Source organism: Hermetia illucens, chromosome 5 (assembly GCF_905115235.1).
Source record: "Hermetia illucens chromosome 5, iHerIll2.2.curated.20191125, whole genome shotgun sequence".
NCBI lineage: Eukaryota > Metazoa > Arthropoda > Insecta > Diptera > Stratiomyidae > Hermetia > Hermetia illucens.
Window position 1 is genome coordinate 47,141,750 of NC_051853.1, and position 122,364 is coordinate 47,264,113.

The 122,364-nt window shown below is 41.8% G+C and overlaps 3 protein-coding genes and 1 long non-coding RNA gene across 6 annotated transcripts; 3 read left to right on the plus strand and 1 right to left on the minus strand.

Moving 5' to 3' along the window:
- The first annotated feature begins 4,963 nt into the window (after positions 1–4,963).
- LOC119657968 lies at positions 4,964–18,359 on the plus strand. 2 transcript variants are annotated; one of them, XM_038065177.1, is made up of 8 exons: positions 4,964–5,267; positions 5,457–5,519; positions 12,254–12,382; positions 12,523–12,676; positions 16,629–16,764; positions 16,931–16,996; positions 17,101–17,997; positions 18,075–18,359. In XM_038065177.1, the coding sequence occupies exons 1-8, from the start codon at positions 5,226–5,228 to the stop codon at positions 18,169–18,171; spliced, it is 1,584 nt and encodes a 527-aa protein (XP_037921105.1). In that variant the 5' UTR covers positions 4,964–5,225; the 3' UTR covers positions 18,172–18,359. The 2 variants fall into 2 exon arrangements, with proteins under 2 accessions (XP_037921105.1, XP_037921106.1); XM_038065178.1 differs by lacking the exon at positions 16,931–16,996.
- A 5,361-nt stretch (positions 18,360–23,720) lies between these two features.
- On the minus strand, positions 23,721–29,885 carry LOC119656800 (AH receptor-interacting protein). The gene is made up of 4 exons (XM_038063410.1): positions 29,686–29,885; positions 29,450–29,629; positions 29,029–29,378; positions 23,721–24,160 (listed from the first exon to the last, which is right to left on the minus strand). Exons 1-4 carry the CDS (start codon positions 29,770–29,772, stop codon positions 23,818–23,820), a joined length of 960 nt encoding a protein of 319 aa, XP_037919338.1. The 5' UTR covers positions 29,773–29,885; the 3' UTR covers positions 23,721–23,817.
- A 72-nt stretch (positions 29,886–29,957) lies between these two features.
- Positions 29,958–37,840, plus strand: LOC119656801. 2 transcript variants are annotated; one of them, XR_005250099.1, is made up of 4 exons: positions 29,958–30,110; positions 30,192–30,376; positions 30,589–30,803; positions 37,426–37,840. It is a non-coding gene; the product is annotated as an uncharacterized LOC119656801 (long non-coding RNA). The 2 variants fall into 2 exon arrangements; XR_005250100.1 differs by having other exon boundaries at positions 29,972–30,110; positions 30,157–30,376.
- Positions 37,841–52,952: 15,112 nt separating this feature from the next.
- LOC119657098 lies at positions 52,953–118,416 on the plus strand. Its single transcript, XM_038063854.1, has 12 exons — positions 52,953–53,196; positions 68,104–68,206; positions 68,269–68,429; positions 69,895–70,029; positions 70,098–70,308; positions 79,390–79,718; positions 111,471–111,504; positions 116,945–117,055; positions 117,121–117,281; positions 117,435–117,569; positions 117,628–117,835; positions 117,896–118,416. The coding sequence occupies exons 1-12, from the start codon at positions 53,119–53,121 to the stop codon at positions 118,207–118,209; spliced, it is 1,980 nt and encodes a 659-aa protein (XP_037919782.1). The 5' UTR covers positions 52,953–53,118; the 3' UTR covers positions 118,210–118,416.
- Positions 118,417–122,364: the final 3,948 nt, after the last annotated feature.

A 122,364-nucleotide genomic window follows, 5' to 3' on the forward strand; every position in this document is an offset into this window, starting at 1 on the left:
CCCGGCTTTTGGCTGCAGCCTTGTAAAGCCTAGTTGCTTCTGTGATTTGTTCGATCCCTTCATAAAATTTCCTGAAGCTGTTCCGTTTTGCTTCCCTGATAGCGTTGCTATACGCAGTTAGTGCACTTTTGTACCTCGGACAAACCCCGGTTTTTTTGGCTGGTTGAAGAGTTTTCAAACCTCCATTCTAATTCTGGCTAGGTTCTTGTTCCACCATGGTACATCCCTTGATGACTTAACTGTCTTCAGCCGGACAGCTGGCCTCATATGCGTCAATGACGACTGTGTTGAAGTTTTCCCCCACTGTTTCTAGTTCCAGAGAGTATCCACTTTCGGGTGATATTGACATTCATGGTCTTGAATTTGCAAAGAATTAACAGTTTGACGTATTATAACTTTATTAGTAATAGTGCGATTTTCACCAAACTTGGTAAGATCGTGCTTTATATTATAGCTCTATATGCTGCTCTATATGATAGCCTACATCACTGCATGCACTGCAATTTCGTGGTGCTAGGATGAACTTAAGGGGGGTTTTGTAGCCAATTACTAAAAATTATAGTAATATATTATACTATTATTAACTTTATTTGAACAGATATCGGTATAGAAGCTATTTCGGAGCCCAGGCGCCATATAGTGGCAGCCTCTTTATTTTTTTCAGATTTTTCGGTTTTGTTAGTTTCTGAGAATGGCCACCTTAAAGAAATGATCACTTTCAACCCCCTCACTGGCTAAAACTGGTGTCCCTAGTTATTTGACTAAGCTCCTCGACAGTTACCTTTCGGAGAGGACACTTTGGTATGACACGGATGAGGGATCCAAGCAGTACACCGTCACCGCAGGAGTACCACAGGGCTCAGTGTTGGGCCCTTGCCCTTTCCATGCCAAAGGAGACCACGATAATTGGTTTCGCAGATGATCCAGCTGTGGTTGTCGTCGCGAAACAAACTGAAGACGTTGAAATGTATGCTAACGAAACTATTAGCGCCATAATAGCGTGGCTGGAGATAGTTCAGCTTGACCTTGCGGAACAAAAGAAGGAGGCGGTCTTGATTACCAATCGTAGGACAAGGAATACGGTAAATATTCGTGTTCATGGTCACGTCATCACTTCGGAACCGGTTATCAAATGCCTAGGGGTGATCATTGACGCTAAAGTCAATTTCAAAGGACATCTGAACTATGCCTGTGAAAAAGCGGGAAATACTAGCGTATCATTAGCGCGGATGATGCCTAACATTGGAGGCCCAAGATACAGTCGCAGATTACTTGTGGCCGGAGTGGTTCGCTCCACACTATTATACGCGGCACCAGTTTGAGAAGAAGCACTAGCGTGTGAGAGTAATCGGAGGTGGGTAAATATGACTTACTGCTTGGTGGCGCTAAGGGTGTGCAGCGTCTTTAGAACAATATCAGACGAGGCAGCGTGTGTTATTGCGGGAATGATCCCGATAGGCATTCTGCCTGTACGAGAAAAGGAAAATGGATCCTCCTGAAAAGGATGCAGAATACCGAAAGGCGGCAAGGCAAGAGTCGCTGGAGAAGTGGGAGCAGCGGTGGGACGATTCGCAGAGGGGTCGCTGGACCCACACTTTGATTTCCCGTACTGAGGAGTGGATCCAGCGACGACACAGCGAGATTAACTACTATCTGACGCAATTCCTGTCTGGACATGGTGGTTACAGGAAGTACCTGCACCAATTCAGGCTGGATGATTCTCCCTTTTGTTCTCTGAGGACCCGGAGCATGTCATGTTCCACTGCCCACGATTTTTCTCAGAAAGGAAGAATCTGGAAGACTCCCTGAAAACCAACCTAAGCCCGCAGAACGTCGTCGGGGAAATGTTAAAGTCGGAGGGAAACTGGTGTCCGGTGAACTACGCAATCAAAAGAATACAGGAGGAACTTGGAAGAGCGGAGCGCGCAAGGAGAACGCGAAGAACGGAAGGCTTGGTCGCTTAAAGCACAGTCCACCCCGCGAAGTAATGGTTTGCGGCGGTTCCGTGGAGAAGGAAGAAAGAGAAAGTGGTGGTGGTTTTAGTGGGTGAGAACCCCACACGCTGCTGCAACCTGGCGCGGCAGTGACTTTGTAAGATTTCCACCTCCGTCCATAAAAAAAAAGGCAGACGGATAGACAGACAGACAGTAAACCGATTTTAATAGGGTTTTGCTTTACACACAACTTTAAAAAGCAAGCATCCTTAAGAGCCATTTTTCCCAAGCTAAAGAAATGCCCAAAAGCGGATATCACTGACAATTACTGCAAAGCTCACTTGGGTGCTGGCCATTTTGCCATGGTCTTGAATTATCGTGACAGCTCAACTGTTCCCATATCAGTCTTTCCTAAGGGATGCGGCCAACAGAAGTCCATCTTCTTTGACAAAAAGAAGTTTCAGGATCCTTTCATCGGCGTCACTCGCTAATTTATAGTTCACAGTGAGGCGTTTCCCGTTTCCCAACTTTCAACGTTTGTCAGTTCATTTCAGGGATGTCTTGAACAACATCGAACAACAACCAAGCGGGAATGTGTTCATATTTAAATTATTTTACTTTGCCAAAGAAAAAACTAATTTGCAAACCAAATATGACTTTTTTCAATTCTATTCTTATACACGTTCGCGTTTATTTCCGTGCTGCTGAGCGACATTTGTGAAAACACAGCTCGGGAAGCCATTAACGAATCTACAGCGCAACAATTAGAACGTTAAATGCTTTTATTTGATTTTTCGCTGAATACATGGCGAAAGTGATGAATTCTGTGTCGAGCAACTGATTCACTTCATTACCTCATCGCCGCCAATTGAAACTTTGGAGCTCATGAATGAAGTGCTCGAAACACGGCACTCAGAGATAAGGACGTCTACGCACTGTGGCTACTTTTATTTGTGCGGCGCTTGGAAGGTATTAGCGGTTGATTGGTGCCTTGTACTCATTCACTGTCGCAATTTGTCATTCGAAAACTGAGCTCACTTCCTGCCTGCGGGAGCCAAAGCGTGGAAATTTCCTAATTTATTGACAGACTCGGCAGCAGAATTCGGTCCCAATTATGTCCGGCGATTGCATTTCAGTTGGGCGCCCAGCGAGTGGTGTGGGGCTGTAAGTGTCCTCCAGCAGAAGACATGCAGCAGCTTCGTGGCATCCCCAGCTGGTAATGAGACACCACCTCAAGGGCTCGCCTCTCCAAATAAACAAAAGGCTCTGGAGACGAGGCGGGGATGGGGTTGAGTCGATGAAAATGCAATTTGTAACAAATCCACGGTCTGACAGAACAGCCGCAGGAAACCGCCCGTCCTGTGCACTCCTGCGCATCCAACCGGGATAAATAAGGCGGAAAACGACTCGCGAGCACATCTGTAAACAGGAACAGCACTTGGAGGCCTTGGAATTCGCGAGCCTCCCGAAAGAAGGGAGCCCATCGCGGGTGCCCGCCTCACCTTCCGCCTTTCCATGACTATCTGCGAGTTTTCATTCAAGGAACTGCAAGATGATGGCTCCCGATGCTGGGACGGGACGGTTTTGGTAGCCAGCAGCAAGAATGGACAGCGTATCTGCGAAAACATTGATGCGTAAAAGGGGCACGGACACCGCCGACTTACCTTTATAATCCTTCGATGCGGAGGCGCTGAGTAGTTTGCATTTTCCTCGTTGAGGAGCACAGAACAGAACAGTTAGATTAGTTACTGGACACGAGACACGGAGGACGCAGACGGTCCACCCACGCGGGTCACCAAGGCACACACACCTTGCGGCACGTTGCACCCGCACTTCAGGCGACAAGGGCGCGACAAGTGCAGCTCACGAAGCACCTCAAGAGCCGCGTCACGTTCACGGAGGGCTGGTGCGCCCCAACGTCACAGAGTCGCAGCAGACAGGACACGAAACGTCACACACGCCACTCCTGCCCATGAACGGCTTCCGCACCCGCGGCCGGACCCCAGGCCCGCTGCACTCGGTACCTTTTCCACCTTCCCCACGCACTCACTTCGCTACTTGCCAATTACTCAAGCACTTCAATTGTACGCGCGTATCCAGATGATTCTGGGCGAAAATAAACAAAGCGCACGGCGGCAGGGACCGCAGAGCATCCACTTGAAAGGCGACAGCGCGACGCGACTCCACTGACAGTGGGCAGACAGGCAGCAGGTCAGGAATGCAAGGCGTCGATTTTTCACAGGCTCCGACCACTTCCTGCACCGAAATTCGCGTTCACAACAACTGCGTAGGCTCGCAAGCACCTCTTCCGCCACTTGGCAGGTCGCAAAACACTTTCTGCACCCGAAAATCCACTGCGGGACGACAACAAACGCAAGGGGGCGAACTGCACTGTGAATGAACTCCTATCGGCAGTCGCGGCCAGAACCAACGAACAACGAATTCCGTGTATGCGGGCTTCGAATTGCACCGAATCCAATAAGAAGAGATCGCCGACTGATTGGATTGGACGAGGATGAGATGAGAAGTACAGCGCAGACCTCGCTCGCGGGCGACTCGGCGAGCCAGCGGCGGGGCTGCCAGATGGTGTTTTATCGCGTCCGGAGAAAAGAGTGTGGTTGGACGGTTTCAGAGGCTCGAAATTCGCCGCTCAATCTATTTGAAAACGTATTTGAGGTAATTCACCGTTCAAAAGGGTAGAGCGACATTTTGGAAACTTCCAAAAAGCGTTCTCTGCTTGTCCAACAATAAAGGCAAAGGTTGGAACATGTAACGTCAACCCCAGCAGGAAATGAATGAACCAGAATAACGTTTTGCTGGTAAATAACTTATGTTTCATCGTTTTGTGACAATTTTCTATCTTCAATCTTTATTAAGTTCGCGAACAGCACCGCATTTGCCACCTACCTACTCACCTGCTCCCTAGCGGCGCATAGCTCGACGGGAACTTCTTAGAATTACATCACTCTCTCTCCCTGAAAATTTGGCACACTCTCCCTTCGGAACCTGTCAAACCTGAGTCTCTCTCGGATTTCTGTCAAAATGAAAAATGTTTTCGAGGGAGGAGGATACGTTTCGTGTGAAGTGATATAAAACTCGTCGCTTTTTCTCTACCTGCGCCCTCTGCTAAATTGTTAATTTATTCCTAATTTATATTTCCTAACGGTGTACGATGTACTGAGAGAATGTCGCGTTCAATGAGCGATCAATAAACGGTGAAATTCGGGTGAAAAGTTTTGCAGATTGGATCCGAGTCAAGGTCCTGTTCCTTCGTCCTGGCGCTCGGCCGGAATGTCGGTCGACAGCAACACTCCGTTGGACCCTCGAGTCCAGGTAGGCCCCTGCCCTGTTTCGCCTGCAGCTGGGCTGCTGGCACTGCTCCGGTTGTGCCCCGCGGACCCGTTTGCGACGCGCTCGCGATCTTGACCTTTTCCCTTGTTTTATTTTGACGAATTTCGAGAATTTATTTATACGCGATGACGCTCGTGCGTTTGTTTATTGAAGTCTTTGTTTTATTTTTAGGTGGAGCTGGAGAAACTGAACACGGCCACGGATAACATAAACAAATTCGAGGTGGAATTGGACGTGAGTAGTTTTGGGAATTTTTATTGATTTTCAATTTGGTTTTCGGCGGATCAGTGCCAGGAGGGACTGGACGGCTCGTGTGGCTGCTGCGTACTCGATTGGCAATTTGCGACAAAAGTTACATAAATCGGTGACCAGGGCTAAGAGCAAGTCATCGATTTTTGCTCATAAGTGCCATTTGGGGATACTGGGATTCCGCAAAACCACTGCATTCGCTATTCATGCTAACCATTTCCACTACAAACGACCTTAACAGAATTAGCTTTAAAAATTTCAAAAGAAAAATCCCTAAAAAGAGGAAAATTCGGTCCTTTTGATTTTCACGGTGAAACGGACTCTTGTTCCCTGAGGCCTTTGTAAGTATTTAAGGCGGAAAACCATTTGTGGTTCATTTCTTGTCTTGCTCATCTGTCCTCGATGGCCTTCAAAATTTTAACTTTTGGCTGGAAAACGGTGAAGCATTTTCCAATATTTTTTCTCTGTCAACCACGATAGAGAATCTGCATTTCTTCCTACCCTTGTTGAGCCATTTAAATGCAGAAACAAATTCAAATTGAGAAAGCGCGTTATAGTTTTCCTTTTACGAGAAAGCATCAAAGTTCTGTCCAGCCGGCATGTGGTAGGTATATAGACATGGACATCATCATTACTGAAATATCCAAACTAAAATCAAATTTAACGATTGCGTCCGAATACTTTTCCTTCTCCACAGACAGAAATGTTTTCAGAACGGAACTCAACAAGCTCATCAACTTCCTCAAGGGCAATCACAATGTTCTTGTTGCCGGGGACTTTAATGCTCCGCTGGTGATCATTACATTTCCGCCTGTTCAGCAATGGTAAACCAACTTTTTTTAAATCCTTGGTGCTACCAAACCCCAAAGGCTTTGTCCCTGATATCACAATATCAAACTCAGTCAAAACCAACTGATTGTGGGACTCTCTGGAGGAAGAGGTCTCAAAAGACCATCATCGACGGGATATCCCAAAGCTGCGCGTTTAAAATTGGGCATACACATCTCCATCTCAGACTCTCCAACATCACCCTTCCCCCTAAAATTAAAGTAATATCTGAAATTATCACAAATCAAGTCACGCTTTCCACATCCAAGTCTAATGGCAAAGGATCAGTGCAGAAAGACTGGTGGTCTGCAGACCTGCAACTCCAGGCAAAACAGCAAGCTTTCAGGAGCTAATCAGGAAAACTTCAACATTTTTATTGAGGAAAAAATAACTGGTTACAGGCTGTGGGGAAGGCAAAACGGAAATATTGGCATAAAACGAAGATGGACATCTCGGACTGCTAATTTTCCAAAGATTCCCTTGTAGTGGCCGCAACTTCGCGACGGGAGCGGGATTTCATTTGCTTTTTTGGGATTAATTCAAAATCAAAAAATCAAATAATGCTGTAGATTTGTTCAGTAGCTGGGTCCGCTCCAAACTCTTTTACTAATCAAACATTAAGATAATAATCCGAGTGGTAGTAAGAATCGTTATCTGTCGGGTGAGGAAAGGAAATAAATTACAATTATCCATCGGCTCTTCGTGATAGATTTCACCGTTTGACTCTATTAAATGCCTGATCTGTATGCAAACGCGAGGCTTTTAAATTCGCATCTAGCGTATGACGCCACCGTTGTTTCAGCGGCTTTTTGGTCGCTTATCATCGACTTCGATGATCAGACCAATCTTGGCAAGTGAATTCTCTTTGACGCGAATTACGTGACCATATCATCGAAGACGCCTTTCTCGCAGCTTTTCCACGAATGATCGCGGATATCCTCATTTCGGATGTGATCAAAACGTCTCAATACTCCAACGCAACGTCTTTGTCTCCATTACCGCATGACGCCGTTCATAGTCTCTTATAGTCGGCCAACACTCAGAACCATAGAAAGCGACAGGATGATAAATTGTAGATTTGAGACGTTCGTTGATACGTCGATCACAAAGAACAGCAGTTGTGGAACGCCACTTCATCCAGATTGCGTTAATGCGTGAAGCAATTTCATAACGCAGTTCTTCATTGGCTGATAGCATTGAGCCGAGATATTTAAATCGCTCAGTTCTAGGCAGGTCACTGCCGCTGACAGTGATTGTGCATGTTTCATGGGGATCGATCGTCAAAAATTTAGATTCAAATTGCGACTGTGTTGTATGAGGCAATCACTACATTTTTGGACAAGTTGCTCGAGATCTTTTTTGCTATTAGACGCTAGGAGAACATCATGTACATAAAGCAGTGTATACGGCGCTGGACGTTGGGATGTCCCGTGTAACATTGTCCATAACAAGCACAAAGAGGAATGGTGAGAGAGCGCTTCCTTGATGAACACCAACAGAGACACGAAGCGGTTTGGATACACCTGCCACACTTTGAACTTTACTTTTCTAATCGTAATAGAGCAATTGAAACCAGCGCACAAGTTCTTCTGGCACTAAGTGTTGTCGTAAAACATACTAGATAAGTTTGTGTGGCACACGGCCAAACGCTTTCTCTAGGTCCAGAAATGCAATGTAAAGAGGGCGATGCTTCTCACGGTGTTTCTCCATGAGTAACTGCGCAGTGTGTGTTGCGTCAGTAGTTCCGTAATTTTTGACAAATCCGGCTTGATTCACGGTTATTTCAACGATTTCGCGAATACAGTTGTCAAGAATGCATTCAAAAATATTTATGGTATTGGAAAGTAATCGGATCGGACAATATTTTGAACATTCTACTGGACTACCTTTCTTTTTCCATATTGGAACAGTGGTACTTTCTTGCCAGTCAGATGGTGTTCTTCCTTCCTGAATAACCCGATTAAAGAATTTACTGACCCACATTTTTGGGTCCCAGCTCTTCAGTTACCAGAGCTCAGACGCGATGTCATCAGGTCCTGTGGCTTTCCTCGATTTCATTCGTTTTATTGCCTCCTCGACTTCAGTTACGCTGACAGGTGGAACTGGTCCTAATGTCGGCAATTATTGTGGAAGTGGAGGATGAGCAAATTCTTCAATTGAAATTTTCTCGCCGTCTATCCGTCGCGGCTCGACGGTTGGTAAGCAAAGTACCGTTCTTGTCATTAACACAACAGAAGTGTTCAATATCGATATGCGTTCGTTTCGGCTTTTGACAAGTCGATACAGATCTCTCTAGCCATCCCGAGTGTGTTTATCGTAAAGATTTTTGTAATGGGCTGCTCGGGTGACTTCGATCGCATTCTTTGCTTCATGTAGTACCGGCCAGGTGTCAAAATCTCCAAATCGTCGGGATTATTTGAGAGGGGCACTAGTGACCTCGAATTTAAACATGCTACCACTTGGCACAACACCGTTGTAAATACTTCGAAGGTGGGTACCAATCGTGCTTCATCAAAAACGCATTTCAGCAGTCGTTTTGCCGACTTCACAGCCGCCTCCTACAATCCACCAAAATGTGGTGTAGCGACAGGGATAAATCGCCAGGTAACCCCCTCTTTTGCTGATATTGTCGCGACTTTTTCTGACGCGGATATTATCGTCTGCTGCATCTCCTTGTCCATTTGATTATTGACTCCGAACAAAATTGGTATCATGGTCGCTGTAGATCACAGCAGTGGACCGCTTCCGTCACCATGCAGATGAAAACGCAGACATACCCTCTCAACGTGGCTGTTGATCGACCCTTTGACATTCGTGTCCTGAAAGACTGCTGCTTCCGCACCTCCGACGCTTAGTAGGCCCTGCTGATCAACGATTGGGTTTAATTTCCTTAATTTTTTCCGCAGTAAGGCGTTCTTCTTAACTGCATTAATTTCTTCTTCCAAGACTGATTGTTGGAGAAGCTGTAGAACTATTCGCCAACTTTGCTCGTATTCGGCCCTTTTATTCGTAAGGAGAATCAAGTGATATATGCTACCACCCTTACGAGTTTTGGAAAACTTGAATATCGTTTCAACAGGTCGAATCTATCCGAAACTCCCGAAAAACAAGCAACTTCCGTTCGCTCCCCTTCATCCAAAAGCCCACATTCCACCATAAAGTATGTTTACGTAATTCACTCGGGCGGATGCCTCGCGAAGCATAGTCTGAGGGATTCCCTATTGATCTGATCTTAGCCACTCGATTTGCTACGCCAGCACGATGGTCGAGTCACTCCAACAGTATACGGGTGCCTCCTGTAGTTGCAAAGTGGATATTATTGTCTCCATGACTTCCGCCAACAACACTGCCTCATTGAGCTCCAGTCTCGGTAAAGTAATTTTTGTTTTCAAAAGCTTCACACGGATTTTATCACAGAGCAGCGACACCAGGCTTGGTAACCTTACTATAGATGACTGCGGCGTATGCGGATTCCGACGCGCCGCAGAACCCGTGTAGTTCATATCGCAACTTCTTGGAGTAATCAATCCAACGAGGTACGCGGCAATCCTCCCATTGCGGTAACTCGGCCTCGATAAGTTTCCAGGCAGTCAGAATTTCCTTTGGGAGATGTCATGTCACCGGTTGCCAAAAGTTCTCCAATGAAATCTTCGCAGCTACGGTGACTGATGCCAGCCATTGGAGCGGGTCAAAAATGCCAGCAATATTCGATAACCTCTGGCGTTTCGTTAACTTCTTGTTTGGATCGTACTTTATCATGGGGCTATCCGCTCAGCAAGATAGAGAAGAATATTTTATAGATGGTAGTCAACAACATGATAACTCTATAATTGCTGCACTTTGTGATATCCCCCTTTTTATGTGTGGGACAGATTAGTCGTCAGGCATTGATTCGCTGTCCCACCCTTTGAGCATCAGTTGATGAACCACATGATGTAATTGGTCGTCTCCATAATTAACCAATTCGGGTGTAATTCCATCGGTTCCTGGCGACATCATTTTTAAGTCGATGAATTGCACGGACTGTTTCTTCTATACTTGGTGGTGGCAGTATTTGTCCGTCATCTTTAGTTGGCGGAACCTCCAACTCGCCGATATTTGGTTGTTGAGCAGTTCATCAAAATACTCAACTCATCGCTCCAATATGCCCATTCTGTCGGAAATCAGATTTCCCTCTTTGTCTCGGCAGGATGAGCATCGAAGTGTATTAAGCTTTATCCTGCTGACTTGTTGGTAAAACTTGTGCGCCTGATGCGGTTGCTCCCTGTACTTTTCTAGTTCACAGACTTGTTGGTTCTCCCAGGCTTCCTTTTTCCGTCTGTGAAGACGCTTCTCCGCTAGACGGATTTCGTGATAAGTGTCTGCGCATGCCCGGGTTCTTTGAGAATGCAAAATTACTCGGTATGCAACTTTTTTCGATTCCATTGCTAGCTTACATTTATCGTCAAACCATCCGTTCTGAATTTTCTGGGGGCTGGGGCCAAGTATGTTTGTGGCCATATCAATACTAACGTTCTTCAGGTTATTGTGAAGATTAATTGTTGATGCTTCATCTCCAGAACTTCTGTTAGCTGCGGTTATTGCGCCATCCATTTCCCCTTTATAGGTGTTACGGAGGGCTGTGTTGTGATTGGCTTCAGTATTCACTCTCACCTGATTGTCAGAGGGGATTCTAGGTGGTATGGTTATTCGAGCTCGGAGCACCACGCCAACGAGATAGTGATCAAAGTCTATATTGGCCCCCCTATATATTCTGATATTCATCAAGGCTGAGAGGTTACCGAAAGTAATTGCAAATGTGTGCTTCATTTTTATTGATTCATTAACACAATATGCCTATGAATCGTAACCAGCGGTGACACCATTAGGACCCGATTTTAGCTGACCATTTTGCAATGTCGGCTGTCGTACGGAAGGTCGCGGTTCAAATCTTACTGGTGGCAGTGGAATTTGTATCGTGATTTGACGTCGGATACCAGCCGACTCAGCTGTGAATGAGTACCTGAGTCAAATCAGGGTAATAATCTCGGGCGAGCGCAATGCTGACCACATTGCCTCCTAGTGTACCGTTACGGTCTTGAATAAAGTGCTCTAACACACTTCAAGGCCCTGATCCAACATGGATTGTTGCGCCAACAATTATTATTTTGCAATTATTATTAAATCAATTATAGTTAACTGATTTTCATAGAAGTGGGCGTCTTGCCTCAAAGGTCTGATGCGTCTCCTAAAGTGGGGAGTCATTTTAGAAAAATGAAAGTTTTTCCTTTTGTGGCGACAATGTGACAATTTATTTGTACTTAAAAAAGGAAAAACTTTGTTTTCATAATTTTAAATACTGACTACCACTCCAAAACGCTAAATTTTATGTGGGGCTCAATTGTTCCCCAACTGATGCAATCCGCTATTAAAAGGATGGCGAATTAGAACCGACTAACTCATAGTAAATTATAAAAAAAAACATTTTTGGTAAATGCTGCATTCATACATAAAAAATACTGATCGAAAATTGGACTTGATTGAATTATTTTATTCATTAAGCCGTAAGACGCAATTTACTTCACTTGTGTAGCATTAAAGTTCACTTGGTTTGATCTGTGTCTTCGGGGTCTAAACTGGAATAAGTTCTTGGTTTACAAAGGAATAATAATACCCGCACTTCTGTGCTGCTATCAGCCTTGGTCCTTTGACAAATTCGGTTCGTCTGCGAATGCGGATTTGAGTTATATAAAAGATTCCCATCTCTTATTATTAACAAACTAATACGCATTCAGTGCTTTATTTACACCGCAATAGCGTATTGGAACATTTGCAATTAAAATTGGTTTTTTTACAACATTATGGAAACCTTTTAGACTCTCTACTAATATATACTTGTACTAATATTCCAGGAGGCAAAATGTGATTTCAAGAAGTTTTTAGCTGAAAGTGTTGACAAGATTAAGCAATCCGCCCATAAGCTGGGAAACTCTATAGAAGCTGCCAAACCATATTATGAAGCACGGCTTTATGCTGCACAGGTAAATGATTCCTATATTCGCAATGAAGTGTTCATTTTAAGCTTAGGTTGTAACGGCTAACATTTTTTAATAACCAACTTTTTTCCAGCCTAATACGCTCTTCCATAATTCTAATAAAATATTTCTCTTACCAATTGAAGCTTTCAAAGGAAGCACAACAAGCGCAACAAAATCATGATAAGGCTAAGTCAGTTCATGCAGCTGCCAAGGAGATGGTTTACTTAGCAGAACAAGGACTAGGAGAAAAGTCTACCTTAGATACGGCATGCCAGGAGATGTTAAGTCACGCTGCAAGTAAGTGTTTGCTGGAACATACAATTTAGAAAGTGTAGTTTACAATATGACCCTGAACATTTCACTCCAAGACGACATCCGTCGTGAGTGCGACAACTGGAGAGGTATTTACGTGCTTTCTGCCGTCGCAAAGAAAATGACTAAAGTCAGTAAGCATCAAAAACACAGTTCGAAATTAGATCGATAGAGAACAAGCGGTTTTTTTCGCGCTGGATCTTCCAAGATGGCTAGCCTGTGAGTTGGGGCTTAAGAATACGCTCAAAGCCTTCCCTGCTTGTCATAAGAGACAACTAAAAAGGATAGAAATTTGTGGGCTAGCAACCTGCAAATTTTGAAACTTTATCACTACCAAAACCTCAACAGCGCCTCGGATAGAGACTGACCTTACGGAAACTACCTTTGGCTATCGAAAACGGACTATGATTGGTTTCTGGAATGTGCGCATGCTCTTCGATAACGGTAACGAGGATCCTCAAAATGGTCGCTTTCTCTACTTGAGCGTAGAATTCATAAACTGGACATTCTGGGTTTAAGTGAAGTAAGATGGTTTGATTCTGGAGAGTACTTCTGCCCATCTTGCCACACTTAAGGCACTTAAGGCCTTTGTACTCTGGAAAGTCAAGTGGTAGCAGACGCGAAACCAGTGTCGAGTTGCTTTTGACGGCTACCGCAAGGTGCGCTCTCTTGACCTGGGAGCCGATTGCTAACAGACTTCTAACTGCAAGATTTCGGTTCAGGTTAAGGAGCATCACAATTGTACAATGCTACGCACCAACGGAAACTTCCGATCTAGTCAAGAAGAATGTTTTTTACGAGCAACTGAATCCCAAAGTGGGGTCTGACAACACCTTGCTTGGGCATATGATGGGGAAACACGGTCATGGCGACCATAACGGTAATGGGAGGTTCATTGACTTCTGCAACTTCCACCGCCTCTTCACATTGCTCGAGTACAGATGCTGCCATAAGGTAAGTTGGGTTTCAACTGACCGATGTCGGACGAGCAACCAGCGGTAGATTTAGGCGCTGTCTTCTGGATGTGCGCAACAACATTGACGTTCTCCCCGCAGTGTTATTTATCGCTGTACTTGCAGTTACTGCGGATTCTGCTTCCACTCGTATGGGAATCTGAAACTTTTCCCAGAGTGGAAGAAGGGGATGATCGTTAAGATTCCAAAAAAGATCATACGTTTTGAGTGTGACAGTTGGAGGGGTATCTGCGTGCTCCCCGTTGTCGCAAAGATAATAGCTAAAATAATCCAACGCATCAACGAACATCACGAAAGCTTGATCGGCATAGAGCAGGATGGTTTCCACTCCGGATACTCCTGCAGTGACCACATCAACATCCTACGGATCATTTTGGAACAATGCACGGAATATAGATCTTCGCTACATCTACTTTTCATCGATTTCGAAAAAGCTTTCGATAGCGTATACAGGGAGTGTATCTGGAATGATCTACCCAAGAGGGGCATTTCGGAGAAGATAATAGCTGTTATCTGAGCGGGATATGATGACGAAATACCAGTAAAATTTCAGAGTATTTTGAGGTCCAAAGCGAAGTCCACCAGGGTTGCATTGTTCCACCGATATTTCTTTTTGTTATCGGTAATCTTCTTCATGCTGCACTGAATTAGATGTTGCCCGACGCTTTTATAGCGCTAGATCCGCTTTCGCTGCTTTGTCTAAAATATGGAGCAGTTATCTCAACATTAAGATCAAGTTGAGACTCTTCTTTCCCTGTTGCTTTATGGGAGGAGCACATGGAAAGTGAACTGCAATGTTACTCAAAAGCTCCCAGCTTTCAACAATACCTGTCTGTGTCGTATTATCGTAGTACGCTGACGTGATACTATTACTAACGAACAACTTGATCGGCGCAGACTTAGCACTCGTACGCGTTGTGATAGGAAGACGGAAGTAGCAGTGCATAGGTCACACATTGAGGAGGGGTGACAATTCCATTGCGGGCTATGTCATGCAATGGAATCCACTCTCCCAAGATGACCGACGAGTGGGTCCCCCCCCCAGGACACTTGGTGTAAAGGGCGAGTGAGAACGATGGCGCCTAGGTGTGATTGATGCTCTATACTCCACCAAAGAGTAAAGGGCAAACATATATGTTTTAACAGTGCCACTAGGGAGTGTGCATCCAGTGCTCTATGTGTAGCTAGGATGGGGTTGCTATTTTTATTGTTTAATATCAAACATTGAATATCACTCCAAGCAGTGGTGGTGGCTATTGCAATTTACATTGTGATATGAGCGCGCGCCAATGGTACTATTTTTTATTATACGATCTTCCTCAAGTGGAGAAGTGACTTCACAAACGGAAGGATGAAGTCTAGTTAAACCAATAGATCTGTGAATTCGAGAAATACAGGGAGCAACCACCCTACATGCGGACATTTTAGCGACAACTCAGGAGAATATACACGTCGATGCTCATCCTGCTGAGACGGAGAGAAAAATCTGATTTTTATTTAAGGATTGAGGCGTCTCGAATTCGCTAAATATCGGATCGGACCATTTAGAGAGCAACTTAGTTCGACACCACTGTCCTGTGCGAAATCATCTTGGGTGTATAGCTCAAAAAGGCTCCGTGGACCAAAAATGTGGAAACAAATTGCTTTTCAATTGGTCCAGCTCAACCTGAAGTGAATGCAGACCCTTCCCTAGATCCCAAGACCCCTAAGTCCAAGTAACCTTGCCATTTCTTTAGGTTTTTGGGATAGTTCTGCTCTCTTAGTTGACTTCGGCCAACCGGGATGATCTTTGTTTATCGTACAACCCAGCTAGTTATTCTAAATGGCGCCCAACGTGGGACCAACACTCGGTCCCTTGCCTATTCCGACCCCACTTCGTTCTGGTATGGATAGGAATACATTAGTTTCTCAAATTTGTTCCCGGCTAGGCTCCACGTGAACTTGACTTGGTTTTTCAAAATTTGGGTTGCACGCCTTTTTCTCTGAAGCCTCATTCTAATCCTAATTTGTAGAATAGAGTTTCCTACACATTCCTTGGTAGCATAAGCAAGATTTTATTGGTTCTTGTGTTCATCTTGGGACTTATAGTCTCGTAGGTGAAGAAGTCTCTAGAGCTACTATCCTTTACTGCTACTTGCTGAAAGGTATTCCTGTCCGAGCTTCTGAGGAGTGTCCTTCCCTATCTGGAAAGAGTGCATCTTAGGAAATCCTCAGTCTACAGATCACACCTGAGTTAGGTTGCTACAGATCCGACATATGTCCGAAGACTGTTTGAAAGATCCTCGAGTCCTCTGTTACGGATGTTATTTGAAGCAGAGCACGCCTTTTTTTTTATATTATTAAAATAGCTCTGTCCTGTTAATTGACTTTGGTCGGCTCAGATAGTCTTTCGCCCATCGAGCTTGGGTGGTGTTGGCACATCGCTCAACCCACCTAGTCAATACACATTAGCTTATAGATTATCTACCTTATTTCGTCTGTCGGCAATATTATCATTTCCGATTAAACAGTTTATCCTAACAAAACGGAGCCAGTTATTTAGTATTCATGAAACAGAAGAGCTACCTTTTATCAACATAGTCCCCAGAACGAGACATTGTTAAGAAATACTTCGAAAAAATTCGAAATAGCCTTGCTTTATCAAACTTAGAAGCAGAGTGCAAGACTGCAAGGCTGGTTTCGCTTCGCATTTTGTGATAACCAGTCTTATTCATTGAACAACAGTTGATTGTAGAGAGATCGAAACTTGATAATACTCCCTAAAATGTTAACGGCGTTTCTCATGAATTCTGCATCGTATATAATTGCATTCATCGCTATGATATGAGCTACTTGGCTTTGCATAAAGCTAGCCAGCTTAACTCCGACTGGGCAAGAGAAACTCGGTCAAGATTGTTGCTACACTTGCATATGTGTCATCGTTATGTTTTGAAATTATAATCATTCCCTCCTTCTGCTTATAGGTCGCGTAAACCAATCGCAAATAGAATGCACTGAAACACGTAATTTACTAAAAATTACAGAGCTAAAATTAGAGGTTGCCAACAGCCGTGTCTCTAAGTTACAAGCGCAATTGAAGAGTGCTATCAAGGCTTCCAGGTGAGTTTAATTAGCTTTTTTCATAGAAAACAAAGGACTAGTTTCTTATATGATTAATGGAGTACGTGCAAGTCATCGACTTGAGAATTGCAATTTAATATGTACAAATTTCTTTATATTATTTGGCATTCTTAGCACCTACTTTAGTTTTTCTTTGTATTTTTAGTTACAATATTCGAAGAAAACTACTTTTCATGAATTTATTGGCCTACCAGCATGATTTATTAATTTTGTAAGTAGGAACATGATAGTTTCAATATTGTTTGTTCTACTTGTTTGTTAGCGGTGCGAATTAAGTTGTCATTCGTAATACTTACGCGTGTGTCTTTTATTCAGGCCATACTATGAAACCCGAGCCAACTACAACGGCCTGCTGAAAGCCCAGCGAGAAAAGATCACTAATTTGGAGAACAAAGTCAGTGACGCCAAGATGACGTACAATGAGGCACTAAAGAACCTAGAACAGATATCCGAAGAGATTCATAGAATGCGACAGGAGAAATGTGATAGCTACAATTTAAACATAAGTTTCGACGAAAGCAATAGCAGCCCATGCAATAATAAAATGACATTTCCAAATCAAATTGATTCCTGTGATGAGTACTTAGACTTCCCGCCGAAATTAAGCATGAAATCAAGTCCTGTTCGACAGAAGCGATTCGATCAGCATGACTGCCCTCATTTGTTACGTGACTTTGAGCACAGGAATGATTTCTTAATTTCATGCGTTAGTGATTTAGCGTCAAAAAATGATGATCGTAGTGCAAGTACTGCCGACTCGGTGTTCTCACCCTGTCAGGATCCGTCTTCAAGCTCAGCGGTGTCAAATTTGGCGGATGATATCGAACAGTGGACAGAAATACGTTTGTCGGATAGTAGCAGTTCGGGGTATTCACATCAGTCGGTCATTGATGACCGAACTCCGCCCGGTAGTGATACCTCTTCATCGGAGGATAATAGGAAGGTTACGTGCACGACTGTTTTTAACGTAGATGCTATTGACGATGCACAGAACAAGAAAAAATCGGGAGAAGGCATCGGAACGTGGATCACGCGATCCAGCAGCTTCAAGTCTTCGGGACGGCGCCAAAGTTTAGATATTCTTATAGATGCGAGCGATCGGGTTAAGGATGTATTTGCAAGCAGCTTCCAAAAAGTAGGACGAAGCTTGGAACGTAGAAATAGCGAATCGGAAGTGAATAATGACAACGGTGAATTCTTCCTATTTTCGAGGTATAATGCCCAACCATTTTTTTCAGATCATACATAAAATGCGTTTACTTCATTTCTATCTTTTCTCCGTATTCCAGGAACGAGAAAGACACGCTATCAGATGAACAAGTAGAAAACTTGCTTTTAAATGAGGATGACAACATGCTGAAGAACATCGGTGACATATCAAAGTAAGCAAATATTCAGAGGATCCAAAGCAATTTTGACTAATATTGAAGGCTTTAGAACAGTGGTTATCACTGTCATGTTATATGTGGAATTGTCTAGTCAACAAACAATTTTAAATTATCAACTATACAAACAGCTGATAGAAAATAAAGAAAAAAAGAAACTGATTAAAGTTTCGATTCAGATAGCAAAAAGGTGCCTTTTATTCATATTTAACTTGGGGCCAAGTCCTTTTATTTATCTATTTAGAGGAACAATAGACAGGAAGTTGAATTTCCAATCACATAATCTCCTCAGAGGGAAGAACAAGTAAATTGTGTGCTATACGCTTAAAACTAAGAAGAGGGACAGCGCCAAAGGAACAAAGCTCGGGGTCGCGGAGTAAAAATAGCTATCGAGCTCCGCGAAGGGAATTTCAAAATAATCTGCGCTGGCAAACAATGCGGAAAATAATATCCGATTAGGCAGAACTACCCACCAGGCAATTACGAAGCTTGAAAGGAGTACACATATCAAGGAAAATTCGTTTTTGCTGCAGGTAAGGGAGATTGAAAGTGCAGAACCGGGAAGAATAGGCCACACGGGGAAAGTTCTTTCTAAAGAAGAGGAATCGGTTGCTTATGTATTCTACAGATTCAGAAGCATTTGCGGAAGGTGGCAAATGCAGAGCAATATTTAAAGATGCTTCTAATGAGGATTGAAATATTAAGGGCTAAATTGAGGTAAAGGTAAAAGAAAAATTTAGGACAAATTCAAACATTTTGGGAACCCAATTGATCGTGTCGAAGTTGCATGCGTAAAGTAAGCACAGGCAGGTGAGGAACGAGGGAAGGTCTGATATGGAATCTTTGGGAACTATAGAAAACGTGTGACGAAATGGCGGAGGTGACTTTAATTTGAGAATGGCCTCTCGTAGTAGACGCAACAATCCGGTCTCTCTTGCCGAGGACCAGATCGCCGGAGAGTCGGTAAGTTTTCCCCGTACGCCAGCTTAGCAGGGCTGGTAGTAAATTCCTAGCGGAAGCAGAACAAAAGGCAAGACCTGCGAACAAGATGGCTCGTCGCGCGCTATAATGGCTGCTTTCAACGTCCGATGCCAACGTTCTATTGTAGCATCCCACTGGACTGCGGGTGGTATGCTGATGTAATGAAACACATTAAGTAATGTTAAGCTTACTTAACGCACAAGCTATTTTTATAATGTTAATTCAACTTTTTAATAATAATCGTTGGCGCAACAATCCATATAGGATCAGGGCCTTGAAGTGTGTTAGAGCACTTCATTTAAGATCGAAACGGTACACTACAATATTCTGTAGGAGGCAATGTGGTCAGCATTGCGCTCGCCCGGGATTATTACCCTGATGTGACTCAGGTACTCATTCACAGCTGAGTCGACTGGTATCCGACGTCAAATCACGATACAAATCCCACTTTTTCTCCTCTTAAAATTTATTAGACTAAAACTTCCACGATTGGTCTGCCGGCCTCGTGACTGCCACACCGCTACCAACAGGTAGGCGAGTTATTCAGATGAGGGAGTTTCACTTCGTGGTGAATTATATTATTCTGGTGCAAAGCTCGGACGAATTTTAATCTTAATCAGCACGCACCTCCACACAGTGGTCCACTGACGTTTGTATTCCAAGAGCTTTCCGAACTCCGAGATGAGAGTAGATTCAAATTGGATTCCTTGGTCTGTGATGATTACTGTAGGAACACTAAAGCGCAGAATCCACTCTCTACAGATGTCCTCAGCATATGACTATGATGTTATGTCCTTCTGAGGTATTGCCTCAGGCCACCACGTAAATCGATCAATGATCGTGAACAATACTTGTAGTCGTGCCAGTCTCAAAAAGGGCCTATCATGTCGAGAGGTATGGTTTTGATGCGGTTTGTCGACTTAGGGAATACATCTACTTCCTTCCTAGCATGCCTGATAAATATACTTTTGGCATGCAATGCGCTTTCTAGCCCAAGAATTCACGTCCGTGTTCTTGGACGCCCAAAAATATTTGCTGAAGACTATTGGCTTCGTTGTCCGAATACCAGGTTTCGCAAGATCATGCACTGAGCGAAACACTTCCTTATGAAAAGCGGCCGGAATATATGGACTAAGTCCCCTTTCAGATATCTCACAGTCAATAGAGAAATGTGAGCCGAAGATGAGGAACTCCTTGAACTTGTATTTGGAGTCTGACTGTGGGCTATGAAAAACTGCGTTATCAGAGAAATTGCCAAAAATTCGACTGAGGCTGGGATGTTGATCTCGGAGATCTGGGACAAAACGTCAACGACTAGGTTGTCTTTACCGGACACATGTTGAATGTCCGATGTGAACTGGCTGATGTAGGCTAAATGCCGAATTTGGCGAGGGGGACGCTTTGTCGGGCTTTTGCCCTAAGGCAAAAGTCAGACGCTTATGATCCGTGAACAAAGTGAAGTACTTGTTGTTTAGATACGCGACTAGTAATTTACGATCGTAGATGCTGTAGTTCCCTTGTTTTGGGGAGAAACCCAACGGTTGCCAGCTTTGATTCACCCTCTGGTGAAGAGCAGCGCCTACTGCGATGTCTGAGGCATCGATGAACGCCCTGTTGAGGAAATGCTAATAGTGTAACGTTTACCAACTGTTGCTTGGTGGTTTCAAACGCTTGGATGGTTCCTGAAGACTACACAACCTCTCGCGAATCTTTGCCTTAGGACCAGAGAGGAAGGTGTTAAGTAGTGCCTGGTGGGGAGTGGCTTTGGGCAGGGAACAACGGTAGAAGTTTACCATTCTCAAGAACCTTCTAAAGTCTTTGGCAGCGGAAAGCTCGCGATCGCTTGCACCTTGCCTGGGTCGTGTTAAATGCCGTCAGGGATGATGGAATGGCCCAGAAATTTCACCTGCTGCTGGGAAAATTTGCATTTGTCAACGTTGAGAGTTAGACCATTATCCAAGAGGCGTTGAAAAATACACTAGATATGTGCCAAATACTCGGACTCGGTGGAAGATACGAAAAGAATGTCATGCAAGTAGGCGACACAGAAGTCCAAGTTTCGTAGTACACAGTGGATGAATCTCTGGAAAGTTTGCACCGCATTGCACAAACCTTCAAGAGAGCTTGGAAAGGAGGATGTTGTGTTGACGGAATAAAAGCCTTTAAAGAAAGCTATATAAATGATATGTACCTCCATCGTGAATTGAAACTTTTAGCAACGAAGGTGGTGAAGTGGTACCAGCAAATCTATTGTTTCACAAAACCTTTCGCGATGAGGTGAAAAATGGGATTCTTCGAGACTTTTGTTGATAATTTTACATAAAGAGATGTAGATGAATTGTTAACTAAGAAAAGGTTAGGAAACCCACCGTGACCAGGTCCAATATTAGTGGTAAGCTCATTAATGAGGAACTCAACCAAGAAAGTAAGAAATAAGAAAAACGACGGGCGACTCAAAATAGTCTACACCTAGAAGAGGAGTATTGGAGGTTAACACGTAAGTAAGAAAAAAATTATAGAATTTTTGTGAGAAATTGGCTGTGGAACCAGCAAAATGGATAAGTTTAGGAGGCTAAGGGAGTAACGAGTGTGGTGTCAGAACGGCTTGAATTCACAGCTGACATTTATGGAAGACAGAAATTTCTTCCGTATTGTGTATTTCAAGCGAACGTTGTGAATGGGATTGAATCGATCTCCATAGTGAATCAAGTTTGTTAAGAGTACATTTATTTGGGAGAAAAAGAAGCGTAGCTGGCCAGGATATCGGAAAGGATGTTGTGAAGAATGCTAAGAGGTTGCACTTTAAGTTAGCTGATATACAATCCTAGTTGTTTAAACCAGCTAAGTTGACAGCATTGAAGTTGGCTTTGCAGAAATTGAACTTAGAAGATTTTCACGCAACGCTGAAGTTGGATCGACAGAACTCGACTTCAATCTTGAGGGATGGGTGGTGAGCGCCGATTTTGTCACATGGGAATGAATCCGATTTTGCGGTCTACAAATTCGATATCTCTAAAATTCGTCTGGTGTTTCCTACGTCAGCACTCCTTTTGAGACAGGGCCTGCCTCGTCTTTTTTTTTCTAGCATAGATATTGTCCTCATAGACTTTCCGGGCTAAATTATCTTCATCCCCACGGATGATACTTGCATTTACATCAGCATCACTGATCATTTTTTCCAGGGCCAGGGTAAAAAGGATGTATTATAGTGCATTGCCTTGTTTTAGATCAATGTTGGTGGTGAATTCTGATTCTAAGGCGTTTATCTGACTTTGTACGTTGCTTAGGACCAGCCTAATTAGTCTTATCAATTTAGTCAGATTACCGAATTCTTCCATGGCCGTGTACAGTTTTACCCTATCCTATGCTATCATAGACGGCCGACAACCTCTATAATTAACTTCTCAGTTCCGTGCAAAGTCGCGTCATAAATACCGACGAATGTTTAGATCCTTCGAATAACAGTATCAGTTATTTCCCATATGCTGCTCCCATATAGCAACACACGGCGTGACACAACCTCAATTTGATGTTGATACTGGGATAGCTGCATTTCCTGAGATTTGGAAAAAATAGGGAAAGGGAAGTTCCGTACCACCATGGTCAGATATACAAATTGAACGACTCCTTCAGTGCTGCAAGCAAACATTGTCAGCGTACTAGTGGTGTTTGAGTTCATCAAAGCGCTCTACGTTTGCGAGAAGACGTTTCGGACTTCAAATTCCTCCAAGATCTTGCCACAAAGCATCCCGTGGTATTTCTTGTCGCCGCATGTCGCCTTATAATAGCTACTAGTTTGTCTGGGATGCCTCTCCTACATTGAGCGTTCCAACATTCCCTGTTGACGTGGTCAAAAACTTTCTCGAGGTGTGCGATTCTTCAAAGTCTTAACGATTATCCCTTCTACTCTTTGGGATTCCAAGGACTTTTGTATAAGTTGAATCAGCAACTCTGTGTGTCTGCGAGGAACATTTCATCAAAAAGGACATTCAGCCCAATGGATTGGTTCCATTAAAGCACACTGATATGACAAAAGCACCGAAATGAGATATATGGAGAACTTACCAGCCATATCTTCATCAAGTTCTGCGCAAAATCTATTTGTGTATCATTACGGACATTTCATTATAACGAAAGTGATAGGAAGTTAGGTGGCTGTTCCGAGGTGCCCAATTACCACACTGGTGCACCGTTTTGATACCACAAACTACTAATACTGAGACAGCCATGGGAAGGGCGAATGGATCAGAAGCGGCCAGGTATACGTTCGCTCTCTTTGAGGTCCCTAAGGTATTGTTTATCTAGTGTCTACGTGCCCGCAGCCTGACTCTAACTAGAGCCCAAAAGGTCTCGTGATAGATCCTATGACACCATTCTACTAATTTCTTGTTTTTTTGGGATGGGATCTTTTGGGATGTTAGTTTTTGTTTCAGTTGAGTTTTAGGGCATTCGAATTATGAGTTCAAAAACATTTTGTCAAATAAGTATTTCATTATGTTTTTTATTAAAAATATAAATAGTTGCTCAATCACACTACAACACTAAGTGTTTCAGATGAAAATTACCTCATTTTCTATTGGATACACATTTATGGCGTCTAAAAGTTCATTGCACATTACAACATATAATAAATAATTACTTATGCTAAATCAATCATCGTGTTTAATCAAAACATTTTTTGGAATTTCATTTTATCTTCCAAATCTCTAATCTTTATCTCCTCATTCAATGCATTTAGTTCTTTCGTTATGGATTGCTTGAGAGATGCATCCAATTCCATGCACCTTTTATAATCGTTTTTCGCTTCCTCCGGATTCCATGCACCAGTGTGGGCTTTGGCACGACGGTATAGAGCCTTAACGTTGTCGGGGTCATACTTTAAAACTTCTGTACAATATTCTATGACTGGATAGTAGTCTTTGCTCAGTAATCGACACTGGGCGTAGTTAAGTAAGAAAGGAACTTTCATTTGTGCCAACTCAAGCCAGTCAACATCATTTGGTTTTTCTCTGGAAAAATAAAAATAATAATCAATTATTCTTGAAAATTAAAAAAAAACAATTCAAGAAAAATACGATACATGCTGCTTATTATTAATTAATAAAGAAATTCATGCTGAATGAAAAGAGCTGACCCTGCTTGTGAACGGGACAAAGGCTGAAGAGAAAAAGAAGATGCTGAATGAAAAGAATTTCTTAAAGAATAAAGTATTGCTATTCAGACAAGGTCTACTAATATAAAAGAAAGTTGAATATCAACCTGAACTCTAACCAAACTCCTCTTAGATATAGACCCTGGTATTTTGATCGTTCAATCTTGTCTGGGTCTGGTTGAATCCCGTCAGGGGTGATCATGTGGCCAAGAATATTCACCTGCTTTTGTAAGAATTTGCATTTTTTTTACGTTTAGAACGACCCCGGCCTCAAGGAGACGTTGAAAAATGCACTTGAGATGGTTCAAATGCTCAGATTCGGAAGGAGGAGGGACCAAAACCTCATCCATGTAGACAAGTCTGAAAGGTGAATAGCCGTTTTCGGTATGTCTCCAGGAGCTACTGGGATTTGATGATACGACAAGTCGTGAAAACACGGAAATTTGTCAATAAATAGGGTATCGGTCGGGAATTGTTTGTTTGTTTGTTCGCAGAAGCCCTCCGCGAGGCCTCCATTCGCCGTTTAGCGGAGGATACTGAAAAAAAGACCCGAGAAGAAAGTAGAGCAGAACTTTCCTCTTCCAAAAACCTCGCGTCGGCTCTTGCAGCGAGTGTACACATTTATTTATGATAATTTGTAAACTAAAACCAAATAAATTTCTGTGTTTTACAATCATTGTGGATTCAAAATATGTTTATTTGCTGACGTGGTTGTTGTTGCTGCGAGACCTGTTGTTGTTGTTGAGTGAAGATGATTTGTTGTTGTTGCTGATGTAAAACCACCTGATCCGAATCCTGGTTTACCATTTGTTGGGGCTACTGTTCGATTACTTGTTGTTGTAGTTGCAACTGTTTGATTCTCTGCTGTAGGTTTTGTTTTTGATATGCCATATGTTCTGTAGTTGCTGTTGCAAATGACGTTGAATGGCTTGCTGCTAGGGGTCAAAATTTTCTGTGTGGCCTGCTCTGAATTCTGCAGGTTGTCGTTACTGGCAGTGGATTCTGTGTTGGAACAACTCTAGGTTCGTTGCGGACGTTTTGCGCGGTTCTAATGTACTTCCAGGCGGATGTGTATCAAAGTTAGTGCGGTCGCAAGCACACCATGGACGTTGCTATGTTCTCGTAAGAGCCTGAAAGGTGAACTGGACATCTCTTGTTTGATGGAGCCGCAGTTGATTTTACTAAAAATGTGGAGAACTCGCGGTCGCCGAGAATCAGCAACGCATTTCACACTTGTGTAGCACACTTACAATTTCGATGGCACTTTGTTCTTTGATTTGACAATCGAACCTCGACGGTTTCCGTTTTCAAAACTTCGCTACTTTCGCAATCAGGATCAGGATTGGTCGAATTAGGAATTTGTGTAAGAAGAAACAGGGTCCGAGAGGAGGTTTTTTGAAGCAGTTGAGCTTTGGCCGTAAATATGATCCGACATGGGGGTTGGTTTTTAGTCTGTTGGTGAGAGAGATCCCCAGGCATTTAATGTTTGATTTTATCGTGAGAGCGTGACTGGCAATGCATAGTAGTAAGTTTTTACTTTCTGGCACTATGCGCCAGTAGGACTTCTTGCTGGGATTTCTGAAGCAAATAACCTCAGAGTTATGAGAATTAATGGTGAGGGCCCACTGGCTGGAATAAATAATGACCCTTAATGAAATTTACGGGAGGCAGATGGACATCGTGGAGGGAGATGTTAAAAAGTTTGAGGCCTGGAATGGAGCCCTGTGGGACTCCTGAGTCTACAGGGAGGTCGATGGAGCGAAGTCCGTCGAAGCGCACGCGAAAAGTTCTGCTGGAGAGGAAGTCTTCAAATATTCTAAATAAGGAGAGGGGAAATTAGTCTGGATTAGCTTGGATAACAGGCCCTCTTTCCAGACTGAATCAAATGCCTTTTCAAGGTCTAAAGTGCAGGCTACAGTCCATTGTCTGTTTTTCAGGTGATTGAGAACGTGGTCTTGCAGGTAAAGGATTACCTGTTCGATTGAGTTCGAAGTTGAATTGATTAAGTGGAATGATAGAGGATAGGATGTAGTAGGATGCGTTTGAAAAATTTTACAATATTGGATAGAAGAGAGATAGGCCTCATATTTTTGAGATCGCCAGAGCAACCCTTCTTAGGATTGCTGATTTCCAGGATATAGTGAAGTTCGCCTTATTCAGGCTGTTGAAGAGAATGGCGAGATATTCACTGATGGTGGGCACACACTTGCGTAGTATAAAGTTGGAGATACCGTTAGAAACCGATGATTTTTTATTATTAGATCGAAGAGGCGAACGGGCTTATTCTGTCTATGTCAGCCGGGCGGCTGGAGTAACACGGGCATAGGTAACGCCCTTCCAAACTCAACCTTTTATCGTTGACAGTAGTGGCGACTACCGAGCCCCAGATGGGGTCCGCGGGCGATCTGGCTCGGAATAATTGGCTGAAGTAGTCTATGCGGTTTCCTCAGGGAAGTGGAAGTAGAGATTTCCTATTTTTATCGGGGAGTAGTTGAAGTTGGGAGAAGATTTTTTCCTTCCAGTCAGTCGATTAATTGAGAAAACTTGGGGCCAGGTTTAAGGACTTGAGAGGCATTCAGTTTAGATCTAATAGCTCCATTAATTTTGCTAGACAGGTTTTTAATGATCTCGCTGCATATGTTACATAATCGGTCGAATAATCGTTTCCTTCGCTGCAGTAGTCTGTTCCTGTCGCGGACTAAGAGGAGAGTTGAGGTGGAAAGGCACCCGTATTTGTAGTAGCCAGGCTTTTGGCGGGAGCATGTTTGTGTATTGTGATTTCGAAGGCAGAGTTGAATTTCCTAATGTAAGTAAGCTCTTCATTGGTGTGAATTTGTGACTCGTCCAGGGAAGGACCCAGAGCACTAGATGGCATGATGGTAGGAGTGAATTACCAGTGAGGAGCAGTCAGTTAAGAAGGAGGAGCCTTACTGAAACCAATCGAAGATAACTTTGACGTTTTCGTTGTTAACTGAGTCGCCCCAATTTACTTGCCTGGCGTTGATGTTACTACCAAGGACGAAAGTGTCAAAACTGGCCGCGATTTCCCAGAGTTTGGACAGAATGGGAGTGAGGTGGCCGATTAGGACTCGAAAGATGCCGCCGACTCTAACAGGTAGTCTGACCACTGGTTAAAGCAAGTGAATCCAATGGGATGGAATTTGCTCTTAGTCCCGAATTGACGGATGACTGTGCCTCTGGCCGCGTCATTGCGGAACGTGATTTATCCGGGAACGTGTAGTTTAACATTGGGAGCTTCCCCTGGTCTAGTTTCGTTTAGGAGAGCAAGATTGGGGTCAGTTTACTCGAGCAACTTTTGAAGAGCGAAACCTTTATCGTTTGAAATGAGCAAATTAGTGTTGAGTGTTAGCACTTTCATTTTGATTGTCTAGCAATTTGAGGAGGATTTGTAAGTACGCTTCGGGTATATCTTCAAGGGGAAGACAAAGGTAATTATGACAGACGTTAGAGATTGTGGTCCAGAGGGAGGAGCATTACATGTTCAAAAGGGACCTGGCTTCTATGAACAAGCCCCTGTGAGTAGAAGAGTGCAGGGGTGATGAGGAGCTGTGGATTTCGGGTCTTACTCGACCTCCGGCGACTGCGGTGTAAGAAGAGGTTAGTGAGGGAAGGATGGTCCAGTTGGAGGGAGGCGGAGAGTCGCGAATAGCGGAGTGCCTATCTAGGGGGAGGGGGTGCAAGAACGGAGAAGGGCGGGAGTGCGGGTCACTTTTAGCTCACACTATCTAAGTTGGATTGATTCCAACGTACAGGGACATTTGGAGAAATTGGTTGGGTGACCCAGTTGACCACAGTTCAAGCATTTGAGGGACGCCGTCGGCTCCTTGTCGGCACTGTCTTGAATAGTCGGTCGAGGCGCCTGGGACCGCGCATTTGACACATCTGGGATTGTAGCCGCAATTTGTAGAAACATGACCAAATTGTTGCCCGTTAAAGCACTGAATGATATCCCCTTTCTTGTATTTCTCCCAGCTCATTCGCTGATATAGGAGGCATTCTAGTTTCTTTCTCCTTAATGGTGAAGGAATGGCTTTCTAATTTGGAGTCCTTAATTAATTGGAAGTCTCTTGTGTGTGTTAGGACAGTTAACTCGGACTTTAAGCCTGTCGGCAGGCAGATTAGTAATGACGTATTTTACGATTTTGTCTGTTCTTAATAAATAGGCCCAGTGCCCTGGTAGTCAAGGCGTGAGGAAAATAGGCGGGAGGAAACGAATTTTACTACTATCCTTAACTAACAGCAGGCTAGTCGAATCAGGTCATTTCGAAGTTCCGGGGCGTGCATGGGTCGCTTCGCGGCGGTGTTCATTGTCTGCGAGGAGATGGCAACGATTTTTGTTTACCGAGGCCTCGGTGTCCGAGACGCCAGAAGCCGTTTGTTTTCGCTTGTGTCTTAAAGTCCGTAAATATAATTGATCGAAGAATTTACTTTGCCGTTCAAAGCGACCAGCTGGTACCCAGAAAGGGAGCACTGGTCGTCGTCAATGATGATGGGTGGGCAGTCTCCGTTGATTATGTCTTCGGTCGTAGTGACCGGTGTTGAGTGGTGTTGTTTGGAAGTGACCTGTCCATGGACGGCGATGGTGTATACCGGTTCTGTGTCCTTTACACGCAGGGGCTTAGCGTCCCGCGAGTAAGTGTGGATTCCGCACTCACTCACTTCAAGCGTTAAATGTAATGTGCAAAAATTGCTAAGAAAACTCACTTCAACATAAGCTGCTCCAACATTCCTAACGCTAGTCTGTAACTTTCTTCAGCTTTGGGAATATTTTTCTCTTTGTAGGACGTATTTCCTTTATCCCGCAATTCGCGAATGGCCACCAATTTCTCATCGTCAGTCAGTTGCCATGATTCCTTCTGATATTCATCCGGCAATTCGATGGATATCAGTTCAAAGATAAACTGAAGATCGCACGGATTATTGAACAATTCGTCCAGATCCTTGTAGCCGATGCCTTCGTTTTGGATCGTCATCCCGCAGCAATGTTTCCGCTCCTCATGCTTCTTCCCAACATCACGGAGAGTTTTCGAAATGAAAGGATACTGAGAAACTAACTGCAAGGAAGGATGTATTCATGATTTTATTATCATTTTTCTACTCAAATAGGATTTCAGGTGACTATTACCGATTTGTCCACTGTAAACTTCGCCACTTCGTCCAGTGCCATTTTCTGAACCATCACCTCCCAAACTTCCAACTTGAATTTCTTGCCCAGCACCAGCTCCATAGGATGCTCCATTTTACGACTGTCGTCAAGGATTGTAGTGCTTCCATCGCATTTTATTGTTTGGAAGTGAAATTTCACCTTCAAAGGCAAAGTCATTCGTTCATATTTCCAACTAGTGTGGAATGCATACATACCCTGGTTCCCGGTGTTAATGGAATGTATTTCTTCCCAGGGTGGATTGTTTCCTTCTTAATCAAGGAATGGTCGATTTGCGGATCCATTTGCAGGCAGTTCACCCTCACAACGCACTCAAAATCTTAAGTCGCGTAGGCCTAGGGAACCCTCCACACACCCCTACGTTCATACATATTGACATTGCTTGACAATTTGCAGAGCGAACAGTGCGACTTATGACAAGCTTGGATGCTTGGCGCTGCGTACGCTTGCGAGCAAAACAAGGGCAGATGTGAAGTTTACTGAGGAGAATATACGACGGAGAAGTTCGGCAGCGATCGAAGGAAAAGTGTTTTTGTAGTTTCTTGAAATTCTGGCTTCAGCCAGAATAAAGATGCTGCAACTGATGTAAGGGACAGTAAAAGGACAGATCGAAAGGTTAAAGGTATTGTATTAATCTCATAAAATTATCAAAATCAAATTTTGCGTAGGACAAATGGCCAAAGGTGGAAAAATTTGTTTCCAGGCCCAGCGCCCATTAATTTCCTCTCAAAGTAGAAGAATCAATTCGCGGATTCAGCTGACAACGTGTTGGGTTTTATAGTTTTTTCTGACTTCGTCTTTCGCTTCTGAAAAGTTGTTGGATCCATTATCGCTTGGACTAGAAAATCTAGGGATGCGGTGCCGTACCAAAGTGGTGCCTGTTTACAGGTAAAGTCTTTGACAACTGTTCTGGGTTGTATTGTACTAAAAATAATCCGCTTTGTAGTACTAAATCATTTTCGCTTCTGACTTTATTGCTTTATTTATGATTATTTTATTTTCAAGTATTTAGCAAAGCAATTCCAAGTTTTTTCTGCTGTCTACCTCAAAGTTTTCAATAAAAGTTGCTGATTTTGAAATGTTTTCGTGTTTTATATCAGTGAAAAGTTTCGCCAGTACCGTTTTACTGTTTCAACGTTGTGGACTGAAGACGGATCTGCAAGGAATTAATACAGTGGAAGATGGAATTTTCGTTCTTTCCGGGTTTGCAAGATATGCGCAGAGATAAGACTTTGTGGAGCCTAATCAAGACAATATTACCTGAACGTCTTCAGTGTGAACATCCGCTCAAAGTGAAGAGGTCCAGCAGCACTAGGTAAAATCTGAAGATGCAAAAAAATAGTCAAAATAGCTATTTTCAGGGTTCCTCGGTTTTGTGTTGCTGCTTCTATCACCGTGTTGTCGAGTTTGGAAAGGAGAGACTGACGATGGCGATACTACAGCACAACCCATGTTACATCGACCTCAAAGGAATGAAGGTCCTGGGGGAATACCTGTCTTTTATGTATAATCCCAGGGTCCTTTTAAGACATGGATTGATTTAAAAAACCACAATCAGAGCCTTACCGTATTGGTTTAAGATCGCTTTATACAATGCTGGTCATCTGTACAAGTCACAAAGGCCGAGTACTCTCCTTGTGGAAATGGGTGTTCTGCATTCCAATAGAGTTCTGGGTGCGAGTATTCATGCTTGTGGAGTGAATAGAAATCAGTTTTATTTACTGGAACGGGTTGATTCCTCTAAACTACACTATTCGACTGTATGACGTAATGAAACCATTTGGGTTGATTGAATTATCCGAGTTATTAGTAGTTGACTGTGTAGTTAGTTAAAATGAGCAAGTGGGTTAAAAAATACAATTCGTAGAACTCTAATATGATGGAGAACATCACGATGCAGCGAGTAAAATCTTACTAGTAAGAATCTCAAACCCAAGCGGACTTTTTACTTAAAAAAAAGAAGACATGCAAGGCAAGGGAGAAGAAATGGTGTCTGCGAAAATCAATTGAACAAAAACAGATTCATGCTACAATGCCCGGACTTGCATCAAAGCATAAAGAGTTCCTACATAACAAAATAAAAGAGGTTCCTTTATGCGTTAGCGATCTCATGAACGTGGATGAAAGAGGAACAAAGTGATGAATTCAGACATTTTGGTGCCTACTAAAAAAATTCCTGGTTCAAAATGCTGTATCAGCGTAACGCGAAATACAAGCGCTATTAACACGATATTGACTAGAAAGTACGAAACAAAGTAACGTGTACCTAGAAAACTCTTTGTTGAGCAGCAGTGCGTATTCAGCAACATTTTTTCCACAATCTGTTACTTCCCATGACTGTAAAACGTCATATGATATAAAACCACAAAAAGCTTCACTAATGGTTGATTATAATGCCCCAATCAAACACCTTGTTCGAGCACAGAGCCTGTCATACCGACCGACCGACCGACAATGCAAGAGTAATTAAATAGACGCGATCAGCAATTGTTTCCGGGAAGTCCCGAAAGGACGTAATAAGATCTGGCTGATTGTGGGATCGATGCACGGAAGGGGCTGACGGCTCTATTGACCGCTGCGAGTGATGTGGGCGTGATCCGCTTGAACTCCTATACCGAGGGAAGTCGCGAAAAGTTCAGGGTAGTGTGCGTCGTAATAAAAGAAAATTTGCTACTGCGCTGGTCAGGGAAGCGGAAGATGCCGCAGACCGCAATGATTTAACAGGTGTATACCGCTTCATGAAAGAGCTTGTATGCGTTCGCGAATTTTTCGATAGCCCTGTGAAAGACGTTAACGGTCGACTCCTCATCCGCGATGACGGGCCACAATTTTTATCCGGTAAAGTTCCGCCTCTTGCGGATGAAATGGCCAATCACCGGACTGTCCTTCTGAGCCCATCTTCGGCCCTCAACGCAATCAAACGGACTAGACCCGCTGGGCTTGACGGCTTCCGCGTAGAGGTGTTTATCAGTGCACCTGCAGTTTCCACAGATCTGCTGTTTTCACTCGTATGGAAATCGGTAAATTCGAGACCTTTTCAGGAGAATAAAGGAAGAGGATGATCGTTAAGATTCCAAAGAAGGGCACTAGCTTTGAGTGTGACAATAGATTGCCCACCTTATTTTCATTAATGACGGAAATCTTTTCTATGGCACGATTTAATAAAACTCTCAAGGACCGTTTTTGGAATTTGTTGGTGTTTTTGAAATTATCGGCATTTGAAATTTCAATCAAATTTAAACACACTGAAAAGCACGCGCAATGTTTTTTGCCGTTACATTTGGAGTCAAGAAACTTTAGTAGCCCGCTAACTGGCAGTTATTCATAGCAATATAAAACTGTCAAAATAAATTTCCCGCGTGAAAGACCAAGGAGGAAATACTGAAATACTGTTTCGTGTTTCACTCCATAAAAATCCCGCAGAAAGCATTTTGGGCTGTTCCGAAAAGAGATTTTTGGAAGAAGTTGATCGCCATCGTCCGAACGAATCCAGTTTCTTTGGAGTTAGGTTTAAACTGTAGGGATCATTGCAGTGTGAGTTAACATTTTTTAAACTTTAACTCCAATTTTAATTGATAATATGCGATTGCGTTAGAATTTTGTGTCACTATTACTCAAATGCAAATCAAGTCACAAGAGAAGAGAACCGGCCTTTGAATTATGTTTTATCGCCGCCTAGGTAAATATGCGAGTGAAGTTTCTTATGCACCTGTGTTTGGGCGTTATTTCCGCCAGAGCGGTGTAAACATTATTCTTGAGCATTAGTTATACTTCTCCCACTGCATTGTCTCTATAACTTTTACGCTTGCACATGCAATTAAGTATGTAACAATATGGCGAAGATTTGCATTAATTTAATTTCTCACACTTGTAAAATGGAAAATATGTTTGAAGCAATCGATGGAGACAGATATTAATCAACATTACAACAATATTATTCCACTTAAGGGGGTCATCCCGTGTGAAGGCCGTTTTTTTTGCCTTTTTTTGAAAAATTATTTTGGAGGACTGGATAAAGATAGAAACGTGATTTTTTCACCATATGTTTATTGATATCTCTAGTATATGTGATAAATTTTTCAACTTGATATCGTAGCTAGTTTTCGGAATACGTGTCAATTTATGCACTCATCTCCAAAAAAAAGGTGTTTTTCTGCTGCCACGCTGGAGGGCGCTGTGTTCATCTGAGGAAAAAAAACTAAACGGCATTTTAATGTGGACAATATTCCACGGTCCGCAAACTGGGATAATTAGAAAATATTAAAAGGTAAATTTTTGGTGGGCTTTTAAACTTAATTTTTGGATTTTGGTGTTTCTTTACGGCTTTTTTTATGAATAATAAAAAAACGACCCGTCCGATTGCAATAATCCTAGTTTTCGGACCGTAGAAATATGTATTAAAGAAATCGTGAAAATTTCAAAGAATTTGGTTTGATAGATTTTGAGCTATGGTGGCAGCCGATTTTCAAGATGCAGTTTCGAGAAAAACGCATTTGAAAATTTAAATGTGGTTATCAATAGTAAAATTTTTACTCACCATTAATCTGCTATACCTAGTCTATAGAGAGCACCCTCCGTTTCTTCAAAAGAGTCTTGTAAGGCCGATTGTTGCTCTCTGGTTTCAATTCTGGGTCTTTTAGCGAGGTCAGTCGATCGCCAAATTCGCGCTTCTTTACGGCGGTCGACGTAAATCTGACATATGTGACCAACTTGACATCGCATTGTCACTAGGATTTTAAAAATGCCATTGAATCCTTCATTGAAAATAATTACAGCCAGAAAAGTGGCTATTTCTACGACCTTGGCCCCAGAATGAAGGTGTTTAGGAACGAAAGTCCAAATTAATGCATTTAACGACTCATTGTTATTCTGGGTCGCTGCTCCTAAACATCTGTTCAAGAGATCATCTCGTGACAAATCTTCGTAGATTGGTTTGATGACTGTTTGAACCTCTTCAGGCAAAGGTGCCTTCTCGTGGTGGAAACTATCCAGTTCTCCTTTAGCTTCCGCTTTGCGCCATTTGCACCAACTGTCCTCGTCTGCTGCATAATTTTGATGCTGAGGATTTTCATCTGTAGAACATTTATGGAAGAAAGTTGCTCAAATTTCTTGCTTCATTCCTTCTATCGAATTTGCGTGTCGACGAATAGCTAGCCCAAAAAATGCAATCAGGTCGTTAATAACCTTATCAGTAAGTTTTTCAGCCCCTTTTCCACCAATGCCTTTGTGATTCTTCTTTGCATTTATAAGCCGCGTTCCCATTCTTTTCTCGACATGTCCTACGCATTCCTTTGTTACTACTACGTATATTTGATCATTTCCAGAAATACCGGTGAAAACTCCAGCAAAATCCAATAGACAATATACAAAGCTTGAAGCAATTGGAACATCCATGTTCATGCTTGCTAAAAGTTTCTTTGCTGATGTTGATGCGAAGTCCTTTTTCTTCTCTGATAAGTATCGATTCCCATGAAATACTCGTTTTTTAGTGCGAGCATGACGTTGAACGTTAAAGCGATCTCCCTTCGTACGATCCATTAAAAAAAATCACTGAACACACAAACAGCACAATACTTACAACAAAATATAAGTGAGTATAGCTTGAAAGCCTTTCAGTGCTCACTCTAGACTGGATTATCCTTTTTATTCCAAACAGCAAATAAGTTTAGACAATTGATTGGTTTTCCATCTTTTTATATTTATACCTGTGTTCGAATTTATAAGGCTCAGGTAAAAAACTAACAGGTAAAAAAAGATTCGATGCTCTTTCTCATCGAGTACTCTAGCCGCGGCTGCAAACTCCTTACCTGTTTAACACTGTAATTTCTGAACGACTCGGAATATCGGAAAATTCCTTTGCCTACATATTCTCCACTATATATAGATACAATTCATGCAAAAAAAATCGATTTCTCCAACCCGACACACGGGATGATCCCCTTAATATAATTAACATGCGGTAAATAACATATTGTACTTTCCGCTTTGACACCTTTCTTTTCGAGGACGCTCTACTTGTCAGAATTTGCTATGCTATAGCTTGTTACCGTTACTACCGAAACGTAAAGTAAATGGAAGGATTGTCCATTCACGCATCAATTTCCCACTTTCCTGTTAAAAGTTGATTGATTGTTTGGTAAGTAACAAGTAAACTCTAAACTGGATGCTTTTACGTAGATAAGATTCAATTTACTCGCTCGATAACGTCACATGAACTGTAAGAAAATCACCGCGTTTTCTTTTCCACCTTATGCGAATTCGATTTTTAAATCACTATAATTAGAAAATAAGCGTTTCCAATTGGGTTTTTTTTTTTTAACGGATATGGTGGATTAGGGTCGCAAAAATAATCCTGGAACGCATTAAAGAACATCTCGAAAACTTGAGCGACAGAGAATAGGCTAGTTTCAGCTGCGGATCCTCCTGCATTGCCCGAATCAAAACCCTACGGATCATTTTGGAACAGTACGCGGAGTTTAGAACTCTTCATCGATTCCGAGAAAGCTAATGTGAACGGGAAGTGTATCTTGCGTGCTCTACGCAGAAGTGGCATTCCGGAGAAACTAATAGCTATTATCAGAGGGACATATGATGGCGCAAAATGTAACGTGCTGCATCGAGGTAAAATATGAGAAGATTTTGTGGTCCAAGGCGGAGTCCGCCAGGGTTGCATCTTGTCACCGATATTATTTCTTCTTGTTATCGGTGACGTTCTTCATGTTGCCTTGTCCCGAAATCTGCATGTACGAGTAGGATGAAAGTTTTTCTGAAGGAGGTGAAATGGGGAAAAATCAGAGTCAATGATCGGCATCCATGAACTTCCATCACAGAAGAAAACATCGGTGCAGTTAAGGAGCTTTTGTAGGAAGACTGGCATCGCACCGTCGATAAAATTGCTTTTTCAGTAGGTCTAAGGTCACAAGTGTGTACATTCCACCATCAGAGAGGAACTTGGATTGTCAAAAATCTCAGCAGATAGGTTCCCCACCTACTTCCTCCTTATTAAAAACACACGTTTGAAAATCTGGCAAAGGATATTGGCCCATTATGCTGAAGAAGGAGAAGGTTTTCTCAGCCGTACAGCCACCTGTCATGAGACATGGATTGACCACTACACGCCTGAATTAAAATCTGTTTGGTCCGTTGAAGGAAACTCTTGGAGGCCAAAAGTTCAATTTCGATGAATAGGTTAAAGTCTCGAGTATGAAGGAGAAGTGTTAATGAAGTAAACTCTATGCTGAAATTAAATAAAATTCTTTAGGCGGTTTTTCATAGTTCACAAATTTACATTTCATCACATGTCACTATTCTTTGCAGAAAAGGATTGTTTCATTTTTGTTCGCCGTGTTTTGCTCAGTAAGTTCATGCGGAACGCCCTTATCAGGCTCTTCACCTTTACAAGCTTCTGCAAGTACCTGGAAAATGCCAAATAGTGTACACTCTATTTGGCTGCAAGGCCCGTGGGCGTGATTTTACCACCAAGCGCAGTTTGTCGTTGTTGATTGATAGTCCTGGTTGTCGTTGCTCAATTTGAAGGGACATGTCGTCTGATCGAAATGTTTCACACCACCGCTGTGAAGTTCGTTCTTTAATCGTGTCTGTTCCGAATACCCTGCAAATTTTTTTGGTTGACTTCGCTGATTTGTGACCAAGTTAGATTTCATAAAGAAAAAGTAGATTTTTTGACTCGCTTCCATGCTTTTTCTTGTCTTCTCTTTACAACGGCAATGATGCTTAAAACTAGAATGATACTTTGCAATGTAAGACTATTTATTATCTATTATCAGATACCATCAGTAGACAGAGACAACAAAATCGCAACTAATTCAACTTTATTGTGAAATCCGGCATTACATCTGCTACACTCTAAAAGAGAACACTAAAAAGAATTAAAATAGGATCGTAGAGCTAATCGTAAAAAAATTATTATCTTCCAGGCTGCTGCAAAGATACGAACTTGTGCCAGATTCAACCTATAAAATGCATCCGCATCCGCATCTGCTCTACACTCAGATATAGTGATAATCATGTAGGAGACATCACATCAACATATGGGCCATTCCTGAAAATTGTGTACTGAGATTGTGAATTATACGATTATTGCTTGGTAACAAAAGACTCTTACTAGACGTTGCATTACTAGACAGGTCAGCCGGGAGATGTTACCGACTCCTTTTATATAATTGCAATGTAAATACATACTACCTAATACGAATATTGCATATATGAATGCATGTGAACTAACCCCGGCTAAGAAGTGCATTATGCTTTGATGAATGAACAGTTATCTCCTCTGAGGGGCTTTCTTAACTAGTTTTCCTGTCAAGAATAAAACAACTGGTGTTGAAGTAAGTCCTTTGTTTCTGTATTCATTTTGCTTTCAAATGAGATGATAAGGCTAAATCGAGGGATACAGGAGCTCTAGATGATAGAGATATGAATGGAAATAAATTGGATCCGGTTCCGTTATTAATTTTATTTTAAGCTACTTTAAGTAACTTATATTTAGACCCTTTCTCTGAAAAACCTACGGTATTTATATGCGTATATAACTTGATTTGCTTTAAGTTACTTTGAGCAACAAGTATCTGATGCTACCACAATGACGACAAGAGTGAAGTGCACAAATTCCAAGAACTTCTAGGAATAGTTAGCGAAGTGCAAGGGAAACGTATGTCAACGACCACTACTGTGGGGCTGCAATCAGTTGCTAGGATTGGATCGCAAGTAAATGAAAGTACCACATGGAAGAAGCGGTTACATTTTGCTTTTTGGATAGATTAACGGGGACTGTCGACGAGTAGTATAGTGCTGCAGTACAATACAACATTCTAATAGTGACTATATAGCCTTCTTATCGAGTTTATCGCAACCGAAAGAAGATACTCTTAATCGGAGAACTACTTTTTTTGATAGCCATGCGGGAGTGACACTGAAGTGCAAGCCAATAATTTATTTCAATTGAGTTTACTTTTTATTACTTTTAGAACAACCTTTTATTTTGCGTAATGACTTCTCAATATCGTCACTCGAGATTGTGAACTATTGTAAAATACTAAATTAAGGCGACCTGCTCGGTCGAACGCTGGCAACTATTCAATTATTTATACAATTTTTTAAAATGTCAAATCAGTTGGCAAGGCCTATTTCACACGACAACTATTACTCCGTGTGAAGAAGTCCTACTCTCGGCCTCGTGGCGAGTTCGAATACGTCACGGAGAGCACCGGTTATGGCATCTGTCCGTCGCATTAACAACATTCGAAATAAAGAATGAAATAGAGAATGAAGAGTATAAACGGAATATGCAACCATCTTCGCAAGATCGATAAGAAGAGTGTGAGGCAGGCCAAATAGCAAGGGGGAGGGGGATCAAAAGCTCAATGAAGCAAGTTACGATTAATTGGGGCAAAGGCCCTGCAAAAATTAATGTCGATAAGTGATTCTTTCTGACAAGGATTTAGACATTTGACTACGAAGTTGGTGTGGACAACCGGTGGATTATGGAGAGTGAGATTAATTTGATCAAGTGCAGAACAAGTATTCATAATAGTGAATACAAGTATAGGGGGTGAGGGAAATTATAAAAAAAGTATATATAATTGAGCATGTAAATATTTTAATCACAAAGAATGATGGGAAGGGAACATTAGGGTTAGGACTTTAGACAGTTCGTATTAGAATTTGTTGTAATACAAGGCAGAGAGGCTAAGGCAGGTGGAATATACGTAGGGCATTATAACAGGAACTTCGTTATGCAGAGCAACTAATGTGGTATATTCGTAGGAGGAAGTAAAGGAGGAAAAATTGGTTTCAGCTTCAGTCAATGCGGAAAATTTGTCTTTTGTTGCAGTGAAAAAATATTAACGCGAGGCAGACCCTGCCTAAGATGGAGCGATGGCGTAAGCCAGGACGTCAGACAGTTTTTATGGATATCGAATTGGTGGACCTCGGCACAAAACCGGGATGTCTAGAGTTCCTTATTAAGGCAGGCCTAGACCGGATACCGATTGTTGCGCCGTTGATGATGATGAAAAAATATTATCCTTTAAGGAGTCCAACATCCAATATTCTATAGATGATAAATTAGCCCTCAGTTGGAAAGATGAAGTGATTCTGGCAAACCAGGGTAGATTTTGAAGTTTGCCCTTAATTTATTGTTTTGATAAGGCTTAATGAATATTAATTGCGGTGGAGAAGCTGGATGAGGAAGGCTTTAAGATCGTCTTAATAAATCACGTCCCAAGAGGAAAAGAAGATAAGCTCTGCTTTTGATGTATTCAACAACTTTTAGTTGTGGAAGTTACTTTCAGAGGGCCATTGGTGTAAATAGGCTAAATGCCTAGATTGAAGATTTAGCTTGCCGGTGGGTTATTAGAGACATGGAGCGCTGAAAGGGTAATAAAATCGGCAAGATGATCGCCAGTGATGTTACAAAGTGATAATACAAAGTAATTTTTAAAAAATTACCTTTACTCTTTACCCTAATCGTATATGGCATATTATAACACCAACATCCCCTATTACATTCGGCAGCCGATTTCAAATATTACTGGATTGATATTCATATGGCTACCATTCACCCGTTGGTGAGGCATTGCATGAAAGCTACACCTACGGGCCATGGTACATTGTCCGCTGATATTTAGTTTAACTCATTCCAGGACTTCTCGAGAACCCTACCCCCTGGAAGATTGCCAAACTGTATAGAAAACTGCTTTCACATGCGTGAGTGAGTCCTATTTCACTTTCAGAAATGAGTTTTATAAAACAACTTCCGGGGCAGTAATGGGCAACCCCCCCTCTCATCGCTGCTATTCGAGGTATGAATGGGAAATCTGGAGAATGAGCTCGAGGGAGCTTGCACATTCCTGAGATTCTGGATCAGATATGTGGACGATGTACTAGCAATCATGAAAAGGGAAGAAATAGGGACGATCCTCGAGAAACTCAACCGGGCGCACCGAAACAGCGAATTCACTATGGAGATCGAAAAGGAAGAGGAGATACCTTTCCTGGATTTAAAAATAATCCGGGGACGAGGGCACTTTGAAATTGACATTTGCAGGGAACCTTAAGCCAATATTTCCACCATAAAATAGCGGCATACAACTTGATCATCTATAGGATGGTTACAACACCACTCAACGAGAAGAGAAGAAAGAAAGGAAAAGAATTACATCCTGGACACAGCCAAAAAAAAAACGGGACCAACAGGAACCTCCTTGTAAATCGGATCCAAAAGAAACTACATCAGGCCTCAAGGCAACAACTTTCGAAATTCCGCCAGGAGCCAAACATAGAACTAAGGCAATGGGTAACATTAACCTATTCGGATCTGATGCAGAATATCAAAAGACAACTACATAAGCCTGAATCCCGGGTTACCTCAATCAATAGACGATACTTACTGAGGACTCGGATACAATCAGTTAAGGACAAAAAAGAGTATACCGAAAAAAGCGACATATACAAGGTTTCCTATCCAGATTGCGACATGATTTATGTAGGGCAGACCAAACGGCTTCTACTACCCGGGTGTTAGAACACATAAATGAGGCCGAGTCCGTATGAAAGAGTGGCAACTCACACATAAAGTCCGCAATTGCCAAACATGAAATAGAACAAGGACCCCATTTTTCATTGAATAACGTCCATATATATACGTAAGCCTCCACATTTCGAAAATGCCCTTCGAAAAAAGACTAAACGCGAATATGGGCAACAACTTTTCTACTTTGGTAGAACCTTTACGAGAAAACTAGAAAAAAACAGAATTAGGATACGGTAATTACAGATATAGCTTTATAAATCCAAATCATAATGGAAAAATTCCGGAAGAGTAAACACTAGGGAAGGGGATTGTTGGTCCCAGAAATACGTATTTGTATCTATTTTACATAATTATTGTCCACTAAAGGAAACTATCTTTGAAATCAATTTTTTACCTCCTTCCAGGACTTGTCGAAAACCCTACACTCCTCCTCGACGCTTCTGCGGCAAGTGTTCCTAGGGTAACCTATACGTCGGCCATCCTGGGAGAGTGGGTTCTATTCCGTGGCGCAAACAAACAATCAAATAGTCGTTCGTCCTTAATGTTTGACCTATTCACTGCTAAAATTAGGTTGATCCCTATAAGCTAGTAACCTTTCCTTACTGCAAGTTCCACACGTTACTATGGTATAGTTCCCTGGACGTTAAATTCTTGGCCTCGGTGCTATAGATTCGAATATCATTTCATCATAGATGGGTGTGTGCCGAGATTGTTAAGTCAGTTGAACATGATATTGAAATTACTACTAAATATGATGGGAATTGAGCATTAAAGTTAGAGCTGCAAACACTCGGTGTAAAGATTGTTCGTACAAATGAGAAAGGGTAAGTTTGGAGAAATATGTAGAGGATATAATAAAAGGAACTACGCCGTGCGGAGCAGCACCTACGTTAATATAGCCGTAAGAGCAAGTACAGAAAGAGAAATGTGGGTTCATTTCGAAAGGAAATGCGATCAGTACACCTTTGCTATTCCGATCACACTGGTTTTTGTTGTAATGAAAAAATAATATTTTTCCAGAAGCTCAGAATGTTTGTTATACAGCTAGAATTCGGTACCATAAGATGTGATGTTGGAATATGAGAACAAATACATTAAAGTTCAATAACTTGAATGAAATATGCACGTAGCTCAGCCAGGTAAGCCAATGGATGGGCCAAACCTTCAAGATGGTGGGAAGAAATAATCTTGAATGAAGCCGACATACCGCCGTTAAGGAAAGGAAAAGGAAATGATCTCTACTTTCCATATCTTTAACACCTTTACTCGATGATGAAATAGAATTCAGAAACCAAAAAATCATTATATTTGAATTGGAGATGGTTGTGTTGTAGATGGCGTTTTAAGGGAAGAAATTAAAGAATATTCTTCTTATTGCGTATATACATGTTTGTCGAATCAAATTACTTTGTAGTTGAAGAAGGAAAAACACTTCAATAACGAATTATTCAACTAGGGGAGCCTCGATGAAGTGGCGATCCACAACTAGTGTTCTTCTCTCCTATTAGGAGACCCAGATAATTTTATCCCCGCAAACCCACTTGTTACACCCGTTCATATTCAACCTGAATGATACTTTTTGTTTGCTTACGCAATTGGACACCGCCCTCTGTGGTTCTGAGTTTTAGTTGACTATAAAAGACAATGAACCGCGTCTGGAGGTAATGGAGACGAAGATGTTACGTTGGACTAGTGACGTAACTCGCCATGATCACGTCCGAAATGAGGATATTCGCGATCGATATGGAGTTGCACCGATCGTAACTAAATTGCAAGAGAGTTGTCTTCGATGGTACGCCAAGATTGGTCTGAATATAGAACTCGATGGTAAGCGGCCCAAAGGCCGGCGACGCTAATGGTGACTTGATACGCTTGATGGTGAACTGAACGCCTCACAACCGCATCCAGATCAGGATTTTGACAGAATGAAATTGCGCAACCGATTAAGACGAGCCGACCCCGCTTTTGAACAGGACAAAGTGGGTGAAACCTAATACAGCAGAAAATAAATTTTTGACTTCATTGTTGAGAGGCACTTTCTTTAATTTGGATGCTGCCCTCGGACATCAGCATAAGTGCAAAAATATGGCATATTCTAGTAATTTGAGATGATATAAAGCTGTTTAATCTTTAACCATTTCATTTGAAGATCTTATATTTTACCCGTTATTATCTTCTATATGTTGTATATTAATTGGGCTAGAGCATGACTCCAGGCAAAGAAAAACACACTATTTTTGTCCTCATTGTCCTCATTGAGACTGCAAATATGTAGATTTGCTGTCAACCATCAACAAACCCCACGTTGAAACTTTAAATATTAGAGTAGCTGAGATTATAAATTACATTGTAGTCCATTCAGCACGGATATTAAAATATGAGTAATTTGGATATTCATGGGATTTCTCAATTTTATCACTTAAAAAGTACCAAAACCCTTTCCAGATAGACGACTTATGACGCACTAGGTTTCATTCATTCCGTGCAGAATGACGAATTCGTTTCCGCATTCGAATCATAGTAGAAAGGCGCACGTGATCTTATATAGATAATAATGAAACCTTAAAAATGCGATTTTTGAAAAACTAGTTCTGATAAGTCATTCATAAATCCCAGAACTTGACTAACGTTCACGTTCCATGGTTTTATTGCTCCTACTCAATACATCTTCGTATACACAAGCGTGAAACCTGATAACTACTGACATTATAATATACGAATCACTTGATAAGAACCTCGAGCTTGTTTGATAACGTTTGTAGGGGTGAGCGAAACATGATAGTAACAATCGATTTTGAAATATCGATGCTTATTTTCATCATTTTGTAGGGAGAAAATCAAATTAGCTTGATGTTAATATTAAATTAGTTGGAGTTCCTTTGCGCACAGATAACAAATTGACCCGGAATATTGGCTTACACTGAATTTGAAATTGTTCGAACACAACATTTTTCTGATAAAATTTCTTAATTTCATCCCCTCAGGAATATCTCCAATCATATGATTATATATTTGCCCTTCATTCCCTGGTGAGGATAACGCGGTCAGCCATACTTACACGCCATCGCAGTTACCTCAAGTGCGCTTCAGCTCCCCCCATGAATTCCCAAGACGCTCGCAATAGTCCTCTACTGTTTTGCGCCAAAAACCCTTTTGGCGACCCACTCTTCGACCATGTTGAGCGAGTGGATTCCACTGCATGGCATAGCTCGCAATGCAAATGCCGCCCCTCCTTAATTTGTGATCTATCTACAGCCACTTCCGTCTTCCGATCACATCACATACGAGAGCAAAACTTGTGCGCCGACCAAATTGCTCGTTTGAGATAGTGTCAGGCCGGTGTACTCCGATGATGTGACGCAGACAGATAATAACGAAAGTTTGGAGCTTTTGAGTGACAGTGGAGTTCACTTTTCAAGTGCTACTCCCATATAGCAACACAGAAAAAACATTGGCACAGAAGAGTCTCAACTTGATCTTGGTCTTGAGGTAACTGCATTTCCAGTTTTAGACAGGGCCTCGAAAGCGGATCTAGCTCTGTTAATGCGTCGAGCAAAATCTAGTTCGGTGCCGCCGTCCGCCGAAGTAAAGCTTCCTAGATATACAAATTGATCGACGCTTTCGATGCTCTGCCCATTAATGTTGATAGGGAGAACGCGATAGCCCGTTAGACTGAGAACCTTGGTTTTGTTGGTTGTTATCTTCAGTCCACCTCTATTTAATTCTCTTTCCAAATCCGTAACCATTTCACTAAGGCCCATGGCCCGGTGAGAGGGTGAACAAATGTCAGATGTCGTCCATTGAATTTCTTCACTTTCTCCGGACAAGGCAGCATGACGAACGTCACCGATAACAAGAAGAAATAATATCGGTGACAAGATGTAACCCTGGTGTTCTCCGCTTTGGACCTCAAAATCTGAGATTTTATCTCGGTGCAACAAGTGACATTTTGCGCCATCATATGTCGCTCTGTTAATAGCTTTTAGTTTCTCCTACGTAGAGCACTGCAGCTACACTCCTTGTTCACGCCATCGAAAGCTCGAAATCGATGAAGCGCAAATGCCGCGAAGATCTAAATTTCGCACACTGTTCCAAAATGATCGGTAGGGAGTTGTTGTGGTCAATGCAGGAGTGTCAGGGGCGGAAACCATGCTGCTGTCTGTCGATCAAGCTTTCGAGATGTTCTTTGATACATTCCAGTATTATTTGCGCTTCCCTGACCAGCGCAATAGCAAATTCTCTCTTATCACATTGTACACTACACTGAACTTCTCGAGGTTTCGCTCAGTAACGGAGTTCGAGCGCATCACGTCCGCTATCACTTATAGCGGTTACTAGAGTCTTCAACCCCTTCCGTTCATCGATACACTTTCACGACTTCGCAGTCAGGCGGGTCCTAAGGTTCGCGTAGGAAGCGGATGAAATGGACTGAAGAAATGAACCTCTTCATCATCCGCTCCTACTACGAAATAACGGCGGGGGCGGGTACAACATCTTACCGCCCCTTGTTGCACCAGAGATTCGTCGAGCGTTTCCCGCAATTCGCGCACGTGACTGTGCAGCGAATCGCAGACCAGTACCGCTTTATTACTCGCAGCGACACAATCCCGGCCACCATCAGGGAGCGTGTTCGACTTGAAGTCATCGGAGAAACTGGTGACCGAGAGTCGATGGGGGCAGAGGCGGCGGCATCAACAACACCATGCCGCACTGCAGGCAACAGGTTCAGTACTCGCCGAAGCACTCTTCTCCACCGTCCAGCTGAGGTTTCCGCTGAGGTTCGGGACGAATTCCAAAGAGCGTGTATGGATTCTCGGATATGGATCCTTTGCATAGACCAGGTATTCCCAGGCTCTATGCATCTCCAGCAACTCCGGGAATTCTATATCAAATCAATGATGACATTGCGTCTCGACTGTGTGCTGATATGTCGCTGCTGCAACTACAATCACTTGTGTATTGTGGTGCAGTTGCGGCTATTAGATTGCACGGTCAGAAGATTCGCTTTCGCGTTATTGGTTTGAGTGACAAAAGAGATCCACCATGGAAAATTCGTCTGGAACGTCGGCGGGACTCAATAAGGCTAGACTGATTCAGATCAGCACTGGCAGTGCCAGCCGACGGGTGAGAAATAAAGTGCAGAGGGTTTACCGGAACTATGCCATCCCCTGTGAGACACCCGTTGTTGAAATTCTGGACACACTAAAACAGAAACTTTCTGTCATATGCAGTCGGTTACGACGGTATGGCGAAAGTTATTCCAGACGTGTCCAGAATGCAACATACGCAAGGAACCAGCGGAGCTTTTTCAGATCTCTCAACGAATCCCAACAGAGCGCCCAGACAATACAGTTCTCGGTGACGGAAGCGAAAGAGTATTGGGGTGGACTTTGGGGGTTACCTGCCCAGCATGCTGAGCATGCTGAGTGGATCACCGCTGAAGGCACCCGCCATGTCAATACACCTGGCATGAATTTCGCGGATGTTACCGAAGAGGAAGTTCGACGAGCCATAAACAGCTCGAAGAACTGGAGGGGCCCAGGTCCGGATCGGGTGCAGAATTTCTGGTATAAGAAATTTACCAGCGTACACAGTCGGTTGGCACGCAGTATAAATGAGGTCATGAGTCGGCCGGAGGAATTTCCAGCTTTCCTCACTGCGGGGATTACCTACCTTATCCCTAAGAAGGACACGGTGCAGGACCCCGCAGACACAAGACCGATCACTTGCTTACCAACCCTCTACAAATTCATTACGTCCATTATTAGTGGAAGGATCAATGCGCACCTCGAGACCAACAACATTCTGTCCGAGGAGCAGAAGGGCTGCCGAGTTGGGTCAAGGGGTTGCAAAGAGCAACTCATTATGGACTCGGTAGTTGTAGGATAAGCAACTAGAGGCCAAAGAAACCTCTTCAGTTGCTATATCGATTATGCCAAGGCTTTCGACAGCGTTCCGCATACCTGGCTAATCGATATCCTACATCTGTATCGCATTGATCCGAAACTAATAAAGTTTTTGGCGACAGTCATGGAAGGGTGGCATACCAACTTATCAGTCCGTACATCTGAGGGTGCTAATACCTCAGAGCCCATCCGTATACGGCGGGGCATCTTCCAGGGGGATTCATTGAGTCCCCTTTGGTTTTGTATGGCACTGAACCCCCTTTCATGGCTACTGAATGATGCTAGAGGGCATGGTTTTGTAAAAAAGTATGACCTACGTGCTAAGTGCGAACTGACACACTTGATGTACTTAGATGACATCAAGCTGTATGCTGGTACTGACGACCATCTTAGAAGTCTGTTGCGAATAATAGACATGTTCAGCCGTGATATTCGGATGGAGTTTGGATTAGACAAATGTCGAATCCAGGCCATCCGCAAAGGTCATCACGAGCCACATGCCGGACATAGCATTGGTGACCTCCACATCGAAGCTATGACCGAGACAGACTTCTACAAGTACCTAGGAATTCTGCAAGGAACCCATGCTCGAGTTGGTGATCTGAAAGAAGTTCTGCTGTCCGAATTCCCGCGACGTGTAAAGCTGGTGCTGAAATCGCATCTCTCGGGGAAGAATAAAATAAGCGCGTTGAATGTATTCGCCATCCCTTCACTGGCTTATGCATTCGGAATATTGCCGTGGACGAAGACCGATCTGGAAAACGTCCAGCGGCGGATACGGACAACTATGTCCAAATTCCGAATACATCACCCAAAGTCTGCCGTGGAGCGGATGAACCTGCCTCGTAACATCGGAGGTAGGGGCGTGGTTGACGTGGCAGCACAACATCATCGCCAAGTCGACTCGCTGCGCGCTTATTTTTACAGCAAGGAGCAGGCGAGTCCCTTGCATGCGGCTATCTGTAAGGCAGACTGTGGACTGACTCCACTTAACTTGAAGGATCGATCTTTCAATCCTCTGAGTGGGGTGAAGTCGGACCAAGAGCGGATCGATGAATGGAAGTCGAAGGCAATGCACGGTGAACACGTGAATTGTCTTTGGCAGCCATTTGTCGATTTGCATCTGTCGAACAGATGGCTGTGTGCTGGGGAGCTCTTTGCTGAGACGGAGGGGTTCATGTGTGCCATTCAGGATGGCGTGGTCGCCACCCGAGCTTATAAAAAGCTCATCATGAAAGAACGGGTGGAGAACGACCAGTGCAGAATGTGTGGTTCGGCGTTAGAGACGTTGGACCATCTCATTTCTGGCTGTACTGTTATGGCACCGGTGCAATACATCACCAGGCATAATGCTGTATGTAAGGTTATCCATCAAAACCTTGCATATAAGCATGGGCTGATCACGGGGACATATCCGGTTTACCGATATGAGCCGCAAGCAGTACTTGATAGTTCTGCTTACAGCATGTATTGGGACCGGCAAGTTCTGACTGATCGCCATACCGCACACAACAAGCCTGACGTACTGCTAGTTGACAAGACGGGTCGCTCCGCGTATATTATTGATGTTGCTATTCCCCATAATAGCAACATTGAACGGAAATACGTGGAGAAGAAGGTGAACTATGAGCCATTGGCTCGGGAAATCAAAGAAATTTGGCGTCTCGAGCGGGTGGTTGTAGTTCCCATAATATTGTCAGCTACAGGTATTGTACCTAAATCCCTCACGGCTTCCCTTGATGTCCTGGGACTTTCGCACAGTCTGGTTCAAACCATGCAGAAGTACACCATTCTGCATACGTGCTCGATGTTGCGGGGAGTACTCGACGGATTCTCCCACTGACCTACCACCGGCCACCACCACCAGTGCCCCTTTAGTTTTTAAGTAGGTAGGATCGTCCGAGCCTAAATGCTTGGCACTTAGTGCTAGTAGTAGGTAAAATCCGGCATCTGCCGAGATTGTGATAACTCGGAAAATAATAATAATCGTTGGATCAGGGCCTTCAAGTGTGTTAGGCCACTTCATTCAAGACCGTAACAGTACACTACGGGATTATAGTACCGTATAAGAGGCAATGTGGTCAGCTGGGCTGAAATCTAGGAGTTAGAAGTCAGTCAGAAACCGGTTTCCGGGTCAAGAGAGCGCTTCTTGGGGTAACTGTCAGAAACAACCCAACACCGCATTCCCGTCCTCTACCACTTAGCTCTCCAGAGTGCAAAAGCACATTACCATAAGTGTCGCAAGAGGAAGCGGAGTACTCTCCAGCGTCCCACAATTAGTCTTCGCTTAGGCATAGAATGTCCAGTTTATATCGCTGGAATCCCCGCTCAAATTGAAGAAAGCGAGTATTTTGAGGATCTCCGCTATAGTCCGTTTTTGATAGCCAAAGGTTATTGTCATGAGGTCAGTCCAGATCCGTGGCATCGTTGACGTTTCAGTAGCAATAAAATTTGCCGGTTGCTAGCCTATAAATTTCTATCTCTTTTAGTGGACTCTTACGACAAGTAGAAAAGGCTTTGAGTGTATTCTTCAGTCCCAACCCACACGCTTTTTCCAAAGCTAATGCTAATAGTTTCATTTTTGTTTTGTTTTGTGATTGAACGTATTAAGGAGTATTGCCCAGGGGCATTGATGCTTAGGTAGATGTTCTTCCCTAATAGTAGTTACCATAGTTGAAGCAGCATTGGCCTTGGAATTAGGACAAGGTTAGAAACTAGAGGTTTTTCTTATGTGAGGAACTTTGTTGACGACTGTTTTCCTTGCACATAGCTAAAAATTCGTTTCACCATCTCTAACTTTATTAAAAAACATAGAACTTCTTTACTAAAAAAAATAAAGCACTAAAAAAACGAAACGAAATGAAAATAAAGCCTTCATCTGACCGATTCTCAGACTAATGCCACCGCTTAAAACGGTGATTAAACGATCATCCCGTCATCCACCCATCCATCCAGCCAATCCCTCAATAATCAAATTGTTTTAGTTGTTATTAACCGAAAAGGAAACAAGTCGGAAAACCGGAAGCTGGACGCTTCAGGTATGAAAGGTTTTGTGTAATTCTTTTATAAAGACATTTGAGTGTGAATTTGTCCCATTAGTACGTAACACTAATATACGTATATATTATGTGAGAATATCCACTTTCGGGCGATATTGACATTCAAAATCTTGAATTTTCAAAGAAGTGACAAATTTGACCTATCATAACTTTATTAGTAATAGTGCGATTTCCACCAAACTTGTATGAATCAAGCTCTATATTATAGCCTATATTGCTTTCGTGGTGCTAGGATGAATTTAAAGGGGTTCTGTAGCCAATTACTGAAAATTATGGTAATATACTATTATTAACTTTATTTGAAGGGATATCGGTATGGAAAGTATTTCTGAGCCGAGCCACCATATAGTGGCAGCCTCTTGACGTTTTTCGGCAGTTTATGAGAATGGCCTCGTTAAATAAATAAATAAACTTTTGACCCCCGAACTCCTCGCCTTTTCAACAAATGTCAAAACTGAGACCAGCTTCGGAAAGTACTAACCAAGACCTTTGATTTGATACCCCACATGACTATATTTGATGAAAAAAAAAAATGTACACCCTCCTTTTGCATGTTATTCAAAATAAAAATAAATTCAAAGTAAAAGGCTGTAATTCACTGTATGCGTGAGCATTCACAGTTCCCACCTTTCCAATAAATTTGGTGTCAATCACTGTTACAGTCTCCGAGAAAAATGCGTATGACGGACAGACAGACAAACATACAGACAGAAAAGGATGGTGGTCTCTCAGACAGACAGTCCAGATTTCGAAAGGCAATATCTACAATGCCATCAACACGGTGACGGAAATTGCGAAAAAAGCACTGGATGCCAATAAATCTTGCGCGGTAGTTAGTCTCAACGTCAAGAATGCCTTCAATACGGCAAAATGGAGCAAAATAATTGCCGCTTTAGCCAAATTGGGCGCACTAAAATACCTGGTGGATATAGTCATGGAATTTCTCCGGGAGAGGATACGGTGTTACGATTCCGACGATGGACCTAAGACGTAAAGAACAACTTGCGGGATTCCACAAGGATCAGTCCCCGTGTCTCTTCTGTGGATAATAATGTATGACGGAATTTTAAAGTTGCAACTACCCAAAGGAGTGACAACCATTGGTTTCGCAGACGATATCGGAGTGACTATCGTGGCACAAGATATTGATGAGATCGAGGTACTCACAAAGCAGGCAATTTTTGAAACCAGGTCTTGGCTAGAGGAAGCTGGTCTGACACTCGCGGAGCATAAAACCGGGGTAGTCTTGATTACCAAGCGAAGGAAGTAAACATCGATAAAGATCAGGATTGGTGAACACATCATACAGTCGCAGCCAACGCTTAAATACCTAGGAGTCATGGTTGACCAAAGACTGAAATTCAAGTCTTATCTTGAAAATTTAGCAACCAAAGCTTCCGGACTGGCTACATTGCTTCCATCTTGCTTTATCCATTTCCAGTCTGGGCACCGTCTTTGAAGTTGGAAGCAAATAGAAGAAAAATCGCAGCCCCATACCGATTGAGGCAGCTTGTGTGATAACAGGCATGATCCCCATCGACAATTTGGCGAACGAGGGACGACGCCTATATGACCCATCGTTTGCAATCGGCGAGTCCTATACCTATCGTCGGCAATTGGCACGAAGTGAGTCTATTTTGGAATGGCAAAAAAGATGGGGATGATTCACCTAAAGGACGTTGGACACACAGGATTATTCCAGATGTCTCTAAATAGATCAAACGAAGGCACGGTGAGGTTAGTTACCACCTAACTCAATTCCTAAGCGGACACGGAGGGTACCGTTCATACCTTTATCGCTTCGGGCGTGACGACTCCCCGTATTGCCCGAAATGCGTGATGATTCCGAAAAATACGGAACATGTTGTTTTTAACTGCCGTGGGTTCGCCGCACACATAGCGGAGGCGGAAATTGACGCCGAGGCACGGTTGACACCCGAGAATATCGTGGACCACATGCTACCCTTCTCGAACATCTTGGAGGGCGGTGGAAAAATTAATGAAGGCGATCCACAATCTGCTGAGGACGGAGGAGCTTCGGAGGAAAGTTACAAATAACGACAGGAGCCGCAGTTCATAACTGATCCTGCCCCGCGATGTAATTCCGAAATGGTAGTCCCGTGGGGTAAGCGAAGGAGAAGGAGGTGGTTTTAGTTAGTAAAAGTCTCACATAACCGTACGGCAGGAGCCAGCGGTAGGTTTTGAACCTTTTCACCTTCCAAGGTATAAAAAAAAAGACAGACAGACAGACAGTAAATCGATTTTAATAAGGTTTTGTTTTACACAAAACCTTAAAAAGGACAGGAGAGAAGAAAAAAAATGAGATCCAAAGCTTTCACCCGGTCCCCCATTTGAAATAGCTTTCAACTACTATTTCAGTAATTGTAATGTTGTACGGGCAATTATGACATTGTTCATGGCTGTCTGAGAAGACCGGACGAATCAACTAACAGACGAGAGGAGAGTTGATTTAGACTTTTTCTTTTCCACTGAGTTACAAACAAAATTCTAGGATAATAGTAAATTTCAAATTTCATCTTTACATAGTTGTTCTAATGCTGTATATACTTCAGTATCGACGTTAGCTCTGAACTTAGACTTCTCAATATCGATGTCTTGCTACCACCATGAAAAACTGACCACCCCTGAAGATCAGTATGCTCGTATAAACAAAGCGATATACAAACATAGTCATATTACCTGGAACTAGATGCAATTAGTCAGTTTGATTAGATTCGCTAGTGGATGAAGTGTTTACAGCTCATAGGATACCGAAGGTGAAGTATCGAATTACATACCCCAACTGTTTGCACTTGACTTGTATTTTATTAGCAACAATATTGCTCCCAATGTGCATTGCAATGGAAGTCAATAAAGTCAAAGGTGGGTGCCGGCCAACGGGCAGAAGTGAAATATGTTATCTTCTACTGAATTGGGAATTGATAGCCATTTCATTGAGACCCGCCCGCGATAATAGTACAAAAATAAAGCTTCTTCTCTGAGAGCTCCAATTGATCAAATAGTGGCCTAATAACGGAGTGTATGAGTACAAGATTCTCCATAGTGCCTACCCCAAACTAAAATAAATACCACTGGAACGTTAGTCTGATAATGCTCTCGTGGCTGTTAGAATTGGCCAAAACATCTAGCAAGACGTTCGAAGCTATCTCCTCTGAAGGCTCTGAAAACGTGAGTGTCTTTAATAAGTTTAAGTATTTGAACGGGTGTTAAAGATATTTAATAAAGATTAACTGTCCACTCCACACCCCACAATAGAATAGTTGTTATCAGTGTATACTTTTGAATAGCAAAGTCCCAAGTGCACGATATTTAAAAAGCGGGTTGGACTCTTCACATCTACTATCTGTGAAATACGCTCAAAGTGTGCATTGAAGTTTTTTGCTTCTGGTGGAAGTTAGTAATGTGTTAAGGCGAAAAGTGATAATTTTTAGTGGTTATCAATAAGCTTTTGATAATAATATATAAAATACACGTGCATTAATAAAGTAAGTCCTTAAACATTTATATTTTATGAAAAATGCCATGGATTATTCATTAGTGTTGACTTTGAAGGCCTGTAGTGGATTTGAAATGCGATATTGTTGCATTTCTGATTTGAGTGAATTTTTCATTGTTGTGAAATAGAATATATCAAATTATTCTATTGCAAAAAAAGGCAATTATATTTGCAGCATTAGAATTAATCATGCGTGATTTTAATCGCGCCAAATTTTCTAAATAAAATGTTTTATTCGTTTCTACTATTCATCATGATATGTAAATACCCTCTTCGATTGCCTTATCAATATCGCTAAACACTCCGATGCGAATTATGAAACCCGTTGCTCTGAATTTACATAATTATCATTTTGCCTCTTATTTTAAAGGACATGAAAATAGAAGTTACAGATGCATGTTGAATACAATTCAGAATAAATATCAAAACAAAAGTAAGGTTCGTAAACCCACATATATTGCTGATTACAGGAAACAACTAAGTCGATTTTCACTCAAATTGAGTTAAATTAATTTAAGATTAGTTGCAATGTTCTGGTTTCATACGGTGCGTGAAAGCTTTGCAATTTGAATTTAATAGATCCATAAAGTGTAACCATCGGGAGCACCAAGTTGAAGACTTTTCCACACACTACAAGGAAAGTTAATTAAAAATAAACTTGATCCATTTTGAGTGAAATCTGACTTACCTATATTCGCCAATATATGTTATCACTTAAATTTTTAGATTTGACTTTCCGTCTTTCTTCCAGTCTTCCTTAGTAACTCATAATGCAAGACATTAATAGAGGTATTTAACACAATTCAAAAGACTTTTCCAGATTCAGACCATGTCTCCCTTCGATTCACGCTTCCAAATGGCAAATTGAATTATAATTCCATCGATCTTCCTATATAATGTCTTTTCCTTTTTGCTTCCTACATTGTTTTACGCCATGAGTTACGCAGCTCTCTTGGTAAGGTAGAAAACGGAATTTCTGTAGCTTCGTTTATTCATTGAAGCTTAAACCCTATTATCCGTTTCTTACTTTTTTGAATATGCCTTTTCTGACAACAACTTTCGGCTGAGGGAACTTTTATTTCCATTTCACCATTATACTCGACTACTTTATCATATCGTTGTCAGCATATGACTATGCACTAATTGCCGCCCTAACATAACATAATACTAGAATGACCCACTTGGCAGTATTATTTATCGCTCACCGTAGCCTCCAGCATTGGCTAATTTACTTAACGAGTCGTCCGTAAGGAGTAAGGATAAGAACTTTTTACTCTTTCGGAATCATTCTTCTCGGATATCACTTTGTCGTGATGGGATAATCTCTAGTCGATCACTACTAAAATAAGAGTGTTCAAAGCACATAAATATAGGGTCTGTGGATTTTAACTCTCCAAGTTGTAAGGAGTCGCAGAAGTTTAGTTCACCCGCGACTTTGAGCCGTGCAGTCGTGGGCTAGGCACGAATTTTCGAGGCCTGGCCAGATTCATGTTCCCCCACAGAGAAAACTGTGGAAAATATGGTTTCCACTTCGATGGAAAGGCTACACTTAGTGGCAATGGCGCATTCAGCCAAAAAAGAAAGTGCAACAACTCTTATAATGGGTGAAACTGGATCATGACCAGTCTGTCGATGGGAATACTTGCAGAAAACGGAAAAGAAAGGCAGAAGGAAACTTCAGCTACAAAGAAGACGGGACTACAGATCAAAGCTTGCCTGTCAAAATCTTCTCTTCCGTCATTATCAGGAAAAGAAAGGAAGAAAGGAAAGTTGGTGATGTGAATGCGACTGGTCAAATATCGGTATATCGAAACGGATCCATGTAGTCCCGATACAAGCACTGCGAAAGACAGCGAATGTTTTTAGGAATGAGGACGTCAGCGTTACTGTACCACCTTTTGGTGGAAGGTAAGAACAAGCTGATAACTCCGGAGAGACCCACTAAGCAGACAGTTAGGGGCAGCATTTCCAGAAGACCATATCTATATGCACAAACATAAAGGTTTGTCAAATTGTTGTGCAGCCTGCTCCTTTCTATTGGTAGTAAGGCTGGCAAAGTTGCAGGACCTTCTTATATATATCTGGTATAAGAGCCATGGCTTCGATTCAACAGAATCTGCTGTATGCGATCTATGAAGGGGGCTAAAATTTTTTACGATGAGAGATCCACAAGACCGAGAGTCTGTTATCTGATGTCAGAATTGTTAGAGGCATTTAAGTTAAGATAAGACTGTCCCCAGGACCTAGTTGCGAACATGTTACCATACCAGGTTAATGGCAAGAGGAGAAACTTCATAGTTGCATCTGCTTACTTGCCTTCTGATTCTTAATGCACTCTTAATAGGTTGTGATGCGAACACTTAATGCAATCCTTGAGGAGAGCAGTTATTTGATTTCATCACTTCAGCTGGTCTAATGACTGCCAATGTAGAGTGCGCTCCCACCTCCTTGGTGGGGTCAAAAAGACGTGAAGCATTTGACTTAACAATGTGCACTTCAATGTTGGTAGAGTTCATCACAGACTGGCGGGTGATTACTAATGAAAAACCGAAAGCTGCGAAACTGTCCTTTTTGCACTTCCACTCATCGGTTACAATGCTAGAGGACATAACTCTGAAAGGCGAGTATGCGATGGATATATCCATGAACATTGAAGGGGCGTTTGACTGTGCGCCTTTACAAAAAGTTTGTGATACCGCCAGAGCACACGGTGTCGAAGATACTTTAGTTAAGTGAATCTATGCCCTGCTAACGCAAGCGACGAAAAGTTTCCCCAAGGAGGTGTACTATCGCCACTTCTGTGGAGTATCTTGATAGACCCACTAATATGCGAACTGCAAAACTTGCCAAAACACCCGAGCTTATGCTCGGAACGGTATACAGTGTAAGGGTAGGGTGGAGTGGTTGACGAACGATTGCAGGACAAGCGTATCGCAATTTGCTACGATAATGAACCTGCACAGAGGGTGCTGTACAGGCTCTTGATCGCCTCAGAAATCGTCCCAGAATGTCGAGACCGTTTGAACTCTATTCAAGACGGTGGAACTACTCTGCGGATGCATAAGCTATTTTAGTGTCAGTACCATTAATTAATTCGGCTAACGAACCTCCCATAAGGGCAGATGGTGGATTCTAAGTATTGCTCGACAAATTAAACTTTTCTGTCTGAACCAAACAAACATACTGCAAAGTTTATCCTGTGAAAAACCAAGAAGACTTGCAGAAGTATTGTGGGCATTCTGACTGGTCATAATTCTTTAGCTGGAGATTTGTTCAGAATAGGAATTCTATAAGATGATACGCGTCCATCCTTTGATGATCAAGTAGAATCTACGGAATTCTATATGAGTGCCCCTTCCCTTCTATAGATGCATCAGACATTAGATTTTCGGTACTAATGTACTCAAGTTGCAGCGGGTATTATCACATGTACTATCCATATATAAACGGATCGGGGATATTCTTTTAAGCGTGCTGGTCGAGTTCAATGGACCATTATTGTATGAGTGCTCAGAGGCTATGTCCCTCCCCCACACTCATACACATACACATTTTGAAGAAATGTGTCAAACTTCGCGTGCTCGCGCAGATTCTACTTCATATTCCATTCTTTAGACTTTCTTGTGGGCAATATCATTTGAGCCCGCGGATATTTGCAGCAAAAAATGTTATAGTTTATTAATCTCCCCTATTTTCTTCAGACAGTGTCCGGATGGCTCAAGTGGTTAGAGCGCTGGACTATCGTAGCAAAAGGCCGCGGTTCAAATCTCACTGATAGCAGAGGGATTTGTTATCGTGACTAGATGTCGGATACTAGTCGACTCAGCTATGAATGAGTACCTGAGTCAAATCAGGGTAATAATCTCGGGCGAGCGCAATGCTGACCACATTGCCTCCTACAGTGCACTACTGTACTGTACTGATACGATCTTGAATGAAGTGCTCTAACACACTTCAAGGCCCTGATCCAATATGTATTGTTGCACCAACGATTATTGTTATTATTTTCTTCAGACTAGGCAGCCTGAAGCCATAAGAAGAAATAATATCGGTAACAGGCTATTAGCCTTAATGAAACCCGATTAGGGTTCTAAAGTTCTTCCTTCACAGAGGTTGGGGTATGACCAATAGTTATAATAAAGATAAACTATGATGAGTGACAGTTGTCGTTTGTTAAATTTCCTTTTACAAGTAGTAGTCCTCCAAGTAGAAGGGAAATCATTTCGGCCATCAACGCGCTCAAATGGAGAAAAGCCGTTGGACTTGACGGTCCCCCTGCAGAGTTATTCATGCAGTTATTGTAGATGTGCTACTTCCACTTGTACGGAAATCTTGGGAATCCGAGATCTTTCCCGGATTGTGGTAAGATTCTAAAGAAGGGTACCCGTTTTGAGTGTGTCATTTGGTGGCGGAAGTGTATCTGCATGCCCCCTGCCGTCGCAATGATAATAACTAAAATAATCCTGGAACACATCAAAGATTATCTCGAAGGCTTGATCAACAGAGAGCAGGTTTTCGCTTAGAATCCTAATACGTTGACCACATCAAGACCCTACGGATCATTCAGGAATGGTAAGTGGAATTTAGATCTTCGCTTCAATTGCTCCTGATCGATTTCGAAGAAGAGGCATTCTGGAGAAACTAATAGCTATTATCAGAACGACATATGATGGCTCAAATGTCACGTGCTGCGTCGAGATAAAATCTCAGAAGAATTTGAGGGAGTCCGCCCGGGCAGCATCTTGTCATCGATATTATTTCTTCTTATTATGGGTAACATTCTTCATGTTGCATTATATGTCCCCGTGGAGGACCATGACATCTCTTCTCAAACACTCGACTGTGCACATCACATCCGTTTACACTCTCAGCGTGTCATGGACTTTGCCAAATGGCTTTGGATTTGGAAAGAGAGACAATTAGAGTTGGACTGAAGATAAAGTCCAATAAAACCAAGGTTCTCTGTCACAGGCATTCACCCTATCTGCATTAATGGGTAGAACATCGAAAGCGTCGATTAATTTGTATATCTAGGGAGCGTGGTTTTTCCCAAAGGTGGCACCGAACTAGATATTGTCCGACTCATTGACACATTGAAACACTATGTACATTAACCGATACGTGGGTTTCATAGATGAGGTTCATCAGGTGTGGTCTGCATTCAGAACTGTCATAATGTGTCTTCAGTATCAGAGTGAGCACTTTTAAAAACCACCGTTAACATAGAACAATGCAGGGTTATACTGGAATCATCGCTGATATTAGAGCTGAAGAAAAGTGAAAATTAAACCAAACAATCTTCCTTCCATCTATGATAAGATGGCGCCAGACATCATGTAGCGAAGATTTCACTCGAATTATTTCCAACAACAAAACATTTGGCAGCACAGAATTTTATTTTCCCGTTCGTTGGCCTGACTTATCTGTTCCACGGACTTATCTAAATACCTATTATATTTGAAATCTTATCTGTTATTTGAGAAACTTCTTACCCCGGCTCGGTTACGATCAAATTTCAACATGAAATTTTGATTATTAGTCACGTGATGCTGCGAAAAATTTATGATAATTTAGAAAATTGCCTTCAAGAGTATTTACGTAATAATGGGGGGCCATCTAATCTTATCTTATAAAACTTAAATTGCTGCTTTGAATTTTTGTTTTCATTTCTACCACCAAAGAAGATAAAATGGCTATTTAAGGGGGGAGATACCTGTAACCGGTTTAAAATGCTTGGAATTTTTTCATCCAAAAATGTTGGTAATCCTCCTCCTTCAAAATGATTTTGAAGTTATAGCCTTGAAGGCGAATTGTAAGGCGCAATATTGGAGGAAGACCGGCGACTTTCTTATAATCTCTCCTATTCTGATTCACTTTGGGCAATTAAGTATTGTATATGTTTAAAATTGTTCATAGATTATGAGTTTTTAAAATTTTATAGGTTCAGCCAGATCCTATACATGCTTATAATCAATTGTAAAAAATTGTTACTGCTTCTGATAAAAATAAAGGACGCTAGGTTGTACGGCGATTGTAAATATTATGGCCAAAAATGAATAATTTCATTTCAATGTACTTATAAGACAAAAAAAATCTTAAATATTGGCTTATTTTTCGTAGTTTGCATTACTGAATCTCCATCTTAAGTTTGATGTACCTGAACAGCCTTATATGAAGTGCAGGGCCGTTTATTTATTACAGATACTTTTTTCATTCCGGGCACAGTTAAGTTCATCTTGCTATGATAGAAGCATCAAGGCATAAAATCGCGTATCGTTAAGGTGTTGTGTAAAATAAAACCTTATTAAAATTGGTTTACTGTCTGTCTGGCACGCGTATATATATAGTATGCAACCCGGGACAGAAGCAGACACGAAGTTCAATGTAAATGGATCGTGCGTTTACGTATGTGCTTTCATATACTTAAATATGATATTAATTTCTTATAATTTCTATCAGTATGTAAATAATCAAAGCATCCTCCGTCTGACACTCGGTAATTTATTTTGGGAGAGAGCTAAATGCACCTTTATTTCACTATCCTAGACAGTAAACAAGCACTTTGCTTTCGCGATAAGTGAGTGAACTATGACTTTGCAACTGCATAATCGATGTTGACATTTACAGGTATAGAAGTTTCGAGATAAATAGCTGTCGGTGGAAATAAATATATTTGATATAAACTCTTCACTATTTACATTAGTCACGGTTTCTGTCTGACATAGACATCGTGTTATAAGTGCCAGACGTAGGTGCACTTTAAGAATATTTGTCCTACAAAGCTGTAATATTGGCAGTCCAGATATAGCACATAATCTAGCGTTGCCATTATTTCCTTATCTTTAGCGCGGTGCAAAATGTTTCCACTCCCCATTCCTTGGCTTGAAAACTTGTTATATCTGCGGGTGGTGGATTTCGAGTTCACTGGCCAAGCCAAACAGGATATTGGACGGCTAATGGAAAAGGACTGGGTAATCTGCTGATAATGAGAGAGTGCAGTTTTATAGGGGACAAAGTTGGAGGACTCCAGGAACGCGGATAGAGATTTTCTCTTGATTATTAAAGTTTGGCGGGAAACAAACCGGTTCATTGTCTGTTTTTGGTCGGCTTGATATTGGAAAGCTTCAAAAGCTACCGTTGGCTCTTGCCAGACGGATATGTGGGACTCTTACTTCCTTAAATTACATTTTTCTCTTTCCGCTCTAATTGTGGGACTCTCATATAGTGTCACGTCGCGGGCAGGATCAGAATTTATGCTGCACTCGTCATTCGTTCCTTCTTCCATCTGACTTCGTCCCGTCTAAGATTCTTATTAATGGCTGCGATCCATTTTTACACTTCATCCTTATCTCCTTAAGGTTGCACATACGCTCTATGATGTGTTCGGGTGAGAGGTGCTCCTCGGTTGTAGTTCTCTGAATCGAGTACCTCGGGCATTGAAATAAGGCGTGTTTTGCGAATTATCATGCACAAATCGATAGAGGTATGCTCGATAAACTCTGTGTTCGCTCAAAAGCTATGTTAAGGGGGTCATCCCGTGTGAAGGCCGTTTTTCTTTTCGCTTTTTTAGAAATTTTTTGTGAAGAGCTGGATAAAGGTACAAATATACGAATTTTTCACAACATATTTATTAATATCTTGAGCATGCGTAGTAATTTTTCCAATTTCCGTAGAAATATGTTCTGAATAAGTCTTGAAAATTCTAAAGAATTGCGTTGGATAGATTTTGGGCTGTGGTGGCAGCAGATTTTCAGCGTGCTGTTTCGAGAAAAACGCATTTATGGCATTTATGGCATTATGGCGATCTCACTTTGCCCATATATTCTACACTTTATCTAGATACAATCGAAGCCAGAAAAAAAATCGATTCCTCGGATTCGACACATGGGATGACCCCCTTAAGTCGAAACCTACTTCGCCATGGGGTCGCTCGCTCCATCTCTGAATATTTCATATGATTCTGTGGCCTTTTTCTTCCCACTTTAGCTCCCACTCAGCGATAGTTTCATTCCATGCGAAGTGCCAATCGGTGAGATAGGTTTGGCCATAAAGAGGTTGTTCTTTTCTCAAAAAAATATCGAAAAGATTTGTTATTTTTTTTTAATTTTTAAAATTTTTTACCCTTCATTATTTTTTTACATACATGGATATTTGATTGCTTCTTATTTATTCTTTTTTGATGGTATCATTTTTTTAATAGGCCTTATTTTCCTCATCTATTACTATTTTTCTTATTTTCAATTCCATTTTGTTGTTAGATTTAGTTACGATCTATTGAATTAGAAGGCATCCTCCATTTTTGTGGTCTGATGCATTCTATGTTCACCAAATTTCCAGAATGCATTGTAAGGGGTTAAATATATTGAATTCTCAAAGGATTCGACTTACTTTAGATTTATATGAGAAAACCATGTTTTATTTGTATTGATTTTTATATCAAAATTCTGGTAATTACATTATTTTGATCATAGATCCGTTATTATTTATCCCACTCACTTCATACCTCATTTTAAAGGCCTTGTTAAGCACTTTAAAGGAGCTTTAAATCAATTTCCAACAAAAGTTACTGATTTTGCGTTATTTGACCTAGAAAGTATTATTTTTTTAGACGTTACAAATTTACTTTTGACGAGCTATAACTGTGTCCATATTGTACCTACAATATGTTACCTAATATGTTTTATTTCTGCTTAATATCATTTCTACATCAATTTCATGGTTTTCGAGCTATTTGATAAAAACTGTTGAAAAGCATTCATTTTGTTATGAAAAAAGCATGTTTGAACATGAATAACTCGAAAACTACTACTTGTACGAAAAATATTCACTAAACACTTTTTGCTATATTATTTTGAAAAAAAATTAACATAGGGGGGGGCACACCCAAATTTCATATCAATCGGTCTTAACTGAAAGAGTTCGCAAGTCACACACAATTTTCGGCTTTAATGAATGGACTACACTTTTTGTGACTGAACGTTTTTATCAGCTAAAGCAGCTTACCTGAATGTGCAGTGTTAATTTTAACTGGTCATATCATGGTCATGAACTTCTCGTTTTATTCTTATGAAGACAATGCCTAATAATTATAAAAAAGTATCCAAGCAACAGCATATCTGTATATTTTCTTAGAGATTACACATCCATACAAATCATTTTCAAATTTTCATACCTATTCTTTGGGGCTTCGTAGACGGGGGTACGTGGTGCAAACATTACAAAGTTACCCAACATCATTGCATTACCTAACATCGCCGCCTTACCAAACGTCATCGCATTCCAAAAATGGTGATTATGTTAGCTAATCTTTTGTAATGTAATATCTTATTACAAAATATCACTAAACATCATCGTCCTTCGGCGGCGACAGTTGTCGAGTGGCGAGCTGATGCCGACGCCGAATGTTGCTATGACTGCCTATTCTTTTAGCAGGTTTTGGGCTAAAAAATGGTTTCAGGTTTATGTCAATATGGGGATGTAGATTACTGGCTGGATGTAATTGATTCGTAGTGTTATCATCTGGTAATGAATGGTGTATGGCGATGGTCTACGTGATATTTCCTAGTAGAAGTTACTCAAGCAACTGTCGAATGACGATGCCGACTATCGGTTGCAAATCTTCTCTCTGCTAGCTTTGGTGTGAAACGATGATTTCGAAATTTTATGAAATATACAAACTTTTAATTATGTAAGCAAAGATAACTTCTAAGTGAAGTAATATTCGTTCGCAAAATTTATGATTCTCTGTTCTTTGAATGCAAAAATATTGTACTATCTAATATCTTATGCATGAAAGATTCATTCATTCTCCATTTATAAGTATTTGGTGCTGCCATGCACTTTATGCTGTGAATGTAATAAATGCACTCTAGCGATAAGCAATATTTGATAATATCAATTGCCAAATGTTAATATTTGATGTTTATGATATAACATCAAGTGTGATGTCACCTTGTAGTACAACTTGTTTCAAAAATTGATATGATATCACATTACCTAATAAGGTGATATTTCGCGAACCTCTACTCTCTACCTAAACATTTAGTAGAGGTTAGCAAGTATAAGAAAAGGAGTCATAAGATTTAGGTGTTTTTTAGGGTTACATTCTTTCAAGTAATATTTTAGCAATGAGATCTAAAAACTTTAAAGAAAATGTGCACCAAGTACGAGAAAAGGACCGGAAAGTGGGTTTCGTGCAGATAAGTGGATACCTAAAAGCTTTTAGATTGAAAGGTGTCCGTATAGCTGAATGGTTGGCTATCATACGGAAGGTCGCGGTCCAAATCTTATTGGTGGCAAAAAAATAGAGAAAATGTCATATCATCCACTGCAACCATATATAACCCCTTAAGATATCGCTACATATTCGATAGTTTGTACCCATTCCCATTCGCGATCATTCCAACAAATTTCAGAAAGCTCCTTTTATCTAATATGTTGGATAATGAAAATACTTTTTCAAAAGTTTACAACTATCAATTAAACACATTCTAGCTAATTATAATTTCCTGTTGAATATAAATTGCTATCGCACACCGCTTTAGGAAGTTTAATTTTTACAGCATAAGGCGGCCGGCGGTGGATTACACACATATTGCAATAAATTTTACAAATAGAGAACAAATCCTTCCTGTTTGGTGCAGAATGAAGAAATTTATCTCTTTAATTATCCTTTAAATTATTGATTTCCTCGAATGGATACACACGTATTGGGGGCGAACTTCCTTACTGAAGCAAGTCTTACATGGCACATTTTCCATTCAAGAAATTAGCGATATCGGATATCATCTGGAATGGGGTGAAGTTCCTTTCCTTCGCCTTTCAAAATCCTATTCTTGCGTATATAATATACCTATATGGATGTATTGTTATTATAGGAACCATGCGTGTGCTATGAAATGGGCAAATTTCCGTCATGAACAGTTGTTTACACCCTGACAACCGGGGATGATTCTCGGTTGAGGTTAAGAGGGATACGAAAAGTAGACCTTTATGTGAGCAAAAACAATAGGAAAGTAAAAAGTGATTAGGTGGGTAATAAGAACTTTTGTGTACATCTCGCTTTGAATAATAGTGAAAAAGCATAGCCTTAGTTCCTGATTTTTGGAATAAAAGATAGCAAAGCATTCTTTGGGTAAAATCAATGGAATTGTGAACCGCGTTATTATAAGCTTCCGGGAAACTCTAAAAATATTACAAATTATGTATATGCTTCCTAATTTACATGACAATATACTAGTGCAACAGCACGGAAACTAATCTGCTCTTCCATAAATAATTTTGTGTTACAAATTCAATTTTAGTATTTTGTTAGAAGAAGAAAGATTTCCCATTCACATAGAGTCTACGTATGTATCTATATCTGCATATGAACGTCGTATTTTCATGTTAAGTATCCGCAGCGCAAGGTCAGTGAAACCTCTTGAACCATATTATTTTCACTCCATTTAGAAATGTAAATTTCCAAATAATTCATTGTGACTATGTATTTTTAGGATTGAATAAGCCGCAAATATATTATCGTTGCCTTTTTGGTCATGGTTACGCTAGTGGAAGGGCAAGTTTGCGTTTGGTTATTTTGATCAGTATAGTCTAAGATTTATGTCCCGAGGTTCACGGGGGAAAGAATCACTCAGACTCGTCAAAATACACCAAGTGTGATTGCGCCTGAAACGCTATCATCAGGGCAAAAATTATAATTATTATTGTGATTTCTGTCAAGTGAAGTATGTTTTCCCGAAGGCAAATCTGGAAACCATATAATTAACAAGCCACCTGATGTTTGCCTAGGAATCGTCCATCCTCAAGTAGGGGGCCAAAAATTCTTCGGAAGATTCTCCTCTTCTCGGCCAAGAATTCACAGTTTTTTTGCTGAGAACCCAGGTCTCTGAGGAATACATAAGGACTGGCAAGATCATTGTCATGTACAGTAAGAGCTTTGACCCTATGATGATACCTTTCGAACGAAACAGTTTTTGTAAGCCAGTAGTTGGGTGGACTTGAAGAGGATGGTGCCTCTCGCATTTACATCTGCATCAGGAATCACTTTCTCCAGGCCAGGCCAGGTTGAAAAGGACGTATGATAGGGCATCCTCTTGTCTTAGTCCGTTGTTGATGTTGAATGGTCTCAAGAGTGATTCTGCTGCTTTTATCTGGCCTCGCAGATTGGTCAGAGCCAGCTAGGGCAGTAGCAAATGCAATCCAAGAGGAGAGAAGCTATTTGATTTCATCACTTCAGCTGGTCTTATGACTGCAAACGTAGGGTGCGCCCCTACGTTCGTGGGACCGAGAAGAAGCGAAGTAATTGACCTAACAATCTGTACCCCAAAATTGTTAGGGTTGATTACACACTGGCGAGTGCTAGACGAGGTTTCACTGTCAGATCACCGATATCTAGAATTCAATCTGACTATTGCGGGCGAACAGTCTGCAGTACAAAGACGGAACCCTAGGAAAACGGATTGGGCAAAGTTCAATGAACTTCTTGGCAATAAAATACAGCTCCCTAGGCGACTAAGGACTCCTTTGGCCCTGGAAGATGAATTGAAAACTCTGAACTGCACACTTTTAGAGTGCTATAAAGAGGCTTGTCCTATTTCCCGAGGCCAAAGCGGTAAAACGGTTCCTTGGTGTATGCTTGCAAAAGTAACAAGAACGAAGACTGGTTAAATTTCAGGAATTCACAACGTGAATATAAGAGGCTCGTTAGGTGTTCGAAACGAGACTCCTTTAGAGCGTACTGTGAGGAACTGGAAGGCGAAAGAGAGACTTCAAGGCTGTGCAGAGTCCTCAAAAGGGATGAGTCGGCCAAGTTGGATTCTCTTAGAAAACCCGACGGCACTTTCACGAGTTCCAGATTGGTTTCAGTACAGACCCTCCTGGAAGTACACCACCCGGGATAACGGGTGTGAGAAGTGGTACGGGGAGAGTTGACGGTTCTTGCAACCCCTTCAACACGCAAGTGTTTCAACGGGAACTGGAACACTGCGAAAGCGGTCGTTACCCATGAAAAGGTGAGAGCTGCCATACTGTCCTTTGAACATTTCAAAGCACCTGGCATGGATGGCATCTATCCGGCAATGCTAAAGGAGGGTATAGAGCATTTAGAGCGACCTCTAAGAAATATTTTTCGAGGATGTCTTGCTCTGGGCTACGTGCCTTCTTCTTGGTAACAGGTTAAGGTAGTTTTCATACCGAAACCTGGGAAAGATGACTATTCTAATCCAAAGAAGTTCAGACAGATCAGCTTGACTTCATTCTTGCTGAAAGGTTTGGAGAGACTGGTGGAGCGTCACATTCATGGAAACGCACTTAGGTCACACCCACTTAGTGAAAACCAATATGCTTACCAACGTGGAAAGTCCTGTGAGTCTGCTCTTCATTCTTTGGTCACAAAGATAGAGGATGCAACTTTGAATGGTGAGTACGCGATGGGGGTGTTCGTGGACATTGAAGGGGCTTTTGACTGTACGCCTTTTCAAAAACTTTGTGATGCCGCCAGAGCGCATGGTCTTGATGATGCTTTAATTAAGTGGATCCATGCTATGCTAACGCAAAGATTGCTGTGCGCTGAGGTAGGGGTCGATCGCTACCTGACTACAGAAGCAACGAAGGGCGAAGGCGACTACTACTCCCCGAAAAATATCCTTAACAGCGGGAAAAACAAAATTGGATTGGTATGCCGGGTACGAATGGGGATAATCCCCACCAAGTGCTACAAGTGTCTGGATTATGGGCACACGTCAGCAACTTGCCAACAACGGATGTGGGGGGCACAGAGCATTGGAAGAGTTACTGGGAGGGCTGAATCCAGTTCTTACAATGCCCTCCGATTCTCGTGTCCCCATACATCTATTTGGTAGAAGATATGAAGTTACCCTGAAGCGTAGAGAGGACTGGGAAGACCCAGAGGAATGCGTGGCGGGATATACGGAAGTCTTCTACACCGATGGCTCAAAAACAGAAGAGGGTTCTGGAGCTGGAATCTACCTCTCGAATAAAAACGAGAAGTGGACTTTTCCTTTGGGCCAATATGTAACGGTTTTTCAAGCTGAAGTTTATGCGATCCTAAGGGTGGCAAACTGGGTGATTGACGAGCGGTTGAAAGGCAGGCGCATCGCAATCTGCAGTGACAGTCAAGCTGCATTGAGGACATTGAGCAATCCTTTGATCACCTCGAAAATCGTTCAGGAATGCAGAAACCGTTTGAACTCTATGTCTAGATTCAATACTGTGGAACTACTCTGGGTGCCTGGTCACTGTGGCATAGAGTAAAATAAAATCTCGGGAGCTTTAGCGAAAGAGGGGTCAATCTCCCCTATGCCGGGACCGGAGTCAGCAATTGAAGTATCAGTAGCATTGGCTAAGTCTGTTCTTAAAAACTGGGAACAAGCCTCCCATAATGACAGGTGGCAGAGCCTAAATGCTGCTCGACACACCAAACTTTTCCTGCCAGAACCGAACATTAATACGTACCGCAAAGTTTATCCTGTCGAAATCATTTGATTTAAAGATTTTGTATTTTAAACAATTTGAATAAATCACATCATTTTAACCACTTCTATTGACTCTTCCCATAGCAAGTTATGGCGAAAGTAACACCGAGACATATACTTAAGCTCTCGCGGGAGGAAAAACGCAAGTTCATAGATTCCTTCGACCAGATTTATTCAGATTGCGATGGTAATATTATTTTGATATGACGATTTGAAAAATATGCACATTATTTCTTATTTTAAACGAAGGAGTTCTTTGGACTCTAATGGACCCGATCAAAGACTCTGGTGCTGCTGTAAAACTACTTAAGAATGAAGGAAAGAAAATCACATTTGTCACAAACAATTCAATCAGATCTGAAAAGGGCTATCTAGAACAGTTCAAGCAAGCTGGAATCGAGACTGATATCGTAAGTATAAAACAAAATAGCGTAGGCAATAAACAGATCAATAAGGATCAAGTTGTGAATGAGGTATCTATACCTCATAACTGTTAAACCTAGAAGTAAAGGCAAGAAGCTAATTTTTTATCTATTAGGTTGTTGCAAATGAAATGGCCGTTTTTGTACAAAAATTTTAAACGACTGGAAAGGTTACAAAAATTTATTTATTTAATCAAAATAGGTACCAGTCGATTCAAAACACCTCTCCCAGCGAGATTCAAGAGCATTTATGCCAGTTTCATAAAAGTCTAATTTTCAGGGATTGATAAACTCATTGAAGGCAATTTTGATGACCTCTTCTTTCGTCAATTGTTATTTTGCCAAAAAATTATCCAAATGCTTAAAAAAGTGGTAGTCGGTTGGCGAAAGGTCCGGTGAATATGGTGGATGGGGCAGAGTCCCATACTGCAATTCGTTTAACTTTTGAACCGTTGTTCTGGAAACATGAGGTCGTGCATTGTCGTGAAGGAGTATCACACCATCTCTGTTGACCAATCTCGGCCGTTGAATACTCAACTTTTGGTGCATTTCCTCGAGTTGGGCACAGTTTTTCTGTGCATTTATCGTTTCTCTAGGTGCCAAGAAAGAACAGTGGATGACTCCAGCTGTAGACCACCAAACAGTCTCCATTACCTTCTTCGGATGGAGGCTCGGTTTCGACATGTGCTTCGGTGGCTCAACAGCATCTAGCCATTGTGCTAATCGGCGACGATTGTCGTATAATATCCACTTTTCATCACATGTCACTATTTTGTGACAAAATGGATCGCTTTTGTTGCAGGAGAGTAAAGAACTGCCAATTTCCATTCGAAGCGCCATGTTTTGCTCCGTAAGGGTATAGGAACCCATTTGTCGAGCTTTTCACCCCTCCAAGTTGTTGCAAGTGCCGGGAAACTGTCGAATAGTGTACGCCCAGTTTCCCTGCAATGTCTCTCACAGACTGACGTGTGTCGGATTCGACTAGCAAACGCAGCTGGTCCTTGCCAATCGATGGTCCTGGATGTCCACGTGGCCCACTTTGAAGGTTTACATCACCTGACCGGAATTTTTCAAACCAACGCCGTGTGGTTTGTTCGCTTACCGTATCAGCTCCAAATGCGCTGTTAATGTTTTTGGTCGCCTCCGCCGCTTTATGACCGAGTTTGCACTCATACAGACAAAGTATACGTTCTTGGCTCTTTTCCTTTCTATTCCCTGTTATCCCAAGAATGGTCAAAACTGAAATGACTCCTTGATTAAATGTAGGAGTATTTGTACTTCAATATTCAACACCAGCGGCGCCAACTGGTGGTGGTTTGATACACCAAAATCGCTATTAACTTCACTTGATTGCCAAAACGGTCATTTCATATGCAACAACCTAATACTATAAGGATTTTCATATGCTGTAAGAGGACGAAAACCATAAACTATATTAGATCCCTTTTTGCAGGATAATCTTGTGCATCCTCACAAGTCAATATTATTGTATCTGAAGAAAATAGAATTCAAAGGATTGATTTATGTCATAGGCATGACAAGATTAAAAACAATACTAAAAGAAGCTGGGTTCGAGGTCATCGATGGGGTGAGTCTGCTTTAGAGTATTATCCAAAAATTTTCAAATTAACTAGAAAACCTTTTTGATATTCACAGCCAAATGAACTGATTGAGGAAAACTTCGCAGTGCTCATGATGAAAATTTTCGAAAAGTATCCGGTTAAAGCTGTAGTTATAGACGTTGACTTCAATCTTTCTGCCTTAAAGCTGATGAAAGCTGACCAATTTCTGAGGAAAGACGACTGCATTCTAATTTCAGGAGCAACAGACATGACATTGCCTGTAGGAAAATTTGGGACTATTATGGGTAAGAAAATATTTCGGTAATTTGACTATCGGCACTAGGTTACATATTTTAACTACTTCCATTAATTGTTGTTGCATGGTGAGATGTTATTTGCGCCTCCCTTCTGTTTTTCCTTTTTTTCGCCTTTGATGTATCTGTTTCATCGTTGCAACTACCGCCGGTCACACTGCAGCTGATCTCAGCATGCTGCTTACCACGTTTTTCACTGTTAAACGGGACTCTAGCTCTACCTCGAGGTTTTTCCTTGAGCTTTCAAATCTTAGACAAGTGAATGAAGCCTGTTCCACATCTTTGACTGTACGTTTGAACATAGAACAGTCAGGTGATTTAACCACACTGAATGTATAGAGTTACTTTCCGTACCCGGTGTCTTCTTAAGAGTTGCTTGAAATTATACCTTGTCTCAAACGTTGACTTAGGTTCGGGGCAGGGTTGTGTGTCTACCGAACATTCTTCGCTTGGTACCATGCTGTTTGCCACATAGTCAATGGCCTCGTTAAAATATCTTCCCAGGATCATGCAATTACGCATCTCCCCTTATACGATGCGGTTCAGTAGGCTCAGCATGTTTGAAGTACGCTTGGCCGATACGTACATAGTTTGACGTGGGTAATTCAAACCTCATCATCTGCATAAAGCAGTGTATAGGAACGTTGGATGTCCCGTGTGATAGAGTTCATAATAAGGACAAGGAGAAATGTTGACAACCGTATTCGCGAAGTCGTTGAAATAACCTTGAATCAAGTCAGATTTATCAAGAACTGCGGAACTACTGACGCAATACACGTTGCCTGGTTACTCATGGAAAAACACTGTAAAAAGCATCGGCCTTTTTACATTGCATTTCTGGATCTAGAGAAAGCGTTTGACCGTGTGCCACACGGACTCATCTAGTATGCTCTACGACAATACTTAGTGCCAGAAGAATTCGTGCGCTGGGTTCAATTGCTCTACAATGATCCGAAAAGTAAGTGCGGCGTGTGTACAAAAACCGCTTTGCGCCTCTGTTGGTTTTCATCAAGCAAACGCCGTTTCACCACTCCTCTTTGTTCTTGTTATGGACACCGTCACACGGGACATCCAACGTCCAGCGCCCTATACACTGCTTTATACAGACGATGTTTTCCTAGCATCTAATAGGAAAAATGATCTAGAGCAACTTGTCCAAAAATGAAATGATCGCCTCATGCAACACGGTTTCAGATTGAATTTGAATAAAACTGAATTTTGACGAACGATCCATATGAAACAGGCGCAATCGCTATCAGCGGCAGTGATCTGCCCAGAACTGAGTGATTTAAGTACATCAGGTCAACGCTATCAGCCAATGGAGAACTGCCCTATCAAATTGCTTCACACATTAACGTAACCTGGATGAAGTGACGTTCCACAACGGGTGTTCCTTGTGATCGACGTATCAACCAACGTCTCAAATCCAAAATTTACCGCAATGTCGTCCGTCCTGTCGCCCTCTATTGTTTTGAGTGTTGGCTGACTATAAAAGACAATGAACGGTGTCTTGCGGTAATGGAGATAAGTTGTTGCGTTGGACTAGTGGCGTGACGAGTCTTGATCACACCGACCGTGGAAAAACTGCGAGAGAGGCGTCTTCGATGGTATGGTCACGTAATTCGCGCTAACGAGAATTGACTTGCCAAAGATTGGTCTGAACGTTGAAGTCGATGATAAACGACCAAAAGGCAGGCCGAAAAAACGGTGGCTTGATACGCTGGATGGGGACTTAAAAGCCTCGAGATTGTATTCACGAAATCATCTTCATCATCAACGGCACAATAACCGGTATCTGGTCTAGGCCTAGCTTGATAAGGAACTCCAGACCCCCCGGTTTTGTCCGAGGTCCACCAATTCGATATCCCTAAAAGCTGTCTTGACCTACGCCATCTCCATCTCAGGCAGGGTCTGCCTCGTCTTCTTTTTCTATCATAGATATTACCCTTATAAACTTTCCGGGCTGGATCATCCTCAACCATAGGGATTTTATCCACAACCAGACGGTCGTGGTATCGCTCATAGATTTCGTCGTTATGTAGGCTACGAAATCGTTACTATTTAATGCGCAATAGGCTAGTGCGTTGCTCATGCTGATTTGTCGGCGGTTTGATTCGCAAGACGGCAATCAACGGCCGATGTTGAGGTGAGATCGTTCCCTAGGGAATGGCTTTGCAGTCAGTGACGGTGGTGAAAAGTCGGCGTCTTATAAGAATATAGTCGACTTGCGTTTTACTCTCCCTACTATAAAATGTAGGAAGATGAGACAATCGTTTTATGAACCATTTATTCACAAGTACAAGGTCGTGAGCGTCTGCTAAATTGACTATACGCTTGCCACCCTCATTACGTGCTGTCTGCCTTTTCACCCACATGACCATAATGGTGGCCTGTAATGGTGATATAGCCATCAGCATGCACGTTGCAGGTCGTTGCATCCAGAAGTTGCCAGACGTCATCTTTCTCGGCATCAGTTTGACCTGTCTGTAGTGCGAATGCGGTGAAGAACTGAATAGTGCGATCAGATGATATAATGGTGAGCTTTATCAGTCGGTCATCTCGGAAACCCTCTGAGATGATAATGCCTACACGGTTATGAGTGTGTGGGCTTAAGGGGGGTTTTTGAGCCAATTTCGAAAGGTTGGTAATATACTATTAGTAAGTTTATTTGAGCAGATATGGGTGGTCAAAGGGTAGTATAGGTCCAGGGGCGAAACGTGGATTGGTACCCACGATGGAGCATAAAACCTGGGAAATGCCTGCTGAACCAACACCAACAGCTCTACTACCAAACCCTATCTCCACCTCCACGTGGTGACCGCTGGGAGCTCTTTCTTGACGAAAAGCTGCAGACGGAGTAGGATGAAGGCGAGTCTCCCGCGCCTAAAAACGGGACAAATTGTACCAACTGGTCCTCCAGGTTGGGGGTTGGGTAGGGCTGACAACCCTACACGGAAAACAACTTGTTACGAAGCCACAACAGGAGCCTCGGATAGGACGGATTTTAAAACGACGGACCCGACAACGACAAAGGAACAACGATTTGCGCATTTTCTCATGGAACGTGCGCTCCCTGTACAGAGATGAAGCTGATAAGCAGCTAGCCGATACCCTGTCCCAATATAGGGCTGATGTAACAGCGTTGCAAGAGATGCGATGGACAGGGACCGGTTTCCTGGAGAAGAGCCACTACACCATATATTATAGCGGCCATCCAGTAAACCATGTGCTCGGAGTAGGTTTCTTAGTCAGCCAAAAAATGAAACCTGCTGTTATCGGTTTTAAAAACATAAGTGAACGGCTATGCACTCTGCGCTTGCGAGGCAAGTTTAGAAATATAAGCCTCATAAACGTTCACGTCCCTACAGAGGAGACTGCAGAGTCGGAGAAGGATACCTTCTCCGAGGCAGTAGAAAGAACCCTCGAAGCCTGTCCCAGATATGATATCAAAATCATACTTGGGGATTTTAACAGCCGAGTAGGGAAGGAGCCCGTATTCAGGCGATACGTTGGCTCCCATAGTTTACACGAAAAAACAAATGATAACGGACTGCGGACTATTCAATTAGCAGGGTCACACGAAATGGTTATTGGAAGTACCTGGTTTGCGCGGAAAGCGGTCCACAAACATACGTGGGCCTCTCCAGACGGGACTACTTTCAACCAAATTGACCACGTGTTGATCGAACGCCGCCACCTCTCAGCCTTGATGAATGTCAGAACATATAGGGGGGCTAATATAGACTCGGATCACTATCTCGTTGGCATGGTGCTCCGAGCTCGAATAACAATACCACCTAGAATCCCCTCTGACAATCAGGTGAGAGTGAACACTGAAGCCATCCACAACACAACCCTCCGCGACACCTATAAGAGGGAAATGGATGCCGCAATAACCGCAGTCAACAGAGGACCTGGAGATGAAGCATCAACTAATGATCTTCACAACCACCTGAAGAACGTTATCATGGATACGGCCACAAATATACTTGGCCCCAGCCGCAAAAGGAGTCGGAACGACTGGTTTGACGATGAATGTAAGCTAGCAACGGAACGGAAGGATGCCGCATACCGAGTAATGTTGCATTCTCAAAGAACGCGGGCACGCGAAGAGACTTATCACGAACTCCGTCGAGCGGAGAAGCGACTTCACACACGGAAAAAGGAAGCCTGGGAGAACCAACAAGTCTGTGAACTAGAAAAGTGCAGGAAGCAACCGCACCAGGCGCGGAAGTTTTACCAACAAGTGAGCAGGATGAAGCCTTATTCACCTCGATGTTCATCCTGCCGAGACAAAGAGGGAAATCTGATTTCCGACAGAATGGGCATATTAGAGCGATGGGTTGAGTACTTTGATGAGCTACTGAACAACCAGAACATCGGCGAGTTGGAGGTCCCGCCAACTGAAGACGACGGACAAATACTGCCACCACCAAGTTTAGGAGAAACAGTCCGTGCAATTCATCGGCTAAAAAATCGTAAGTCGCCAGGAGCCGATGGAATTACAGCCGAATTGGTTAAATATGGAGGCGACCAGTTACACCAAGTGGTTCACCAACTTGTGCTCAAGGTATGGGACAGCGAATCAATGCCTGACGATTGGCAGCGAGGCATAATCTGTGTCATACATAAAAAGGAGATATCACACAGTGCAGCAATTATAGAGGTATCACGTTGCTGAGTACCATCTATAAGATATTCTCCACTATCTTGCTAGGCCGGATAGCCCCATACGCCCAGAACATCATTGGCCCATACCAAAGAGGCTTCACTCCAGGCAAATCAGCAACAGATCAGATTTTCTCTCTGCGGCAAGGAATGGAAAAACTGTTGGAATATGGACAACAGTTGCACCATCTGTTCATCGACTTTAAAGCCGCCTATGATAGCATAGCCAGGGTAAAACTGTACACGGCCATGAGAGAATTCGGTATCCCGACGAAATTAATAAGACTGACTAGGCTGACCCTGACCAATGTGCGAGGCCAGATAAAAGCAGCAGGATCACTCTCAAGACCATTCGACATCAACAACGGTCTACGACAAAGGGATGCGCTATCATGCGTCCTCTTTAACCTGGCCCTCGAGAAAGTGATCCGTGATGCTGAGGTGAATGCAAGAGGTACGATCCTCTTCAAGTCCACCCAACTACTGGCCTATGCTGACGATATCGACATCATGGGAAGAACCACCCGAGACGTACAAACTGCCTTCATCCAGATCGAGCAGGCGGCGATTAGCGCGAGATCTTGGGCTGCACATCAATGAAGGCAAGACAAAATATATGGTGGCAACGTCAGCACCGAAGACAAATCTACCAACAACGCCAAACCGCACTGGTCAAACACGAAGAAGAATAAGGATAGGAGAATACAACTTTGAGACCGTTGACAATTTCTCCTATCCAGGGTCGAAAATCACAACCGATAACAACTACGATGATGAAATCCGCGCACGGTTGTTGTCAGCCAACAGAGCCTATTTCAGCTTATAAAGACTGTTTCGCTCGAAACGTCTCACCATAGGGTCAAAGCTCTTACTGTACAAGACTATGATCTTGCCAGTCCTCATGTATTCCTCGGAAACTTGGGTTCTTAGCAAGAAAAATTGCGAACTCTTGGCCGCGTTCGAGAGAAGAATCCTCCGAAGAATTTTTGGCCCCCTACATGAGAATGGACGATTCCTATGAGCGATACCATGACCGTCAGGTTGTGGATAAAATCCGGCTCAATAGGTTACGGTGGGCGGGTCACTTAATCCGTATGGATGAAGATGATCCCACCCGGAAAGTCTATAAGGGCAATATCTATGGTAGGAAAAGAAGACGAGGCAGACCCTGCCTAAGATGGAGCGATGGCGTGGGCCAGGACGCCAGACAGCTTTTAGGGATATCGAATTTGTGGACCTCGGCGCAAAACCAGGATGTCTGGAGTTCCTTATTAAGGCAGGCCTAGACCGGATACCGGTTGTTGAGCCGTTGATGATGATGATGATATGAAATAAGCGCATCACTACGATTTTTAGATTGGGTTGTTTTCGGAAATTAGTCCCGTATCACTTCAAGTGTGCACATTTTGATTCTTTACTCGCGTATTTTGCAATTTATGTCAAAACTGATATCAGTATCAGTACTAATCGAGACCTTTTATTTGATACCCCATATGACTATACTTGGTCAAGAAAAATTACATTCCCCCCTTGTTTGTATGGGGAGCCGGCCCTTAAACTGCACGTAAGTATGCGTAGGATTTCATAGTTCGTGCATGTTCACTAAATTTCGTTTGAATCGGTGTAGCTGTTTTGGAGAAAAGTGCGTGTGACAGAGAGAGAGAGTGAATGGATTTTGATAAGGTTTTATTTTACACAAAAGCTTAAAATCAAATTTGGGATTTGTTATACCTTCTCACAATGCTCTACTCACACCCACAACCAAGAATTTGATTGGAGTCGTCAGAGCTGAAATAATTTGGGGGTCGGAGTTGCCTCACTTCACCCTAAATATATATTTTTGCATGTTTATATCTGAACTTTCTTCACGGAGATTATTACCTTGCCTAAGTCAGACTCCTAAAGATTGTTTTTACGTTTTGCAAGCATTTGGTAATTAGGATTGCCGACAAACACTGAAATGCAGTTTATAAGGAAAACAAAAGATGATTATATTTTCAAGTTTATATCTGCACTTGCTCTATTGGCATTATTACCTTGCGTAAGCACAATTACTTCTTTCATAAATATTGTTTTATTGGTTTACAAACATTTTGTAACTGGGTTTGCCGGCAAAAATTGAAATATAGTTTATAAGGGAAACCAAGCGATTAATCCAATATTTAAAGGCGGCATATACCTTTTAAGATTTTCATTGCGGTGGTCGAATCGGAAGTAGCCTTTGATGATTTATGCACGTCTCCCACTAGAATTAATAAGCAGCCTTTTCTACAAGAAGAAGAGGCCCGCATACAATAGATTCCAGAGCATCTGCATTTGGAGATAACAAAATTGGCTGTCGTCGCAAAGGACAGGTTTTGCTTTATCCAAAGGAGATCACTTGTATATACTGATAAATCATTACTGCAAACATTCAAAGTAGATCTGGGGAAGGAATAGTGAGTATTTCGTCCTTTTGTAGACACAAGTTGTCTACACAATTTTACCGACACTGTTCCGGAATATTCCATCCTAACAATCTTCTCTATAGTTTTGATGACGCTCCAAATCAGCGCTTGCTAGGAAATGTTATGAAATAATTCCCTCTATCTTTGTTCGTGGTATCACAATCAATTTGTAAGTGATTTTTATTTAAATATCAATCATTCAAGCGAAGAGTAAGCCATTGTGACCACCAATCCATACTCTGGACTTTCTGTCATGTCACTAAATATTGATCTTCTTGTTTGGTTCATTAGATTGCTTATTTCTGCAACTAGAGGCAACCGGCTTAGGGCCTTCAAATTCCTTTTGCCAACGGGAGAGGAGAGGATGAAGGGAATTTTTAGTTCAAGGACCCCGTCTCTGCCCTTGGACAAGGCTCTCATGATTCACCTCCTCGACAAGCGCATCAGCTCATACTCACAAGAAGATATCTCTTGATAGACATAGAACGGCCCACATTTTTCATCCGCGGACTTAAGGTGGAAACTCTAGCTGTAGCCTTGTAAATCGGTGCTTTTATTCGCTTGAAAGACTAGTCTTCAAGTCGAGCATCAATTCAAGGTACTTAACTGTTGGTTTTGGCTTTACAATCAACCCATCGATCGACATGGGAAGGATGGTCGGGATTCTTCCTTTGGTCAACATGACTACTTCGATCTTTTTTAATGTGCCTAGCATATCTGTCCATCTTACGGAATTGAAGGGGTTTCTGACATCAAATGTTACGAGGAACACTACGCGTTGAGAACGCCAGTTTATGTACTTCTGCCGGGATGCCATCAGCGCGTGGCACCTTCTTATTTTTCATAGAGAAAACTGCCTCTTTAACCTCTTTCATAGTGACAAGCGGGTGGTTCTCGCCACCTGCCGCGCTGTCATCATCACCAAGCACGGAATGTTTTGAGAATGACTCCTGTACATTGCCGTCCATCTGTTCACCATTAATTGAGCAAGGTTTATAGATCCCTATGCACCTCGTCGACTAGATCCTGTCAGCAGTGAGCTTCACTTTTATTTATCGTGCTGCAGCGTCATTGTGGACCATGACTCCTCCCGGGCGTTTACACGCTGTGCCAAACGGCGGAGTTTACGATGCTCCTTTTTATTAGGTGGCAATTTCTGTCGTCAGCCAATCCATGGAAGGCATGGCGTGGCAGGCTGCTCTTATTAGGATCATCACTGATTTTACGAAGCAAGTTAATTGATGTATTCAAGGCTTCCATTAAATCGTTATAAAGGGGGTTTGCTTTTTCAGAAGGGGGGTATGTTTTGTAAAAGGATGACATTACGGTGGACAGTTTGGCTGAGTCGTGGGGATATTTGCCTGAGCTGCTTGTACGTGTTCGAGCTTAACTAGGCGGTTATGGAGGTGGCTGGTATATAGGGTTTAAATCATTTCACGGATTAAGATATCACGACAATGCAGACAATATTTATTTCTAAATGGTCTCCCCCGTGGAGTTTGCTTGTAGTGAAACTTTTCCAAGATGTCATATGGGAGAGTGACGAGGTTACGAAAGTTGAAGGAGCTTTTTGGCATAAAGTCGTCACATGTCTCCTGAAAGATGGTTGTTTTTTTTGCTCCAAGAGTTCAATATCGATGTTAGTTTTCGAGTCTGAAGTATTTTTTCCTATATCGAAGTTGTTTTTAATCCTCGGTGGTTCAAGTGTGCCGGCTCTCTTTTGCTTTTCTGAAAGCAGAGGTACACTAGAAAGGCCGGAAAATGCTATCTATCTATATTTGTGATAAAAAAAAATGGGGATAATTTTGAAAATGACTGTAAGCTCAAGGGAAAAATTCAAAAAAGTTCCGCCCATATTTACCGTTATCATCCTATAATAGAACTTATGTCTCCAACTTTATATGATATATGCATATACAAATATTGCCTTTAAACTTCTTTCTTTTTTTCATTCTAGGCCCAGGACCCTTTCTAAAAGTACTTGAGGAAGCTGCTGGTAAAAAGGCAAAAGTTGTTGGTAAACCCGGAAAAGAACTTGCAGAACTGATTATGCAAGATGAATCGATAAAGGATTCCAAACGAGTGCTGTTCATAGGAGATATGCTCGAACAGGATGTGAAATTTGGTCGAAAATGTGGTTTCCAAACATTATTAACATTAACAGGTGGAACTACTAGTGCAGATCTACTAAAAGCCACAGATCCTGAGCTAATACCGGACTATTACGCAGATAGTTTAGGTGATTTTATTGAATTTTTCGGGAGTTTAGAGTGTAAAAATTCACTTTAAAAGATGTTTGAAAAACCACAAAGGGAAAAGATGCTTTATTTAGAGAAATAATATTGTTGGATTAACGGTGTTAGTATTATGAAAGAAATTTGGTTGAAGTATTTTGATATATTTAATAGTACATCCATATTAGTGCTAGCTTGATTATTGAAGAATACGAAATCAAGTACGGAATTCATGTATTTTTGCAAAACTTTACGCTCAAAGCAATTTTCAATATTCAGATAAAAAGTATCGTTCACAACGCTTGACAAAAATAAAGAACTGAACTCGTTGCTACACTTTAAGTAATGTTCAATTCGCACAACAAAAAATTAAATATAACACTTCACAAGGACATCTTTGGCTTTCATTTTGAAAAGTAATTGTGAAATTTTTAATGGTAATTGGATCCAATGGGGATTTTTTGGCCCACTTGACTGCAGGAAGCATTTTACTCCCAGGGCATGAATTTTATATACTATGATACATATGGTATCTAGAATGCATGTGATTGGATTTAATCGAAAACTATTCCACGATAATTGGAAATCGACCTTTAATACAACCTTTCGTTTTGTGAAGTCATAGCAAATTCATAGCGAGTCTTCTGTTGGCACCCCACACTGAATTTCAAGTTGAATGTAGTATTTACACATCCTTAACGACGGCTGGTATTTTTCAAATTAACTTGCAGGTGCAGCAACTCTAATGGCATAGAGATACTTGGTTAGTCGAGATAAGTGTGTTCGTTTCATCTACGTGATACTTAATTCAACTTTGAGTATAGTTTCGCTAGTAGTTTGCCTTTAACTTCAGTAGTTTCGCACTATTTTTTAGATACCGTGGTTCGCCGAAATGTGTTTCAGCTCTCTTCAGGTCTTCCTGAGCAGCTTGTACTTTTCCTGTACTGTTCTTTACCACGTTTTGTGCGGCCCATTCGTCAACAATTCTGAGATAGTGGATTCCATTGCATTACGCAGCTAGGAATGGAATTATCATCATCATCATCATCAACGGCGCAACAACCGGTATCCGGTCTAGGCCTGCCTTAATAAGGAACTCCAGACATCCCGGTTTTGCGCCGAGGTCCACCAATTCGATATCCCTAAAAGCTGTCTGGCGTCCTGGCCCACGCCATCGCTCCATCTTAGGCAGGGTCTGCCTCGTCTTCTTTTCCTACCATAGATATTGCCCTTATAGACTTTCCGGGTGGGATCATCTTCATCCATACGGATTAAGTGACCCGCCCACCGTAACCTATTGAGCCGGATTTTATCCACAACCGGACGGTCATGGTATCGCTCATAGATTTCGTCATTGTGTAGGCTACGGAATCGTCCATCCTCATGTAGGGGGCCAAAAATTCTTCGGAGGATTCTTCTCTCGAACGCGGCCAAGAGTTCGCAATTTTTCTTGCTAAGAACCCAAGTTTCCGAGGAATACATGAGGACTGGCAAGATCATAGTCTTGTACAGTAAGAGCTTTGACCCTATGGTGAGACGTTTCGAGCGGAACAGTCTTTGTAAGCTGAAGTAGGCTCTGTTGGCTGACAACAACCGTGCGCGGATTTCATCATCGTAGTTGTTATCGGTTGTGATTTTCGACCCTAGATAGGAGAAATTGTCAACGGTCTCAAAGTTGTATTCCCCTATCCTTATTCTTGTTCGTGTTTGTGTTTGACCAGTGCGGTTTGATGTTGTTGGTTGATTCGTCTTCGGTGCTGACGTTGCCACCATGTATTTAGTCTTGCCTTCATTGATGTGCAGCCCAAGATCTCGCGCCGCCTGCTCGATCTGGATGAAGGCAGTTTGAACGTCTCGGGTGGTTCTTCCCATGATGTCGATATCGTCAGCATAGGCCAGTAGTTGGGTGGACTTGAAGAGTATCGTACCTCTTGCATTCACCTCAGCATCACGGATCACCTTCTCGAGGGCCAGGTTAAAGAGGACGCATGATAGCGCATCCCCTTGTCGTAGACCGTTGTTGATGTCGAATGGTCTTGAGAGTGATCCTGCTGCTTTTATCTGGCCTCGCACATTGGTCAGGGTCAGCCTAGTCAGTCTTATTAATTTCGTCGGGATACCGAATTCCCTCATGGCCGTGTACAGTTTTACCCTGGCTATGCTATCATAGGCGGCTTTAAAGTCGATGAACAGATGGTGCAACTGTTGTCCATATTCCAACAGTTTTTCCATCGCCTGCCGCAGAGAGAAAATTTGATCTGTTGCTGATTTGCCTAGAGTGAAGCCTCTTTGGTATGGGCCAATGATGTTCTGGGCGTATGGGGCTATCCGGCCTAGCAAGATAGTGGAGAATATCTTATAGATGGTACTCAGCAACGTGATACCTCTATAATTGCTGCACTGTGTGATATCTCCCTTTTTATGTATGAGACAGATTATGCCTCGCTGCTAATCGTCAGGCATTGATTCGCTGTCCCATACCTCGAGCACAAGTTGATGAACCACTTGGTGTAACTGGTCGCCTCCATATTTAACCAATTCGGCTGTAATTCCATCGGCTCCTGGCGACTTATGATTTTTTAGCCGATGAATTGCACGGACTGTTTCTCCTAAACTTGGTGGTGGCAGTATTTGTCCGTCGTCTTCAGTTGGCGGGACCTCCAACTCGCCGATGTTCTGGTTGTTCAGTAGTTCATCAAAGTACTCAACCCATCGCTCTAATATGCCCATTCTGTCGGAAATCAGATTTCCCTCTTTGTCTCGGCAGGATGAGCATCGAGGTGTATAAGGCTTCATCCTGCTGACTTGTTGGTAAAACTTCCGCGCCTGGTGCGGTTGCTCCCTGTACTTTTCTAGTTCACAGACTTGTTGGTTCTCCCAGGCTTCCTTTTTCCGTGTGTGAAGTCGCTTCTCCGCTCAACGGAGTTCGTGATAAGTCTCTGCGCGTGCCCGCGTTCTTTGAGAATGCAACATTACTCGGTATGCGGCATTCTTCCGTTCCGTTGCTAGCTTACATTCATCGTCAAACCAGCCGTTCCGACTCCTTTTGCGGCTGGGGCCAAGTATATTTGTGGCCGTATCCATGATAACGTTCTTCAGGTGGTTGTGAAGATCATTAGTTGATGCTTCATCTCCAGGTCCTCTGTTGACTGCGGTTATTGCGGCATCCATTTCCCTCTTATAGGTGTCGCGGAGGGTTGTGTTGTGGATGGCTTCAGTGTTCACTCTCACCTGATTGTCAGAGGGAATTCTAGGTGGTATTGTTATTCGAGCTCGGAGCACCATGCCAACGAGATAGTGATCCGAGTCTATATTAGCCCCCCTATATGTTCTGACATTCATCAAGGCTGAGAGGTGGCGGCGTTCGATCAACACGTGGTCAATTTGGTTGAAAGTGGTCCCGTCTGGAGAGGCCCACGTATGTTTGTGGACCGCTTTCCGCGCAAACCAGGTACTTCCAAAAACCATTTCGTGTGACCCTGCTAATTGAATAGTCCGCAGTCCGTTATCATTTGTTTTTTCGTGTAAGCAATGGGAGCCAACGTATCGCCTGAATACGGGCTCCTTCCCTACTTGGCTGTTAAAATCCCCAAGTATGATTTTGATATCATATCTGGGACAGGCTTCGAGGGTTCTTTCTACTGCCTCGTAGAAGGTATCCTTCTCCGACTCTGCAGTCTCCTCTGTAGGGGCGTGAACGTTTATGAGGCTTATATTTCTAAACTTGCCTCGCAAGCGCAGAGTGCATAGCCGTTCGCTTATACTTTCAAAGCCGATAACAGCAGGTTTCATTTTTTGGCTGACTAAGAAACCTACTCCGAGCACATGGTTTACTGGATGGCCGCTATAATATATGGTGTAGTGGCTCTTCTCCAGGAAACCGGTCCCTGTCCATCGCATCTCTTGCAACGCTGTTACATCAGCCCTATATTGGGACAGGGTATCGGCTAGCTGCTTATCAGCTTCATCTCTGTACAGGGAGCGCACGTTCCATGAGAAAATGCGCAAATCGTTGTTCCTTTGTCGTTGCCGTGTCCGTCGTTTTAATATCCGTCCTATCCTATCCTATAGGAGAGAAATACTTTATAAATGCTACTCAACAAAGTCCGTGTGAGCCACATAATACCTCGTTGCCAGTGATGGTGGTGGGTTTGCTTCTTAAAACACTGACCATCAGTTGTTGAGTTGCTTGGTATAGATGGTCGCCTCCAATGTAACTGTAATTTCATCGGGTCTTGAAGCCTTATTATTCTTAAGTCAATGAATTGTACGGACTATTTCTTCCATACGGTTTCAATTGGCGGGACCTCCAACATTGCGATTTTCTGGTTATTGAGGAGTTCATCATAATATTGAACCCATCCTTCCAAAATCCCCATATGGAGTTCTTGATAGCTCCCTGAGCGTGCCGGCGTTCTTTGAGATTGCAACATTGGCCGGTATGCAGCATTCTTTCTTTCCGTTACTAGCTTATATTCATAGTCGAGCCAGTCGTTTCGGCTTTTTTTTGTGACTGGAGCCAGATATGATAACGTTCTTCGGGTGTTTGTGAAGATCATTTGTGGATGCTTCATCTTCAGGAGCTCTGTTAGCTACGACATCCATTTGGCCCTTATAATTGTTACGAAGGACTTGATTATGGATGGCTTCAGTGTTCCTTCTCATCGCAGATGGGATTCTAGGTGGTATTATTATTCGAGCAGAGCACCATGCAAACAATATAGTATTTCGAGTCTATTATATATGCTCCCCCCTCCCTTTCCCTATATATTCTGACATTAATCAAGGATGAAGGTTGACGACGTTTCATCAACATGTGTTCAATTTGGCCCAAATTTGTTTATGGACTGCGTGTGACACCCTGTAGTTGAATAATCCGCCAACGTACCACCTGAATACGGGCTCCCTCTCGATTTGGCTGTTAAAATATGATATCACACTTGCCACTACAAGGGTTCGCTCCTCTGCTTCTGCATTCTCCTCTATAGTGCCGTGGAGGCTTATATTTCGAAAATTGTCTCGTAAACACAGAGTGCATAGCCGTTCGCTAGCATATACCATATTTCTAAAGCCAATAACAGCAACATTTTGTCGCTGACTAGGAGTAAGTGGTTTACTGAATGGCCACTGAAATATATGGTGTAGTGACTCTTCTTAGGGAAACCAGTCCCTGCAGTGCAGTCCGCTTTGATAAGAAACTTATGTTGGGACAGGATATCGGCTAACTGTTTGGCTTTTCTATACAGGGAGCGTACGTTCTATGAGAAAATATGCAAATCATTGGTCCGTCTTCGTTGCCGGCTTCGTCGTTGTAGAGTTCATCCAGTCTGAGGCTTCTTTTGTAGCTTCGTAACATATTGTTTTCCATGTAGGGTTGTTAGCCCTACCTAACTCCTAACCTGGAGAACTGGCTGTTATAATTTGTGCCGTTTTTAAGCGCGACAAACTCTTCTTCATCCTTCTTCGCCTAGTTCAGCAAACGTTTTCTAGGTTTTATGTTCCATCGTCGATACCAGTTCACGCTTCGCCCGCGGACCTATACTATCTTTTCTACCGCCCCGGGTAGAATATTGAGGTGTCGAACAGTTTATGTACCTTGGTAGCATTTTTTCTGCTGAGATTAGAACGAAACTCATCACCATCATCATCTATAATCTGAAATGATAAATATCTCGACGCTCACATTCACTAAATACCTCTAACTTAGAATAGCAGATGAGTTAGTCGCTTTAGTGCAAGCTTCTCCTACATATAGGAAACGAAAGCAATTGTCAGGAACTGTTAACGGTGGCGCGTAGGTGTCGTTGACAAGCTATGTTCTACATATGGGCTTATGACAATGATTTAAGAAATAAATAAAATGTAGGTGGAATTTTTCTACTATGCTAAAACCTACCTGATCTCTCCTGGTGGCGGGTCCCACGAATGGAAAGTGAAGAAAAGTATTGATTGACTTTACGAAAAACGGTCATACCACTTAACAATCATCGAGACAGTGCTAAACTGTCCACTTCAGATGACGCGGTAGGACGGATCTCGGTTCTGTTGGGAAACGAGTATGGATCCTTTAAGTATGGTTGGCGCCAATACGTAAGTAAAGTAGTATGAGTAGCACAAATCCATGCCTGCATGTTGAATATTGGTTCCCTTACTGGAAAGACGGAGGAACTCGCAAGAGCCCTTCGGAGGAGGCGCACCGATATCTAGGCTTTACAAGAAACTCAATACTCACTCAATATGGTGTCTGTATAGCTATATCTCTAAAGTTTTCCGTGACCCATTAAAAAACTTGAGGGAGTTGATGGCTTTCTGCGAATCCTGTTTGCGGTCTTAAGGAGCCTCAGTTACCCGATCCATCTCCCACATCGCCTTAAGAACGCCTTGAGTGTAACATGCCGCATGGTTCTACGTGCCACTATGCAGCATGACCTCAATGGCGCCGAGCCTTTTCCAAAAAGGTTGCATAGACTCGTTCGATGTGAGGTAAACACCTGAAAAACGTCACTTCCCCACAACGAACCCAAATGAAGCGGTCTCCTCGACCAAGGACCGCACTCGCAAGGTGACCGTATCTCTCACCCAGATGGCCGCAGTGCCAGATATATTGCCAAACCAAAATGGTGAGCTCCTATGTCGGTACTGTTCGCTGAGAAGCATCAAGCAGTTCTTTCTTACCCCACCTGCCCCATCACTTGTACTCCTACGCATGTTTACTTGCAAGATGTAGATTATATTAATTGAATTTTCGCTTTCTTCTTCTTCTTTCTTCTTTTTTGAAGACCTGACAACGCCCAGAACCGGGAACATAAGCCACATCTTCTTTTCGTAGAAAGCGGTCCTTGCAAATAACGCAGCAGTTTACCGACTCACAAGTCTTCGCTTGTAACAGAAAGTGCTCCTGTTCTGCTCCTTGCAAGCCCCTGCTATATGTCCGTATGCCCAGCACTTAAAGTAGCGGGTTAGAACTGCCCTTCGCCCTTTTCTGAAAATAATCCACCCGATCATTAGTTTCCCGCAATGGAGAAGTTGGCTCGTTATCTTCTCAGGAACAGTGGTCAATTTTTGTCCTCTGGAGTTGACAGACATAACTCTCTTAAGGTTGTTCACACATGGGTAATCCCTTTTTATCGCTTCCTCCACTCTTCTGTATTAGTGAGAAAATCCAGATCCCTTATTTCATGAGTGCACATGGGTTCACCTGCTTTCGTGCCTAGACTACTCTGGACTGTCTCGCAGAAAGTAATCTTTTTATCGGTCTTCGACACAAGCTCAACAAGTCGGCCGTCGGATAGATTTAACATCTTCCCCAAAGTGTCTTCTGGTTTGCTGTGTTGCGGACTTCTCGAAAAAAATTCGTGAAAGATCTCCCTTTGTTCGGCTTAGTGATAATGGCCTCTGACCGTGGTTTGCCCCTTCTGTTTTCATTTCGCGCTGATGTTGCCATTGTAATCGACTTGAGACTTTGCTACAGTGATGCCACTGCCGTCGCTATTCAACTTAGTTTGTTGTTGCTGAGCTGCTCGCTTGGTCTGCTTGGTTACCACTTCGCGGGATTCTTCTTACTGTGTTCACACCGATTGTTTGTTCCCCTCTGGCGGGCTGAGAGCACTGTGTTTTGTGCAATTATAGGCTGCCCTATCAATGTGCTTTTTCTCCACCTCCTCTTCGACTATTTTTCAGGATTTTCGCTGATGTCCAATAAGGCGTAGTAGTTTTTTCATCTCCATTATGCCATTTTTGACATTCATAGTTGTTGCTGTTGTTGTTGTTGTCATTTTAATTTAGGTCTCAGCTATGATCGACTATCTCCACCAGAAAGTACAGTCGCCTTAAATTATCCCTGTTTATGCGAGCAGGGAGGTCATGCGTAGGTTGACACAAATCCTTATGGAAATCTGTGTTCAGAGTGGGAATCAGGCGCTAGTCAGTGGTCCATCTCAACTGAGCCTGCATTACCCATCTAACAATGTCATAGCTTTGAACATACTTGCAGCCCAGCCAAAGTTATTCTCGGGAGTAGGCAGCTGTAACATTAACCATTAGCCATTTCCACGAGATACCACTCTCGTGTCCCAAGGTATCAGAATTTCACAGCTGTCAGCTCATGTGCAACATATTCCAAATCCTTTGCCAAATTATAAAGCAATGCCATGTAGGGTCATCCTCGCTGTCGCCGCTCATGTTAGTTCATCACGAGGTTGACTAGTGGTTATCCGGGCGGTACCAACTGGAGGTTTCAGTCGACTTGGTGCGTAAATAGCAAGTCTCGTTGCCATCCAGCAACTCTGTCCTGTCTGCCCGAACCCGTTTGGTCCCGATCTTTAGGTGTTAGCCAAAAAAGCGGTGCCCATGGACCAGAAAAGTGGGAGAAAGTTTCTCTCCCACTGGGCCAGTCTGACATCAAGTTGATGGTGGACTTAAAACTCCCTCGATTCCAAATAAAAATTACTTCTAAAAACATGTTTGAACGTGTGCCACGCAGACTCATCTGGTACGCATTACGGCAACAATCAGTAGCCAAGGAACTCGAGCGCTTGGTTAAATTGCTATACTGCAATTAGAAGCACAAGGTTCGAAGAGTGTATCAAAACCGCTTCATATTTCTGTCGGTGTTCATCAAGGAAGCGCCCTTTCGCCTCCACACTCGTTCTTGCTATATCCATATCCAAAGTCCAGCATTCTACATACTGCTCTATGGAGATATTTTCCTTAGGTAACATAACAAAGCTGTTCTCGAACAACTTGTCCTTGGAATGATTACCTCATAAATTCAATGAAGTAGGCTAGGCCCTGTCAGCGATTAGTCAACGGTGGACCCTGGATGAAGTGGCGTTCTTTGCCATCGACGTATTGACGAACGCTCTCTAAGGTTCTGAGTGCTGGCCTACTACCAAAAAGAATCAAAGGCGGCTTGCAGTAATAAAGACGAAGATGTTGCATTGGTGCAGTGTCGTAGCACACTATGGTCATATCCAAAATGAGGACTTTCGTAATCGATACGGGATGTCGCAGATCGTGGGAAACCGCGCTAAGATTAGCGTGAGCATCGGAGTCGATTGGAAGCGATCGAAACAACGATGAGTTAATACTCTAGATGGAAATTTGAGAGCCGCTTGATTCTACTCAGATTCAGCCTACGACCGAGAAAACTCCAAAAGTGTACAGACGGTTATAAGGTAGGATTGTGTAGGAAGAGTATACCTTCAAGGATTGAATAGTTGACAACATTTCTTAAATTATAATTTCTGGAATGATTTAATGTGCGCCCTAAATGAAGAAATTCGAATTTAGCAGTAAAGCAGCAGATAAATTCATCTAAAAAATATCCGCTTCTTCGTATGAATCCCTCATGATCAAATCGGAAGTACAAATACTATTGTTTACAATATAATGCTAACATGTACACTAAATACCAACAGCAACAAATATTATTGTCGTCATAAATATGCGTCACCGGCTTCACCTTACTGAGCCCTGACTAGTCAGAGTGGCTCATTATTTATTTGTTGAATTTCAGATTAGTATTTTCCATTATTTTTTTTCGTCACAGTTCATATTTCATCTATCTGGGAAATAGCGGCGTTATCACGGAAAGTGAATTGGTATCACAGATGTCTACCTCTTACGCTACGATTTCATTATATGCAGTTACTAAACATGATTGAATCCCTAATTACCAAATTATGTAGCATGGGTCGACAATCTATAAAACAATGAAAGCCGGTTACTCCTGGTTACGTTCTATTGACTACAGTATCTTTGTCTGGCCACGCACAAAGCTCCGTGCCTCCGACCTGCTGTCAACTGCGCCAATGAATATATGTATCTTATCATACGCTTTATTTATCATAGATACTTGATTACTAATAAATGTAGTATTTTTGATAACGGCCAGAGTCTAGCCCACTTTTTTACTAATCTCTTTTTTTGAGCGTTGAATATGACGGGAATGAAACGTATGAGAACGAGCAGAGGCTATAGGCATATGGTCTCTTTAACTGGTCTATCTCAGCAACAGGCATGACGCCAGCTATCAGCTTTTTGAGTAGTGTTTCTCACATGTCAACTGGACTACCATAAAAAAATCGCGGTATTTGTGGATACATAGCACAACGATATCTGGGGTTAAAACTGAATTTATTATAGACTCATCAAGGTATTTTCTAAAGATAAATATATGTACATTAAAAATAGTCGGATTCAGGTGGAGTTATTCTTAATATAAAAACGTGAATTACCACGACCTGAATGCATGATTTGGTGCTTCAGGTCAGTAACGATTGTCTTCGATACAATGTAGAAGAAATAAAAAAAGGATTTGCTTTGTTTATAATTGATTTATTATAGAAATATTCAACGTGTCCAAGAATATACTTATCTTAACAAGACAAGCGATTATTAATTTGTGGCAGATTTTTGTTTTCTTTTACCAAAAAAAAACAATAAAAGGTATAACTACTTATACTTATACTTTGGAAATCAAAAACTCTGTTTGGTGATAATGTAAAATAAAGATGAAATTCATATTACAACTGGTTTCGTTTCGAGATAGTGATTCCAGATACAATGGTCCAGCGTTACTGCGGATGGAAGCAACTTCTATCTGTTTTCTAAAGTAAATTCCTGAGTTTGTTCAATCTTTCATAGTTCTATGCGTTTTAAAAGTTTATGGAATGAAAAGAACTAAGATAGAGGCTACATTACATAGTTACCGTGTTTTTTTCCTGAAAAATTGATGAAAAACTAACATATAAATATCCACAACTTGTCAATAAAATAACAGGAAAGCTTCGAATGGTAAGGGGGTAGTATTTCACCAAGGTTTTAAATTGGCAATGGTCACATCTATTCGTCGGTAGCGGTCCGTGATTATACAATAGATGGCTTTCTCCTATCAGCGGTTTTATTCCAAGATGTAGTCTTTTACGAAAATATAATTGCCATTATCGTCCAAGAAGGACATAACGGGCCAACCACATCTACGCTACATCGCAGTCGGTTACCGTAAATGTAAACTTTCTAAATCTTCCTCAGAAAAAAAAACTCCTCCTGTAGTGTCCTGGGTCACGTATTCCTAGGGCAATCCGCTCGTCGGCTACTTTCTTTCAGTAGCCTCCGTCGCATAGCATAGCCAGCAGTGGAGTTGGCAGTTTCTCTTTAAGTACATATAACGCGGTTCAAATCCCATTGGTCGCAGTGGAATTTGTATCGTGATTTGACGTCGGATACCAGTCGACTCAGCTGTGAATGAGTCCTGAGTCAAATCAGGGTAATAATCTCGGGCGAGCGCAATCCTGACCACATTGCCTTGCCAGTGTACTGCAGTGTACCGTTACAGTCTTGAATGAAGTGCTCTAACGCACTTCAAGGCCCTGATCCAATATGGATTGTTGCGCCAACGATTATTATTATCGTCAATAGTTATTTAAGTGAAAGGAGGCTCTGGTATGACACCAATGACGGACCCCAGGAGTCCCGTAGGGCTCCGTATTGGGCCCACATCATGTACAACGATGTACTTAATATTCTCCTTTCGGAGGAAGCCCCAGTGGTGGGTTACGCTGACGACATAGCAGTGGTTGTTATCGCAAAGCACCTTGAAGATGCTGAGTTATACTCAAGCGAGGCAATCAGTGCTGTTAGATGTTGGTTAGAGAGCTCCGGTCTGACACTTGCGGAGGAAAAAACAGAAGCGGTCCTCATCACCAAGCGCCGGAAGAGAAATTACGCCTGTGTTAGAATCGGGAATCATATCATCAGCCGACCATCAAATACTTGGAGGTGGTGATAGACAGAAAGCTCAGTTATAAGCAACACGTACAGTATGTTTGTGATAAATCATCCACTGCTAGTATAGCCCTGGTAAAGATGATGTCGAATGTGGGAGGGCCCCGGCATACCTCTAGGTTGCTTATGGGCAGGGTTGCAACCTCAATCATGCTCTATGCGACCCCAGTTTGGTGGAAGGCGTTGCGGATGTCAGTTAACGCTATCAAACTGAATGCAGTCTTCAGGAGGACAGCCCTGAGGGTATGCTCTGCCTTCAGGACTATCTCAGATGGTGCAGCATTTGTCATCTCTGGAATGATGCCGATTGACATCTTGGCAGATGACATGGCGAATGTATACAATGCGAAGCCAAACTCTCCCTTATTATAGACGAAGAACGCTGAAAGGGAGGGATCCATAAACAGTTGGCAAGAGCGGTGGGAACGCTCGGGAAAGGGTAGGTGGACTCACAGGCTCATTCCTGCCATCAAGAAGTGGTTGTTTCCCACGGGGCATGGAGGAAATAAGAGACCTCACCCGATTGTCCAAATTGCGATGCAGTCCCAGAGGACCTAGAGAGAGAGAATTTGTGGAAGAAAGGAGGAACCTAGAGGAGACTCTAGAAGAGGTGATGGTACCAGAAAATCTGGTGGGGAAAATACTAGCAAAACAAGAGAATTGGGGTGCGGCCAACTGCATGATCGCATCTATTCAAAATAAATTGAGAAAGGCAGAGGGGAGAAGAAAAGCGTGATCACCTATGCCGCGTATAGAAAAAACGGGATTAAGCTAGAGTGAGCTGACTCCGCCCCGTGATGTAATACCTTAGGATGGTTCCGCGGGGCAGGGAAGGAGTCGGAGGTGGCTTTAGTGGGTAAAAATCCCACACACTGGTGTGCCCAGACTAGTGTCATTGTGTTTCCGCTTATTCCCTTCCATATTTCTTCATCCAGTACGTCGCTTGCTAATGCATTACGTTAATCATCAATTAGTATCCTATCTGTGTGCATATAGTCGTAAATTGTGCAATAAAAATCTCGACAAAACGGAAATACTTATCGCTAAGTTCGTGAGATGAAAAGGAATAATAAACAAATTAGACGTTGGAAATTCTAGAGCAAACCTTGTACGGATTTACGGCCTTGGGCGATCGATTACCTACGACATCAGGGTTAACCGTGTTAAAATCCCTTAGTTAAGATTACTGAAGGAAAATTGAAGGTGAGAAACACTGTCAAAACTGGTGAGTATCCAGAAATGAAAAATGCATTATTTGCGTGGTTCGTTCAAGAACGTACGAGGCACACACCATTATCGGGTTAAATTTTTTGTGAAAAAGCTAAATATTTTTACGGTTTTCGCACTAGTGGTGGTTGGCTTGATAATTTAAAAAAAAAATTTGGGATTTGTCTTTTAATTTTAACGAGAAAAAAATTATCTAACAACGCGTGAAGCCCTACTTGCAGAAATTAAAGTTAAAAAGTTAAGAATTAGGTCTTCAACCAGAGCAAGGCCACAACACGGTCAAAAGTGGCCTATTTTGGAGGATGTTGTCGCACAAACTTTTGGGCCCTTATTCGAATAAAGTGCCCCTGGAACGAAAAAGTCAAAACATCGATTGACATTCATCGAGAACACATAAACCGTAATTTACTCACCTTTCGCTTATAAAAATCAAACAGGCGGATTGGTGACCTGAAAAGTTTTTACGGAATGGTTCAAGCAAGATTTTATACCGGCTATGAAAAAGTTATCAAAAGGCCATAACTTGCCTGCTACTTCTGGATAACGCCTACCCATGGACCATAATGTAAGTCATCATCATCATCAATGCCACAACAACCAGTATCCGGTCTAGGCCTGCCTTAATAAGGAACTCCAGACATCCGGGTTTTACGCCGAGGTCCACCAATTCGATATCCCTAAAGGCTGTCTGGTGTCCTGAACTACGCCATCGCTCCATCTCAGGCAGGGTCTGCCTGGTTTTCTTTTTCTACCATAGATAATAATGTAATATAATGTAATTCAGCCGATAAAAATTAATTACAAAATATCCCCCATACATGTAAAAACGGGGTATACATTTTTTTCACCGAGTATAGTCATGTGGGGTATCAAATGAAAGGTCTTGACTGGTAATTTCCGAAACCGGTATTAGTTTTGACATTGGTTGCAAGGGGAGAAGTGCGGAAGTCCAAAATGGGTGAAGGACCCGTTCTTAGAAACTACCCAACTCAAATATCTGAAAGGAAATATGGTGGTCCAGTACATGGTATCTTGGACTCAAAATACTCTTCATTCCGATACCTGTTTAAATAAAGTTAACAACAGTATATTACCATATTTATTATAAGTATATTTTCAAGAAATTGGCTGTAGAAACCTCCTGAATTTTATCCTAGAACATCGACGTTTGCAGCAATAGGAGGATAATACTACCAAGTTTAGTGGAAATATCTTGCAGTCTAAGACTTTGAATGTCAGTATCATACCAACGTGAATGGTTTGACAAACGAAATGCAAAAACACCACCAACTAGATACAAATTAGGCAAATGCCAAATTAAATATGCTTATATAAGAAATATACAAAACCTTTCATACCTGCCGCTTAGCCTCCGATTTCCCGACTTGTTTGCAGTATAAGTGCACTTTTAGTGATCCGGAATCCTTCTATAATCTGACGGTTTCGTGATCCCATATGTGTCCTCAGGACCGTAGAGAGAAAATCCGGGCCCGGGGTGAAAATTGTGTAAGAAATATACAGGTCTGGGGAGAAAATTATGCGGACTCGCCTATTATCCCTTTTTTGCATTGAAATTTCTATTCCGGCCCAGATGGGGAATCCCCTCTTCTCTTGCCACCCTCTCTCGTCAGGCCTGCGTGTTGGATTATCAAGATTATCCTACGCCGTACACTGCTCCACACTGATCCGGAGGTCGTTATTGTGGTTGATGCAGGAAAATCCAGACGGATAAGTGGAAGTAGTAGCATAGCAAAACTCAGAAACTACAAGGGCTGCAAGAAACAGTTCCGTTGTAATGTGGCGGAGCGAGCCACTTAACAATAACCAATAATCGATAAAAAGTGGGCAGCTGAATTTAAACATAGTGTCTGTCGATGATGGCCGACATGAACAATCGCTAAAAACCGCAATCACACCGGAAACCATCGAAGTCGGTTGGATTTCCCAGAAAGGTATTGGGATGCGAAAGGAATCCTAATAACTGATTTCTTTGAAAAAACTAGAACAATTACAGGTTAGTATTACTCCAGCCTTTTTGGCCAGCAGCGAAAAAACATCTGGTTTGAAGAAAAAATCTTCTTTCACAAGGAGAACGTACCTGTTCACAAATGTACTTTGACGACGATCTCCCCCGTTCTCGAACTTGAAAGAATTTGTTTTTGACCGCATCCCAGACGCTCACTTCCGAAAAGGAATACTATTGTTAAAAAAACGCTGGACCAAGTGAGATGAAGTGGGAGATTACGTAGAAAATTATTTTTTAACTGAAAATCGCAGTTCTTCATTATTAAGGGGGTCATCCCGTGTGTCGGATTCGCAGAATCGAATTTTTTTTTGACATCGATATTCGGAGTCGTTCGGAAATTATAGTGTTAAACATGTGTCAGATTTATGTCGATCGCCGTAATAAAGCTCGTATTATCGATCCGAATGACTTCGCTAAAAGGACAAGGATTGAAGCCAAGGCTGTACATGTGTTTCTTGAAGAAACCTAAGGTTTATGGACTAGATATAACAGATTAATAGTCAGTTAAGATTTAATGGCTAAAAATCACATTCTACTTTTTAAATGCGTTTTTCTCAAGACTGTATGTTGAAAATCAGTTGCCACCATAGCCCAAAATCTATCCAACCGAATTCTTTGAAATTTTCACGATTTATTCAGAACATATTTCTACGGTCCGCAAACTAGGATAATTGCAATTCGTTCAGTAGTTTTTTTTTATTCATTAAAGAAGCCGTGAAAAAACACCAAAATTCGCAAAAAAAAGTTTAACACGGCACCAAAAATTTAGTTTTTAATATTTTTTAATAATCCTAGTTTGTGGACTGTAGTTAGGTCTGTACGTTAAAATGCCGTTTACTTTTTTTCTTTAAGATGATCACAGCGCCCTCTAGAGTGGCAGCAGAAAAACACCTTTTTTGAAGATAGGTGCATAAATTGCCTGTATTTCAATAACCAACTATGCGATCGGGGTGGAAAAATTACTACGCACGCTCAAGATATTAAATCTATGGTGAAAAATTTGTATTTGTATCTTTATCCAGTTCTTGACAAAAATTTTCTAAAAAAAAATGGCCTTCACATGGGATGACCCCCTTAAGCCGAGTGTCTCCTACCTTAGCTTCACACAGAATATATGTAAGTTCGGAAAATTAAGAATTGGCACTACTGTAGTTTCCCCGCTTCCCCCCGTTTTAGAGGATATTCGTAAATCTCTGGAGCATGGACCAAAACAGCCAAGAAAAGGACACTCAGAACAAAAAACCAGAAAAAGACCAAATCTTTATTTTTAGCTTTTTTTAGTTAACAGACACAGAGAATAGATAAAAGTGTAAAGACAAAGATATATATATATATATTATTTGGAAGATTTGGAAGATAAATAAAGTAGATAATTTTTTCCATCCAATTATCTTAACTGTGAATGAGTTAAATATAATAAGCTTGCGGTTTCCAACTTGTTCATTTATAATGATTGATTTATAAGTTGTGTTAATGATAGTAAAAGTTATCTGTGGTTTTTTTCCTCTCTATGTCTATATATCCTATTTTTTTTTCCGTTTTTTGGTTCATAAGGTATTCTCAAAGCATTTTGGGGATTTACGGGGACAAATAAAATTTACTTATTATCTCTGCAATATACCAAAAAGTCTTTTGTAGAGAGTAAATACAGGATTGCACCGAGGACAATATATCTCGGGAATTCGTTTTGTAGAGAACGTTCTGTTCAAGGTCGAAAAGGAATGGAAGAATGGGTTATAACCCTGGGTGGTGATTGCGTCGAATGTTTTCGGCTTATAATGGTTTAAGTGTAGAATTGTATCAATAATGCTAATATTCCACCAAACTCTACAGCATTAAGAGAGATATCAGTGCGGGAAGAAAAACAACAATTTTTTATTGACAAGAAAGAATGAAAATAAACTTATAACTAACTTAGGGGCTACCTTAACAGTTAAACTTAATCTAGGTTATATCATTGAAGCTTAACCTAATTTATCACTAAAGAAATATATGTGTGGAAATATTTACAAATCATTTTAGAGGAAAAGTCGAAAAAAAACCTCCACTCGTTGAGCATATTTAAAAACAGGGTGGGATATTATATTTAAGGATAGGATACAAGGATATGAAGACACCAGTTGCACGACCTAGTGCTTTCGTTATATGAGGGACGTGGGAGAGGCGAGAATTCATTGTCACTTCGAGGTATTTGACTGTTTTACAGTAGGAATGGGATCGTCATGAATTGTAAGTGACAAAGATCTAATGTTACTCCACATTTTCGGCGTCATTCTCATGTTTCCATGGAAGACAATGGTCTCGCATTTGTCGGGATTTAAGGAGAGTTTTCAACAGGTGAAATAATGGTAAAGTTCGTTTAAATAAGAATTCAGACGCGCTTCACCGCGGGAGATGTCTTTGTTGGCGGTATATAGGATTAGGTCATCCGCGTATTAGAGGATCCGGATAGGACACGGATGATGAGTTGGTTTGGGGATGTCTGCGGTGAACAGGGAGAACAGCAAGGACTGCAGCCTGAGGAATGCCGGCGGGGCAAGTATAGGACGGGGAAAGGTGCTGCTGGATGTTGACTAAGGATTTCCGCCCATCTAGAAAGCTAAGAATTAGCTTACAGAGGTGCGAATGGAAATTGAGGATTTCGGAAAGCTGTTGCAAGTACAGTGTTTGTCTATGAGGGATTTGATGACCCGCTCAAAAATTTTGGTGGAGCAAGATAGGATAGAGGTAGGCCTGTAGCTATCAGGATTAAGTGGATTAAGATTCTTTTTTGGGATGGGTACAATGCGAGCACTTTTCTAATCGGTGGGGTATCAGTGCGGAAAGTATTTTTATATAAAGATGTCAGCATAATATTTTTCCCCTTGATTTATATATCCATCGGTGACAACGAAACCGATTACAATACCTATTACATTTGCTAAAGAGTGGCGGCTGCATGATGTACGGGGAGTTGGACCCATTCAGGAGAAGCTTGTCAATTTCGAAATCTGCCCCGAGGTAAAAGTGTCAAAATATAAGGATCTAGAAAACTCAATAAACACATTTTTAAACAAATATTTAAAAACTCAATGAACACCTTGAAAAGTGTAGTAACAACAATAATTCAACCAACAATCGTAGAGAACAGAGCTCTGATCCGGAAGAAATAACATTCACAATACTTGCAGCAAAAATAGTTAATAGATAGTCATTAGGGTCTTTTAGAACAGTTTGCAGAAGAAAGAAACAAAACGGAGGATCATCTATGGAACACTGAAGGATAATCTATGGAACCACACCCTTAAAGCTACGATACGCTAAACTGGTGGTTCCTAGAAACTCTACCAAAAGTCCGGAAGGTAGAAGCAAGTGTTCCAAGTGCTAGTGTTAGCAGCGAAGGAAACCACAAAATGGATAGACAAAGGTCACAAATAAAACAACTAAGAAGATAGCAGAAAAACGAATCCTCCCAAAACCAATTCTTATCTACAGTAAGGCCACAGCTGATTCCTGTCCAAATTTGGGCGGAAGTGTCAACAGGTTCGGATGAATCCAGAAAGGGATTCCTATGTTTGAGCTGAAACAATCCAATTAAAAACTCATTTGAGGGGAATGCCGCAGTGCGTAGGTCATTGCAAGGAACTAGATATGTCTTATCTAGAGGAAAACCGGCTCTCCCCTGTAAAGCAATTCAAGTTATAGAAAATTGAAAAAGAATCTATTGTGAGTTTCAAAAAGACCTACTTCGGTACACAAACAATACAATACAATGGAGCAGCGCAGGAGTTTTCGGCAGCCGTAAAGTTGGATGGGTTGTTTGTGTTTTAAGACGACATATACAGGCGCGTTGGTTAGCTCGATAAAGTAGGCATGAAGGGAAGGACATATCGACAAGGGTTGCAATTGGAACCTTAAATGCGCATTGAGGAAAACGGGGCCACGGAATAATTGATTTATTGATTGATGATGATGATTGAAAATAAGCTCTCACATTGTCTGAATTTGACGACATGTTTGACGACCTTGCTTTGGGACTTCGAATGGGGAAGTTGAGAAACTAACGCAAGGACGTGCAGTTTATTAGCGGACATAATGCTGACGAACGAAGGCCGGAAAGGGATTGTAAATTTGATTTTTGTTAGCACCGCACTGCCGCCTAACATGTCCTAGTACGTTAGCGAGAACTACACCCAAAGAAATTACCATTAAATTAATTTTAGCGAGATACCGTCTAGGGATGGGTCTTTTTCTATGTTATATATGGAGGAACTCCACTTTTAAAGAAAGGCAGATAGATTGTGCCCGAATTAGGTTGAGAATTCACTCAATTCTTTATCAAAGTAACGGCTAACTGATAGAGATTTATGGGCTAGCAATCTACAAATGTAGAATTTTTTCATATTTCGGATATGGATGCCATGCCTTGGAGGCGAAACTATTTATTTCCTCAAAGCTTTATGGTTGAATTCTAGAATGTATAAATGCGCCTCGCTCACGATATTTAAGCTCCTCAGTCTGCACTTGCGAAAAAGTCAGGAAAGGGAACAGCGTAGAAAAGATGATGGATATCATAACACAAAGGAACCAGAAAGCAATAGAGAAATCAATGGGAGAATTCATACCTAACTATGTAATCAACAAATCGGATGAACAATTGGTCCAGGGGCAACCATTACTATTCAACAAAAGAGTAAACTACGAGGTCGGGTGGACACCAAATGTGAAATATTTATGGAGAATGGGGAAAAGGAAACGCGTAAGGTTGCAAACTTCCAATATTCTGAGTAAGATGTTTGGCAATCATCTGAAGACAAAAAATGGGAGCTTTTTTGTAACAAAACTAAAAAAGGCACATAGGAACAGACTTCACCATGAAAATGAAAACAACTCAAGACAACAGAAACCAGACGCTTCAGGTATGAAAGGTTTTATTTATTTTGTTTGTTATTCTAGTCTATTTCCCCAAAAACATGGTAATATATAATATTAATATTAGCATAATTTGAGTATATATCGATATACAGAGTATTTTGAACCCTGCACACTGTGTAGAGGCAGCTTCATGGTTTTTTCTGATTTTTCACTTGAGTAGTTTTTGAGAATGGCTCCGTTAAAGAAATCATCAATTTCGACCTCCCGTAGTTCCCACCTTTCCAACAAATGTCGAAATTAATGCTGGCTTCGAAAAGTTATAATCAAGAACTTTTATTTGATACCCAACACGACTATATTCTAACCGATTTTAATAAGGCTTTGTTTTACAAACATAGGATAGTCACAATGTAGCTCAACATGGATAGGAGGCAAAAGGAAATAAGATACATCATCAAGACAGTTAAGAAAAGTAAATACAGTAAAACTCATCATGAATGGGATTCAAAATAAGATGCGTTAAACTGTCGAGACAACAACTTTCCTAATCCTTCAACAAGTCGGGAAAACGGAAGCTGTATAAAAAGATTTGAGTGGACATTTCTCCCATTAGTACCTAGCACGTAATGTATAATTATGCATGTATTATGTAAGTATATTCACTCTCGTGTCCTACTAACATTCAAAGTCTTAGAATTTGCACTGAAGCGGCAACTTTGACCTATTACAAGTTTGTTAGTGATAATGCGGTTCCTGCCAAAGGTAATAACATGCTACTATATTATAGCCTTCATTGCTGCAAACTTTCATGATTCTCGGATGAACTTAAGGAGGTTTTACAGTCAATTACTAAAAATTATTGAGAAGTACTATTATTAACTTTATTTTACCAAATATCGGTATGGAGGGTATTTCGAAGCTTAGGTCCCATATAGTGATAGCTTTTTGACTGTTTTTCAGATTTTTCGGTTGGGTAGGTTTCGAGTATGAGTCCGTGAAAAAATTACCATTTTCAGCTTCCGCCCTCCCCCTTAAACAATAAAGATTATCCACGGAATGCTATGCCAGGAGGACTTAAGAAGGAAGAAAAGAAGGGGCTGGATCACCATCACAAATAATAGTTAAATACTGAACCGGGCGGGAAACCGGAAGGTTTTGTGTATTTCTTATATAAAAATATTTGAGTGAACATTTGTCCGATTAGGACTTAGTACGTAATATATGCATTATTATATGAGAACACCCACTTTCGCGTGATACTGACATTCAAAGACTTGGATTTGCATAGAAGTGCGATTTCCACCAAACTTTTTATCTATCTATCTATAGATCTATCTATCTATCTATCTATCTCTATCTTATAGAGAAGGGTACTTCGAGGCCTAGGCAACATAGGCAGCCTCTTGATATCTTTCAGATATTTCGGTTGGGTAGTTTCTGAGAATGGGTCCGTTAAAGAAGTGATCATTTTCAACCCCCCGCACCTCCACCTTTCCAACAAATGTCAAAATTAAGACCGGCTTCAGAAAGTATTATCGAGACCTTTCATTTGATACCTCACATGACTATATTTGGTGAAAAAAAATTGCACCCCCCTTTTGCATATATAGGGACCTTCCTTAAGTTTGACCTAGAATAATGTAATTCACCAAATTTTGTGTCAATCGCTGCAACAGTTTCCAAGAAAAATTCTTGTTACAGACAGACAGATAGACATACAGACAATAAACCGATTTTTAATAAGGTCTTGTTGCACACAAAACCTTAAAAAGAAAGATAGGCAGACAGTGAACCGATTTAATAAGATTTTGTTTCCAACAACAAGGGGAACAGGGTGTGATCTGGGCATACTTTCAATTTGTGGGGAGCGAAAGTTCAGCAGACAATGGATTGTTAGAGAGATCAGCAACGTGCTAATAATGGCGGAACATTTCTTCTAGGATAATGGGGGTATTTTGCCAAGCTCAGCTAACTTTTTATTCTTATTCTTCCTATAGAATAAAGTTGGGGAGTTTGGTTGAGGCAGGTTGTGTTGAAAAAGCACAGTTCATGAATGTGTTAAGAGTGTAGTAGAAAAATTCGAGCAAGGTAGTTGGTGCATTGACTTGAGTTTCTTGATCAAGCATGTGAACTATGGAGTGCAAGAAGACTACACACAGGAGATTCATTTCTGACGGCATTGTTTGAATTTGTACGGTGGAAGAAAAGCATTGTGTATATTCGACGTTCTTCAGCCTTTTTTACGCATTTACTAAGGTGATAGTATCATGATGCATGATATGGGGTAACATACATAAGAAAACCGTCTAGGCGTCATCGACATTCGCGTCAGTTAGTTATCTCGTACAAAACCCGCGTATATGGAATGACATTTCGCGCCGCCTAGAAACTCGAAAATGTTTTGTGTTACGGAAAAATTCATTAAGTAGCCTGTACGTATTGGAATTTCCTATTTAGTCCAATAGTTGACAAGCAGCTATTAAAGTGGGTAGTTTACAGGGTCCTTTGCTTTCATGGCTTGAAGTAAGGTGACTATATACAGGAGGAGCAAATCTAGCAACAAAGAGGCACGGAATCTCATTATGTACCGTTCGGGTAAAGACGAAATAGGTAAGTGGCTCGTGATCCATCTGGCTAACGTATTGATGTGTCGGTATGCCGACGTTGCCTAGATGGTTTTCTTGGATGTGTTTCTTCATCCTATCACAGCAGGAAATTGATGCACCGGAAAGATTGATTTACTTGTTTGCTCCTCACTTCTTAGCAGAGCAAACACGAACCAATTGCCGAGAAGGTTGCGAGCTTCTTATAGAGGAATTTTGAAGCAGCATTCGCTCAATGATTCCATTAAAATCCATTACCATTAACTCGAAATGAATCTTTAAGGAAGCGCTGCCTTTGGTTCGCGCTGGGATGTGGCCACTCGCAGCCATGTGCTGGCAACGACATGGGCGAAGGTACTGCGGAGATCGATTGTTAAATAGGCCCCTGGGATGATAGTTTTCTTGTATAGTACATCCTAAAGGATATTGGCGTTGAGGATTTTCTCTTTGTTTGTGAGAAAAAGTTTAGTACAATTTTACGTACGGGAGAAATCGCCATCGGCTTCACTTATATCCTACGATAACCAGATTAAGGTGTCTGGGGAACCTGGGCTCTGGAAGTAAAACTCCGATTTAATCGAATCTCGTAAACATAAGTGCTAAATTTATTTAAAAAATCCCAGTTTAAACCTGTGATCATCAAGTCGGAAGCGCCAATATTATTCGCTTACTATGAGATACTAACATTCTCACGCAATATCAAAACCTGCAATCATTATTGTCATTATAAATATGCGTCACCTTAGTGAAAAACTGGGAAGTTAGAGTGGCTCATTATATTTATGCACTTGTTGAATTTCAGCATAACATCCCCTAACGTTTTTTCGTCAGAATTGATAATTCATCTATCTAGAAATAGCTGGCCGCGTCATCAGGGAAGGTGTATTGTCACCGTAGATTATATTACCGACGCTATCCATTACGTTATGATATTGTAGAAATATTGAATCTTTACCAAACTCGTCGATTAACATAGGTCATTAGTATAAAAAGCGATGAAAGCCGGCTACTTCTGGTTACTTTGTTCTGACTAGAATACGTTTGTCTGGGCACGTTCATGTTTCCGTGTCTCCGACCTGGTGTCAACTGTGCCAGCTGGTCTTATCGCGCGCTAAATTTCGGTCCTTGATTACTAACAAATGGAAAATGATAACAGCCAGCGTCTAATCCGTTTTTTTCCTAATCTCTTATTCAATGTTAACTATGACGCGGAAAGGAATGAGTAATAATAGAGAGACCGTAGGTTCAGGCGGAAACAAATGGTCTCCGTAACTGGTTTATCTCAGTAGCAGACATGACGCCAGCTATCAGCCTTTTAGGCAGTGCTTCGTATATGTCAAGTGGATCATCATAAAAAAATCGCGCTATACGTATATAGATAAACAGTGCATATCTGAGGTTCAAACTGAATTTATTGTAGAGTCATCGGGGTATTTTCCGAAGGTAGTATAAAAATAGGTGGAGATTCAGGTGGAGTTTAAGCTTAATATAAATATGTGAATGACCACGACGAGACCGCATGATTTGGTACTTCAGGTCAGTAACGATGGAACTTGAATGAAATTCCAAGTTTCTTTGTTTTTGTTTATGCATATTAATTGATTTATTATAGGAATATTCAGCATAGTGAGGAATATACTTATCTTAATAAGACATTAAAGATTAGAAATTTATGGAAGACTATGTTTATTTGCTAAAACATTAAATGCATAACTTGCAAATATTTTGGAAATTGATAGCTCCGTCAATAATCATACCGAAAGAAGTTTCATTGCTTTCGTTTCGGGATGGTTTGTTTTTGAAACGTGTTACCCAGCGCTATTGCTGGTGGAAGCAACTCCTGATTGTTTACTAATGCTGGTTCCAAGTTTGATATCTGATCGTGTTCACTGTCAACAGAATCGGATAATATATTGATTTTTATTAAAGTGGCGCATTTCTCTTTTCCGGTAGTTTACATCTAGGGTATTTTTCGGGTGGTTTGAAGCACAACCGAACCCTTCAAGCAAATGGAAATTTTTCCATGTTCGGCTTAGTAGAAAGCGAATTCTACCTTATTTAAATGAGCTGCCCTAAAATGACTGTAATGTTGATGGTTGAAAAAATCGGCATATAATGAGACCAAATGCTTTTCTCATAAAGAAATCAACTTCAGATCGTAGAAGTCTTTATACATTTATATCTGGGATATTTACCCTAGATAGAGCATTTGCTCCCGATTCAGCGAAATGCCCAGGTCCCCGCCAGGTTCTCCCGAGAATTCTGCCCCATGCATGTTTTGGGCCACGTGGGATGAAACCCATTGCATAGCATATCCCGCAATGCATTCGTCACCCTTTCTTAAAGTGTCAACTATTCACTGCCATTTCCGCCCTTTAGTTAACGCATCTACAAGTACTTGATCCATAGGAAGACTCAGGCCGGGTACTTGATGTAACAGTGTAACAGTGATGGTTGCTTTCCATTTGGTTCACTCTTATAACAGATGAAGTACCTATGTGCATTTATAAGTTTTAGACAAACCAGCAAAGGCGGATCTAGCATTGTGCCACTGTCTGTAGAAACAACGCTACCTAGCTGATGCAGATAGGACAAGATAGGACGAGTGCGATTGCTACTCAGACTGAGAGCCTTGGTTTTGTTGGTTTTCATCTTTAATACGACTCTGATGGTCACACTTTCCAAATTTAGAGAAATTCGGTCAAGTCACATTAGTCGGTGAGGGAGCAACCAAATGATGCGGATGTTACCAAATGTTAACAGCGTAGTCGAAGTGTTTGAGGAAAGATGTAATGGTACATTGAATTCCGTTCCGCTAGGACGTCACCGATAACTAGAAGAACAACATTGGCAACAGGACGCAATCTTGTCAGGCTCCACTTTTAATTTAACTACTAACTAACTTAAGGAATTCCTCTGACATTTTCACTCGCCATTAAATGTCGCTTTGATAATAGCTGTTAGTTTCTCCTGAATACCCCTCTGGCGTAGAGCAGTCCAGGTATACTCCCTGCTGACGCTGTCGAAAGCCTTCACGAAATCCTTCTATATATAACCAAATAGAGAAAAAATTCTAACTCAAAAACGAATTAAGCATTCTCGACGTCTGATTATAATCAACAATAGGAATATCAGGGCTCTGATAAAATCTTTTTCGGACATGTAAGGGAGAACTAAGTTTGAGGAACCGTAATGACAAGGGTGAACGATTTGTGGCTTGCTGCAGTCTATACCACCTCATCATCATCATCATCACCTCATCATTGGCCAAAAATATATAAAAACAAACCCTGACATAATTTCAGTTCGGTTTCAACTGTTGCAAGCAAGCAATTTGCTGACATTGTTGCCGATTTGCCAAGGACGACATTTTGATAAGTACTTAAAAGCGCTGTTTTCTCTACGACGATTTAGGTTCTTAATTCATTCTGAAATGGTGCGACAAGATTTGAAAATATGGAAGCGGATAAGAGACTGAAAGTTGCAACTGCTGCTGTAAGTGAGGCAAATATGATGCGCTTGAGCTCCGATATTGCAATAAATTTTAGGGAATAAATTCATGACAAAACGGAATTTATTATTGCGTTACTATGATATGCATTGGTGGTATACTACATAACAGAATAATTTGCAGGTCACTACGTTTCTCAGTCATGTAATATCTGGTGTAGTTTCACCTCTTGTGGATGAAATGAATGGTAACATCCGGAAAGGGGCTACTTTTTCCAGGCAGAAGTGAAATAATCTCGGTGATCAAGGCGCTCAAGTAGAGTGAAATCTCGGTTTGGAACTATTCATCGCAGCCCTCTGGTGAGCTAGTTTTTCCTTCTATCCGAAAATACTGGGAAACCGAAAATTTTCCCAGTCAGTGGAAGAAGGGGATGATCGTTAAAATCCGAAAGAGCGCACTTGTTTTGAGGGTGATAGTTGCAGGGATATTGGTGTACTCCATTCTATTGCAAAAATAATAGCTTATTGATTATTTGGGGTGGATCAAAGAAAACATATGGAGACCAGGTGGTTTTTCGCTCTAGTTCTTCCTTTTGCATACCACATCAATACCCTTCGAATCATTGTGGAACGGTATGCGGAGTTTGGGATGCTTTGCACTAAAAATATATTCCGAACAAATTAATAGCTCTATGTGTTACATCGCTATACAATCCCCGGGAAATTTTAAGTCTATAGGGATCTATACGGATCCGAGAAGGTTGTTCGGTCACTGATACTGTGCCCTCCTGCTATCGGGGACGTTCTTCATGCTATTTTGTCCGCAGGACATGGAGGGGCTCATCAAATCGACTAAGCTGGTAACATCTCCTTGATCAAAAATTTAGTCTTAGATTTTGACCTAATGGCTCTGAATTTGGAAAAGAAATCAAGTAGAGTGAAGATAAAAAGGAATAAAATTAAAGTTATCTTCTTATCTGCAGAAATTTACAAAACATTAAAGGCAATTTGGTCAATTTGTATTACTTGGTAATTGTCTTTATTGTGATACCAATTTCGATGTCACTCGCCGCATTAAGGGGGTTTTTGGAATTTTTTTTCGGCAATAAAGATAGATATAATCCTTCTAATCATTTTATACATATGTTATTATTGGGGTCTTGAACTATGATAAAACATTTTCGATTGGTCAATTTGATAATCATTCATGGTTTTTTTTATGGTAAAAATGGGCTCCTCTAAAAAAAGAGGAGAATGGTGGGAAGCAGATCGCTATTTATAGTAATCTGAAACCAAAAATTCAACCCTTTTCTTATCCTGTATACTCGCCGCTATCATCTGAACCTCGACCATAATTTTACTTTACTAAATATTAAAATGGCGGAGTGTAAAGCAAAATCTTCAAAAATCGGGTCAAATTTTCCTCGAAAATCCAGAAGAAAAATAAGAAATTATTAGCGAAAAAACATAATCGCGGTTCGAACCAGGACTACGGATGTGTAGAAAATTATGTAAAAATTTCAGCCCGACCGGTTGAACAAACTTTTAGTTGTATTTCCCACCAGTTGGAAAAAAATGTTTTTCGAGAAAAGCGCGTTTGAAATTTTCGTTTTGTATGCACGTCAACATGGCTCGAGCTCTCCTGCTTGCTGTAACTTGATAAATGTTTTGAATTTCGACAGTATATTCCTAACATATTCTGCTTCCAAAACATATGTAAAACAAAAAATCAATTTCTGCAAACCGTCAGGTAGGAAAACCCCGTTAATAGTAGAAGGCAAGGTCTTCCACAACCTCTTTAAAAACTCGTGGCGGTCACTTTTCTTAAAAATGTAAAAATTTATAGGGTCTCAAAGGGAAGGGGGCAGTTTGATATCACCGTGCTAGGGCGGGGAGGGTGTGCGGGGAAAGAACTATTACCCTCGTTGAAAGCGCGCGGCTATTGCCACCCTAGGTTATGGCACCTTAAAATAAAAGTATTTTAATATTATGAATAAACTTATTAGTAAGGCAATTATTGTCGCCATTTGGGACGAGGGTTTGTTATGGCTAATCACCGATTCTGATGGTCAAAATACCATCATAGGTACCCAGAGTCCATCTAGAGGGGAAAGCTATCCTAAATACCAACAAAATTGGCGAAATTGGCCGTGAAGGTCTACCCGCAAATACGGAAGCTAAACTGTAGTATTCCGTCGAGATGCACTTGTACATCTCTCTCTCTGGTAGTCAGGTTGCCTGGCTCGGGAATGTGGGAAGATCCCATTCAACACTTCAGTCCCTCACGTATCATTAAAAAAAACTTCACATGCCCTTAAACCAATGCGTGCCTACACATCGCAAATGGAAAAAAACACCAGCTCAGATAGATGATCACACCTCAAACAACAAGAATTGCACTTAATCTCAGAATAAATTTTAAAAATTGTTAAAGTCAAACCAATTCCTTCCCGCATATTTCCTATGGTATCTTTTAAGACTACTCAACTTCAATTTAGAGCAAATTTGAGAATGAAAACAATTTCCTCCGCTATAATTTCCTATAATTTCCGATTATAAAACTCCGAAATCACAAAAGACCATGTTACTCTATTAACAGACATGAACCAAGTCCTGACTTGCCGATTCGCCTTGGCTCAGCGGCCCAATGTCCCGCTAATTTTTCGGCTCAAGCTATGAACCCAGCATTCGCATTTGCATGCATAACATTTCGCCTTAGCACGAAACAAATCTTAGAAATGCATTTAATAATATGCAGCAAGTATATAGTGAAAACTACAACAAGAAAAGGTTAATGATCATTTTTTAAATATTTGAAATTTCTTTACTATTATTAGAAATATTGAATTTTAGGTTTTCGGCAAGTTTAAAAGGTGATAGGGGTATCTGGAAAAGTTTGTCATTAGGATAATAAGAACTATCGTTTATAAATTATTATTTTAAAATATGTAAGTGAATGTCGAAATGGGAAGTAAGGAATTTAAAGAAGGATAATGTAGATATTGAAGGAAGTGAAGTAAGAGAAAGGAAGCATGCGGTATACTAGCAAATAACTGTCTTGTCAGTTCGTTACAGGACAAAACAAACGAAATGATGCACTAGCTGCGAAGCCGTAAATACTTTAGGTTCGAACACTTTCGGAGGGGGCAGTACCGAAAATTATACCGACCGTCTGGTGTCTCTATTCGTGTAAAAGTTACTCGCAGGCTCTAATCCTTCATCAGCAATTGCGTCCATCGCGTCATTGGGGTTTTCTGTCCTGAAGTGATAGGTCACAACTCCACTGTTGGCTATGCTATGCAATGAAATCTACTATACCAGGATGGCCGCCGAGTGTGTGACGAGTAGGGATTACGGGAAACCATATAGCTGTTCGAAACGTGCATGTCCGAGGGTATCTTTCCAGTACCGTGGAAGCGGCAGAAGCTGGTGCTGCTGGCTAAGGCTGGCAAACCGCCAAGGGAACCGTCCTCCTATAGACCCATATGTCTTCTAGACACTATGGGGAAAATTTTGGAGCGGGTTATTTTTTAATAGACTACTCCCAGTCGTCGAGAGCCAAGGCGGCCTTTCAGATAGGCAGTATGGCTTCCGTAAAGCCAGATCAACCATTGATGCCATCAAAATGATTACTGGTTTGGCTGAAAAGGCAATTTATGAAAGGGGTTGTACCGGCAAATATTGTGTGGTGGTCGCCCTGGATGTGAGGAATGCATTCAACTTCTACAATTGGAACCTTATACGAAAGTCTCTGTCGACGATTGATGTTCCCACCTACCTCGCCGCTATTATACATAGCTACTTGCGTGAGCGAACACTCTTGTATCATACCGGTGATGGACCCAAAGAGTACGTTGTCTCCACGGGTGTCCCACAGGGCTCTGTACTGGGCCCACTACTGTGGAATATCATGCATAATGATGTGCTTAACCTTCCGGTTCTAGAGGGGGCCACGGTGGTGGGTTACGCCGATGATATAGCACTGGTTGTGGTCGCAAAGCACCTCGAGAATGCTGAGTTGTACGCAAGCGAAGCAATCAGTGTTGTTAAGGCTTGATTACATGGTGCTCGACTGGCACTCGCTGAGGAAAAGATGGAAGCGATCCTCATCACTAAGAGCCGCAAAAGAAATTAAGCCCGCATTAGAATCGGGAATCGTATCATCACTTCCAAGCCGGCCATCAAATACTTGGGGGTGATGATAGACGGAAAACTCAATTTTAAGCAGCACATAGAGCATACTTGCAAAAAAGCATCCACCACGAGTATGGCTCTCGCAAGGATGATGCCGAACGTAGGAGGGCCGCGGTATACTTGCAGGCTGCTCATAGCCAGGGTGGTGAGTTCTATCATGCTGTATGCAGCCCCAGTTTGGGGAAACGCGCTGCAGGTTTTAGGCAATGCATATAAACTGAGTACGGTTTACAGAAGAACAGACTTAAGGGTGTGTTTTGCCTTGAGGACCCTCTCAGACGATGCAGCGTTCGTCATCTCGGGAATGATGCCGATTGACATCCTGGCAACCGAAATGATGAACATTTACAACACCAGGTCCATCTCTCCCTTATCGCAGGTGAAAAAAGCCGAAAGAGGGAGATCCATAAGCAGATGACAACAGCGATGGGACCAGTAAGAAAAGGGTCGTTGGACTTACAGGTTGATACCTTCGATCAGGGAGCAGCTAGAGAGAAAGCATGGGGAGATTGGTTTTAGTGAGTAAAAATCCCACACTCTGATGTGCCCAGGCCAGAGTCTTTTGAAGATTTTCACCTCCTAAAAAAAACCAAAAAAAAAACCATATACTTATAATCTATGTTCCATAAAACCTTGCAAATGATTCAATGAGTCAGAACCACCTCATATGTATTCTTCCCCATTGACCTAATCCACACTGATAGTGTTAAGATGAACAGAAGCAATGCGACAATAATGATATCAGAACCTGAAAAGAAAAGAACAATATTGTATGGTACAGAGAGCCTTCCTCTCAATTTGACAATACCGTCATTGTTGTCACGAGTCACGGTTATTGTTTGGAAAGTCAAAAGATCTCAAGATTTCAGTGGCACTATAAGAATAGGCTTTCTGGAAAATCACGGAGCCATGCGTTGGGGAAAATTCAACGGAAGAAATATGAACTGATAGTCTAGTATATTTCCATGCAGGCTGTTGAGACGAGGCGAGCGAACATTGGCAAGGACAATTCATCCGGGGTGGGGCGCCAACAAACGGGGTTAACATTGATATGACCGCCCACTCAAGGTCGTTTCTAGGCCATGAATCAAAGACGTGATCCGATAAATTTCACATTTCATGCTCTGGAACATCTGGAATATTTACTTTCATAACAAATCAGGAACGCCTTGGAACTCACCCGCGAACTATTTGGTACCCTCCTATTTCCTGGGCAAATTTATGACTAATCATAATTTCTGTTATTCTGTTTCGCCAGACATGCCTAGAATAAATAATTATCCAGCTGTGATCACGTGCCCATCGAAAATTACCATGATCAGAGTTAATTTTCTGTAACTAAATCACTACAGCCTAACGTGAACTTTTCCAAACAATAGGAACATGTGTTCATATATGTAGGGTTGCATGCGGCCAGCACGAGTTGCTCTGGGACTCAATAATTTATACTTATGTTATCAAGATAAATTCGCGCGGCTCTATTGCATCATTAACAATTCGAGGCGATAAAAAGCGATAATTTCGCACTATTAGTAAGACGCCGAAGCCAGTGAGCGACTCAGTTTAGCGCGATAAGTGAAAGGTATCACATTACCCAAGTTAGAACTTGAAGTGGACGAAATTTACCAGTGTGGATTCGGCCTAAATTGAAATTCGAAGTTAATTAGTGATTAAAGATTCTTTCTTGTTTTCAAAAAGTAAGTTTAATGATTAGCAATATCAGAATAGTACAAAGTGCTCAATCTAGTTATTGGCAATAAGGCGAGGGTGTGTATTTTGTGCGAGTAAGGTCATGGTTGCCGCCGCTAAGACCTAGCTAAAAAGTTTTTGAGATTGTAATGCTAAATTGAGATAGGCCGCTTTGTTTTGTGATAGTGTCAGCACATTAGATTGTGAAATTAGACGGCAGTTTTGCGTTTACCTCTGCTATCAATCTTAAGCAAATTCGCGAAATATGCAGTTCATCTTTAATCTGCTTTTATCCAGTCAAGAACAGAAATTATTCGTTTAACAAAAAAAGATGGGAAACTTTTTCAAATCAACGGGAAATTTAATCTAGGAACGTGATAATTTCTCCAGTAATTTTCCTCTGAAAAGTCAGCACGCTGTGAGTCAGTATTCGATTTTCTTGTAGTTAGCAACACAATAAGATATGACGAAGTGTGCAAAGGCTTCCTTGGCAAGTTAACTCTTTAATTTAATTTACGAGGTCATAATGCCAGTCATTGTTGGGGTGTTATGGTGGAAGCAGTGTCTACTTGTCTACAATTTATAAGAGGAGACTAGTGCGGTCAAATATTAAATGCCCACAGAGTTGGTATCTCCACTATAACTAGATGCGGCTCGGATGAACTGATTTGCAAAATATGCAGAGTTGCTTTTGCCACACAAAACCAATTATAGTTATTTTCCATATCAATTTAATTGGGGGCATATTCCAAAGAGTATTTTCCGCGCCTTTGAGATATCAGTTATTATGGGAGGCTATTGTGATTTATAGGAAAAAAACTAAATTTCGACCTACATTTTATGACTTTTAATCTTTCACTCCTCAATTGCGAGTTGTGACTATTTGAAAATTATAATGTCCAGATAAGGGATTTTTAAGGAAAAAAGTGTGGGATGAATTTCTAAAATATTACATATTATTATTCCCGAATTGTAACAATCCAGGTTGATGTCGGATTTTACCTAACACTAGCAGTAAGTGTCAAGTTCCTACCTATTTAAAAAGGGTAAATTCGCTTTGGTGATGGTGATCATTGGTAAGTTAATGGGAAGATCTATCAAGGAATTCTCACAACATCGAGCGCGTTCTCGCAATTGTGTACTTCTGCATGGTTGGAACTAGACTGTGCGAGGATTCCAGAATCCTTAAAGAATTCAGGTGCAATATTTGTAGCTGGGAAATAACCAACCAACCAACTACCCTCTCAAGACGCCAAATTTCTTTGATGTTTCGAACCAGTGGTTCATAATCCACCTTCGACCAATCTTTTTAACTAGCAGAACCTCCGGTCTGTTGTGTGGAATGTGGCGGTCAGTTAAAACTTATCGGTCCCATACCTTCCCTTACGCAAAACTATCAAGTACTACTTACGAACTGCAGGTAAACCGGATATGTCTTCGTGATCAACCCATGTTTCTATGGTCCGTCTCTAATGAAAAGCTACATATTCTGCACCGGTCGTTCTTCACCGGCTCTTTTATTATTAGTTTTTTATAAGCCAGATATCCCCAACTCAGAGCCATCTATTCACGAAGTGGGAGACAGACCGCAATCTACCTTACAAACATCCGTATGCAATGGACTCACCTGCCTGTGCTATAGAAATAAGCACAAAACGAGTCAACTTGGAGCTGATGTTGTGCCGCAATGGCAACCGGTCTATGGCAAAATTTAGGCAACGCATTCGGAATTTGGACATGATATTCCGTATCCCCCGCTAGATGTTTTCCAGATCAATTTTCGTCCACGCTAATATTCCGAATGTTTATGCCAATAAAGGGATGGTGTACACATTAAATGCGATTACTTTACTCTTCCTTGAGAGATGCCATTTCAGCATTAGCTTTCAGTCCTTCAGATCACTAACTGGAACATAGGTTCCTTGCAGACTTCCTAGGTGCTTGTAGGAGTCTATCTCGACCATAACTTGGATGTGGAGTTCACCAACGCTATGTTTGTCATGCGGCTCGTGATGACATTGGCGGATGGCTTGGATCCCATACTTGCTTAGACCGAACTCCATCAGAATATCACGGCTGAACATGTCAACTATGCATAACAGATTTCTAAGCTGATCATCAGTATCAGCATACAACTTGATGTCATCTTAGCACGTAGGCCCTAGTTGATTGCAAAAACATGTCCTGTAGCATCATCCAGTGGCATACAAAACTAAAGGATTGTCAGTGAACCTCCCTATGCAAATTTGATGTGTTGTTACTCTCGCATAAATATACTGATAAAGTGTCAATGCTAAAAACTGTCGCCAACGGATCTATGCAGCCCTGACTAAAGAGGAGATGAAACTGTTGATTGCAAACACGCTCTAGTGTTATGAAGCGTCCTTCTCGCTGGAAATTGATCCACCACTAAAGGCAAGCACTAGACTGCATTGGTGGACCTCGGCGCAAAACCGGGATGTCTGCAGTTCCTTATTAAGGCAGGCCTAGACTGGATATCGGTTATTGCGCCATTGATGATGATGACTAGACTCTGCATGGTACTTTGTAAGTTTTCATACGCTTGTGTAACTTCTAATTGCGACTTTCTAGCTAGAGGAAAATATATTCATTGGCTCAAGTATGCTCAAGTATGGTTACCCCTCGGTATATTAGATTCATTCAGAATCACGCTGGTATATGGGGCATCTTTCTTGGATAGTTGCTTTCCACCAGATTCCAGAAAAATGATTACACGATAAAGATCTCTCTTCGCGCTAGCTCAATATTTTATTTCGTTCTGCGATCTTATACTCAATATGATTTGCGAAATCTATGGGAATTCTTACGTGGACCGGCAACCAGAATCATAGAAAGAAACTTCAAACCCAGGGTGAAAATTATGCGATCTCCCTCTCCAGTTTCAAAATCAATCAAATTCTATTAATCTCCCTATTCCTAGGCTTCCTGGGAAAACCCAAGGTCTGGGTTGGATGACTGCCGGTTTCCTCCCTATTCTGAGATTCTGCCGGGACTTTACGGGTTCATCATTAAGAGAAAGTGGTTAGCGACAGCTCTTCTATCGGCTCAGAGCCCTTAGAAAATCTTCGACAATATGTCTACGTTGACCTTCCCTATATTTCACAAACACACAGTGATTGCCACTAAATTCTCTGATACAAATGTCGGAACGCTACATGGTTCAGGGCATACTTGATTGATACAAGATTCGGCTGAAATATGCCCCGTTTGAGGGCGCATTCTTTGAAATGTTTTCGAATAAAAACTTCATCTTCCAAGTCCTGAAGCGTGCCCCCCTCCCTCCCCAAAGCAGATGAAGCCATTTTGATTAGCATTTGTTTGTTCCCAAAAAGAAAAACTGGCTCCATAATGAAAATAAATTGAAAAATCAATTTAATTCCATTTAAATTTGTCTATCATATCATATCTGTCTGGAGAGCTGAGTGGTTAGAGCACAAGGTTGTCGTACGGAAGTTCGCAGTTCAAATCTCACTGGTGGCAGTGGAATTTGTATCGTGATTTGACATCGGATACCAGTCGACTCAGCGGTGAATGAGTACCTGAGTCAAAATCAGGGTAATAATCTCGGGCGAGCGCAATGCTGACTACATTGCCTCCCAGTGTACCGTTACGGTCTTGAATGAAGTGCTCTAACATACTTCAAGGCCCTGATCCAACATGGATTGTTGCGCCAACGATTATTATTATTATTATCATATCATATCAAGGTGGACGTTGCCTTTCCCCTCCCCTTGATGGCTTCTTTCCAAATATTTTTTTTCGGTTTTTAATTCCTGTTTTAGGTGGGTTAGTCGATTTTCTTCCTGTGAACATGAGCGAGCGTAGATTTATGTTTCTTATAGTTGTGTGACGCTTATGTTAACATTGACCACATCTTGAGGATTTTTTTGAGCGGAAGACCGTCTCGGTTTCTTACTTAAAAAATGCAAGTGAACTAGAAACTTAATGTCACAAATTTCATACCCAAAGTGCTTCAGGGATGTCTGGAGTTCCTTATTGAGGTAGGCCTAGACCGGATACCGGTTGTTGCGCCGTTGCTGATGATGATGAAAGTGCTTCCTTGGAAGTAGATCTGCTGAAAGGTGGAGGACAAGAGTTGATGCCATCGCACGATCCTTGGTCACCAGCTTACGCGACGAATTTGAGGCAAACACACTCCTTGATGAGGGCCAAAATTGTGTTGCTACGAGTAATAGAGCGAGGTTGGTCTGAAACCCGCTACAAAGTCACGCACGCATATTGCGGAAAATGCTCGATGCGTCTCCGTGGTAACAAGAGGCGACATGATGTACCTGCCCCTCTCTTTATAATCTAATTGTAGGAGCGGATGATACGACGTCGAATTGTCCCCTAATTGGCAGTTGTGACGCCGTACTGTATATTAGAGGAGCCAGACACAGTCACCAAGTCAGACGACTCCTACCGGTTATCCTCATTTTATGAGTGCACATTTTGTATATACTTAACTGCCAGGTGTGGTGATAGCTTCTCTGTGAATAATCTGCAAGAACATAGATTCCTTGAACTTTCCCCACGAACCTCTGAGATGCTGCGATGGGCTACAACCATTCAGACTGCAGCTATTCATCCCTCCTTCTTTCACAAGCGGCTTGGCATTCGCTATGATTATTATTAAAACCCGACGAGAGGGGTAGGTAAGGGAGTGATCCTTTTCGGGTTGCGGTTGTACGGGGAGCTCGGCAATCGAGTCTTCTACACAATTAAATTGATAATGTGCGATTTTAACAGGGCATGACTAAAAGCAATAACTTAAACAATAATTATGGCAACATATGATAAGATATGAATCATCCCTTATTAAAGGAGAGCTGCAAAGTTCTTCACCGATAGTTTTCCATTATTAATGTAAACCAATGTACTGTGATATCATTAAGGGAGTAATTGCAATCTCTTTGATAGAATGGTAAATATTCCTTTCACTATCTTTCTATCGCGAAAATTATTTGACAAACTAACCATCTTTATCGATATTACCTTACAAAAATTAAAATTGAATGCAGCATATACTCAACAAATTGCTCATACCGGTTTTTTGTCATCCTCTACGAAACAGACATATCGTTTTGATGACCCCCTTCTACTATATTCTGAATGAACTCCACGAAATGAGGTTATAATATCTTAAAAGCTTGTTTACCTATCAAGTCAGTACCTTTCCATATTACGTCTAATTGAAATTAGCATTTGATTTTATGGATTTCCACAAAATAATGAATTATCTCTCATACAATTTCCGCCTGAAAAAATCCCCTCAGTACGCATGATCATATCCTTGACCTTCATTCAGTTGCCAATAACACACACAGTTCCTAAAGGACAACCGGCGAATTCACATCTACTGAACTAGTGTCCCGACGAGAAGGCTTCTGTTTCAAATACTTAGTTTTGATTCAATTATGCTTTCAGATTCAACTATTAAAATGCCCGAGAGAAAGCTAAAAAATATCTTGGAACTTACCAGAGACGAGAAAAGGGACTTCATCAACTCCTTTGATACAGTGCTCTGTGACTGTGATGGTAGTTATTTTTGAATACGTTACTCGGTAACAGTTGGAAATGAATCACTTTTTTTCTATGTGCAGGAGTGATGTGGGAGTTAACTGGACCGATCCGCGGGTCAGGAGACGGTGCCAATAGTCTCCAAGAAGCTGGAAAGGATATTTATTTTGTAACGAATAATAGTAATAATACGGACGAGGTGTACATTAAGAAATTCATGGACATTGGATTTGAATTGGATTTGGTAAGTATTTTGCCGGTCTTTTAGTGAAAGTGGAAAAGTGGATTATGCAACTCTCACAACAACCGCGTATTCGAAATGTGAGACTTCCATAATTGAATAATAGAAATAAAACATTTCCCGCTTTCCATATTCTCATTCCCTCTCAATTTCCAGAATCACATTATCCATCCTGTTCGAACGATGATCAGCTACTTGAAAAAACAACATTTCAACGGAGTCATATATTGCATCACCGCCAAAGCTGTTGAAAATGCCTTAAAGAAAGCTGGCTTCCGAGTTCTGAGTGGGGTAGGTCCTTGAATGATACCAGTTACAACCAAATCTAACTTGATTATTTTTTCTCTAGCCAAGAGAAGAAAGCAAGGACATCTTACAGTTCCTTGATGACATTTTGGACGATGAACCAGTACGGGCTGTTATTATAGATTTTGATGTAACCATCTCGAATGCAAAACTGGCACGTGCTCAACTTTACCTGAAGAATCCAGACTGTCTTCTGATTGCAGGAGCAACAGATAAAACCATTCCACTGAGAAAGGACGTCAGTGTTATAGGTAAGCATTAAAATCACATTAGCCACATGCAATCCAATATTAATTTCACTTCTTCCCCAGGTCCTGGCTACTATATCGACATCCTATCGGAAGTCAGCGGGAAAAAACCAATCGTACTAGGCAAACCTGGTCACGAACTTGGACATATTGTCCGAGAAACGTGTGGGATCAAGGATCCAAAACGGGCTCTCTTCATTGGTGACGCTTTAGAACAAGACATCGGGTTCGGAATGAAATGCGGTTTCCAGACATTGTCGGTCTTATCAGGGATCTCAAGCAAAGCCGACGTTGAAGAACACCATGCCGAACATGGCGCCCCTAACTATTATGCAAATAGCATATCGGATTTTGTGAAATTTTTCAAAGAAGTTTAAGTTAAACTATCGTTAAGCATGGTTACTCTAAGTATTTAAGGAAATTGATTACTATTTGTATAGAAAGAAAGATATTTATTTAGAAAAAAAGGCGTAGAATAGCGAAAGATATTATTTATATAGCATATGTACAAATGAATGAAGGAATCATTCGCACAATAATTAAGTGTAAGACACACAACATCACAATAAATGTCAATTTTGAATGAATTGGTTTTTCTTTATGTGGTTCCCATTAACCTTTAAATGGTCCATAAACCATCAACAACACGTGCTATCGCTGTCGATTCTCAGAAGTAAATTCTAGCTCTCTTCATCTCCCGTTGCATGGCGTAACCCCCGTTGCTGCTCCTTAGAATGGGTAGTATTCACTTCCACTTCCGCTTTGTGATCCACACGTCTTCCAGTACCTGGCTTTAAATGTATACTGGATCGAAATGAAATCTCAGAGAAATTTGATGTACAAATCGGAGTCGCAGGAGGCTATCTTGCCGCCGACATTTTTCTTTGTTATCTGTGATGTTCTTCGTGTTTCCACTGGAGCACATGGAGGGATCCATCTGGATACCGATGGATAGATGGTTAATGTCATCTTTCCTTATTAGACAACGCCGGTGATGTCTGCTTGCTCTCTCACCGAGTCACCGAGTTCTTTCGGTAATGGAATCACTTTTATTTGCGGCTGCTTTTACCCATCTAGCACAATAATAAATTCCCACCTTGTTCACCGTTCAATTCTTAACGCTCGTCAATTTTAATGGCGCCCCTTCGAGACGTAACTGATAACTTGGTTTGCTCCAAATGAGCGTCTTTGACGGAGGTCAATGCACGTAAACATTCTCTGATGAGTTGTTCAAGACGTCTGCTGTCCGGTCATTATCTTGTACAGAGCAAAATCCAGACCAAAACTAATGGTGGACAGGCTCATAGAATCTACTTGGAACAGAAATATGGCAATCTCATCGACTGCAAGATCCATAAAAAAACATGGGCCTACCAGATGGGACGGCGTTCAATCAGATTAACCATGTTCTCATTGAGAAACGAGCGGTATCCAGCATCCTTGATCATCAGAGTAGGATATCGATGCCGCATAGCAAATAATGGGAATAGCAGGCCCACCCCCGCTATCATATTTGATATTAAAAGCTCCAGAACGAAGAAATGGTGTCGAAATATCTCGAAGGTTAGAAGAACAAATTCTGCAGATGCTAAACTGGCTCCGGGATAGCATTGATGTGAAGTGGAGTCAGTTAAAAGGCCTAATTGAGATGGCTGGAGAGAAAACTATCGGACACGAACCTCGGCGCGAAAAGAATGAACGGTTTGACGGAGAGTACCAGTAGAACATCAATGATAAAAATGTTGCATATAAACAATATTAGGATTGCGGATTAAATGATAGCTTTAAGGACCGACATTGGACTGTTGTTTAAGAAATTTTTTTTTTTTATTTATTTTTCTTGAACTTATTTCTGAGGAATTTACAAGATACGAATGAATAAGTTTTATTTGAACAAGTCTAGGTAGTTCTCCCAGCTAAACAACAGCCGGATCACGAAAGGAGATGCTATTGAACTTAGATGGTTCACACTCTCCTCTCCTGCGAGTAAATGCGAAAGTAAGATGCATCTGAAGGCAAGGAACGACGAGGTCAACGACCTGCCTGTTTCGCACACTCAATAATCAATATTTCAATCTACTGATGACCGCGTCGTGATCAATTCTGGGTAGCATTGGGTTGCTCACAGAAAGCTCCACTGTACTGTTGAGAGGTTTTTCATTTTGGACTGAAATCTTGCAAGCTGCTAATGATCTGTCACATGGGATGGGAAAACACACCTAACTAGGCCATCAATATACCAACACCAATACATGAAGCACAAGGTCCCTGGGCTAGTTAGCTACTTCGTACCTACCAGGGCAGAGTCGAAGACCGGCAGTGTGTTGCAAGGGTATGACACAGTATTCTTCATCGATGGATCAAAGACGGTCCGTGGAATCAGTGCAGGAATTTTCTCAATTTGAACAGCCTTCCAGCTGTTGCCAGTGTATTCCAAGTGGAAGTACTGGCGATACAGGAAGGCTGTCGATGTTTGGGGCATGATCCGAGTCCCAACTGTAACGTAACCATTCTGACCGGCAGCCAAGCGGCCGTTAAAGCCTTGTGTTCAACGGCCACATCCTTCAGGCTAGTAGGGCAGTGCAGAAACGTGCTGAACAGTCTGGGCGCACGCCCAAGGGCACCCTCCTCCGGACTCCCGGTCATAGAAGCACAGAGGGGAAGGAGTGATTGACGGTTTGGCCAGCGAAGCTATTCTCTTGGCAGTCCTTTTGCGAGTACAATCTGAGGGCTGTCAAGTGTGGAGTCTACTTGCACTACATAGTAGCTGCGGACCTCAAATGGCGAGGGCTCACCACCTGTGCCAAGTCAAGAAGAGAATTTGGCCCGTCTGTAACGAAACTCGATCGTGAGGGATTTTGTGCCAGACGCATGCAAATGCATACAAGATTACAGCGGTCTGCACAGGAAACTAGCCTATAAGGGACCATGCCATCCGACTCAGTATACCCTATAATTTGCATTACCGAAGCTGTGAAGAAGAGAGGGAACCCCTCAAGCACTTCCTCTAAGATTGCCCAGCTCTAACCATAGTCCGACTACGAACACTGGGTAAATTACTCTTTGGGGACCTCAGGGAGGTTTCTAGCTACAATCGTCGCTGTCCCATACCTTGAGCACAAGTTGATGAACCACTTGGTGTAACTGGTTGCCTCCATATTTAACTAATTCGGCTGTAATTCCATCAGCTCCGATGAATTGCACGGACTGTTTCTCCTAGACTTGGTAGTGGCAGTATTTGTCCGTCGTCTTCAGTTGGCGGGACTTCCAACTCGCCGATGTTCTGGTTTTTCATTAGTTCATCAAAGTACCCAATCCATCGCTCCAACATGCCCATTCTGTCGGAAATCAGATTTTCCTCTTTGTCTCGGCAGGATGAGCATCGAGGTGTATAAGGCTTCATCCTGCTGACTTGTTGGTAAAACTTCTACGCCTGGTGCAGTTGCTCCCTGTACTTTTCTAGTTCACAGACTTGCTGGTTCTCCCAGGCTTCCTTTTTCCGTCTCTGAAGTCGTTTCTCCGCTCAACGGATTTCGTGATAAGTCTCTGCACGTGCCCGCGTTCTTTTCTAGCTTACATTCATTGTCAAACCAGCCGTTCCGACTCTTTTTGCGGCTGGGGCCAAGTATGTTTGCGGCCGTATCAATGGTAACGTTCTTCAGGTGATTGTGAAGATCATTTGTTGATGCTTCATGTCCAGGTCCTCTGTTGACTGCGGTTATTGCGGTATCAATTTCCCTCGTATAGGTGTCGCCGAGGGCTGTGTTGTGGATGGCTTCAGTGTTAACTCTCACGTGATTGTCAGAGGGGATTCTGGATGGTGTTGTTATTCGAGCTCGAACACCATGTCAACGAGATAGTGATCCCAATCCATATTGGCCGCCCTATATGTTCTGGCATTCATCAAGGCTGAGAGAAGGCGGCGTTCGATCAATACGTGGTAAATTTTTTGAAAGTGGTCCCGTCTGGAGAGGCCCACGTATGTTTGTGGACCACTTTCCGCGCAAACCAGGTACTTCCAAAAACCATTTCGTGCGATACTGCTAACTGGATAATGCGCAATTCGTTATCATTGGTATCCCTATTTAAGCTATGGGAGCCGACGTATCGCCTGAATGCAGGCTCCGTTCCAACTTGACTGTTGAAATCTCCAAGTATGATTTTGATATCATATCTGGGACAGGTTTCGAGGGTCCGCTCAACTGCCTCGTAGAAGGTATCCTTCTCCGATTCTGCAGTTTCCTCTGTAGGAGCGTAAACGTTTATGAGGCTTATATTTCTAAACTCGCGAACGCAGAGTGCATAGCCTTTGGCTTATATCATCAAAGCCGATAACAGCAGGTTTAATTTTTTGGCTGACTAAGAAACCTACTCCGAGCACATGGTTTACTGGATGGTCGCTATAATATATGGTCTAGCGGCTCTTCTCCAGGAAACCGGTCCCTGTCCATCGCATCTCCTGTAACGCTTTTACATCAGCCTTATATTGGGACAGGGTATCTACTAGCTACTCAGCAGCATTCGGTCTGTAC

What these genes read in the sequence shown, in the direction of transcription:
- LOC119656800 (XM_038063410.1), bottom strand. Translation starts at nt 29,772, where the DNA reads ATGGATCCGCAAATCGACCATTCCTTGATTAAGAAGGAAACAATCCAC. An exon ending in AGTTTACAGTGGACAAATCG is followed by an intron (nt 29,379 to 29,449) that starts GTAATAGTCACC and finishes CCTTCCTTGCAG; the next exon opens with TTAGTTTCTCAGTATCCTTT. An exon ending in TTGGAGCAGCTTATGTTGAA is followed by an intron (nt 24,161 to 29,028) that starts GTGAGTTTTCTT and finishes TTATTTTTCCAG; the next exon opens with AGAAAAACCAAATGATGTTG.
- LOC119657098 (XM_038063854.1), top strand. Translation starts at nt 53,119, where the DNA reads ATGCTCTCGTGGCTGTTAGAATTGGCCAAAACATCTAGCAAGACGTTC. An exon ending in AGTGCTCTGTGACTGTGATG is followed by an intron (nt 117,056 to 117,120) that starts GTAGTTATTTTT and finishes TTCTATGTGCAG; the next exon opens with GAGTGATGTGGGAGTTAACT. An exon ending in TTGGATTTGAATTGGATTTG is followed by an intron (nt 117,282 to 117,434) that starts GTAAGTATTTTG and finishes CTCAATTTCCAG; the next exon opens with AATCACATTATCCATCCTGT.
- LOC119657968 (XM_038065177.1), top strand. Translation starts at nt 5,226, where the DNA reads ATGTCGGTCGACAGCAACACTCCGTTGGACCCTCGAGTCCAG. An exon ending in CGTTGGACCCTCGAGTCCAG is followed by an intron (nt 5,268 to 5,456) that starts GTAGGCCCCTGC and finishes TTTTATTTTTAG; the next exon opens with GTGGAGCTGGAGAAACTGAA. An exon ending in AGTGCTATCAAGGCTTCCAG is followed by an intron (nt 16,765 to 16,930) that starts GTGAGTTTAATT and finishes TTGTATTTTTAG; the next exon opens with TTACAATATTCGAAGAAAAC.